This window comes from Meriones unguiculatus, chromosome 10 (genome assembly GCF_030254825.1).
Source record: "Meriones unguiculatus strain TT.TT164.6M chromosome 10, Bangor_MerUng_6.1, whole genome shotgun sequence".
NCBI classification, from domain to species: Eukaryota; Metazoa; Chordata; class Mammalia; order Rodentia; family Muridae; genus Meriones; species Meriones unguiculatus.
Genome location: NC_083358.1, coordinates 116,934,282 through 117,077,893, shown reverse-complemented (window position 1 = coordinate 117,077,893; position 143,612 = coordinate 116,934,282). Strand labels below are relative to the sequence as shown.

Below are 143,612 nucleotides of genomic sequence, written 5' to 3'. Positions count from 1 at the left end.
AAAAATAACTCCTTGAGTGCAGGGAATCTCTTGAAAGAAGTGGAAAACAGTAAGATCTGGAGAGGACAGGAGCTCCACAAGGAGAGCAACAGAACCAAAACTTCTGAGCACAGGGGTCTTTCCTGAGACTGATACTCCAACCAAGGAGCATGCATGGAGATAACCTAAGACCCCTGCACAGATGTAGCCCATGGCAGTTCAGTATCCAAGTGGGTTCCATTGTAATAGGAACAGGGACTGTCTCTGACATGAACTGATTGGCCTGCTCTTTGATCACCTCCCCCTGAGGGGGAAGCAGCATTACCAGGCCACAGAAGAAGACAAGGAAGCCACTCCTGATGAGACCTAATTGACTAGGATCAGAAGGAAGGAAAAGAAGTCCTCCCCTATCAGTGGACTTGGGGAGGGGCATGCATGCAGAGGGTGGAGGAAGGGAGGGATTGGGATGGGAGGAGGGAAGGATTGGGATGGGAGGAGGGATGGGAGGAGGGAGGGAACCACAGAGGGGATACAAAATGAATAAAGTGTAATTAATAAAGAATTTAAAAAAAAATAACTCCTTGAGCTGGACAGTGGTGGCGCATGCCTTTAATCCCAGCATTTGGGAGGCAGAGACAGGCAGATCTGTGAGTTGAGGCCAGCCTGGTCTACAGACCAAGTTCCAGGACAGCCAGGACTACACAGAAACCTTGTGTCTCGGCCAAAGGGGGGAAGGGGAAGAAGGAGGTGGTAGTGGTGATGAGGATAAAGGTGTTTGCCACCTGGCGACCTAAGCCTCAGCCCGGGAACGCACATAAACGTGGAAGGATAAAGCTATTCTCCTCTCAAAGCTGCCTTCTGACTTCCACATGCACACAGAGAATACATAAGTGAATGATTAGGCGTAATTTTAAGATTAACACTAATAATAAGATAATGATTCTCTGGCTGGGCATGATAACCCAGCAGGTAAAGGTACTTGGCACCAAGCTTGTCGACATGATTTGGGTTCTCGGAGCTCACACCACATGGTGGAAGGAGAGAGCTAACACGGCAAGTTGTTCTCTGCCTCAACATGCTGTGGCACGCTGTGCGCACACTCATACTCACACACACATGATTTTTAAACTAAGAAATGTCTAACAAGCACAATCTTTCGCAAACTCACTCCTCTCTCCCTGTATTCAAAGAGTCTTCACTAGCAAAACCAGCTTGTCGAACAGGCAGGCTAGAGTGTCCGTGTCCAGCATGCACTTTCAGAAAGACCCCAGTTCACTAAGCAGCAGGCTGCCCCCTCTCACGGTGTTGGGATATTAGATATGGCCTTGGCCGAATGCAAAGGAAACTTCACATTCAAGAGCCTTTGCAAACAAAACCAATAGCCACATCCAAACACTCTACTAAGGAGAGCTTCTGATAGAAAGCAGAGAATGGGCTGCCCAGAGGACAGGCTCGCAGAAGGAGAGTCATGGAGAAGACCAAGGGCCAGGAATGGCTTGTGTTCATTTCTCAGGGCTGCTGTGACATAGGACCACTAACTGGCTGGCTTAAAGCTACAGGGATTCACCTAGACACTGCAAGAAGGCAGAGGCTAAATCAGCCAGAGCCTCTCCCGATGACCACTGGTGGCTGGTGATCCCTCATTTCCATTTCTGACTCTGTCTTTGCATGGCAATCCCTCACTTCCACGTCTCCCTATGCATGGGGCATTCTCCTATGTGTCTTTTTTTTTTCCTCTGCATCTAATTCTCCATATTCTTGTTAAAACACTGATTTTCAGATTATGAACTACCCAAATTCATCTGTAAAGACCCTGTTTCCAATTGAGGTCACATTCTAAAGCTCCTGATGGACACAGGGGTGGGAAAGGGATTTATTATTCCAGCATGGGCCCCGCAGGCACACTACTAACCCCGCAGCTCCGTGCTTCGCGCCACAGACCTACGTGGCTCTGGAGGCCAACAGAATAGTTATTACCACACACTTATCGGGGCTTACAAAGTCTTCCCGCCATATGAAAGACCGAAGCACAGGGCTAACTATGCCGGGAGCAGGTCAATTTTGGCAGTTTCCAAAGCTTCATCCAAGGTATGATTTGTACAAGTGAAATTTGGCTACAGTGTTCAGACATATATTTAGGTTGTCCAGGTAGAAACAGCTCTGACGGGACAGAGCCTCTTCCTACATCAGATTACTGGAAACTGCTGCACCAACTATTCTGTTTAGCTCAAGGAGTGACACAGCTAACACAGAGCTAAATATGTAGAGAGGTAAGAGAAGAGGTGGGGAGGGCAAAATGGATGTAGGAAAGGCTAGAAAGCAAGCAGCCATGGTTTTCAGTTTTCACATGAAGAAAAGAGAGGGGAATTCTCAGAGGGCCAGTCCGCAGTCTCCTGCTGTTTCCAGGGGAGAAGCACACCAGTGGGAAGGGAGGAAGCGCTGCGTGCTCAGCAGTAAGGGCACTTGTCCTCAAGCCCTCCCCTTGGGTTTGATACCCTGGACCCACATGTTAAAGAGAGAACTGAGTGCTGCAAGTCCTCTGATCTCGACGTGCATGCCATGACTGCGTGCACCCACACCCAAACACATGTGCACATACACACAGAAGAAATCAATGTTTCTTAAAAGGCAAGAGGTGAGCCTCTTATTCAAGACATTAGAGGAGGAGCCACTGTTCCTGTGTCCCTGCTGACGCTCTCTGGAGTTCCTGGGTCACGACGGAGGCAACTGTATACACAGAGCAGGCAAGTGTACGCTGAATGACTCAAGGATCTTCTGTTTCCCAAATAAGTAGATAAACAGAGGACTTGAGTCTCCAGACTCATTAATCCGCTACCTTCTCAGAGCACTAAGCATACACACAGGGCCGAATAAAAGCATTCAATGTAAATACATCAGTAATAGCACATCTTTTGAACTGTCCAAAGAGAAATAAATTAAATAAACGGCGCTTAAGGAAAGAAATCACTCACCCAGTAACACATATGACATGGATTCTAAAGAGAACGAGAAAAAGGCTAAACCGTCTGACAAGCTTTTGTCTTCACCAAGGCTAGGGGTAGGCCTGTCACGATGCCAAGGCTTATGAGCCAAGAGATCAGTTAAGCTTTTCTATTCAGATGCCTAAGAAGGCACTTTAACTTGTTGACTGAAATAGCTGGGTAGTGCAACCTAGTACATCTCGTGTGTCAGAACGAACTGAGCCTGATATGGAACAACAGCACGTCAGGGGCTCTCCTGATACCAGTGTTACTAAGCAGAATTGAGCAATGTCCCGAAGGGCTGGAATCCGCTGGACCTCTAGGCTAGTGTTTGGGCAAGACTACCCTTTTACAGGGCTTCGAGTCTCTTCTGGGCCACTGAGCTTTGGGGAAGCCTAGTAGATAATATTTTGTTGATGTTGTTGTTATTTGGAAACAGAGTCCAACTATGTTTGTTATCCAAGACACCCTGGATCTGTTTATGTAGCCCAGGCTGGCCTCAACTTGTCGTCTTCCTGCCTGAGCCTCCTGAGTGCTGGGATCACATGTCTGCATGCCACTGTACCCAGGTCCTGACAGTAATGTTCTTAAATACTTTTTTAAATGCACAGAATTATCCAAACACTAATAATACTGAAATGTAGTTAGCAAGACAATTTTAAAAACTAAGTTGTGACAAAGTAATATACGACTTCTCTGATAGCACATGAAATAAAAAATAAACTAACATCAGGACACTCAACTATCATCATTTCAAAGGATAATGTATGGAGGTGGCATCTGGGGACATCTGCCAGCAATAGTAATATAATTTGAAATATCTACGGCAGAAGCTAAGAAGCTGATCTCATGGGTGGGGGGTTTTCCACACTCTAGGAAGGGTGGGAAAGGATGATGGACAGTGAAGGGGTGATAGGCACGGGAGGGTGATCGAGTAAGTGGAATTTCTGCATGGAGAATCGTTGCATGGCGATGGTTGCAACAACTAATCGAATATTCAAAAGAGATATTCCTACATAGAAATACTACCTAATGGAGCTGATAACTATGCTAATGTGTTATCACTCACTTTGCATCTAACACATGAAATACCCAAAGACCATACTGTTTTCCATAAGTTCATGCATTTATTTCAGGTCCATTAAAACCAAAAATAAAAAATACATGTCTTTTACATGAGTCTGCATGTGTGTAAACACATGTGTTTGTGCAAGTGTATATGTGGGTGTGTAAGGCCCAATGCTGCTATCAGAAATCTTTCTGCACTGCTTTCCACCTTATTCATTGACTCAAGGTCTTTCAGGTGAGCGCAGAACTCACAGATAGACCTTGACTAGCTAATGAGTTTATCCTAAGACCCCCACCTGCACCTTCTCAGTGCTGTAATGACAAGGAGGCTTCCACCCCCCACCTGACATTTACGGCACTGCTGAGGTCCTTACTCTGGTCCTACACTTGCACAGCAAAAGCTTCCACTGAACCATCTCCCCAGCACCATATATATACATATATCGTATTTGGATATTTCTATCCAAATACTCAGCCCCCCAAATTCTGACTACCTCCATGAAGGTCTCTTTGATTCCAGAGATTCCTCTTCCTCCTCTAACATGGCGGGCAACCGGCCTGGATGAAGCAGTCACTTCAGACATGGCCGCTCCTGGAGCTCCCCACACTGCTGTAGGTTCTTCCTTACTGAAGTCCTCCTTATGACCATGGAAATACCCTAGAGCCCCTCAGTACACTGAGTAAGAGAGAATGGGGCCAGAGAATGGCTCAGTTGGGGAAGCATGTACAGTGCAAACACGGCCTCAGAAGCCGGAAATCCAACAGTTTCCCTTCCAGTGTGAGCCTGAGACAGAAGTGCCTCTGTTTGCCTGACTTCATCAACCCTTCTGTCAGCATGTAAGAAAGCTCCTGGGGTTTTCTACGTTGACTCTGCATTCTGCTCCTTTGCTAAAGTGTTTATCAAACCTCCAAGTCTTCCAGGTGTTCTAAGTAAAGGACAGCACCCTCTGCGGTCAGGCATGTTTTGGTTTCTTCCTCTCAGAAGATCCTGAGCACTCTCATGAAAAAGGCTGGGAAGGCATCTTTGTCTCGCTCACGGCTGAAGAGGAAATGCTTCCAGCTTTGGAGTATAATGTTGGCGTGGGCTGGCTTTTATCATGTTGTGTATAACCCTTCCATTCCCACTGATCTCAGGGCTTTTATCATGAAAGAATATTCAATTTTGTCAAATGTGTTGTGTTTTTTTTTTAATTTCCCCCTCCTACATTTGATTTTTGTTCTCCGTGCCATTTATTTGCCACATTGTGCTAATTGATTTACATATATTAAATTACCCTTGCATTACTGGCATGAAAACTAATTACCACACTTGTGATCTTTTCAACGTGGTTGAACTCAGTGTTTGAAGTTTTTGGTTTTGTTTTTTTAATCTGTGCTTAACCAAGGAAATTGGGCTATACGTTATTGGGTATTTTGTTGTTGTTATTGTTTTGTTTGATTGCTATGCCTTTATCCAAAAATTTATCAAGATAATATTGGCTTTATTTTACAGGACAGTTTGAGAAGCATTGGTGATAATTCTCCTTCAATGGATTAAAAGAATTCAGCCATGACTCCTTCCGGCCTGGCGGAGAGCTTTGCTGGAAGGGCTCAGCACTGCTTCAGGCTTGTTGCTCAGTGCGGCTCTTCAGCAGCCTGAGCCCTCTCCTATAAGTGTGGATAGATCAAATTGTCTAGAAACATTTCTGCTTCTTGATTTTCAAACTTACTGCAAGCCTGGCATGGTGGCTCATGCCGTTAGTCTCAGCACTCGGGAGGGAGAGGCAGGAAGGTCTACAGAGTGAGTTCCAGAACAACCAGGGCTCTTACACTGAGAAATTCTGTAGCAAAAAAAAAAAAAAAAAAAAAAAAGGTTTTTATTGAGTTTAATTTCTTGGATTTGACTTGTTTCTATTGTAGTGACCCCTTTTTTCACCTCTAATTCTATTAACTTAGGTTTTTCTCCCTCTTTTCTCTCCTATATCAAATTGAAAGTGGAGATACAAAAGAAAAGGAGGGATTGTTGGGGATACAGAAGAGGAAGGAGTGTGAGAGAGCTCAGGAAGAGTATTGAAGAGCGGATAAGATGAAGCATACTGCATGCTGCATGAAATGTCATAGGAAAGCCCATTACCTTGTATGGCTAATATACAGTAATAAAAAGGTTTATTGGCCTTACTTGTTTTTCAAAAAAGTCACAAAAAATATCAAAAGACAAATATTTCAGTTCATAGGCAGAGAAAAAGAACCCTTTCTTACTCAATCTTTTTGTTTTCTTCAGGCTAAAGGAGGGCCACCCACATCAGGAGGTCTGCAAGCTCATCCTTACAGACACAGCCAGAAACATTTAAGTAAATATCTGTGCATCCGAAAGCTCAGGCCAGTTAGCACATGGTATCATCACCTCAGATCTCTGTGCCTTCACCTCCTTGGCCTTGCTATTTTCTCACAGATCAACCAGCTCTGCCCATTCTTCAGGTCTACTTCTGTCCAGCAGCAGTCTTGCTAGGAGACCCCCTCATTACGCTTACACTGAAATTGATAAATTATGCAAATGACTTGGCAATGTCTCTGATTGTACCTAACCTGTTAAACAAGAAGTTTAGCAAAAATAAAAAGCAGAATAAAATTTACCGCTCTAATCATCTTAAAGTGTATAGCTCAGTAGGCTTAAACACCTTCATATTTTCAGACATCTAGTTTGAAATACCTAGTTGCATGGTTTTCCATCACCCCATAAGGTACCTCATACCCATTAAGCAGTCACTCCTTATTCCTGTCCCTCAGACTCTGAAAAGGACTAGGTTCCTGCTCTCCAATCAGCAGCTATTCTGGCTTTACATGATTTCTGGAATCATGTAACAATATAGTGTTTGTTTGGAACTGGCTTCCTTTGCTTAACTGTGTAAAGTTTTAGCCTCCATAGCTATCAAAGGCAAGAAATAGGAGAGAACTGCTTATGTTATATAAAGATGGGGGTATCATTAAAATCTCATCAAGTTTCTGCTTTTTTTTTTTTTTTTTTACCAAGACATAACACATCTGTCTGTTTCATCTGCTCCAGAAATTCTGTTTCACGTAGTTAATTCTTTCTGTGGGGTTCCAAGCAAGCCGATCACAGCAGCTTCGGGTCAGGACTAAGAATGTGAGAACATTGCAAGAGGCCATTCTCCCCCCTCAGGGAGGCCCTCCTTCCCAGAAAGTGACCTGGCAAGACCATGTTGGTCTTAAGGTCATATAGCCTGAGGAAGCCCAGTGATGTTTATCCCCAGACACTTAATAATGATAAAAGCAAGACATCTTTGGCAGCAGTATAAATTATTCATGGATTTTATTTAAAAAAAAAAAAGACAGGTTAAAAGAAAGAGAGAGAAAGAGAGAAGAAAGAAAGAAAGAGAGAGAAAGAGAGAAGAAAGAAAGAAAGAAAGAAAGAAAGAAAGAAAGAAAGAAAGAAAGAAAGAAAGAAAACCACATCAATTCCAGCAATCTTTTCCAGAGGAAAATTACTGCCCTGTTGTGAGTCATGTATGGCTCTATACTCATGGCCTGAGGAGCACAGCTACTGGGATTTTTTTTTTTTTTCAAGCTCCCAGGTTTGCTCAGATCCATCAGCTGCTTCAATGTGGATACACAGAATGAATGCACAGCTCTCCGGAGATGAGCTTCGTGGATGGCCCAGCAAGACTTCCGATCTTCTGAGGTTGGATGAGGAAGGAGGACACGGTGGGTATGAGGGTCTGAAAATGGCTTGCCTCAGAAGAGTAGGGTCCAACGTCCCTCGAGAGCCCTGCTGTCCTCCCAGGGCTTTCCACGGCTTCAGCCTGCGCCCTGAGTCTCACTTACGTGCATTCCCACCGCTACTTGTTCTGAAGAAGGTCATTAAGCAAAGACCATGGGGGTTTGTTTATTTATTGTAGCTTCTCTCTTAATACTAATCTCTCTTTTTGCTAATAGCCAAACATAAATACACTGTAAATCATTTTGACCTCTATCTCTAACTGCTGCTACGTGTATCTTTGCTATCATCAGGTCCGGATTCTTCCTCAAACAAGCTCATGTTGTTTTCCTACTTCACAGTGTGGAGCGCACAGTCTTCCTACCTTGATCCCAGGATGACTCGCTGAGATGTGGTTATATACAAAGGCACTGCAGTGACCCTCTACCTAAATCCTCATCAGCGTGAAGGACAGCTTGATCTCGGCCCGGGAGGCTCCGCATTGTTCTTTCTGCTCAGAAGTTTCTGCACTCTGGAACTGAACACAGCAGACTGCGAAAAACCTGCGGTGGCTCCCTCTCCAATAACTTCAGCTATCTTTTTTATGAGGACCCTCATTTCATGTCACAAACATTTCTATTCAAAAGCTATGATTACCAGACAGTGACGTTTAGTTTGAATAAATCTACCTGAATTTTTGTCCACACAAATAAATGATATAAGTAGTCAGAGTTCTGCTGAGGATTCTCAAAACAGCTCTGGACTCCGGAGGTAAAACTGCTTAGCTTAAATACAAGAAGACTATACAATGAGACCCAGCTTGTCTTTCTTCTTTTTCATTTTTGTTTGTTTCTTTGTTATTTGTTTGTTGTTTGTTTGTTTGTTTCTCTTTCTTTGTGCGCACACATGCCTGTGTGAATAGGGGGGTTGTTTATGAAAGACAAGAAGGGGGGAGAGAGAGAGGAAGAGGGGCATTGGAGGTGGAAAGAGAGAGGCGGGCAGAAACAGAGCTAGGGAGAGGCAAGGTCCATAGCAGACTGAAGTTCCCCGTGCCTCGGCCTTCCACATGTCGGGACAGTGGGCACACTGTGAGCAGGGCTCCTTAGCTGGTACTGACAGTCATTCCAAAAGAAGACCCTGAAAGGTCTGGAGCAGCAGCAGTACTGTTGAAAGAGTGTCTAACCTTCCAAAGCAACTTCTCTAAAAAGATGACATTAATTTGAATATGTGGGTTTTACTTCCCTAAGAAAAACTGGCTATTTTTAACCTTGCTTGATTTTCACACACTATATCATTGGTAGTTGGCTAAAGGAACTTGGCTCTTTTTCAGCCTAGTGTCGAATCCAGTTTTATGTAGTAACTCCAATTTTGGACTGAACAGAAGTAGAAAACCTTCAAATGAATCCCGAAAACATACATGTGTATGTACTATCAAAACCAAGTCATAGTCTTCACACAGATAATACATATGTACACATGTTTGACTTATGTAAATCCATAACTAATGATAACTAATCACAAATTAAACATAAATATGCATTGCATATGAACAAAATGTTGAAATATGAACTCTACCCAGCAGAATTCCCATAGTGCTTTCGGGGGCTTATTTCCAGTACTAATTCTGTTGAGTGTGTCTAGGTGGGGTGAGAAGAGCTAAAGGTGCGATCCACAAACATGTTGCTGCTGACCTCTGACCTTTCAGTTTCCAGGTCCTTGGATCGCTTTGGGAGAACTCAGACTAGGCACAGATTGTGTCTGTGCTCTTTTCAAAAAATTCTGAAATAGAGGCCAGAGAGACAGTTCAGAAGTTGAGAGCAGATGTTCTGGCAGAGGACCTGGGTTTGATTCCCAGAACCCATATGGCAGTTCATAACTTCCTATATTCCAGTTCCAGGAGATGTGATATCTCCTCTGACCTCCTCGGGCACCGGGCATGCTGTGGTGCACATTCCAAATGGAGTCAGAACAATCACATCACAAACATAAAGCGAATAAATCTTTAAACTTTTAAAACAGACCATTTGAATTAACTCATAAAGGGAGAGGGCAACGTCATGTCATTGTTCTTTACCAGAAAGCATCCTGCTAGGTAGTACTCTCACAAGCTTGCTGGCAGGTCAGAATGTCATTGCCAGTACAGGACAGAGGTACAAGGAAGGTCAGACTCCTTTCTGACCATAATCAAAGGCTTGCAGTTTCTGTCCCTGGCTTTGCCAGCCATTGATTGTACGGGATGGATCAGTCCTTACCCTAGCTGGTTATGAAACAGCGGGTGTTAGCCCTAGCTCCACCTGCAGCCTTACAGAAAGGAAGGCACACGCTGGAAACGTGAGCTACTGTAGAAGCTAGTTTATACAAGGTCTGGGGGAAGACACTCAGAAGGGTACGTATAGAGATAAACTGTGTTTGGTTCTTGCTTTTCTACCAGTGAGGAAAAGGCAGAAGGGCGTTCCACACGCCACACATTACCACACGCTGAGGGCTGAATCTGCTGCAAATTTCACGCTCTCTACGTCTCTGGGCTAAACGTGTTCATGCCCCTTCACAGATGTGGAGAGCAAGGCTGGGGAGTGGAAACAGTGGCAGCCTCTGTGAAGTGAGAGAGAGTCACCTCCGCTGAGCTGATCATACCGGAGGGGCAGTCAGGGCCATGGCCACGTGTGCAGAAGACAGAAGAGTGTCTTCTGAAGAACTTGTTGCTTCCCCCAGAAGCAGAGGCTTTCGTTCCTTCTAACCACTTTTTCATTAATCTCAATAATTCTCTTGTCACGCTTTTCCAAAAATGAAACAGGACAATTACTTCCTGACCTAGGAAAATAAAATGTTCTACGAATTTTTATCTTGTTATTTATACAGCAAGCTTTTGGACACCAGTTGAGTGTTTGGGTGGGACATTTAAAAATAAAGCAAGCTAAATAAAGAACTGCTAAAGTGCATAGAATAAAGGGGGGAAAATCATAATTTGTAGTGAAATGACACCATGAGACTTAAACATCTAAGGGGCAAAAGATTACAGATTTAAATGTAAAGAAATAGGGAGGGGTCCTTCAAAGAAAACAAGGGGTGGGGTTGAGGCTCTGGTAAAAGTTTTCATTTGATCTTAGAGACTATTTTATTGTGTGACCTTTGTTTTCAAGTGTTTTTAGTTTTTTAATTAAATTTTTATTTTTTTAATTTAATTTTAAAAATTAAATTAAATTTTTTGACTTTGTTATTGATTCTAATGTATCAGTACTATTTCCTGATTCTTCTGATTCTTTCTGCCTAGTAAAACTCCCTACTTTTGGCTTAATTTCTAACCTCACACATCCAGCAGTTTGAAAGAAACAAATTACTCTGATTAAAAAGTAATTTTTTAAAAATTTCAAAGCAAACATAAGTGCCACAATTTACTAATATTTCCTAGTTTGGTCTTAGCTTTGCTGAACGTTGCCATGGCGTTAACAAGTACTATGGAAAGCCTCAAATACTAATCAGAAATGCGCGTTTGTGTTCGTGCTAGAGGAGCCGCCTTCACTTGCACAGGCGCTGGCTCTGCCATTGCTCTTCTTGCTAAAGCTGCCTTTGTTCTTACAGCGCGAGCATGTACAGAAACTTGCACCCACTGCTGCCTTGAAGCGACCGCATGTGAAGCAGAGAACACAATTTTCTTCCACTTCAAAGAGTTCACCACAGGGTGCCAAGGAGGGAGGGTTGGGTCCCTCCAGCCACACTGCCCTCTGGCACACAAACTCAAGTCCCCAGGGACAGACCAAGACAAACTCTGACTTTTGCAATTCTAGGTAACATTTCCCACAACCCCTGGTTCATAAATATTGACATTTTGGGAAACCAGAAAGAAAGAAAATGCTTTGGGGAAAAAAAAGTGAAATGTTTATGGGGTTTTTTTTAAATAAATATACCCTTTCTTGGGAGTTTTAAAAATAGCGTTATCCATCAACAACTAGATAATATAGGAAACTAACTTTCAACGGGGTTTTCTAATCTTTTCTTTTTCCATCGGGAAAATCCTTTCATCCCCAGAACGGAGTTAAACCCTCCTTCTCTAAGAATCGCTGCAGCGACCCTCTGGGATATTGTTTTTTTCCTAAATAATCAGTCTCTAAATCATAGTAAATTTGGGGTTATTTTCAGCGAAATGTTTTCTTTTTTTCCTGTGAAATATTTCCTTCCACCAGTCTTCAAAAGCAGAAACAGCAGGGACCTTCAAGGAATGCCTCCGAGCCAGCCTGGTTCGGCTGTGGAGCTGCAGCGCACCCTGCTGGTCATTCCTGCTTCCTGCCGTGGCTTGTGGCTGTGGCCGGAATAAAGGGAAGAAAACAAACAGCAGAGAATCCACAGCTCTGCCTCCGAGCATAATCATCACACCAGCTAAGTGTTCGGCTGCTCCGTTTAAAGCTAAAGCAAGCTAAACAAAGAACTGCTAAAGTGCAGAGAACAAAGAAAGAGTTTTAAGGTTTAGCAGCAATATTCCTTTTACTAACACTTCTGTAAGGTTGCTGACTCGTCGTTTCTCACAAGAATTGTTAGCCTTCCTATTCTTTCATAACAAACCCCTCCTTTCTCTTTGAGACCGGTAGCACTGTGTAGTCCAGGCCGTCCTGGTACTGGCTATGTAGACAAGGACTCACAAAGACCCCCTGCCTCTGCCTCGGAGTGCTGGGGTGAAGAGGATGTGTCTGGACTCCTGGACTCCCCTTTTTCTGACTTTTGCAGTTAAGTACTGTTTTTTAATTTTTTTTTTCAAGACAGGGTTTCTCTGTGTAGCCCTGTCTATCCTGAAACTCGCTCTGTAGACCCGGCTATCCTCGGACTCAGAGTCTGCCCCTTAAGTGTTGGGAATAAAGATGTGTACCGCCTTATAACATAGCATAGTCATACTGAAATCTGTACATCTAAAGAAGCTAAGCATGGAGGAGGACTCTGGGTAAGATGTTCAATCCTCATTCAGAAAGACAAACAGGTTAGACCTCGAGAAATGGAGAAAACAGGGAACAGGAGCCAACCACAGAGGGCCTCTGAAAGACTCTACCGACAGAGATATCAAAGCAGAGGCTGAGAGTCATAGCCAAATTTTGGGCAGAGTACAGGGAATTTTATGAAAGAAGGGGGAGATAGAAAGACCCGGATGGGACAGGAGGTCCACAAGAAGAGCAACAGAACACCCCCCCCAAAAAAAAATCTGCTCCCAGGGGTCCTGCAAAGACAGATACTCCAACCAAGGACTATGCATGGAGAGGAACTAAACACTCTGCTCAGATGTAGCCCATGGCAGCTCAGCCTCCAAGTGGGTTCCCTAGTAACGGGAGCAGGGGCTGTCTCTGACATGAACTCAGTCACAGGCTCTCTGATCACCTCCCCCTGGGGGGCGTGCAGCCTTACCAGGCCACAGAGGAAGACAATGCAGCCAGTCCTGATGAGACCTGATAGGCTAGGGCCAGATGGAAGGAGAGGAGGACCTCCCCTATCAGTGGATTTGGAGAGGGGCATGGGAACAGGAGGGGGAGGGTGGGATTGGGAGCAGATGAAGGAGGGGCCGCCACCAGGATACAAACTGAATGAACTGTAACATGCTTACCACCCGGCTTTTTTTAACCTTCTTAAGCAATGATACAAAGAAGTTATGCTGAGTAGTTGTCAGCTGTGGACAGTCTTTCTCTTCGTATGCAAGAAAAGTGCCAAAGAAAAAACTCCTTTATCATAAGACTTTGCTGTAGTCTTCAAATTCTAGATAATTTTAATCATTTCATTTGGCAAAACAAATATTTTCTTGCTACTGTTGCTCTTTGAGACAGAGTCTTGCCATATAGCGTGGTGTTGCTTGGAACTCAGGCTCCTCCTGCCTCTGCCTCCCAAAAGCTGGATTACAGTTATCAATGCCCTGTACTGGGAATGCTGGAGTATTTGATTTCAGGTTTTTTGCATTAATGGAGACAGAATTAAATCTGTGGGAATGGGAAACAAGCAATTTATCACAGAATAACACTTCCAGCCATTGTCTTCTATCTTTCCCTTCTTTCTTTCTTTTTCCCTTCTTTCTTTATTTATTTCTCTTCTTTCTTCCCTTTCTTTCTTTCTTTCTTTCTTTCTTTCTTTCTCTCTTTCTCTCTTTCTTTCTTTTGAGATAGGGTCTCTGTATCTAAGCCTAGACTGGCCCCAAATTCAAAATATTTGTGCCTCAGCATCTCCCCACAAAAATGAATGGTTTTAAAAATAAGTTCCTTCACACATACATTTATTTGCTACTGAAATTTGAAACACATCAGAATTTCCTTTTGTTTCAATTTAAATATTTGAACATGAAAAAAAATCTAATTATCTGCTTTTGTTGTGGAGCATCCAGCAAAGAAGACTGCTTGGACTTGAGTTTAAGCCTATAGAAAGTCTTTATTAGACAGGCCTAGACTACACCAGGTGTTCAGGATCCTAGTATAGAGCTGAGCCTTTCTTGGGTGAGCTTTCAAGCACAAAACCCATCTTCGATTAAGAAGAACAGTTAGCCAAAAAGGGAGCGACAGAAGCCAAACAGCAAGGTTATTACATTTAAAGACCTTCCCGGAACGATGGGCTTTGATGGCCCAGACCTTTGTTTTACTTTTGGCAGGTGGAACAGCCTATGTGATGAGTTTTATGACCTGAATGGTACTTCCATCATGGAGTCTGTTGTGTTACGGTCTGGGAACCTACTAAGGCCTGGGACCCTTGTCACACTCAGATTGTTACGCTCTAGTCAAATTGCCTAACGCTTTCTTCACTGACTTTCTTCACTTTACTTTTCTTCCCATCCTTTCGTTTCCTCCCACTTACATCAGCATCTCAAAAATATGGGCACCCTTGAGACCTAGTACTGCTGCAGGTGTCCAAAAAGACATGCAGCTAGAGGATACTGGTGTGAAAAGATTCAAGCTAGCTGCAGTCCTTATAAATTACTGGCAAATAAATCTAGGTAGAAAAAAAATTGGTTTCTTTAAAAACACAGAAATGTTATGGAAATTTGTTTTAATCCCAGGTGTGGGATATGTGAGGCTGCTTCAGATTGTCCACATTAGCTGACTCTGATTTGCCTCGTGCTCTAGCAGGGAGGCAACTTCATAGTTTCTATAAGTTTGTGACATACGGAGTCCCAGGGACACTTGAGAACCTGTGTAAATACTAGGGCCCTAAGAGAGGTAGCAGCGGTGGCGGCTGCTGCTGCTGTGTTTTGTGTGGTTTGTTGAGTGGTCATGTGAAAAAGGGTGAGAAGAAAGTGAATATCCTGATGGTGAAGATCAAACTTGCCCCAAGGAACCTGATGCCCCTAATCAGCAGGAAGTAGTCTAATGATGATGATGCCCCCTTTCTGCCTTATCCTTCTTTCTCTCCTACCTCCTGTTGAGAGGCTGGGATGGTGAAATAAGGATGGAGAAAGGTGGAAGAGAGTAAGGAACCCGCAAAGTAGAAAAACTCCAGTTACAAGTGGCACGGAGGGGCAGGACAGAATGGGAAATCCGATTTAAAATGCAATAAAGGAAATGGCAGGAGATGAAGAAATAGATATTTTGTTTCAAGACACCAGCAAAAAATTTTGCGGCTGCTTCTGCTGGGTTATCCACTGCTTTCTCCCAGGGGGGTTATGGTTTTGTTTTTGTTTCTGTTTTTGTTTTTTCTTTATATATTCTGTTTCAAAAAAGGTTGGGAGAATGGCTGAGCAGTTGGAAATGGAGGGACCTGAGAAATTAATAATGGCTGAAATGGGAAAACAAAATGATTCACTTTGCTCTTTGTTTCCTGAAAGTGTTGTAGAGTTGGCTGTGCAACTGGAAAAATTGCAGGTGGAGCTGAAAACTCTTGGGAGGCAAGGAGCACCAGAAAAGGGAGCAAAAAAAAAAAAAGACTCAGTGTTGATAACTGAGCAAGAAAATGTGAGTTTCCCCCAGGAGGAAAGGGGGGGAAGAGTCGGAAAGCAGATCTCTACAAGGCCCCATGCTGCACACATTCAGTTTCCAGTCCCTGCAGCCCCTGGGCGGGCAAGAAGCCAGGTAGGCACCAGGGAGGAGGCTGCCATGCAGGACAGTGGAGTCAAAGAAAAACTGAAATAGCCCATTTTGAAAGAAAGAGTTACTCTCAAACCAACTGCACTGCCAGAAATCGAGGAGGGGCTTCCTGGGATTGCAAAATCACTGTCAGTTTTCCCAGTAACCACACAGTACATGCCTGATAATGGTTCAGACCACGTTTATGTTGAAATGGGGTAGTATCCTGTAGAAATGATAGATTTAAGGTGTTTTAAAGAGGCCATGATTTCTTACAGTATGCATCCACCTTAGGTAAAACAAATTCTAAGTAATTTGGCTCCTCAAAATAAAATTATTCTCCAAGGCTGGAAGGGACTGTAAAAGCTGTGCTAGAGGCTGGGTCCAGTTTCAGTGGTTAACTTGGTAGAGTGAAGAAGCAGTGAAACCTGAGCAGCAAACCAGAGCAAAGGGGGTGAATACAGTAAAAGACAGTTGCTGGGGGAAGGGTGGTACTCTGACCTACAAGAACAGATTCGATTTGATGATGTTACTATAGAACAATGTTGCTTAGCAGCATTAAGAGTTTTAGACAAAGTTGAGAAACCTGGGGGAGGGAGAATTCATCTCATTTACAAAAAATACACAAGACTAATTTTTTTATACAAAAACAGATCTCAACTGTGAACAAAGTCATATCAGACCGTGATGTGAGGCTGGTATTGATGGAGACCCTTGTGTTTAAGAGTTCAAATAATGTATGTAAAAGAGTTATTAGACCTTTAAAGGCAAGGACAGCATCAACAAATGAGTGCATAAGGGACATGACTGATAATGGGTTTCATGAGTACCATGCTAATATCATAAGACAAGCTGTTGCTAAAGGTCTCCAATATTAAAATGTCCAGGGCTTCAATTGCAGGAAATTTGGTCATTTGTAAAGAGAGCGTGACCAGGCTTCTAAAGGTCTTAGATCTCAAAATTCCTGGTTCATTAACTGCAAAAAATTCAGTACTTTCCACAGGAGAGGGGAGGGAGTGAATGTGCCTTTTCTAAGAGCAATGGTTTTCCTAAACATCAAGCAGAAAGAATGACTAGGCTTCCTAAGGTGTTCCAGTGTTGTGGCAAGGGATACAATTGGAGCAATGAAGGTGCTCCCAGGAGAGATATGCAAGGTAATTTTTTACCATTGAGAAACAAAATGGGGGCCTAGCAGCTTGAGGCCTCACAGCAAAAAATGCTAGCCATTTCCCTCTTGTCAGCCAGGAAACAAGTAGCCAGGAAAACCACATCTAAGCACTGGCAATCTCATGCACACTACTTTAGACAGTACTTCTCTAGATTAATCTCTTATCCTACCTCCAAAAACTCAGTGTCATAAAATAACCCTACAAGTTACGGTCCTTCGCCCTCAGGGACAGTAGTGATGATCTCAGCAAGGAATGGATTGACTGTTCAGGGATTTACTGTGCATCCAGGCATTATAGATTGGGAGTTTCAAAGGAGAAATTAAAATTTTGGCCTATGTGAAAAATACAGAGATGCAAATTAATGCAGGTGATAATATTGCTCAGCTGCTACTGCTTCCCTGCATTAATGGCAAAGCTTCTCCAGTAGAAAGAACAGGGGGATTAGCAGTACTGGAAAAACATTTGTTCTGGCAAATAGTGGTTAATGATCAGAGGCGAAAATTAAAACTGCAAATAAATTGTATTGAAATAGAAGGATTGGTGGATACAGAAGCTGATGTAATTATAATTTCCCAAAAATCTTGGAATTCAGAATGGCCACATCAAAGGGTTATACACCGTTTCTAGGCATTGGAAAGTTTTTTCAGATGAAGCAGAAGTGTGCAATGGGTTAAATGTATGGGACCAGAAAGTTAAAAAGGAAAGCTAAGACCCTATGTGGCTGACTCACCCATAATTTGTGAAGAAGGGATCTTTTACAAGAGTGGAACACTCAGATTAATATTCCTGCAATCCCAGAGACAGCTTCCAATGAAATTAGGGGGAAATGGTAGATGCTCCTGGGGAAGGTATTGATACATTTCATCAAAACAAAAAAAAATTACAAGCTGCTCACACTGTCCAAACACAGGGCATCACAGGGATTGAGTTTCAAATCTATAAGGAGGACCCTGCTCAAAACCCGTGGCCCAGCCCTTAAAATGGCTGAATGACAAACCTACATGGGTATATAAACAGCCCTTAACTAAGTAAAAACTATAGGTACTTGAACAGCTGGTACAAAAGAAGCTGGAGGTTCAGCATGGAGAAGAGCCTACCAGCCCGTGGACTGCCCTGTACTTATCATAAAAAAAAAAAAAAAAAAAAAAAGAAATCAGGAAAATGGAGGAGGTTAACAGATTTAAGATTAGTGAATAGTTAGTTAACCAATGGATCTGTTACAGCCTAGAAATCCTCTACCTTCTTTATTACCTAAGTCATGACCTGTGATAGTAATTTAAAAGATTGTTAGTTGGTTGGTTGGCTGGTTGTTGGTTTTTTATCCCATGCATGAGCAGGATAAGGAAAGATTTGCTTTCACACTACCTACTTATAATAATAGTAGACTGGTAAAAAGATATCAGTGGAAAATTCTTCCACAGGGAATGTCAAATAGTCCAACTCTATGTCAATATTTTGTGCAACAACTGCTAGAAAATAATTCATAGGCAACTTACTCTACCCATTATCTCATCACATGAATGATACACTGTTGGCTGATTCTAATGTACATACTTTAGAGAAAATATCTAAGGGAACGCAAAGAATTCTGCCGTGGTGGGGTTAAGATCGCTGCTGAAAATTTACAGAGAGGAGAATCTATGAACTATTTCGGTTATAACCTAAGTCAACAGAAAATCCAACCACAACTATGAGGGCTGGGAGTGTATCCTAGCTCTGAGGTGAAACAAAGTCCCAAGGGTCTCCTGAGACATGGGAGCTCAGGAACTGTGGGACTCTTCCGGTAAGTCAGTGGTCTGATGTTCCCAGATAGCCTCTGAGAGAAATGAAACCTCTGATCTCAGGGTTCCTCTGTTCTTCATCTGGAAGACAACAGCTACATCCCAGATTAACACCAGATGAGGAATGACAAGTACCACACAGCTCTGGGATGGGACAGTGTCCCAAGGCCATCCTGAAGTACAGGAACTCAGGAACCACACAGCTCTGAGAGGAAGACTCCTCAGCAGAGACATTGCAGCTCACAGGGGAGGGTTGTCCCAAATCCTGGTGAGCTGGGGAGCTATGAAGCCTGATCTCTGCTCCTTCTTTGCTTCGTCTTTCTTCTCCTCTTCTTCATTGCTTCTTCCAATCGGAGGGACAAATCCAGGCATGACTGCCTCTGCTTCCAGGAGAAGACAGCAGGGGAGACAGCCTTTGTATAAGATTTCTTAGGGTCTGGAGATCTCTAGAGCAAAGATTTCCAAAGTGAGGACTGGTGAAGTCCTGAACGTGGGAATCTCAAGGATTGTTGGGCTTTCCTGTCCAGGGATTTGTCAGTTCTCCTGCTCAGAGATTGGTGGGGTTTAGTGGGAAGCTCAAGGATTGGTCAGTTGGCCTGCTCAGAGATTGTTGGAGTTTTTTCCAGACTTTTTAACCTCAAATTAGCATAATCTGGGATGAGTCCTACTGAGGGGCTAGAGGTGACAGCTACAGAGGTCTCAGGGAGGAGCTGAGCTGCTGAGCTTTCTCAAGCAGGGCCCTGGCCACTTTCTGCCTTGAGGGGTTATAAAAATCAGAGTCTACAGCAGGGAAGCCTTTCCCTGCAGCATCACTAGCCAACAGAAACTGAAGAGGAGGCGCTGCCATTGTGGGCAGCTCCTATGAAGGCAGTAGGCTGAAGCAGGAGCCATCGTCATCATGGATAGCTCCCAAGGCAGCCTTCGCCAAGGATCAGCCAAGTTGTTCAAACGAGACAGACATGAAGTGTAATCAACTGGACCTGACTTGTAATCACACACTTTCATTCCTGTAGCTACTTCCTTCCATGAATCATTTGTGTGTGACAAAAATCCATGACTGGAGCACCATACAGAAGAAGAGCTTTACCTGACTCCTGGCTGACAGGGACTCGGCCCATCACAGCAGGGGAAGCACAGAAAGTGGCTCGAAGCTGAGAGGGTGCAGAGGGTTCTCACATCTGGGAAGACTGAACTGCAGAGACGGGACAAGCCAGGCTATAAACGGCAGAGATTGCCCAGAAACCCACTTCCTCCAGCTAGTCCCTACCTCCTTCTCCAGGTTCCAAACCTCCAAAAGCAGTGTCACCAGCTGGGAATCAAGGGTTCAAAAGCCTGATCCTGTGGGAGACACTTTACGTTCAAACCCTACATTCTGGTTTGGTTTGGTTTGGTTTGGTTTAGTTTGGTTTGGTTTTGGGTGGGGAGGAGGGGGTCTCACATATTCTAGGCTAGCCCCATTTTGCTCAGTAGCCAAAGATAACTTTAAACTTTTTTTTTGTTTGTGTGTATGTGTGTTGAATATTGGTTTGCTTTATTATGTTGAGATATATTTTATTACTAATTTCCTTAAGACTGATTTTTTTTTTTTAAGACAGGATCTCACACCACTCTGACTGTCTGGAAGTCACTAAGTCGACCAGCCCAGCCTCGAACTCGCAGAGTACTGCCTGAACAGGTGCTGATATTAAACGTGTGTACCACCATGCCCAAAGATATTAGACTTTTTCAAATGCCTTTCATGTGTTTAATGAGATTATCATGTGGTTTCTGTCCACAGGTTTTATATGTTGTATTACATTAACTGATTTGCATATAATGATCACCATTGTGTGCATGAGATGAAATCAACTTGGTCATGATATATTATCTTTTAAATGTGTTCTTGTTTTCAGTTTGCAAGTACTGTATTTAAAACATGTTTATGTTCATCAGGGAAAATGTTTCATTTTCCTTATTTAACTGTGTATTCAGTGTTTTATCAGGGTAGTGCTGGTTTTATTGGAAGTTAAATAATGGCTTCCATTTCTATTTTGTGGGATGGTTTGGGAAGTTCTGACTCTTTAAAGTTCAGCTTTTCCTTAAAGCTGCCCCTTTAATTTCTGCAGTGCTGGCCTGGCTGCCATGAGCTGTCCAAGTTTGTAATTGTCTTGAAATGTTTTTGTTTTTTCTCTACCAATTTTGAAAGGTAACTTTGATAGGAATAGCAATGTAGGTTAGCAGTTATTTACTTTCAGGGACTGGAATGCATTGTTTCATGCTTCCCTGGCTTTTCGGAATATGGATGAGAGACAGGTCATTCTACCTTTGTAGTGTGCTATTATTTTTCTCCTTTACAACTATTACTTCTGTCTTTTGTTTTGTAATTTTGCCATCTTGACTGTGGCATGTCATTAATAGGCCGTGTCCCTGTGTTCTCAACTGTTAATTGCTGTGCCAAAGTGGCAGGGTAGCAGGATAGGGAAATGTTTGTCACTTCCCCTGGGTGCACGCCTATAATCCCAGCACTCTGGGAGGCAGAGGCAAGTGGAGCTCTGTGAGTTCCAGGCCAGCCTGATCTAGAAAATGAATCAAGGACAGCCAATGCTACACAGAGAAACCCCGTCCCAGAAAAGAAAAGAAAAGTTTGTCACTGCCTCACCTGCCCAAAAAGAAAAGGCAAGCTATCTGGTGAAGACCATGCAGCCCTCAATGCCAAAAGCAACACAGAGAAATGTACCAGATATTGTCCTGCTGCCGACTGGTTCAGACTGGCTGAGTAGGTAGTGTGGCTGGAGCTGGGGCAGAGTGGTGACAGGAGAGCAGGGAGGTAGAGCAGAGAGAGGGCCACATGGAGAAATGTAATGGCAGAGAAGTCAGGTTAAGTTAGATGGGCTAGCTGAGAGACTGCCCCAGCACACAGGCAACAGCCCTGTACTATACAGATGTCTCCGTGTCTTTATTATTAAACCACAAGCAGACACACACACACACACACACACACACACACACACTCCTCCAAAGCCCCGCAATAGATGAGCACACTGCAGTGGGCACAGTGATTGTAAATAGATGGCCTGAGGACAATGTATAAGGAACTGGGCCATCTTACAGAAGTCTGAAAGTACCATGTAAGAAATACAGATTTTATCAATAGGGTGGAAAGAAGAGAGTTGTTTTTGGTTTGTTTTTTTTTTTTAATGTATGGAAGACTTCTCAAATTTCCATGTCATCCTTATGCAGGGGCCATGCTAATACTCTCTGTGTTGTTCTAATTTTAGTATATGCTGATGGTGTAAGCACCAAAGAGAAGTTATTAAAAGCAAACATGACATAGGAAAGAGATTATTTTATCATATCCACATGGCAGAGGAGGGCAGGGTGGCTAGAAGCCAAGGCTGGTTGGTAAATGCATTAGTCAGGGTTGTGTTGATGTGAAGAGGTACCCAGCCCACGACAGTGCCTACAAAAGAAAGCGTTCAACTGTGGGCTTGCTCACAGCTTCAGAGGTTTAGTCCATCGCCCTCTTGGCAGGAAGCGTGGCAGGAAGCAGGCAGACTGGGGAAGCAGCTGAACATTCTACAGCAAAGCACACCCTAGTGACACACCCCTCCAACATGGCACGCCTGCTAATCCTTCTAAATAGTGCCACTCCCTGATGACCTCCGAGCCTAAGGAGGCCATTCAAACCAGCACAGGAAGCCCCTGACACCTACTAAGCCCACAGTCACAAAGATCCAAGCAGAAATAAGGAATAGGAGGGGGAAGTCCGTACATACTGCTCCAGGGCCACGGAGCAGAATCCCTGCACTTCAGAGAGAAGAATAAAGGAAGTTCCTTTGCTGAGCTGGGATAGTGGCCTGGGCTCACAAGCAAGACCTGGGAAACTCTGAATGTAAGAAGATGAGAACAGCTCACTCAGGGTACTGACATTTCTCTGAGTTTATACTTTAGGATTTCTGAATGGTCTGGAATTGTGGCATGCTCCGACTTTCTGAGAAAAAAAAAAAAAGTTACTCAGACCGAGATGCTGTTGCTGCTGCTGCTGCTGTTTCTTTTCTTTTCTTTTTTTTTTGGGGGGGGGTATCATTTTTCCGCACTCCCTGCCCATTCCCTGACTGTAACTTCTTATTTTCTGACATGGTTGTTAGCATACTGGCAGCCTGCTACTGGGTAGCCTAGTAACCTATGTGATGTCATCATGTATCACCCCCCAGGTGTGTGGCAGGTGCAGTTCACCTACTCGTGCACAAGCTATAAAAGGACCAGCCCACCACTTTGTCTCTCCCTTACCTTCCTCTGTTACTCTTCCCCTCTCTCTCTCTCTCTCTCTCTCTCTCTCTCTCTCTCTCTCTGCCTTGCTTTCTTTCCTGGGGGAAAGGGGAGCGGGGGCGGCAGCGTGTCTCTCTCTTTCCTTTTCCTCTCTTATCTCTCCACCTCCATCCAATAACCTTTCATACAGTGTCTGTTGTGCACGTCCCATCGTTTGTAAATAAATACTCCCAATGGTCTCCCACCAAGCCTGCAGCTTGCTGCCCCGGATAGACTGCTGGTCAGGTTGCTCCAGAGAACTGCCTGTCTCTGCCTCCCCCGCACATGCTGCCATGCCTAGCTCTTATATGAATCCTGAGGTTCTAAATCCATATCCTCATGCTTGCAGGGCAAGGATTTTACAAACTCTCTTCCATCTCTCCTTTACTAGGTTTTTATTAAAACGTCTCCTGCCAGTGCCAACAGCCCACATAATTGTTAAAAACACTGTGCTGAGTGCTTCCTTCCTTGGCCTCCCCAAGCTTTCCACTCCTTCCAGCTGCCCTGATGCCCAGGCTATTTGCTCTTTACCATAAAGAATTTAAAAGCTGATGTAGGCTCTGCTCTGCACTGCCTCTTGGAAAAAACAGTCGAAAAAAAAAGTGTTAAATGTCCATACCCAGACACAACCACAGCTCTATCCCATATCCCGGCCATCATATATCAAATGCCAGTGCAGAGAATCTAGCCATGCCGTGTCCAGACAGCTGACCTACAGAAACTAGGCACACCTAGTTTGGGTTTCCTAAGCACCAAGTTTCTGGTAATGTGTCACCAGCAACAGAAAACTGCAAGAACGGGCAGCCGAGGTGGCTCAGCAGTAAAGGCACTGGCTGCCAAACCTGACAGCCGGGGTTTGAGCCCCAGAAACCACATGATGGAAGGAGAGAACTCGTGTGTCATGGTTTGCCTGACGAAGCCCCAGTCTTTGAAATCTGGTTCACTGGGTAAAATATAGACATAAACTGTTCATTCATGCTAGCCTCTCCAGCCACTAAAATTCTGAGTCACGGCAGAGTCATGAAGGAGTCGGGGGCTAAAGGTGAAGATTTTATCTAATATTTATTATTTTAACCATTTATTCACTTCAAATAAAGGAGAAGTATAGAGCCTAAATAAGAGAGAAAGAATCACAAGGAATGTTAATCCTAGGCCAGCACAGTGCAATCAAATGTGTAACATACTCTTATGTCCATTAGCCACGGGCTGAAGTATCTCTTACCTATTAAACACTATAAAAATCCTAAATGAAATAAAAGACACTCTCTGGTCACTGTTTATAGAGACTAGCAAAACGAGACTGTCCTGTTGAGTGGCGAGGACATTAAAGCCACACCCACATTTTAGACACAGTGCAGTGCTACAAGCACACTCTCTAAAACAGCATCTCTCCACCCAGATCTGGACATACCATGACCGGGCTCCAGGAGACGCCTTGGAAGCCCCAGCTGCTGTGCACACTTAGGGAGGTGCTAAGAGACAGGGGTCACCCAACAGTCTTAGGGGATTTGAGCTAGCTAGTAGCAGGAGAAAGAGATCCTTCTCTAAGGTGTCATTTTGAATATCAACTTAATGTCCTACCTCTATCCCAGGCCTGTTGCTGGGCTGCTTGAGGGAGGGTTACTGAACTCATCCAAGGAAAAAATACCTGATGTCCTCTCAGAAAGGTAGGAGGTAGGCATGAAATGAGGTAAGCTGACAGAATGAGAGAGTTTAAGCGGTATGTAAAGAAGGTTGGACAGTCTAAGCAAGGGGTGACACAACCAAGGAACACGGGTGCCTCATTCTGCCAACCTATGCGTAGTCCTGAAAGCTTCTATCCTCCATTCAATCTAATAGGCCTAGAACGTTTTCAGCCTCTGAGACTTACTGTTGAATAAGCTCACCCTTTCTAACTCTTTCTGAATTATTGCTGGCTGATTCTACTGAGCTGTTCTGGCTCAAACTTCTCTCCAAGTTGACTGATTCAATCCCGCTTCTCTCAGTCTCTCACTGAATTGCTCTGCTTGGTCTCAAAGCAACTGTAGCAATCTGTTCTAATCTTCTGGCTCTTACCATTCTTTGGCTCACTCTGTCTTCTCCTGTGTCTAGCTGGTTCCTTCTTCAACCTCTCTGTACAACCCTCCCTGTAAATTCCACAAACAGAACTGCCACGAACTCACCTCCATTGCACTACCTCTCAACTCACTGCCAACCAAACTGACTGACTAGAACTCAGAGATCTGCATGTCTCTGCCTCCTAGGTGCTGGGATAAAAGGTGTGTACCACCACGCCTGGATCTAAGCTTTTCTTTACCTGAAACTTGCTCTATACCAGGCTGGCCTTGAACTCAGAGATCTGCTTGCCTGCCTGTCTGTCAGTCTCCTGGGATTAAAGGCGTGTCTATATTCCATCTGGATCACACAGATATAGAAGGTCCTTGGATGTGATCTCTTGCCAGAGCAGCCATGGTCAGAATTAAAATCCCTCTACAGTCCATTTCAAAGTTGGTGCATAAAAGAAGTCTTGATGTCTTGAAAACTATTCAAAGCCAGAAGACAAAAATGTCAACAATTTTACCAGGTTTTATGATGAATAAGCTATTAAGAATTTTAAGCATACTTAGAACTTTATACATTATGAGGTGTCTGTGTCTATTTGTAAATTGTACAGTTCTGGTAAGTTTTTCAAATGGAGGTTTGGGAGGCTAGGTGTGGGGTGCGTTCCTCTAACCTCATGCCCCTGGGTGATCGCAATGCAAGCTGGCTGCATCCTGGGGCACACAGGGAGAACATGCCTCTAAATTGTTTGTGAAGAAGAAATCTTTATCTTCATGTTGTACCAAGGCTCTGGGAGATGCACAGTCACTCTTTATCACTAGAGACTTTATGACAGGAACGCTTGTAAAGTATGGCTAATGGGTTCCATCTAGCAAAAGTAAAGGAAAAAGTGGTTTAAAACTGTAGCTGAAATATGAGCTGTAAGATTACCAGTGTTTTCAGCCAGGCATGGTGGCACATGCTTGTATTTCCAGCACTCAGGGAGGCAGAGGCAGGAGGTCTGCCTGGTCTATAAAGTGAGCCCAGGATAGCCAAGTCTACACAGAGAAACCCTGTCTCCAAAAAGAAAAAGAAGGAGAGGGAGGAGAAGAAGACTACCAGGGTTTTCTTAAAGAGAAACCAAGAATCTTTTGATTTAAATAAATAGTAAAGTGGATTATGTGACCCTTACAATAAATACAGTGCTATATACCATATAATAAATATTTATAGTCAACACCATGAATATTATTATAAAGATATAAATTTCTATCCACAGGCCTCCACAACAAGAAAGTATAAAGTGTTTTCAATTGCTGTTTATCTCTTTGTATGTGTCAATGATGCTGTGTGTGATATGTACGCATGTATCTGAGTGCGGGTGCATGTGTGTGCAGGTCAGAGTGCAGCCACAGGGTCAGTCTTGGAATCCACCTTTAAAAAATATTTTTAGCATGGGCACATGTCTGTGTGTGTGTATGTGGGTTTGCACATATGGGTACAGTGCCCAAGGAGGCCACAGAGGATCCTGGATGCCCTGAATCTGGAGTCTCCCTGACCTGAGCACTGGGAACCGAACTTAGGCCTTTGCAAAAGCAGCACATGCTCTTAAACACTGAGCCATCTCTCCAGCCCTGAGAGCTACCTTCTTGAGGAAGTGCTCCTTGTCCTGTGTGTCCTAAACCCCAGGATACGGGGTCCTCAGGCTTCTGGAGACGTTCCTTCCTATCTCACCTCAACATGGCAGCTCTGGGATGACAGGCACATGCTACCACCTTCATCTTCATGTGTGTTTTGTGCATCTGAGCTCAGGTCTTTGCACTTGTACAGCAAGTCCTTTTCCTTCTACCCACTGAGCCATCTACCCAGCTCCTAGGAATTATTCTAGAACAAAAAACCAAAAATTCTGCCAGCTGCAAGATTTGATAAACAGATGCTCACGTGACCCACACCCACAAACACACACACACACACACACACTCAACCATTAGCTTTCTCAACCTTAAAATAATCTGAACCGGGTGGTGGTGGCACACATCTTTAATCCCCGTACTCGGGAGGTAGAGGTAGAAGGATCTCTGAGTTCGAGGCCAGCCTGGTCTACAAAGTGAGTCCAGGACAGCCAGGACTGCACAGAGAAACCCTGTCTGAAAAACAAAAAATAATGATTACTATGAATATGAATGAGAAAATACAGTCTCTTCCTAAAAGTTAACTTCTCTAAAAACTGAATAAAGTCAGTACTATATAAATAATGCACTGTGTAATAACATAACAATAGCTCATTATTATAAATATTAGAGGTGAACTATTATTGGAAAGAAACTGGGCCATCAAGCTTTTTTGGGTATTACATATTCTTGCACAGAAGTCTACTAATTATCAAGGTCAAAATTTGCTCTACTTCTGCCTTGCTTCACCTCTTCCATAGAAATACACGTGGCACAGACAGGGCTCTTGCCTCATAGCCCACATGGTTGGCTCAGTGTTATTGTAAACTTCAGATCTAGATATTGTCACTCATTTGCTCTTTCCAGAGACACACGAGCCTGATTTCAGGACATCTGTCATATTGTATTACACTTTTTTAAAAATGCCAGTGACAGTAGAGCTGAAATTCAAATGGAATGAATTTGAATGGGTCAGCAGCTCCCTTCGCGTGACTTTTAACTGATTTTTGAGGCAGGCATTTCTATGCACCATTTCTATGACCAGCTATGCAAACTGAGCCTATGGAGGCAAAGCCTTCTTATCAGTGTCGATCGCCCTTCAGTTCAATGCCGCCATGCTGATGAGAATCTAACATGGAGATGGCTGAAATAATTGGGTCAAGTCTGCACCAGGCCAGTTCAGTGGCCACACACAAATGAGGGCATGTTCAAAAATCATAACAGGTGTTATTCTCTCTGGATAAAATAGGAATGAGGATGGTGGCGTATCAGCCAACTTCAGAAGACACTAGCAAGTGAAACCTCAATCATTCATACAGGGGTGGAAGAAGCATTAATGCTGTATAGTATACGTGTAGGCAGCATCCTGCCCCGCACACCTGATTTCTAGTTCATTCATTCTCAGAATAGTTGTTTTTTAAGTTAGCCAGTAGCAGATACAGTGCAGAGTTGGAATAGTTTGTGTTAAGAATTATTCCTAATACGTTTCGTGTCCCTGTGCTGGGCTGGATTCCTTCTGTTGGACGTGCTGAGCCTGTCCTCTCCCCTTCTCTGCTCCGCCTACTGAAGCTGACTTTGGCTCACAGCAGCAGGTTCCCTGGTCCTCTGTTTCTACTGGATTTTACCAAGAGAGGGCAAAGGTAGGTGGGAAGGAAGGAAGGAAGGCTTACTTTTCCCCTGGAGGGCAGTTCAATGCACAGCTCTGTCCACACTGTGTTGCACACAGCCTGTCTGAGTCCGTATTCTAGTGACACGTTGCAGAACTGTCCCAAATGGCTTCTGTGCTCCTTGCTGACACCTTCAGTAAATAGTCCCTCCACTGATCTCGCCTCTATTCGCTTGATTTTCTTCATCTAGTGTGTTTAGCTGGAATCCTGAATGAATTAGTCAGAAATCATGTTTAGGATTGTGTGGCAATCAGTGTTCACTCAGAAACAACTGTTTGACAGTAACAAAAAGTGTGACTTTCTCTTTACCCTGTTAATGATTTCCTTGTCAAGCCTGACTGTGCCTTTGCTGTTATTTCTAAAGTCTTCTTTAAGGTTATACAGCCTCGTTTTTATTAAAATGACTCGGTTTATGTGTTGTCTTGAGGGGTGGCGGGCAAACAAGCAAGGCTGCCAGATTGGCTCAGGTTGGCCCTCTCTCCGCCAACTGTAGTGGGGAGAGGGGAACGGGACGGGGGGGGGGAGGGAGATGCAAGTAAATCTGGTTTTTGAGTTTAATATTTTAGCTCACAAATTCAAGGTTGACTGGATGGATCCACAAATTGTAGGGCTTCTGGCATTGGTGTTAGGATAGCCTCATTGGGATGCACAAGGCACAGAAAACAGTTTATCTCACGGCCAAGAATCAAAGGAGAAGAGGAAGGGCCCATTGGAGAGCCTGTCCCCAGAGACCTAAGGACATGCCATCACTTTCCAGTAGCACCATCCTAGAGACCAAGGATTTCAATACACAGGCCTTCGGAGGACATTCATCGCTGAAACTATTCCAGCTTGCACTCAGGGTCAAACCTCAAGCTCCTCACAATCCTCCCCAGACTAATTGGGTCCTTTGGTTAGTTTCCATCCTGAATTTGGGTCATTTTGTTTCAGGCCTTTTGCAACTGTAACCATGTTCCCTCCAGCTACCCTGAGCCATGAAGTGTTGCTAATTGTTTTTTGTTTTCGCTTTTTTTCTGTGTCTATATCCTCCCACCTTGTTGAGTAGAAAGCCTATACTTACTAAACTGCTCTTCCGCAGCAGCCGCAGTCACAGGAAACGCCGCTGAAGCATGTACAGCCAGTAGCACTTCCAGTGCTCTTCCCTGACATTCATATAGACAACACACTCACTCACACAGGAAATAAAATAAGCCGGGCACAGTGGCACACACATGTGATCCCAGCACTTGGGAGGCAGAGGCAGGTAGATCTCTGTGAGTTCGAGGCCAACCTGGTCTACAAAGTCCAAGACAGCCAAAGCTACACAGAGAAAGCTTGTCTCAAAAAAAAAAACAAATAAAATCAAAGAAAAATAAATAAATGAAATAAAATAAATTCTTTCCTATTATATAAAGGAAATGTCCGGTCTTGAGGATTTTCCATGTGGGAAGTCTGTTACAGTTAGCATGGCTTGCTGGAGCAAGGGAGGAGGGTGCTGGGGGAGGGTCCATTAGCTATTGTCACAATAGTCACAATAGTCACAATAGTCACAATACCCACCATCCCCCCAGTCCTAGGGGAAAGAACTTAGAGACTTAAAAGGGAGGGGCACGGGAGTGGATTTTCCATGTGTTGCTTAGCTGGGCATCAGATTCTGCCTTTATTTCCCCCATGTGTCAGGGAGAAGCCCTGGCATAGCAGTGCCACTGTCTCTCTGCGCTTTGGTGGTATTGTGGTAGGTATTATGCCACTGTCTCTCCGCGCTTTGGTGGCATTGTGGTAGGTATTATGCCACTGTCTCTCCGCGCTTTGGTGGCATTGTGGTAGGTATTGTGCTATGACCACAAAGCCTGACAGACTTGAGCTGAGGAGGAAAGCCTTATTCTGAGGGTGCACCCACCTGGGCGCAGAAGGCATGGTAGGACAGCTTAGTTATGGCATCAGAAATGTGTGGTGGGGACACCAGAGTGCAGGGCAGGAGCCAGCAGCTGGTATAACCTTCAAAGGCCCTCCTATGACCTGCTTCTACCACAGAGGCTCTACTCTCTACAGGCTCCACAAGTTCCCAACAAATACCACCACCAGCCAGGGGGCAGACATTCAAAACTGACATTTCAGATCCAAACCATGACAGTCTTATAGCGGCAATGAAATATTTCAGCTTGGAAGTAACACCTGTCATTCACATCAGATTCCGAGGCCTGGACCACACAGCATGGTCACTTCCTGTGCAAGTGCAGTCTCTCAGGGAAAGAATGGAGTATTTGGGGACCCTGCGCCTGTGGTGGTTTCAATAAAAATGGCCCCCACAGGCCCATAAGGTATATGTTCTCATCAGAACCCGAAGAGGCTCTTCTTTATGGTGGATTGTGGGGGGTGCTGCCACTAGTCCTCCTTAGAAATAATTTCCCAGGATTCCCCAGGCCACTGGACTTGTTGAAACATCAAAGAGCGGAGCCCTGAACTTTTATAGGATTTATTTCCTGTCCTTTTGATTCTACTACTATTGTTATTCTAATTGTGTCTGTGTGTGCACGAGTGCAGTGGCCCCAGAATCCAGAAGAGAGAGGTAGATACAGGCAGTTGTGAGCTACCCAACTTGTGCTGGGAACTGAACTCCGTCCTCTGCAGGAGCATGCACTCTTAGCCACGGAGTCATCTGCCGGGCCCATAGCCTTTTACTGGCCACGGAACGTTCTAAGCAGAAGCAGGCATCAGCCTTCCTGCTGGCGGGTTTTACAGCAGCAGCCGTTACTACAACACAAACACTTCGGGGCTGCCCAAACTAAACTGCTTAGGGTGTGGTTTACGCGCACTGCTTAATTAGAAGTAACAGCGGAGCTGGACGTTCTGCTCCTCCCCCGGCTACTCAACAAGAACAGCATCATTGGACCCCGGTTCAGGTCCCGTCACCCACAGCCTGTAATTCCAGTTCCAGACTGGATCCGACGCCTCGCATAGACATGCATGCAAGTAAAACGCCAATGCACATGAATTTCTTTAATTATTTTTAAAGGAGTGGCATGGTGCGTTCTGTGGCCTTTCTGCTCCTGCAGCTGGCCGACGTCAAGACCCGGCTCCCTGTGCTTGCAGTGGTCTAGCTGCTGGCCCACTCGGTTCGGGATCTCTTCTTTGGCTGCACGGACTCTGTCAGCAGAGGAGAGTCCTCGCCCACCCACTGAGAGTTGCAGACTCCAGGCGTGCTGTACGCTGCGCCTTTGGGACCAGCTGCACACAGTCCATGGAGCACTTGAATCCCTGGGGACTTGTGTTTATTTGACCATCCTTTCTAGTCTCGCGCTTTACCTGGCTGGCGGAGGGGGAGCCCTGCAGAGAGGCATCAGCAGAGGCCTCTAAGGGATGCATACCTTACCAGACTGCTTCCTTCTCCACAGTTCCTGAATATTCTTGTTTATGCCCATGCTGGCTTCCCACATGATGGCACCTAACACAGAGGAGGCAGCCTTTCCCCACAACCCCGTCTGGGGCATATTGCTTGTGATTTACTAGCTTGATCCATTGTAGGGAAGGAGTTTTAAAGGCTTGGGGACAGGGTTACTCCGTTCATAATAACCCTCCCTCCGTAGGCAGTAGACAACAGTGATATCCCACTAGTTAGCAAGTTTGTGTATATGTGTGTATGTCTACACGTGTGTGTAGAGTGTGTGCATATGGGTATGCGCAGGGTTCTTCCACAGTAGCGACAGCCGGCCTTCGGCTGGGTAAAGGTTTCGATCCATCAATGCACTTGCTCGGTTCTTAGCTACCGCGTGGCAGATCTAAGCTGCTCCTTCTACTACGGAAAGAGGATCCTCGGCGGAGATGGCTACTGACATTCATCGCATTCTCATTACTATTCCTGCTCTGTGCCACACTGTTCTAAACGTAAGTAAGTCGGTAGCATCCGGAAATGCAAACTTCCAAGCATTTCTCACTGTGATGTCTGGACATCAGAGGAAACCCACTGAAAATGCCCTGTCCCAGCATTTGGTGAGAAGTTTCTGCACTTCTTGCAGTGTCTGGTTAGGAGGGAGGGAGTGGAGCTTATTGCTAAGAGGAGAGTTCCATGAATCAAGTCAAGAAATTACCACTGCCAACAGTTTCTAGACAAGGAACCAGGAACACTGAGAGAAGCCCACAGCAGCTGGGAGCCTCAGCTTACCTTCCATTTTTCAGGAGTAAGCACGCACATGAACCAAATACTGCTCAGAAGCTTGGCTGCAAGGGGATCTGAGGAATGTCATTCCTAGTTGGGTAGTCACTGTTTGACCAAAACCTTTACAACAGCAGAAGGGAAGAAGAGAGGTGAGGGCTAATTACCGGTATGCCAACCCAACAGCTTTTTCCTCTACTGATTATTTGCTACCAACCTTTTTTGTTGTTGTTTTTTTGAGACAGGGCTTCCCTGTGTAGTCCCAGCTGTCCTGGACTCACTCTATCAACCAGGCTGGCCCCCAACTCAGAGAGATCTGCTTCCCTCTGCCTCCCAAGTGCTGGGATTAAAGGCTTGTGTCACCATACCCAGCCTTTCCTACATAAGTTGCTGTGTTCTTCCACCTAGGGAGAAAAAAGAAAATCTCACTCATCTCTATCGCCTTTAACTATGTTCCTGCTCTTATCCTATATGCTATAAAAGAATTGTCTTTAGCTGCCTATCTTTTCGGCTGTGAGCTCAGCCTTTAGTGGCTAAGCCATCGCTGAAGCTGCAGACCCTCATCAGTAAATGCACAGGGAACAGAACCCACGTGCTGCTGCAGTGTGTGGACAGCCCAGTGCTGGCAGAGGACTAGAAGCTGAAGACTGTTTCTGGGTCACGTCATTCTGAATGTCACTGGCTGCGACAGACAGAACAGTGCATCTCCAAAGATTTTTCTCCTGTGTGACTGTTATTTTTCAAGAACAAAAAGAGACTTTGCAGGTTGTTTAGGAACCTCGATATGTGAAACAGGATAAAGGGTCACAGGATGTGGGTCACAGGATAAAGACCCAGGCCACCAAGCTTCAGGCTGATCCTTGGAACCCACATAGCAGGGGGAAAGAACCAATTCTCCCAGGTTGTCCTCTGGCCTCCACCAATGTACTGTGGTACATGAACACAACATACACACACACACACACACACATACACACATATAAATACCCAAAATGGTGTCATTCACTTTTAATGTCAGCATGCAGGAGGCAGAGACAGGTAGATCTCCATAAACTTGAAAGCAGCCTGGTCTATGTGGTGAGTTTCAATACAACCAGGACCACATAGTGAGACCCTGTCTTAAAAAAAAAAAAAAAAAAAATAGAGGAATTATCTCCTGTTGCTGACTTCAGAAGTGGAGACAGAAGCTGGGTGAGGTGTTGCTCATCTGTAATTCAGCACTTGGGGAAGCAGAGGCAGGTGGATCTCTGTGAGTTCAAGGCCAGCCTGGTCTACAAAGCGAGTCCAGGATAGCCAAGGCTACACAGAGAAATCCTGTCTTGAAAAACCAAAAACCAAAATGTGGAGGAGAGAGATCAATAGCAAGCAGTTTGTCCACTCTCTGAACTCTGTGAACTATCTGCAGCTGCTGTCCAGCAAGGAAATGGGCATCACGTTCAACTGCTAGGGACTGGGTTCTAACAACGACTCCAGTGAACAAGGAAAGGAATTCTCCCGAGAGTCTCCAGAAGGTAACACATCCCCATAGACCTCTTGCTTTCAGCCCTCTGAGACCCAACATTGTTCTAAGATTTCTGACTTCCACAACAAGCAGCTTACACTGAGCAAACATTTAAGCCTATGCTTTGAGCCGTCAAAAGTAATAGTAATACAAGCAAACAAGGAACTATTTCCCTCAGGTCTTTCTCCCTCGGGACATCTCTGAGAATAGAGCTGCGTTGAAAACTTTGCTCTGAAATTATTGCCTGATGTTTTTCCTTGGCCTAGAGATGGTTCTAGGAAATGACCAAGCTGGAAAGAAAATACAAGCACAACAAAACAGGAGATATTAGTTGTTGCTTCATGAGTGCAACAAAATCCTGCTACAGACAGCTACAAATGTAGCAACAAAATCCTGCTACAACGAGGAAAGATTTTGGCTCAGGTTTTGGCCCTTGGGCTCCACACACTTGGAAAGAATATCAAGACTCAGAGGGAGGAAACAGACACTGGGGGAGGAGTGTGACCTTCAAAGGCATGTCCCCCAAGTACCCTGCTTCCACCAGCAAGGTTCCATTTCCTAAAGTTCCACAACTTCTCAAAACGGCATTGCCAGCTGGAGATCACTTATCCATCCACATTTCATATAAAAACACAAGTAGGAATGCCAGATCCAACACTTATCTATAGAGGAAAGATGTTCCATAAACACAGGCAGTGTTTGCACAGGCTAAGTCTGCTGGACTTCATTCACAGCATGCATGCAGAAAGCACCCATTTTGCAATGCGCAACACATGTGCGCACACTCAAGACCATTCAGAGCATGTGCTCATGTGTTTCCACAAGGGCACTCAACAGCCTACACATGAGAAAAGTCAAAACGTCCACATAAAGAGAGTTCTCCTCATAGCTGAAGACAAAACTCCCTCTTCCCATGAGCATAAAACACTAGTGCTAATCCTCTGTGAAAGGCAAAGTTAGCTTTAAGTTCTAATCACAGTGCCTAAGAGATCCATAAAATGAAAATGCCTCTAGCCTATAAACCCCTTGCCCAAGGACAGATACCTCCAGAAATGATGGAGGCTATTGGGTTTTTGTTTGTTTTTTGTTTGTTTAGTTTTTGTTTTGTTTTGTTGTTTTAATTTTTCCCACATAACATCTTTTATTATTTAAGTTTATTATTTATTGTCATTGACACAGAGTCCTATGTATCTATTTTTAAATATTACTATTTTTACTTTATGTGCATTGGTGTTTTGTCTGTATGTATGTCTATGTTAGGGTGTTGGATCTCCTGGAGATGGAGTTACAGACAGTTGTGAGCTGCCCATGTCAGTGCTGGGAATTGAGTCCAGGTCCTCCAGGAGAGCAGCCAATGCTCTTAACATTGAGTAATTTCTCCAACCCTCACCGCCATAACATTTTTAATAATTCTCTGAACGTTTCACATCATGCTCCCCATCACAATCCCTTCATATCCTTCTGTGTCCACCCTCTCCTTATGACCTCACCCATCTCCCCCCCCAAAAAAAAAACAGTAAAAATAAAAAGAAGAAGAAAAAAGTTCACTTTGTATTATCTATATACTCACTAGAGAACATGGTCAAACTCTCAGTGGCCTGTCCATTAAACAGAACTGAATCCTTCCCCTCCTGCCTTCTGCCAGACACTATTGAAGGCTATTGTTTATGGGAGAAAACAAGCCACATGTTTTCACTCCCCTAAACAAGTTTGTTTGACCCAACTGCATTTAGATGCTTGATCACATGTAGGCTGGAGGTGCGTAGGCAGGAAGTGCGTCAGGACGTGTGCTTGCCCTGACTGGGCATGATGGGAAATGCAGTGGCCTGTGGGGTTGCCTTTTTAAGCCTCTGCAAAATAAGACAAATCACCATTTTCTGGGAATCCAAGAATGGACCTGAGCATCTCCCTTTGTACAAGTCAAAGATTCTGTGGGGATCACCACCGTTTAGCATCCAATATTAAGTAAAAATATTTCATTTTTACTGAAAATTGTAAAAATACTTCAGTATAGCTTTTTTTATTTCTAACTTTTTTTAAAAATACAGAATCATCTTCCTTGCCACAAAAATTTTTTCTCTCAAATTTTCTAGGTAATACAATTTCTATTATTTGACGTTATTAGGATGTTTCCCAAGTCAGATGTGATAGCTCACCATCAGGATGGGGCCATCCTGAGATACAAAATGAGACCCTATCTCAAGATACACACACACAGTGGGGAACAGGGGGAGATCTCCCACTTTTAGTTTACACCTTGATATTCCAGAAGTGTCACTTAAATTGGTCTGAAAAAAAAATGTTGGTGGATATAAATAAAAACTGGCTGCGTGTGAGTACTCAGTAGGTAGAGCAGTTGCCTGGAATACACGAAGCATCAAGTTTAATCTAGCCGTGCACAAAATGGCATAGGTGTTTTCTGCCTCTATCCCAGGAGACAAAAAAGGGTCAGAAGGTCAAGGTTATCCTTGGCTATGTAGCAAGTATTGGGTCAGCCTGGGATACAACAGACCCAGAAACAAAGGGAGGACAGAAGGAGAAGGGAAGGGAGGGGAGAGACCTGAATCAGGAAGGAAACTCTAAAGCCCATCTAGTGAGCAAAGGTAAATTTTTACGGCACAGGTAGCATATTTTCACAGGATCTCCTCCTCCACAGCTAATCACCTTCACTACTGAGATCTCTTGGGTGGCAGAAGGCACTTGATCACTTTTCTTGTGAGGAAACTAGAGAACCTAGTAGTCATGAATCCGATAACCCTGGTAGCACTCCTTTGAGGATGAGGGCAATTTAAATATTTATCTCAGTACTTTAAACAAGGAGCTTATAAACAAAACCCAGCACTCTCTCACTCCCTCCGTTCTCCCCATGCCTGATCCCTCCTGTTCTCATCCCCACACCCCTATCCAGACCCCACTCCCCCATCTCCAATACACACACCCAACACACCCCATCAACTCATGATACCTAGTCTATTTCCACTTCACAGTGAGAAGCATGTATTTCCACCCCCCCAACCCTCATTACATAGCTTCTTTGGGTCTGTGGACTGTAGCATGGTTATCCTGTACTATATAGTTAATATTCTACCCTGAATACAAACCATGTGTGCCTTTCTGGATCTGGGTTACTTTATTCTGCATGATCTTTTCTAGATCCATCCATTTGCTGGCAAATTTCATGATGTCCTTGTTTTTACATCTGAGTAATATTTCATTGTGTAAATGCACCACATTTCCTTATCCATTCTTAGGCTGAGGGACATCTAGGCTGTTTCCAGTTTCTGGCTATTATGAATAAAGCTGCTATGAACATAGTTGGGCAAATGACCTTGTGGCATGGTGGAACATCTTTTGGGTATGTGCCCAGGAGTGGTATAGAAGGAGCCCACCCTTACACTGCCTGGAAAGCCAGAAACCAGAGGCTGGATATCCCAGAGACCTTAAGGATAGAATGAAACACAACTGTTGAAAAGAGAGAGAAGTAAGGAAAATAAAAGACAAAACAAAACAAGAAAGATATTTCCTTGCTTGGAGGGTGGGGGATGAGATCTTCTCATGCATTAGGAACTTGTTAGTCAGGGGCAAATATGTATCAACTCAGGAGAGAAATAAAAGATTTCATGGGAAACCAGAGCGAAGCCAGGGGCCCCAGCCTCTGTACCTAGTGACACAGCTAATGTCAGCCCTTGGCTTTATAGGCCCCTGTTCTCTGAATTCACTGCAAAGGCCTTTCAAGTCAGGGGATCTTGCTTTAAAATCAGTGGCTATCTACTGTGGGGCATAGTAGCACACACCTTTAATGCTAGTACTGGGATGGCAGAAACAGGTGGATGTCTGTGAGTTCCAGTTTGGTCTATATACAGAGAAAGAAAAGGAAAGAGGGAAGGAAGGAAGGAAGGAAGGAAGGAAGGAAGGAAGGAAGGAAGGAAGGAAGGAAGGAAGGGAAGGAAAGGAATGACCTCTTCAAAATAAAGCAGAGCCTCTATGAGGAAGGGAAAGAGGGAGGGAGGGAAAGAGGGAAGAAGGGAGGGAGGAAGGGAGGCAGGGAGGGAGAAGGAAAAAAAGAAGAAAGGAAGGGAAGGACCTCTTCAAAATAAAGCAGAGCCTCTATGAGTGAACAAATTTAAATGAAAAACTCAGTTTCTGATTTCTCTGTTACTGTGCAGAATTTTCATCAAAAATGAATTCCAGCTCACAAACTTATGCAAAGTCATGCCTGCACTTGACTTGTCTCTTCATCACTTTCATAATAATGCTTCTTCTTCTTCTTCTTCTTCTCCTCCTCCTCCTCCTCCTCCTCCTCCTCCTCCTCCTCCTCCTCCTTCTTCTTCTTCTTCTTCTTCTTGAGACAGTGTTTCTCTGTGTGGCCCTGACTGTCCTGGAACTTGCTCTATAGACCAGACTGCCCTCGAACTCATAGAGATCTGCCTGATTCTGCCTCCTAAGATTAAAGGTGTGAGCTGCCACTGTCCAGCTACTGATTCTTAATGGTTTGAGAATTTTAGCTTTTTCTAGGGAACTCACAACATTTACGGGTTAACGGCTGTAACGAAACATGAAGGATAGTGCTACAGTGTTGAAAGTAGATTTCAGAAATTATGTAAAGATTGTTTTCCCATGAGAAAGAATGGGGAAGATGACTGTAGGTGATCATGCAATGAGTGTGGCTGAACACATAGAAGCAAGCCATGTTACAAAGCCTATCCAAAAAAGTTATCATTTGCCAAGCAATAAATAGTGGTATCTGGTTGGAAACTAAGAGATTTTTCTTATTTTCTACACTTTAACAGCATGCCAGGTATTCAGTAATGATCAAGAATTTCTCTAAAATTGTTGTGCCCAATTCACAAGACCCCAAAAGACCACCAGGAGTTGAGTCTGTTGCAAAATACATGAGGACCTTTTTATTACAAGCTATAGTTTGTACACACCCTCACTGCTGCAGCAGTTGAAAGCAGAGAGCCTCATGCTCAGGGTAGGTGGTGATTTACAGATTCAAGTTCCTCACAGTGCACCCAAAGCAGGGGAATTCCTGCCAGGCAAGTGTCTATTGGTTGAATCACAAAAGGGGATGTTGCATTTTTAATTGACTGCCTATAGAAAAGCCCCAAAACCATTAATGGTCTGGCTTTCCTTGTTTGGCTGTCCTAGGGGAGAGGGGAGACCTGGGCCAGTTCCCTAGAAACTGTATCTGTAGTGGGCAGGAAAAGAATGCAGTAAGGCTGGTTCCTCCCCTAGGTGACTGGACATGTTTCCACCTGTCTAGCCTTTGTTCAGGCTTGTGCTTTAAACTTTAAACCAATACCCTTCCCCCACCCCACCCCCCAAAAAAACAACTAATTCCTAATTCTTTGGTCTCTCATTCCCCCCTTCCCATGATCATTTGAAGACCCAATCATGGATCTTCCAGATATGACCCTTGGTGTCCTCCAGATTTACCTTTTCACAATGGGATCTGAGTACAATAACTGTATATCTCTCCCAAGCATTCCCTCATGAAAGCCATCAAGCAATTTAAAATACAAGGCCCAAAGGTAAAAATCAAACTGAGTTGGGGTCCCATCAGGGCAGATATAAGGGTAGTAAGCCAAGGAGAACTATTATACCAAGATTTAAACCATCCTCTGGAATCCTTTATCTCTAGGATCTTTCCAGGCTTTTTGTCCAGTTGCTGCTCCCGCTAAGCAGGTCCCCAAGATAATAGCTAATGTCAGGGAGCCCCTTTGGACTTAGCATTTCAGCCCATAGGGATTATGGGTGAAGGTCTCGTCTTCTGAAACTACTTCAGTGCTGACATGGGACCGTTGGCATCAGGGGCTAGGAAGGCTGAAATGCCAGCCAAAGGCTGGGCAATGGTGCAGTCCTCAGAAGCATCTGGTTGGTTGATCCAAAGAGACAGGGGACAATCATATCAGCTTCCAGCAAGTCCATATTTCAGCTTGTAGTCCATAGCTGATCACCAAATAGATTCTGTAAGCCAGGTGAAAATCTGCTGAGACAAATTCAGACTGGAGACACAAGTTAAAATTTGTCTAGTAAATAGGAAAGTGAGGAATCCCAAGACTAAGGAAAAAACTCATCTGGGGTCTGTTTGAGCCATGCCATATCCAGGTCTTATGATTTTTTGACTTCCTGAAATTCATATGAATTTTCATTTACAAAAAGAAGTATATTAGTATCACTACAGTATTGAGATTTATACTTTAGAAAAAGCAGTTAACAGGTGTCCGCAAGATAGCAGGAGTAGGCTCATGCCATTAAGACCTAGTAAAAGCTACGGCTTTTGGGTCAAATATAGACATTAGACAGATGTTTTTAGCATGATGAGAAGCACCTTTAAGTCTATGCCCAGAAGACAACCAAAAGGAAATTAAAATCTCAAGCCTGTGACTGGGTAATAAGCAGTCAGTGTTCCATCAGCTTATCCCAACTCTATTGATCAATGTCATAACTTTGAGCTTCTGAAATCTTATAACAACATAAGCACAACAATAGCAGAGAGGGGGAAAAATCCGAAATAGCTCCCATTTTCAATATGCCTTAAATTACTTTCTTATATCATTACAACTTACATTCACATATCTTAAAACACTTACTTAGACCTTCCAATCTTCCTTGCATTTACCAACTTTGAAACATTTTCCTCGACTCTCAACTTTAACTTAAACTTTCATATCCTCAGACCTTACATAAACTTTACATCTTTCTATCCAGTTATTCACCATAAAACACAGGCAATTAACATGAAGCCTGTGAGCAAGGCAAACTCTTTGCTTTTCTAAATAAGAGATTTAGTACCTAATAGTTCTAACAAGTTAATAAATTGACCAATGAACTAACAGTGGATCTAATTGTCTGCCCCTTAGCTGCAAAGCTAACGTTAGCTTAGCCATCAATGTGATCAGAGACCTGAAAAGGATAAATTATAAGCCAAATAAATGTACCAATCTATGTACCAATCAAAATGACAGAGACGACTAGTCAGTCCACCACCAAAGCAGTTGTCCCTGGCTTCTGCAGTCTCATAGCATCATGAGCAGAGGCAGTCTGGCCATCAGGCACAGAAGATGAGAGACTGTTTCTGTGGAAAATAGAACATGAGAGACTGATCTCACCTTGCCTTCAGCAACATGAAATAATGACTCTCCAGGTGTCCACAGTTTAGGCTGGGCCCTAGTGGTGGGCCAGTTTAGGCAGTCTTGCCCAGTGGTTAGCATACCACAATCCAGAGTTGAAGTCATCTATCATTGTGCCCAAATCTTCTCGGAGACCGTGGGAGCTACTGCCAGGATTTTGGGACTCTCTGTCACAATAAGCTTACACATGTTAAAATGCCATATTCCACAGATCTCTGACAAGCTTGAGGGCCAGCATATCTGAGTTACTCTTTGTCCATCTTTTGTTATCTGCTCTAAACTGCATCCTGTAAAACAGAATGCCATAATCTCTAATTCTGGCATATTCCTTAGATGAGTGTTTTAGGACTGTATCTATTTCAAGTAGATCTTCATAGGCAAACTTCATAGTTACCCATCCTAGGCTTAACCTTGAAAACATAGACAAGAGACTAGGTAAAGCCCAATCTTGTAACCAACTCTAGTCATTAGCATAACTTTGAATATATTTCTTAACTAAAATCAAAGCAAAATTTTTAATCAGATATGGTCCATAGAGGGGCTAGCAAATCTTGCTCATCCTACCACATTGCATTAAAACTGAACAGCAAAAAGCTACAAGGACAAAAGTTTCACTTAGCACCAAACAAGGAATTCAACATAGCTGGCAGCCCTCAACAAAGGCAGTGGTAAAGCTTCGACTCCACCTTCTTTATCCCTGAACGAACATGGCGGCTAGTCATGTGTTGTTACAGGCTGTGGCCAGCAATTTAAAACATAGCCATTAGGTGTCCCACAATATAGCACTGTGGAGCACTTACAGTTTCCCATAACCAAGTTCCAACATTGTAATCAAGTAAGTCTTAGAATCATCTGCATAATAGAACAGCATAGAATAATTTTATACTGTACTTGAACTATTCTGGTCACACCAAACCTATCAACCATAAAGAAACAGCATTAATCTGTTCATTCAGGAACTGGCAGACAGGCACACACTTCAAATCAGCCTGTTAATCGGAATAGACCTTTACAAACCAGGGCCGAATCACACATACAAGCATGCTGCAAAAGCACAACCCTGAATTATATATATATAAAGACATTATTATAAAATACCCAATACACTTTAAAATGTTTCTTAGCCTTAAACACATTTTTAGGAGAAATCTCTTTTTGCAATATCAAAATAAAATGCCCTTTTTAGGAGTGAAGTCACAAAGCATGACCATAATTTTAAAAGTCAAAACCAAATTTTACCAGTGCAAAAAATCCAACCTCTAAAACCAATATCAGCTTAAAATGAGACTTGTCTTTTTAGTCTAAAAGGAAATGGGATGATAAACAAAATTCATTATGACTAAGGGGTTCTGTAATTTCTTTCTTTGCCCCACACCATGTGGCAGTTTCAAGATGGTGGATGTCAGCACATGGCATGACAAGCCACATGGTTGCTATTTAAAAACATCTGTGCTTCTACAGATCTTACAAATACATGCACACATATATGTCCTAAACAAGAGTTTGGTTTTAACCTTTAAACATATCCAGTAATTGTTCATCTATAACCAAGACATACAGAACATATTAACCATTTAAGATCAGTCAGAAACATATAATGGCTAAAACTTTTCTTATCCATCGAAGTGCTTGTAATTTCAAGCACTTCGTCCCATCAGGCTGGGCAAGCTCAGGGAGGCCGGGCAAGCTCAGGGAGGCCGGGCAAGCTCAGGGAGGCCGGGCAAGCTCAGGGAGGCCGGGCAGCTCAGGGAGGCCGGGCAGCTCAGGGAGGCCGGGCAAGCTCAGGGAGGCCGGGCAAGCTCAGGGAGGCCGGGCAAGCTCAGGGAGGCCGGGCAGCTCAGGGAGGCCGGGCAGCTCAGGGAGGCCGGGCAGCTCAGGGAGGCCGGGCAGCTCAGGGAGGCCGGGCAAGCTCAGGGAGGCCGGGCAAGCTCAGGGAGGCCGGGCAAGCTCAGGGAGGCCGGGCAGCTCAGGGAGGCCGGGCAGCTCAGGGAGGCCGGGCAGCTCAGGGAGGCCGGGCAGCTCAGGGAGGCCGGGCAAGCTCAGGGAGGCCGGGCAGCTCAGGGAGGCCGGGCAGCTCAGGGAGGCCGGGCAGCTCAGGGAGGCCGGGCAGCTCAGGGAGGCCGGGCAGCTCAGGGAGGCCGGGCAGCTCAGGGAGGCCGGGCAGCTCTTGGCTGTTCTCTACTTGTCCCGCCCTGAGGCATGATCCCACCAGCAACCAGAGATACCCCAGGTTATAGCTGGGAGCATGGGGCAGGCAAAGTCACCACGGTGCGCAGCTGTTTGTTCACCAGCCTACTGAGACCCTCATAAACAAACAACAAACCCATAAAAGAACAGCACAAGAAAACAATGTACTGGTACAAGGCATGCAAAAAGAAAGAAAGGATAAACCAAAGGAACAGTGGCCCGTCTCTCAATGGGCCCTCTGCCCTGTTTTGTTAGGGGTGACCTGCCCAAAATCGGGCTCCACCCAACTACACCAGCCTGTCTTTCTGCCAGACCAGAGACCAGAGCATTGGCAGAACTCTGCCAGACCAGAGCCTCCCTGAAATGGGCAAGAGTTAAGTCTAGGGAGTCGGAAACAGTCTGTCCCATATCGTCGGCCACAGTCCAATACAAAAGAAGAAACAGAAACACAAGGAGCAAAATAGAAAGACAGACAGGAACCGTGTAGCTGTTTCGCAGTTGGAAACAGATGCTCAGACGCACACACTCCCACCATGGTTTCCCTGCCCTGGAAACTGAAGGCAGCTCAGAGAGGAGGGTAGATGGTAGGATTCCATGTCCACCAAAAATCTCCCCAACTCGCAGGTGGGCAGTCCAGCAACCTCCCCAAAGACAAGGCAGGTGGGCTCTCTGTCAACCACCCCAACCTCATCCACCAAAAACAGACGGTGGGCTCCCCGGCTGGGCAAGAATTAAGTCTAGGGGTTTAGAAGGAGTCTGTCCCATGTTATACATCCTCTGAGTCTTGTCCAAAGAAATGAGAATAGTCACGACAGACAAGAGACAAACACGAAGCCAAACAATAGATTCCACCAGGCAAGCAGGTAAGAACCCAAAACTAGTATGTCGGCGGCACTTCCTGTCTCTGTAGGAGCAATACACTTTCTAGGCCTATCAAACAGGCTTGGGACCCTGTGTCCCTATAGTCTGGGACTGTGTCCCCTACAGTGCTACGGGGGAGCCCTGTCCCCGCCAGGATCTGGAACATCTCCCAGGTCCCCGTAGCTACAGTTGGTCAGCTCATCAGCCAGAGTCATCCTGACAGGCTATAGGAAGGCCCCAAAACCATTAATGGTCTGGCTTTCCTTGTTTGGCTGTCCTAAGGGAGAGGGGCGATCTGGGCCAGTTTCATAGACACTATCTCTAGTGGTAGGAAAAGAATGCAGTAAGGCTGGTTCCTCCCCTCAGGTGGCTGGACATGTCTCCACCTGTCTGGCCTTTGTTCTGGCTTGTGCTTTAAACTTTAAACCAATAACTCAAAAAACTGATTTTTAATTCTTTGGTCTCTTAAAACCAAAATGGAGATCATAAAATAATAGGGGAAAGTGCCAAGGTCAGTCCAGGCTCTGGGTTACAGAGTGACAGGAATATACGATTTCATTTGCATGTCTGTGAGACTTTGGTCCACTGATCTTAGTCCGAATGACTAACAGGCAGAATTCCCCTGGTTTAAGGCAAATATTTAAACACCAAGCAAAGTCCAAGGTCAGGGAAAGGCTGTGTTACTTAGCAGGCCAATATCTGAGCAAATTAATCACTTCAAACTTTTCTCATGTGTAAAATGCAAAACTGCCTGTTGGCATTCGGTACTTTTGTGAAGATCAACTCATACAATAAGCGTATAGTGTTTGATTTCAGAAAATGATTATAAAGGCTACGTTCATGTGTCTAATCAGGACACAGGTGTTTGCTTGCTCAATTAATTTAGAAAGACTTTAAGATCTCGTTTGCCACTTGTTTGATCTGTAAACCTTTACAGCTAAAAGCATTCCGAGTCAGAACGCTGACTTTTTAAATCTTAAACGAATAAGACTAGCCAGGCACTGTGGGGCACGCCTGTAATCCCAGCATTGGGGAAGGCAGAGGCAGGAGGATCTCAGTAAGTTCAAGGCCAGCCTGATCTAGAAAGAGAGTCCAGGGCAGCCAAGGTTACACCGAGAAACCCTGTCTCGGTGGGTGCAGGGGGAGAGTAAGACGTTTCAATACAAGTTTTAAATGTGAATATTTCATATTGGCGCTTGCTTCCAAATAAGCTACTTTTAGAGAGATTCTTCTGTCCAGTCCAGAAATTATGCAAAGATCCCTCCTTAAGGCCCCAAACTCGATCAACTGACTGAAATGCAAGCGCGGGTTTGCCATTCGGTCTTTTTCCAGCTGGCTTCCGATCCTCCCCCCCCTAAAGACAACTGAGGACCTCCTGAGAGAAAGGCAAGCTCGGCTCCCGGCGACCGCCCCTCCTAAGACCGTCCTTTAAACGGAATACAGTCTCAAGGATGCGGCACGTGTTTCTGAAGGGTGCCCGGGTCCCACAGCTTCCTCTCCCCAGAGCCACGGAGACGCTGCGGGTCCAGGCTGCCAGCGAAGGCGCCCGCCCCGCCTCCCTCGCCACGCCCCCGGTAACCTAGGTTACAGTCCCGCCCCTTTCCGCGGCTGGCCAATCACAATAGCCTGCGTTAACGGACAGGGTTGGCCTAGCTTGAGCCTCCCCGCAAATCATTTGCCTCGAGCAACTGAACGGAAACGGAAGCGGACGCAAATCTGGTCAAGATGAGCTCGGAAGAAGTTTCCGACGGGTGAGTGAGGACGCTCCGGGCCGGGTCTTCCGGGGGGCGGAGACTCGCCTGCCGAACCAGGAAGCGGGCAGCCGGCGGCGGCGGCGGCGGGTCCGGTCGCGAGCGAGCGAGCCCGGAGCCCCAGGTCGCGGCGGTGCGCGGGCCATGGCGCCGCGGGCGGCCCCCCGGTGAGGCGCGGCCCGAGGGCGGGCGGGCGGGCGAGGATGCCAGCCGCCCCTGCGAGCGCTCGGACCCGCCGCCGCGAGCGCGCCGCCGCCCGAGCCCCCGGCGCGAGCGCCTGGTAAATCTTCCTCTGTAGAGAGACGGAGGAGGAAGCAACCGAAGAACAGAACTTACCAAAATCTCGGTTTGGCTCGTTTACGCGGCTGTTGCGAGCTGGCTCCTTTACGAAGATGCCTTGCGCTTGTAATCGGAACAACTGGAGGAGATGGATCCGACCCCTGCTCGTACTTATCTACGTGGTTTCCATCCTGGTCGCGGTCCCCCTGTGTATTTGGGAACTTCAGAAACTGAAGGTAAGAGGGTCCAGCACCTCTGCGCGTTCCTAGCGCTGGTCGACACAGTCCCTTTGTCTGCTTTCTGATGCTTGGAGTCTGCAAACATTGCGTCTTTGCACTTTAAACCGACCGGTCTGATTTCATTTTGCCGCTACAAGTGGAAGTGGGACCCGGTGGAGAAAACAGTTAATGCAGCTGCTCAGAATGAACTGCTTTGCCCACAACCATCAGTTCCCAGAAAGAATTTTTTTTTCCCTCGAGACAAGGTTTCTCTGTAGCCTTGGCTCTCCTGGACTCACGCTGTAGATCAGGCTGGCCTCGAACTCATGGAGATCCGCCTGTCTCTGCCTCCCAGAGTGCTGGGATTACAAGCATGCGCCGCTGCGCCTGACTAAGAACTTTATTCTTGAAATCGTATCTGCTCTGCAGATACCTTGAAAGCTACGTTCTGGATTTTATAAGCTTTTAGCGGGCTTCCTGGAAGTAAAGGATTCCTGTAAATTTGACTTTGTAAATTGTTTTTACGTTTGAAGTTACATCTCTTCTTGGTTTCTGTAATGACATAAAGTCTTACGTAGACCAGGCTATTCGGGAATTTGCTTTGTAGCCGAGTAGAATGACCCTCCTACCTCCACATTCCCAGTGCCGGGATTATGGGTGTATCCATCTTTCTGTTTATTCAACGTTGGGGATTGAACCCAGGGCTTTGTGCATTTGAGGTGGGCAGGCACTCTGCCAAGCCTGAAGTTACGTGAGTGTGGACAACTCGGGGACAACTCGGGGGCGTTGGCTCTGCCCCTGTCACAAGGAGTGCTGAAGAGTGAGCTCATGCTGTCAGTGTTGGAGGCCAAGCACCTTACCTGCTGAGCCATCTCTCTGGCCCACCTTCTATTATTTGTTGATGTCGTGTTGTGGCATTAGTAAAGTAATACTAGCGGGATACTTAACATAAATCTATAATATATGTATCAAGTGAATTTAGAATTATCAACAAATAATAACCAGAAAATACTTTTGTTAAGAAGCACTTATTTCAGTAGTTATGACAGACCATATAGATGCCCACCCTTTGATTGTGAAAAAATATTTTAAACAATGTGTCTAAACATATTTGTTAGGGACCTTTTAGTCACTAAAATTTTGTTGGCTTTTCTAATTATAGGCTATCTAGATCTTTAAGATAACTACAATATAGCATTATTAATAATATTTCTCATTTGTTAGGTTTTTAGGTTATTTGAAATTTGTCTACCCAAATTTAGCTATAGCAATCTTAACATAATTTCCTCACTTAGTACCCCGTGGAATACTGCATAGAAAGGTAAGTGAAATGTACATTATTTATTGAAGACTTCTGAGTTGTGAGCTCTAGCTGTAGTTTTAAAGTGCCGCTAATCTTTAAGACCATTCTGCTCTTCAGTACAAACTGCTAACATCCCAAGTCCCTCACCTTCTGACAGGTGTGTTTAATGGAGCACGCGCAGGTGGGTGTGTCAGATGGTGCACTTGGAAGCAAGTCTAGACTTCAGAAAAGCGTAAAGCGCAGGTGCACATGTGGGGTCTTAACTCCTCTGGGCTGTGGAGATGGCTCAGCAGCTAACTCAGCAGCCACGCAGCTGCCACGCAGCCTGACCACCTGAATTCCATCTCTGTAACCCGAGGTAGGACCGAAGGTGATAACAACTGCCTGGAAGCTTGCCAGCCAGTGGGCCTGGAGTAGCAAACAGCAGAAACAAGAGCCCCTATCTCAACAAGGCGGAAGGAGAGAACCGACTCCCATAGATGCACACCTGCACTCACACGCATAGAACAACACATTTAAATATATATATCAATCTGAGTTCCTAACAGGACTTTTTTCTTTTTTTTTCACAGTCTGGAAAACTATTTTGGAGTCAAATATAATGGGGCAGCGGGGTTTGCAGTCAGAGGAAGGACCTCTCAGGTTGCAGATGGCCATACTCTCACTGAATAATCAGATACTGAAAGATCTCTTTTTGAGATCACCAGCCCAATGAGACAATGACCTTATTTCACCTACATCACTTCCTACTAGCCTTCTCTCCAAACACAGCCATTTACATTAGGGGTTAAGTTCCAACATGAATGAGGAGAGCACATCCTAGTTACTAGTGGTCAGACTTTAGACAGGGTCCATACTTAGAATGCTTGAAGCTGGGCATGGTGGTGCACGCCTGTAATTCCAGCTCTTGGGAGGCAGAGGCAGGTGGATCTCTGAGTTCAAGGCCAGCCTGGTCTACAAAGTGAGTTCCAGGACAGCCAAGGCTACACAGAGAAACCCTGTCTCAGAAAACAAACAAGAAGAATGCATGAGATTGAGAACACAAAGAAGAGCAAAGGGACCCAGCAGCACTGTTTCACAGGGATTTACAGAGTCAGTGAGCTGAAGGAGGCTTCCAAGGGGAACCCTTGTGTCTGCTGTTGCCACCCTGTTGTCTGTCACTTTTCACACTAGAATGTTGTTGGCAACTTAGTGATTAGTGATTACACTGAAGCTGTAAGGGCCAAAACCAGAAACGAACTGTCTAAGTGGAATGTGTGCTGGGAACACAGACTCGGGGGAATATATGAGTTCCGAGTATTTTGAGTCTTAAGGAGCCCGAGAAATGATCGCACATAGGTGGAAAGGACTGAGATTAAGGGAAGATTGTGTTCTTGTGTTACTTCTTTTTAAGGTTAGAGGCATTATCTAATGAGCATGTCACCAAAATTGTTTTAGCTTTTTTAGGTAACTCTAATCTTCTTAGAAATGCAAAATATAGTAAATTCTCTCTTTATACAGATGAGGGGACACTGAGGCAGAGAGGCAAGTGGCCAGAGTGATACTGTGCTATGGGGACATGACTACCGGAGGGACTCCTCTTTCCAGTCACTTGGTTTATGACAGTTTGAAATGAAACTTCCTAACGGCACAATGCAAGAACACTTGGCCTTCATGAGTTGTCAGAATCAGGCCCTCACTTAGAAACAGCAAGCAAGAGTCAGAATCAGAAAACAAGTAACAAGCTAGGAATGGGCAAAGATACTGTGTAAATGGTTTTTTTGTTGTTTTTGTTTTGTTTTTGAAGAGGGTTCTTTTGCTCTTTTGTGAGACAGGGTCTCAATACGTAGCTTTGGTTGTTCTAGAACTCCGAGATCCAGCTGCCTCTGCCTCCAAGGAATCTGGCACCTTCTGACCTCAGCAGGTGACTACGCGCACACACGCACATACCCACACAGACACATACATACATGTAATTAATTCTCTTAAAGTAAATCTTCTTAAATTGTTACTGTTTGGGAGATACCAAGCAGTATTAGTAAGCAGATGAAAAGACATTGATTTTTATAGTCTTAATATCCCAATCTAAGCTAATGTGTTCTTTTGTTTTCTAAGGTTGGAATCCACACTAAAGCTTGGTTTATTGCTGGAATATTTCTGCTGTTGACGATACCTGTGTCAATGTGGGGAATTCTTCAACATCTGGTACATTACACACAACCTGAACTTCAAAAACCCATCATAAGGTCAAGACTAACTACATTTGTTATTGCTGATATTGACTGACTTAATTCATAAACCACATTAAATGTTTATGTTTTATTTTCCATAGGATTCTTTGGATGGTTCCAATATACAGTTTGGATAGTGTAAGTATATTTTATTGTGTTTCATTGACTATTTTATGACTCTTAACTATGATTACCAGAGAATGTTTAATAAGGTAATGAACACACAATATTGACAAAGAGAGATTAATAGGGAAATTTTCACCTTTTTTCTTTTTGTATTTTCAAAACAAGGTTTCTCTGTGTAGCCCTGGCTGGCCTGGAACTCACTCTGTAGACCAGGCTGGCCTGGAACTCAGAGCCACCTGCCTCTGCCTCCCATGTGCTGGGATTAAAGGTGTACATCACTAAAGCCTAGGTATTTTGTATTTTTTGAGACAGCGTCTCCCTGTGTGGTTCTGGCTCTCCTGAAACTCACTGTGTAGACTGGGTTTGACCCTGAACTCATAGAGAGCTTCCTGCCTCTGTCTCCCAAGTGCTGGGATTAAAGGTGTACACTGCTACAAGTTCACTTTTTTAAGGTCATTAAGATGGAGTGATTATAATGAAAAATGCAGGTATTTCAAGCATTTTTAGCTGAAATGCAGGTATTTCAAGTATTTTTAGCTGTTTTCCTTGCTCAGTTGCTTACATTTTCAGTTAGTGATGCTTAATATTCTAAAAACTGTAATTTGTGAATTACCCCCATCCCTCGGTAGCCACAAGGGTATTCCTTCCCACCCCAGGCACCAAAATATGCTGAGGCTCGGGTCCTTCTATAAAATGGGTAGCTTCAGCAGATGAACTAGATGCAACTCTCCTGTACTTAAACTCGTATTTAGATGGCTTGTGATACCTGATAGACTGTCAGTGCTGTGTGCAGGTAGGAGGATCTCTCTAAGCTCAGAGTGCAAACCTGAGCTCGGGGGTCGTTTGAAATGTTTCTGTTCCAGGGTGGCTGACCCCATGGTTGCAGATTTTGAGAAGGATGCTCATTGTTCACTATCACACTTTTTAGTTAAATCTTTTATTTGTACCAAAAAAAAAAAAAAAAAAAGAGGGAAGTGGGAGAGTGAAGAAATTTCCACAGTGGATACAGCTACTAATTAGATATAAAAGAAAATGTCTTTATCCAGGTGTGGTGATACATGCCTTTAATGTCAGCACTCAGGTAGAAGGAACTCTTGTGAGTTGGATGCCAGTCTGGTCTACAAAGTGAATTCCAGAACTGCCAGGGTTATATAGACCCTGTTTCAAAAAAAAAAAAAAAAAAAAAAACACCAAATTTTTTTTGGGGGGGTCATCGGTAACATTGTCTGTGATCATATTTTTTTCTTAGTTTCAATTTATATTTGATAACTCAATTAACTTTTAAGTTCATTATTTACCCCAAACACCTTTTGGTTTAACTGTATCAAAGATGTTTATTACACTTTAAAGCATGTTTTGTAGGACCTGGAATGTAGTTTTGTGGTGGCATGCATTGCAGCCTTGCATTGTTTAATCCTCAGCATTCTTTGCTTCCCTCCCCAAATGAACTTATTCTGGGTTATTTTAGAGATTTTACTGCAGTTATGTGACAAGATCCCTCAGGTTTTATGGTTATCATCCTGTGAATTTGAGCACCAATTTATGCTATTTAGGCTAAAGCTCTTCTTTAACATCTGTGCTTTTCCATAGTGGGTGGCTTTGAAATATCCCAAAATCGCAATATACGTGGACACCTGGAGGGAATGTTATGAAGCGTATGTCATCTATAACTTTATGATATTTCTTAACAACTACCTGACAATTCGATTCCCAAACTTGATGCTACACCTGGAAGCTAAAGATCAGCAAAACCATCTCCCTCCTTTATGCTGCTGTCCACCATGGGCCATGGGGGAGTGAGTATTTTGGGTTTTAATGTGTTTGTCTAGTTTTTATGGAAACAGAATTGTTAAGTATCAGCTCTCTGCAAGGCAGTACTGTGAATGGGGCGGAAACAATAGGCGGAGCACTTACCCTATTTATCACATGGTACAGTTGGAGATGACAAAATGCACTGTTGAGATGTACATGTGGGGAGGTTTTTGTTATCTTTACAGTGCTCGGCCAATGACAAGTTCATCAATGTATACAGAAAAAACATTTAATCATCTTTTTTACACTTGGGAATTGGAGCCTACAGATCTTGTACAGGATCACGCTGCTAGTTAAAAGACTTAAACTAGGTGGGAAAGCAACGTGTAATATTAAACAAAAGCAATAAATAGCCCTGTTTTAGCAAAATACTACTTTTATTTGTGTCTGACAGTAGTGGAAGATAAGCCGGTGCCATTTCTTAAAAGGCTGGAGAGATGGCTCTGTGGTTAGGAACACTCGTTACCCTTGCAGAGGACCCATGTAGTAATATCCTACACCCATGTAGTAAACAGCTCTTAGGCATTCCAGCTGCCCATAACCCCAGTTCCAGGGGATCCAACATGTGCACACATACACGCCACATGTGCATATCCAGGCAGAATATACATACACATAAAGGAAGATAAATGAGCCTTTAAAAAGTGGAATTTTTAGTTAGCTTTTCCTTTTTGGTTTTTCAGGACGGTGTAGCCTTGGCTGTCCTGGAACTCACTCTAAACCACGCTGGCTTTAGACTCAGAGAGATCCACCTGCCTCTGCCTCCTAAATGCTGGGTTTAAAGGTGTGCGCCACCAGCCCCTGGCTACAAAATGTTGTTAGAGTAAAAGGTTAAGATTGCTTGTTTTACACAAAGAACTTTACCTTTCTTACTGCTATGACAAAATAATAACAAAAGCAACTTAAGGAGCAAAGGGTTTATTTGGCTCACAGTTTGAGGGTACAGTCCATTATGGTGGAAAGGCATATGGCAGGTGTATCAGCTGTCCAGCAAAAAGATGAATGATGCTGTCCACACTCAGATGGACATTCCTTGTCCAACTAAATCTCTCTGTAAACCATTCACAAGGAAGCTGCATCTGAAATGTAAATGCACGTGCACACAATTTATTGTTTATTGCCTCAGTGTTTCTCCTGGAGCTTTGTTAAGGAGCTGTCACTGCCAAAACTCGCGAGATAATCAGCTTTATTTGGCTTACAGATTCAGATCATTTAATCCTGTTGGTTTAAGGTGATCATGGCAGAAGTAGGAAACAGGAAAAAACCAGGTTCCCGATACTTTCTTCTGTTCCTTTTGTTCTGTGTTGTGCCAGAATAGAGCTAGGGGGTGGAGTGTCTTTCAGAGAATAAGTTATCAAATAATATCAAAATGGTCTGTAGATGTCCTTATTGCCATCTATGTTTTTCAACTACTGTCATTTTAGAACAAAATTGGCAGAATAAATATTGTCAAAGTTATTTTATTTGGGAGGCTTTGAGATGTTTTCATGCCATTGAATAGTTGAGATGGTCCCTTTCTTTTGCAGAATGCTGCTTTTTAGATGCAAACTAGGAGTGTTACAGTATACAGTGGTCAGACCAATTACTACCGTAACTGCTTTGTAAGTATGACTTTCCAGTAGGTTTTGTTATTGTTAATCTTCACACTACATTGCAGCTCAGCTGATAAGACTGTTTACCTCATATGTACAAAAGCGTTTAATCCCTAGCACTACACAAGCCAAGAGTAGTCATTCATGGCAAATAATCCTTAGCACTTGGAAGATAGAGGCAAGAGAATAAAGAGTTTAAGGCCACCCGAAGCCCTGTCTTTAAAGATTTGTGTGTTTACATGGGAAAAAGAGTTATCACTTAATAGTGGAAGTCTAGTCTACTATGAAGTCCCCTACATACAGTAGATTCCTTGACAGTGAACAGTGCGAGGAACTGCCACAAGACTCCCATCCTTTAGAGAGCAGACAGGAGAAAAACACTCCTTTAGTTGGTTTATAAAGACAAACCACACAAGCCGGGCACGGTAGTACACACCTGTAATCCCAGCACTCAGAGAGGCAGGGGCAAGCAGATCTCTGTGAGTTTGAGGCCAGCCTGGTCTACAGAGTGAGTTAAGGATAGCCAAGGCTATACAGAGAAATCCTGCCTGGGGGGGGTGGTGGAGATGTAGGTCTACTTGGTTAATCATAAAGCTATTTTATTTTTATCACTTTTCAGGGTGTGTGAAATCCTTGGAGTATACGATGAGGGGAACTTTAGTTTCTCCAATGCTTGGACCTACCTGGTTATAATAAACAATTTGTCACAATTGGTGAGTAAATAATCGTATTTTTAGTTTTACTAAATTAATTTCTGTTGCTAAATATTACCAGGTACTATTTCTTGAGATAAAATATTAATTTGAACATGGAATTTTAGGCAGCTTAAATGTATACTTTTATGCACTATAAACATAACAAATGTTTGTGAATGATTCAGTGACTTACATGTAGGCCTGTAGTTTGCTTCATGGCTGTGTAGCTGTATGTATTGTGTGCCTCCTGAATAATAAATAAATAAACAAACATAATACAGAGACCTACTTAGTACGAGGAAAAAGTCTAATTGGCATATTGATAGAATAGAGTTGAATAAAAATGGAAGAATTTGCTGGGTGCTTGTGCACACACTTTTAATCCCAGCACTGAGGAGCCAAAGGCAGGTGGCTGTGAGTTTGAGGCCAGAGAAAGTTCTAGGACAGCTAAGGCTACATAGCGAGATCCTTTCTTTAAAAAATAATTAATTAATTAGTTAATTAATTAATTAAACAGTGTGTGTGTTGTAAATGTTACACAGGAGACTAGCTAATAAAAGTAATCTAAATACTTATAAAAGTAGGTAATTTGTGTTTAAAAGCTGACATCTGGTTGCTTTTTCTTTTTTTTTGACTGAAGGAAACCTTTTGTTTCATTCATGTCATTTGTTTATCGCTTTGAGTTCCAGTAAGTGAACTTTTAGTAACATCTTTACAGAAAACATTACATATCTCTCTTGAGAAATTTCACTTCTGAGCATCTGCAGCAAAGCCTGAACAGCCTGCTGTCAGTGTAGCTCGGTACTGCCTGGGCCATTAGAGCAGTGGAGCAGGCTGTGGTCCTGCTGTAGCAGCTCCTGTCCTGCAGAGTGCTGACTGGTGCTTTTGTCTCTAGTTCGCCATGTACTGCCTTCTGCTGTTTTACCAAGTGCTAAAGGAAGAACTCAGCCCTATACAACCTGTTGGCAAGTTTCTCTGTGTGAAGCTTGTCGTCTTCGTCTCCTTTTGGTAAGTACTGCTTTCTCCTGGATGTTCTCGTTTTATAAATGCCAATAAAAACTGTTGGTTAAGAGAATTTTAAAATAATATCAAAACAATGCCAGGCTCAGTAGTGCCTGCCTATGATCCCAGCAACTGGAAGACTGAGTGGCAAGACTACCAGTTCAAGGCCAGCCTGAGCTATCAAAATACAAACTACAAAGAAAACAAGTGTTAATATAGGAGGTGAACTAAAGTGCTGTTACTTAACTTCTTTTAAAAGTTAGTCCTATGCTAGGTGGTGGCACACACCTTTAATCCCAGCACACAGGAGGCAGAGGCAGATGGATCTCAGAGTTCAAGGTCAACCTGGTCTACAGAGGGAGTTTTAGGACAGCCAGGGTGACACGGAGAAAAACCCTGTCTCAAAAAACAAAAGCTAGTCTTTGGGGCTAGAGAAATGGGCCAGCGATTAAGAGTTTACTGCTTATCCAGAGGTCACAGTTTGGTCCGCAGCACCCATGTCTGGCAGCTCAGATCCTCATGTTAACTCCAAGGAAGCTGAAGCCCCCTTCTAGCCTCTGGGGCACATGCCTGCATCATCAGACACACACATACATACATAGAAGTAAGAAAACCTTTTTTAAAAAGCCATTCCTTTAGCTTTTGTAAGATTTATAAAAACAGGACTGGGAAGTGACTCAGCAGATGAGAGCACTGGCTGCTTTTGCAGAGGATCTGGATTTAGTTTTCAGCACCCACAAGGTTGGTGGCTCACAATCTTCTGCAGCTCCCGTTCCAGTGATTCTAATGCCCTCTGCATGTACTGCACATGGGTTACACATACATACATACATACATACATACATACATACATACATGCAGGCAAAATTCACATAAAAAACATTAAAAAGTTTTTTAAAAGATTTACAAAAAAAAATATTCTTGGTCATGTGTAGTGGTACATACCTTTAATTCCAGCACTCAGGGTGAGGCAAGAGTATCCCAAATTATGAGTATTGAGGACAGCCTGGACTAACTATATAACAAGTTCTAGACCAGCCTATGCCACATGTATAATCTTGTATCTAAACAGTCAAAGAAATAGATGATCACTATGACATTTAAAAGATTAAGATAATTTTAGATAGCTAAATATCTTGATACTATCATTAAAATTCTGTTGGGTATGGTGGTGTGCATCTTTAATCCCAGCACTCCCAGAGAGGCAGAAGCAGGTAGATCTCTGTAAGTGCAAGGTTAGCCTGGTCTACATAGCAAGTTTGAGGCCAGCCAGAACTACATAGAAAGACATTATCTCAAAATGAATAAATTACTTAAAACTATGATTCTATCATAAATAAACCAGTATCAACTTGGGAGAAAGCACTTAATGACATGGGAAAATGTTTATCCATGGGAGTCCTTTAAAACACAGGGTAGGATAAGCAGCCCTTAGATAGGTAGTGTGTGTCTGCAAAGTGCATACAAGGCCCTATTGTCTGTCCTCAGTGTCACATGGCAAACAAAAAATACAAAGCAAAACTAGGCCTGGTCTTAGATTAGTAACAAGGTAGATAGTAAGAGTCATATACGCCCTATATGCCATACGCAGTCTTCTTTAGAAGCAGCTCATGGGATTCAACAATATTATAGTTGAGATAATCTGTGGGCTGGCAGGATAGCTCAACAGAGAAAGGCACTTGCTCTGCAACCTAAACTGAGTCTGACCGCCAGAACCCATGTAAAGGTAGGAGAAAACCAACTTCACAGAACTGTCCTCTGGCAACCTGCCACACGACTCAGAAGTAGTGAAGTGAAAAGAAAAGAAAGACAGAAAAGAAAAACAAAACTGAAAACAGGGTCAGGGGGGTGGCTCAGCAAGACAAGATGCTTGCCATCACCAAGCGAGACAGTGGTTCCATCCCGGAGCCCACATGCTAGATGATATATACATATAAATGATGAAGTTTTAAGAATATATAATGAATTCATCTTAGGAAGCTAATAGAAGAATTTTGTAAGGCAAGATGAGTACATTTAATATACACACAACTTGATTGGGAATATGCCCTGAAGGCAAGATAGTGGGGAATCCTAGGGTACACACTGAGGCCTTAACTGTTTTAAATTGCTTCTTTGAGACACGGTGTCTCTGTGTAGCCTTGCTTGTCCAGAACTTACTTTGTAGATCAGGCTGGCCTTGAACTCACAGAGATCTGTCTGCCTCTGCCTCCCAAGTGCTGTGATTAAAGGCCTGTGTCACCACTGCCCAGCTAAGCTGTGTATTTTTTAATCTTTTATATGATATTTGTGTTGTGTGATTGGGGGCATGTACATGCTGTGTGCTTGTGGAGGTCAGAGGACAATTTTGGGTGTCAGTCCTTGCCTTTCATTTGAGACAGGGTTGTAGTGAAAATTCTGGAATTTTGGTTTCTTTTAAAACACAAAAATATAAGAATATATTTTCACTGCCTCTATCATGAACTCAGTTGACTGCTCTTTGATCACTCGCCCCTTATGATGCAGCCTTGCCAAGACACAGAGGAAGAGGATCCAAGCAGTCCTGATGAGACTTAACAAGCTATGGGCAGATGACAATAGTGGAGAAGTCCCCCTTTCAGTAGACTAGGGAAAGGGAATGGGGGTGGAAGGAGGGAGGGTGGGACTGGTGGAGTTGAGGGAGGGGGCTTCAATCAGGCTAGATAATGAATAAATTATGAAGAAAAAATTTAAAAAAAATTAAATACATTTAAATACATTTACATTTTCCATTTAAATCCCAGGTGTGGGAATATAGGACTGCTTCGTAGCAGCTGACTATGATTTGCCTTGTGCTCTGGCAGAGGTGTGATTTTGCCAGCTGCAGATTGTTTCTGGGATCATGTAACATTTGGAATTCTGAGGACTTTTCAGAGGATATATAAATGCTAGGGCCCTGAGGGGTCAGAGTTTATTGGTTGCTGTTGGTCGTAGTTTGTTAAGTAGTCGTGTGCAAAGGAGAAATAAGAAATTAGATATCCTGACAACGAAGATCAAACTTGCCCCAAAGGAGCTCAACACCACTTATCAGCAAGAAGTAGTCTAATGATAATGTTCCCTATTCCAACCCCTGACTTTATTCAGGGATGTCTTTCCTTTCTTTCTTTCCTTCTCTCCTATCCAGTGTTAGGGGGTGGAAAGGAGTGGAAGAAGGAAGACCCCACAAAGTAGCAAATGCTGGTTACACAGGGTCTCCTAATTGTTCCCCTCTGCATATATCAAACTTGCTGGCCTGCACTCTTCCTGGGGTTCTCTTTGCTACCTCCCAGGGCTCACATTAGGAGCACTGGAATTACAGATATGTGCTACCTCCCAGCCCCAGGTTGATCTTTTCATTATTTAAACATTGACCTTTTCTTGACATACAGGCAAGCAGTACTTATTGCTTTGTTGGTTAAAGTTGGCGTTATTTCAGAAAGGCGGACCTGGGAATGGCAAAGTGCAGAAGCTGTGGCCACAGGCCTGCAGGTAAGTAGTGCTGTGTCTGAACTCAACAAATTTTACTGTTTGTTAAGCCATTGAATCTGCCCACATGCAAACAGTGGGGCAAGCTGTTATCTTACTGTGGTGAGGAGCAGGAACCCTAGAGAGATGATGATTATTTGTTCCTGGTCCACTTATATCTGCATGTTATCTTTCAGTCATTGGTTAACAGACTGAAAAATACTTGACTGAGGAAATAAAGAGATATAAATCTTAGCTTGTTAGGTTAAGAAGTGGAAAAAAAAGTTTTAAAAAATGAATATAATCTGGAACTTTTAAAAAAAAATGATACCCTAAGTTATTTAAACCTAGTTTGGAGAACTAGATTTAATCCCAAGGAGGCCTGATGTTGTTACCGTCTGTAGGACTTTATAATCTGCGTTGAAATGTTCCTTGCGGCAATCGCCCATCACTATAGTTTCTCCTATAAGCCCTACGTGCATGAAGCGGAGGAGGGCTCCTGCTTTGACTCCTTCCTCGCTATGTGGGACTTGTCAGATATCAGAGATGATATTTCTGAACAAGTAAGACGAGTCGGTGAGTAACAGCTATTTAATATGTGTGTGTGCGTGCATGCATGGGGAGGCCAGGGAGGAACCTCAGGTGTGATTCTTCAGGAGCTGTTCCGATTGGCTTTAGGACAGGTCTCTCACTGCCCCGGGGCTCACAGACTCAGCTAGGAGGATGGCTAGCCAGAGAGGCCCAGGGATCCTCCTGTCTCTAACCAAAAGCAACACAAAACCATGCCAGGCTTTTTACCTATGCTGAGGACTAAACTCAGGTGCTTCGTGTTTGTGTGACAAGCACTTTACAGACTGCAGTATTGCCTCTAGTCCTAATATGTAGGTTATTGTATTTCTCCTACCATGGCCACTTAGTAGTTACTTAAGAAATAAGAAAATATTTAAGGAAGTACCATGGTATAAGTTCTTCAAATTCAGGGAAAACAAAGGAGAAAGCCATTTTTAGAATCATATGTTTAGAATGGTAAAAATAACTGTTTGCTAATAAATTTATATTGTCTTAAAGGGAGGACAATGCGAGGTTATCCCAAAAAAAAGTGTTTTCCTGGAGACCCGGATCATACCGAACATTCAAGCCTGCTTTCTTCATCATCACAAGGTGCAGTTTCTGGTGGTTCAAAGACATCCTCACCAGTGGGCCTGTACCAAGGCTTTGGACACACAATTACTTCACCAAGTCCACTTTCTATAGACAGCCTATACGAAGATATCATGAGTGATATCCAAGAAGAGAGAGAGTTTCTTGATATAAACCAAGATGGCACGATTAACATCCCTGAAGATCAGTCTTCCGATACAAGCCAAGGTCAAGACTTTGAACCCACAGTTCCTTTACAGGCTACACCTTTTGCGGCCAAGCCATGTAACAGTAACACATTTGACATCCCATAAGAGCAGAGCCTTCCCCAACACCCATGGACCCTTAAAGCTACCACAATCCTCATTTCAAAGATAGGCAAAACCCAGATACAACTACTAGATATAATACACACATATGTACATGTCAGTATACATATATATATATTTGTATATGTTTTGTATATCACAAATAATATTTAAATTTCCTAGGCTTTAGCTTTCTTAAACTGTTAAAGTATCATATATTCAAAGAACAGGTAGTAACTTTAGCAAAATTCTCTTGAATTTCTCAAAAGGACATTAAAAAAAAAAATCAGTGCTTCTTACCACTGCATGAATGCAATGCAAATGTAAATATATTTACTGAAAATGTAAATATAAAATTCAGATTAATTGAATTTAATGTAATCCCAATCATGTGCCATTTAACTTTACATAATTATACTTCAAACTCTCAAACTTAATGTGTCTTTTTCTTTCTTTTTTATGTTTGTTATTTCGAGACAGGGTTTCTCTGTGTAGCCCTGGATGTCTTGGAATCACTCTGTAGACCAGGCTGGCCTCAAACTCACAGAGTTCCTCCTGCCTCTGCCTCCTGCGTTCTGAGATTAAAACTATGGGGGAAGGAAGCTCTGCTTTTTTTGGGTAAAAAGGGAGAGGGGAAGGGAAAGGGGGATCTGAGAGGAGGGAAGGGAAGGGGCACCCTTGGAATGTAAATAAATGAAATAATTTTTTTTAAAAAAGGTGGTGCCACCACTGTCTAGCTGTGTCTTAGTCTTTAAACAAATTTTTAATGCTTTAACAAAAATTGCTTGATTAGAAATACAACAAACGTTTCGAAAATTTTTGAGCTAGACTTAGTTTAAACCCAGCACTCTGGACATAAAGGCAGGCAGATCTTGATAACTTCAGGCCAGCCTGGTCTAGGCAAAAAACAAAGTCAGAAAATGCTGATCAAAGAAACAGAAGATGAAAATACATGGAAGGATATCCTCTGAATCAAAATAAATCATCAGAATGTACACACAATCCATATGAATACAGATTCAATGCAACTGCCATCAGCATCCTAGTGGTATTATTTAGATAAAGAACAATCCTAAATTCATATAGAAATAGAAAAAAACGGCCAAATCACTTCTGAAGAAAGTTGGACACTCCCTGATTTGAAATACAAGCTGGGTACCATGACTCATTTCCTGTTATCCCAGCTTATGAAGCTTAGACAGAAGGATCATTTAAGCCCAAAGTTTGAGATCAGCCTAAGCAACAGTGAGAACTGTCTTAAGAAAAAACAAGTTATTACAAAACTACAATGGCCAACAATATGGTGGGCTGGAAAGTTGTCTAGAGTTTAAGAACACTAGCTGCTCTTCCAGAGGACCCAGAATTAATGCCCAGCATTAACAGAGGTTCACAAACCTCTGTAACTAGTTCTGGGAAATTTAATGCCTTTTTCTAACCTCAGACAAAAGAGCCAAACCTGTAAATAATAAAAATAAAACATTCTAAAGGAAAAAGGTGTGCTAACAAAAAAGACAAATGGACCAAAATGGGAAGTTCAGAATAATTGTTGACAAGAGTACCAAGTGGGTATAGTGGTTCAAGAAGGAAGCAACTGAAGCCATTTTGAATAGGGGTCAAAGTTGAAGCTCCCAAGACCTCCCTGGATAAGTAGCATCCTGGTCGGCAAGCTGAGACATGAATGCTGGGGAGGTTGCCCCATCCTGGCTGAGCAAAACAAACAATGAAAACAGGGTAAGTGCACCAAAAAAGAAATGTTCCCAGGAAAAGTCCTCTATCCCTGAATCTGAGTGGTGGAAAATATAAGTAACGTGGCCCAGATGATTGTGGCTTCTGTGATTTTTGTGCTTTAAAAGCTCTGCAGCATTCTAGCTCATGGAGGTTGCAGTTCAGCTTACACTAGGACTCTTCTGCATGTGACTGATCAATAGTGGCTTGATTACAGTAAACTTCTATACACTGGTGTGGTGTTTGAGTTGTGTTGGACCCAAGTGAACACCAGAACACTGAGAAAAAGCATGCAATCAGGGAATTCTCTCAGGAAAAAAAAAATCTGAATTCCACATCCCAAAGCATGAAACTAGACCCATATTTTACACCAGACACCAAAATCAACTCTCTGTAAGATACACAAATGTGAGATCTATAAACGAGAAGACCCTGGACCACTGGGTTTAGCAGTGACTTACAGAATATCACACAATCAGAAGGCACCATGAGAGCTTCCAAAGTCCTACACAGCTATGACAAAACCACATCAATAACCAGCATGACAATGATAACTCAAAGGGTGCAATACTGGTAAACATACCTTGGCAGTAAACAACAGTTCTCTAATTAGACTTAAGACCTACTCAACAAGAGGGTTATGCCCAGTACTGGAAACCTAGCTAACTACTTAGTGCTAGTAATTATTGAAGGAAATCTACACGCTAATTTGCCAAACCATCATAATCCCTAACAAAAATCTATAAACAAACATTTGCCTTTATACCCACAAATCAGTGCAATTTTTACCCCTCAACAAGAAAACTTCTCTGTAACAGACAGAGACAGTTATAGAAAATATACCCACTCAAAATGCAGAGTTGTAGTAGAGCCCAGTCACAACGGCTATATTTACAAAATACTCCTACACTTAAGGCTCAGGGAACATTAAAGAAGAGAAAAGCAGAAAGATTGTAGAAACCAGAGGATCTGGGAGTTTGCTGTGATAATGTGTCTCCTAGTAGTGTCAAAAGTTACACAAAGACTCACCAACATTACTGCCTGACTGTGAGTTGAATAACACCAATTGACAAAACTAGACAAGGAAAAGCCCACAAGGCCTCAACCCTACACAAAGAACTATAGGCAACTGTGGAAAGCTGGGGCTAAGTCCTTCCCAGGGAAGAACACAAAATAATTGGTCATCTAGTGCCAAATGGCCAGCCCTTAAAATGTAAATAAACGTTTAAAACATTATATAGATTAAGCAGTTTATACTTTGGAATATATATATACACACACACACACATATGCATACAATAACAATGAAGAAAAGGTCATGAATTTGAAGGGGAGCAAGGAGGACAAATAGGGTTTAAGGAAAGGAAAGAAGGGAAGGGAAGGAAAGGAAAGGGAAAGAAAAGGGAAGGGAAAGGAAAAGGAAGGAAAGGAAAGCTCAAGCTAGGTCCAGTGGCTCACTTTCTTCCTGCTGCCTTTGTATCAAAATGTGGAATTTTCCACTCCTGCAGCACGTCTGCCTGTGTGCCACCGTGTTTCCTGCCATGACAATAATTGGACTAGATCTCTGACTTCTAAGCCCCAATGAAATGCTTTTCTTTGTACGCGCTGCCATAGACATGGCTGAAATGATGATGGGTAACATATATGAAAGAGGTTTATTGGATGGAGATGAAGAGAGAGGAGAGTGAGCCATGATAATGGGAGGGGAAGGGTTGCCCCAACAGAGAAAGGGGAGAGAGCTGGAGAGAGGAAGAGGGCTCAAGAGCAAGAAGGCAAGAGAATAAGAGAGCCACCAAGTGGTGGGCTGATCCTTTTATGGAGCAACTGAAACACACCTGCCAGGTGCTACCACCTGGCAGGGGACACATGTTGGCATCACAGGTTACTAGGCAACCCAGAAGCAGGCTGACTAAATACTAACAATGGCATCTCCAGCAATAGGAACCCTAAGATCCCCAGTAAACTGCCATGCTGAAGGGGGGAGGGGTTAGAGGGTACACACCATGCCACGAACAGACCCAACTTTCCCAAGACTGCTAAGCCATGTTAGCAGGAGACACTGGAAAGAATTTTTTAGATTGAAGAAAACAAACATACACAAGAAGCTATGGAAAAAAAAATAGATGCTGCAACTATAGTAAAACAAATGAAGATTAGGAAAACACTGAACACTTCAAAGTGATGGGATCAATACGTATCTTCTCAATAACTCTGAACAGTAAGGCTCCCAATTCCCCCAATCAAAAAACACAAATGAGCAGTTTGGGGTCAAAATAAAGATCCATTTGTTTGTTGCCTCCAAGAAATGTGCCACTCTGAACAGATGATACCAGGGGGTGAAAGGATAGAAAAGGTATTTCAAACAAATGGAATTGTAAACCAGCCAAGAGTCACTGTTGTAATTCCTGACAGAGCCAGACAGTCAAACGGTAACAAGAAGACAATTCTAGACTTCTATGCACCCAGCTGACATGTGCACCCATTTCATAAAATGAAAACTGCTAAATGTAAAGTCGAAGCTCAGGGCACCCTAAGAAGGCTCAGCAGATAAAGTGCTTGCCACACAAGTAGCAGCACTGGAGTATGGAACCCCAGTCCCAGCCCACAAGCCAGACACATGCAGTCTTGCCTGTAATCCCAGCAGTCTGGAGGCAGAGCGAGGATCCCCAAGGCAAACTGCCTAGATAGACTAGTTAATCATTATTGGTGCTCTCTAGCTTCAGCAAGAGAGCATACCTCAATAAATGAAGTGTGAGTGACTGAGAAAGACACCAATATCAACTTAAGGGTTGAGCAGGCACATGTATGCGTGTGAGTGCACACTAGCACATGCATGCCCCCCATACAAACCACAGGCAAATAAAGTTCTTACGTCAAATAAATAAAGTCACAAATTAATACCAATATATAGTGGATGACTTCAATATCCCTTTCTCACCAATAGGCCATCTTGACAAAAAATAAACCCTTGAGTAAATGACATCATACATCAGTAGAAACCTACAGAACAGTCCATCCAAATACTTTAGAAGAGACATTCTCTGCAACCTGTGAAGCTGACTCTAAAACAGACCATAATAGATCATAATAGCAGAGAAAGCCTTAACAAACATGAAATTGAAATAACTTTTCATTTTGATCACAATGCTAAAAGCTAAAAGCCAATAGCGAGAGAGACTATAGAGCATATAAACTTGTGGAAATTCAACAACGCACCATTGAATATTACATAGTCAATGAAAATAAAGAAGGCAATAAAAGATTGATAGAATCAAAGCAAAAGGAAAGCATAATAACATACTAATTAATACCTATGGGACAAACAACAGCATTTCTAAGCTAAACATGACCATATTGGAGGGAAAAAAAATCAGAGGTTCTCAAATAAATAACAATGCACTGTAAGAGTCCTGAAGAAGTAAAAACAAGCCAAATCCAAAAGCAGTAGTGGGAAAGAAATAATTAAGATGAGGGCAGAAATGAATGAAATAGGCAAGATTCGGTGAAGCTGAGTTGGCTCTCTGAGTAGATAAACAAGGGATAGGGGTTCTGCTTATGCTTACCAAAGTGTCTGATTAGCATGCCCCAGCAGTGCATAAACCAGGTGTCTGTCATCTCAGCTTTAGGAAGCAGAGACAGGAGATTCAGATATTAAAGGTTATCTTCAGATATGTAGCTAATTTGAGACCAACCTGAGATACACAGGACCTTGTCCAAAATAAACTAATGTAGGGAGAAGGGAGCAAAGAAAGAGAAAAGGGAAAAGAAAGAGGAAAGAAGGATGAGGGGAGAAGAGGAGAGGAGACAGGGACAGAAAGAGAGAGGAGACAGGGACAGAAAGAGAGGGGCATACAGACAGAGATGACAGGAGCAAAAACAAAAAACTCTTAGCAAAAATCAAAAGTGGGGAAAGAACTTCAAGATACAGACATGGGCAAGGACTTTCGGAAAAGCCCTCAGATCACTCAGAAAATAATACCAACAATTAAAAACGGATCCCATTAAGTTACAAATTCTGCTTTAGCATTTTTAAGCTCTTGTTTGCCATCAGTGTTTAATTTTCTTTTTGCCCAAGTAGAGAAGGAAAAACTGCCTCCCTAGCCCTTTTCTCTTTAGTACACTGAGAATCTAACAGAAGCAAGAGCTGGTTCACAGCCACTGCTCAGTCTGCAGAAGCCTACTTGGAGATGTTGCTCCATTAGAAGCCAAGATCTCTAAACCTTAACTGACATGACAATAAGGCAGACACCTTTTAAATCCCTACAAAGCCCAACAAAATGCCCTCTTAATCTGAAGAAACAAAACATATCCTTTTCTAGAGAACCAAGTCTACACTTTAAAAACAATGCTACACTTTAAGACCTTTACCACGTGCTTTATTAATGCCACCCTTAAACATTTTTGACCATTACAAGGATTTTTATACATTCACCTTATGATTACAATCTCACTGATTTAGAGGAAAACTTTGTGTTGATGCTTGAAATAAGCAATCTCACTGCTTCACCGTGATACTGACATTGCTTCTGTGATGCTCAACACTGAGAACAAGCTCCTCTCCCATCTGCACCTGAATGGGATTATCCAGAACCACTGCAGCCTGTTTCCAGTGGGAGGCTTCACCTGAGGTATCCAACCTGACCTCGTCATCAAGGCACAAGTGAAACCAAAAAGGAACAGCGGTTACTCGTCCAGATTTACAAATGCGGACCTGTAGAAAGTGAATTTTGAACATTTCACAGTGGAAGTCTTCTCTCTCTTTTTAATCAATTTGAATACAAAAACTAAAATTACATTTAACCATAAATTCAAATTTAATAATAACACTAGTGTCAGACTAGTATTTATTCTATTTTTGCATGTTGTCAAGAAAATAAGATTTCAATCTTCAAAGGAAATGATGGACTATGTAAATATAGAATTCCTCATTTAAAGTAATGAGATTTATATGACAAGAGTGATCATCTAAAGTTGTCCTTACCTTTACTTCTCTATTGGAAGTGTTCAAATATGGAGTCATCAGATCTAATCTTAAGAGTTCCACAGGCTGGCTTAAAGGGATACATGGCAAAGATGATAAATCCAAAAAAACACGGATAGGCACCTGAAAAGAGAGTACACTTTCACTTTTGTTGTTTTTACAGTCAGGTTCCCTCTGTACTCAAACTGTAATTAGCTCCTTATTATAGAATGCTTTTTATTGCCTCATTTACTTTATGCACCAACCTAAAGCATGAAGCTTCCTGAACAGTTTTTTTCAGGATGAATGAACAAGCCAAAGTTCAGGCAGGTTCAACACCCTGCTGTGCTTTGTTACCTATAGGCCTTTCTCCTGGATGAAAGCACAGGAGTTTTAAGTGGCCAAACCATTCCAAGAACATCTGTTCCTAGAACATGGACAAGCAAACACTCTAACAGGAGGTATTACTATGCTTGATCAGAGGCACCAAATTCAGCCAGACATGGTTCCACAGGCCCTTAATCCCAGCACTTGGGAGACAGAGGCAAGGCTATCTTTATGAGAGGCCATCCTGGTCTACATAGTAAGTTCCAGCCCAGCCAAGGCTACACAGTGAGATCTTGTCCCAAACAAACAAACAAACAAACAACAAGGGGCAGGCACAAATCCAATCAAATTTATCCTGAAAAAACAAGGTCTTTTTCACAAGGCAGTGGTTCTCAAAATTTGGCTGCAAATTCAAGTCACTGGGGAGTTTTAAAAAGTCCACCTACTCAGGGTACACCCCATGCTAATCTGTATTCAGGCTCGGGATTCTGAAGTTCTCAGTTTCCATACGCAGCAATCTTAGTTACAATGGATCTTTTTTACTCATACACTCAAGCCTCTTCCTTGTTTGAAATAAAGATAGAGCTACTTAGAAGACACTTTTCTTTCTGGGAAACACTAAGTTCAATCTTCATGGTGTTTTATAGCTCAAGCTCTCCTAGGCAATCTAGTCTTCTTCATTATGCTCCTGTTTATGCCAGTAACTGAAAACCCTACATTCCCACTTCTCACTGCCTGGGACTGAAATCCTTACAGTTCTACTCACACCTTACTGTCCTGTCCTCAGCCAAACCTCCTGGCCTGTCACCCTCAATCTAGAGCTTATAACCTGGCAAGCTCTCCAAAGTCAGTTCTCAAACCATTTTATGCACACTCTTATCTACTCTTGTAGTTTTAAATGCCACCTATATGATACGGACTGCCAAATTTATATACTCAGCCTCTAGTTTTCTTTGAGTCCTTATCCAGCTCAATGACCCCTCCTGACACCTCCTATATACAATACAGCTAATCCCTCAGCTGCTGCTTCCCCATATCAACAAATGGTCACTATCCTTCCTGGCACTGTCTCGTATTCTACATCCAGTCTATAAAACTCCTGCTTTTAAAACAGCATACAATGCTCCAGTTCCAGTTGGAGCCACCACCTCTCACTGCATCAGTACAATGACTATGCCCTGGCTAGCTTCCCAAGTGTTTTATTCCTAACAGTGACCAAAATAATCTTTTCAAAACAAGTTGTTAGAGCATGCCACTGTACAACCCTCTCTGATGCCACCTAAGGATTCTTCTTTACCCCATGAAATGTGACCCACAGCGTGTCAGAGATTTTCATAGTGGGCCAGTGTTCAGTTATTTAATTCCATTTCTTAAATCAGAAATGGCAGCATAGATGCTAGGGCATCTGCAGTGGGAATGCTGGAGTTGGAGGTCCTGGTCCCTTTCAGCCATGCAACAGCTGGCTGACTGAGGGATCTGTGGTCCCTGTTACAGGCCCTAATCCTGAAGGAGAGCAAGGATGGGTCTCTTGACTAGGACTCCTTGAACTCAGAAGATCCAAAAATGTCTGAAGGGCCTTCTCTTTAATCTTGCACTCAAAGGCAGAGGCTGTGGGCATATTGCCTTTTCAAGGAGCTGACAACAGTAACTGATGTGCCCAGTATAAGTACCCACAATTTTTCGCTCTTGTTGACCAGAGTCAACCTACCAGTCCCCTTCATAGTCAGAGTTGAAATAGGTTTCCTATCCATAGCAGGCAAACATGTAGTGCCCTTTGCCTTCTGTTAAGATTACTAATTTCAGGCTGGAGAGATGGCTCAGAGGTTAAGGGCACTGTCTGATCTTCTAAAGGTCTTGAGTTCAATTCCCAGCAACCACATGGTGACTCATAACCATCTATAGTGAGATCTGGTACTCTCTTCTGTGAAGGTGTACATGCAGATAGAGCACTCATCTACATTAAGTAACTAAAATGAATTTAAAAACCTTTAAAAAAGATTATTAAAGTAAATAATAAACTATAATTAATATAAAAATAATTTTTAAAAAAAGATTATTAATTTCCCTGTCAAGCTCACAGTTTTAAGGGGTCTTCTCACTGGCTATAGCAGAACAATACTTTGCATGGATGTGGATTCTTTCCTGGGATCTCCCTGCCTTGCTGTCTATGGTAGTGGCCAGAGATAACTTGATGTCTCCAGGCCCATCATCTCTGGTTCGGCTACCTACCTGCTAAAGTGTTCATGGTTCTACCTGTAGGATGTGGGGAACCCTGAAGGTTGATCATGCTGGCCATACTCTTAATCCATTGTCCTGCTCCTATCACATACCTTTGATTTAAAAGTTTTGTATAGAGATGGCAGCAATGTACACGGTGACAGCAGATTCTTGAGTTTTCTAGGTTGAGCCTCCTATGAGGGAAATATTCTGATCCAATCTAAAGTGGTATATTAGATACACTAAGGGCCTAAGGCCTACCATCTATGGCTGCATGACTCACTCTCCCTGGAGAGAGTGTATCATAGGGTAGGATTTCAGGCTGATGTATACTGGACTTGCAGCACCTTCGGGGGCTCGTGCTTCCTCCTAGCCATGCCTGAACTGGGGTAGCTGGCGCTGGGAAAGGCGCTACGGTCTGACCAAACAGACCTGCTCCCCAGCTCCCAGAGTTCTGTATGTGTATACTCCTGCACACATGTGCACACAAACACAAGTGTAAAAGCAGAGATTAGAGGCAAATACTGGTGTCTTCCTCAACTGCTCATCCACCTATTTTTAACAAAAGGTTAATAGAGGTAGAAATGTTCTACCATGATGGACCATGTTTCTCAAACTGATCCAAAATGAACTCTTACTTTAAGATTCTTTTGTCAGGGCTGGAGAGATGGCTCAGCGGTTAAGAGCTGTCTGCTCTTCCAGATGTAGGTCCTGAGTTTAATTCCCAGCAACCACATGGTGGCTCACAACCATCCATACAGGGATCTGATGCCCTCTTCCAGCAGGAGTACATGCAGATAGAGTACTCATCTACATAAAATAGATAAATCTTTAAAAAAAAAAAAAGATTCTTCTATCAGGAATTTTGTTGTAGCAACTACTAAAATACATACACGTAACTTGGGAATGGGGCATATGTCTATAATTCTAGGCCTTGCAGGATGGAAACAGGAGGATCAGGAGTTCAAGGTTATCTACATATTGAGGCCCTCTGGGCTACATTAGGCTCTAATTAAACAAACAAACAAACAAAACAGTGCATGTAGTAAGTGCTCAATAAACATCTGTATGTACTATATTCTTTTAACAACTGATTTTGTTTCATTGATTCATGCAGTTATCTAGTAGTCAATTATCACAAAAGAGGATACAATACCTATGGCAATGGGTTAAAAGACTGTAAAATATAAAACTGCCAAGAACGGTTATGGAGTCTCCTTAGTGAAAGCAGTCATCAACTAAAGTGAGACCATGGCATTAAGAGCTGACTTGGAGTGTTATATAAACACAGGAGATGGGACTTAACCAAGGCAAGATCATCCAAAAACAGTGGGGGATGAAGTTCTAATACTTAAATTATATGAAAATATTCAGACCACAAAATTAAAGCTGTTAAGGAACGTGTGGCCATTGAGATGGAAAATACAGTGAAAAGGCCAGCAGGACCAGCCATACTGTCCACTCGGACAGAATTGAAGAACTGCTGGCATCAGAGCAAGTGGTAATACAGCAACAAGACAGGAGAGATGTGCTAGCAGCCCCGAGTGCTCACTGCTCCAGCAGATGCCCTGGGCTGTTTCCAGCACCCAGTGTCTCACAACTACCTGTAATTCTGGTTCCAGTTCTGACCCTCTCCTAGACTCCATGAGCGATGCACACACAAGACACACATGCATACAGACCAACACTCATGAACTACATAATTATTTTAAAAAATTACAAAAGAAAGATAGAGATGACATTTAGGAAACAGCTTAAGCATCTCTGCCTTGTGATAAGTATACTCTCCTTATTAATTCTACACAAGAGAGATATTACGCTAACTCTAAAAGCTTGGTTAGCCATCCCACCCCCTAAAAGGAATTAATTCCAAGAAGGCCTTGTCATGGAAGACCTACCGGCGTCCTCCAGAGCTTACTAATTACAGCCTTCAGACATCAGTCCTTCAACTCTCTCCTCAACACTCCACTCTTCAAAATTCGGCTTCAGCTTGTACAGTGGTACCTCACTTCCCCCATCTTCACCACAAATGGCTACCCTGTGCACTCTACCTAGACACACTTTAAACTCACAAACGTGCACTTCACCTCTAGCACCCTTAACACTTTCCCTCTTTCTGAATCCTAACTCATTCTTAAACCGAAACTAACCTCCCCGTCCTGAGCTCCACACATCCCTGCTACCTGCAGACAGATGACCTAGACCTGGACTTCTGCTGTCCACACCAATCACTAGCCAATATGAGGTTTCAAAACAGAAATTCCAGCAAAGGATACAGTCTTCTGGATGCTTCTTTGTTACACAAGTACAACCCTTTCCCGCAAGCCTAAAACTTCCCGTTCTACTTTTAATCTGGAATAGTGATTCAGAGGAAAATCTAAACTTTAGCCAGTATTCATGACAAAAATCCTTGGTTATTCTAACACTCAGGTTGATTTTCATCCATGACCTTTCTTTACTCCAGAAAACCGACTGCCTTTCTAATCCAGCTAAATTCACTGACTGAGTAAAAATTCAAAGAACAGACAAAGAAGATGGGAGACAGCAACATTTTGGCTAACCAGTTCTCTAGACACTTACCTGAAACTGGTTAATAAAAGGCGCTATGTTTAACCCAAGAGTATGTTCTGTTCCTTGAACAGCACTCTCTTCTACCAGTGTCTGTGACTCCACCAGCATCCCAAACATCAGCACATACTGGGGGAAGATCTTGCCTCCAGACTGCAATAAACACCTGAAGAAGGGTAAATGTTTTTTAAAAACCTTTACATTTCCTACATTTTGTGATTATAAATAAGTAAGCATCATGAGTTAGTCAAGTGTAGATGATACATAGTCTGACGGACTATGTCATTATTGGCTAGTAGCTCAGAATTTAAGCCACTAGAAAAAATTGCCCAAGAATTCAAATTTGGACTGTTAACTCAGGAGACAGGCTAAGATAAATATTTAGTTATGTGCTGAGAGCATTAACAGTGAACCATCCCTACATGGAAATCAAAATGTTCCAAAATCCAGTACCTTATGAACACTCATACAATACAGTATGTGGTAAATTCTATATATGACTTCATGAATAAAAACACAAGTACACTAAAAATACTGTAAGGCTACTTTAAGACTGTGTACAAGATGTATGTGAAAGATTAATAAATTTCATATGTAGATTAAAGCTTCCTCCACATGCTATCATTATGTGTAAACAGCTACAACACTGCTGGTCCCAAGCATCTCACGCAAGGTGAAAATTTGACTGGAAACAGGATAGCCTCCCAATAGCTCCACTGTGAATGGCTGAGTACGTGAGAGTACAAAGTATCTGTAAGTTCTCTAAACTACTCTGTGACTTCTCTCAAAGTGTGAAATGAATCACTATGAAGTGTTAAGCCCTTCAAATGTAAATACTGAAAGATTCTAGGAAGGCAAACAAGACAAAGGTTAACAAAACCCTTTCTCATGTAACTGTACTTAATGCAACTTAATGTACCTTCATTCTCCCGTTAGCCCACAAAATGCTATTAACAATACTGCATGTGGTTATTAAAAAGTATCTTAAGCAGGCGGTACCTGCAGAGAATTATGAGCAGAAAAGAAGTGCCTGGTGGGAAGCTGACATTCCCTGCATATGGGGTACCAGGTGTTCCTATAACAAGAATTTGGAGAATATGCCAAGACAGAATCAGTTCCTGTATGAGTTAATAAGGTAATAAGACTATCATGGAGTATTGTTTTTCATACCCAAGTCATAAAATGAAGCAGAAATTTTTATAGTTAAGTTTATTTTCCTGTTTTAATTGTCGCCTCGGAGGCTTACTGCCTCCATCTGCTAACCTAGGCCTAGTCCTGGAAGCTTCTAGCCTCCTACAATCTAATCTGGGCCTAGAATATGTCAGCCTCTGAGACTTATTGGTGAATGAGCTCGTCCTTTCTAGTTTTTTTCTGAGCTCTGGTTGGCTGGTTCAACTCAGCTGTTCTGGCTCAAACTCCTCTCCAAGCTGACTGATTCAATTTGGCTTCTCTTAGTTTCTCACCGAATTGCTCTGCTTGGCCTCAAACTAACTCTAGCAATCTGTTCTAATCTTCTGGCTCATTCTGTCTTCACCATTTTGTCTTCACTTGTGCTCAACTTGTTCTCTCTTCAACCTCTCCCTGTAAAACTGTCCCTGTAAAAAACTGCCTCTGAATTCCACAAATTCAACTGTCACAAACTCAACTCCTCTCAACTCACTGGCTTATTAGCTGAATCACACAGACCTAGGTCGTTGGATGTGATCTCTTGCCAGAGCAGCCATGTTCAGAATTAAAATTCCTCTACAAGAAACAGAAGACAGAGTAAAGTCTTTAGGATCAAATGAAAGTATCCTGTCCATCATATTTTCAAACATCGAACCTTGTATTTACTGAGTATTCTGAGATATCTTCTACTTCAACTTCCAGGGCAGGGACTACAGAGGTGGACACTATGTCATCTTGAGTTCAACATGTAAGGATTTACTTTAAAAAAAAAAAAAAAAAAAAAACCAGACTAGCCATCTGCCCAGTTTATACATACTTAAAAGATAATATGCATAAATGTTTAAACTGTTGCTATGTAGCTTCCCTAAATAGATCATTAAGACTTAGGGGCTGGGGAGACAATTCAGTGGATACGGTACTTGCAGGCTAAATGGAGGACAGAGCTTAGATCTGTGGCACCCTGTCTGCAATAGCAGCACTCACTGAGGGGACAGAAATGGAATGCTCAAGGCAAGTTCAAGAATTAGACTAGCCAAATCAGCAAGCTGTGTGTTTATTTACAGACCCCACCAGAACAAGGTAAGGAGCAAATGAGGAAGACATTCAACACTTAGTATCAGAAACAATAACAAGAACGAGTGAAGCACTAAGTCAGGGCAACATCCATTTTTAGATTGAACCATGTACATAGGACTTACTCTAAGCTTATCCGATCATGTGCTTACACAGTGAGTAAAAATTCATGACTTTCCCTTACCAATCTGATGCTTTACATCTTAGGAGCTGTCTGTGATTTGCTGATCGATCCTATGCTGCTGCTCCTACGCTGATCCTAACAACTTGATCCTATGCTGTTTGCTGATTGTATGCTCATCCTATGCTGTTTGTAACAACTTGAGAAAGTCAGTAATCAATCTCAATTAGCAAAATGACTTAACTCTTAACAAAGAGACACAGCTCAACAAAACCCTTCCTATCAACTTGTAAACTATTATGAGATTAACCTATTTACTTGTTAATTTTCTGTCAATTTACATTTTTTAACTTCGCAAAATTTGAAGCTCAAAAAAAGTTCTCAGAATGGTAACAATGCACACTAACTTGTTATTTGACTGTTATTCCTTAGCAGGCAGTGACATCATACTAGGGTTCTCTTTGCAGTACACTGAGGATACAGAGCAGGGTCACCACCACTGGACCACAGCCCCAGCCCGTAAACTTGACTCTTACCCTAACAAGTGCTTTTCCATATTTATTAAAACTTCTCACGCCAAACTGAAAAGAGGCTTTCTCCAAAACACAGCCAATAAATTAATTCTCCGATGTCAGCTGAGTAGCTTATGACTCCTCGATTCTAACTATGTACTCATATCACACAAGTTAAGGGGGTTTGGTCCCGCATGAGTGGCCCACTTCAGAACAGTACAACCTTGAACAGACATGTGGTATTCACACAGCTCCCTCCTTGAAGGTGACGTCTTTTGATAATGTGCTAACGTGGTTCACAGAACTAAGAAAAACACATTACCTCGACGCTCACTACAAAGGAGTTAACACTCAGAAACGGGAAGCTGGAAAGATAGCTCAGCTGTTAAGAGCATGTTGCTCTTGCAGAGGACCCAAATTCAATCCTAGCACCCACACGGTGGTGGTTCAGAACCATCTGTAAGTCCAGTTCCGGGGAATCCAACATCCTCTTCTGAGCTCTCTGGGCACCAGCCATGCATGTGGTGGATATTCACACATGCACACAAAACACACTTAAAATAGATAAATCTAAAAAAAAATGTAAAAGACAACAAACTCATTCAGAAGCGGCCATCAGAGGATACACACAGGGCAGTGGTGTCTACACTAACACTACATTGATCCTTAGCCTGCTTTTCTGTTGTTTTGTTATTTGTTATTTTTAGCACAAAGCTCCTAAAACAGGAGTCTTCTCAAAGTCAAAGGAATACTAAGTATATCTTTCATATACCACGGCTATCCCAGGGGCTAGGGACTCCTAGAGCCCCAGGCTTGTTCGCCAGAAAGAATAAGGAGGGACTAGAGGACCTGGCCTTTCTGTCTGCTTCCCCTGCCTGGCTTCAGTTCCAGGTTAAATTATCACCAATACCCAGTGATACCCATACACACATGAAGCTCATGACAATCCAAAGGGACAGAGTTGAGACCTCCTGTGCAGCTCAGCATGTGGAGATGCCTGCACAGTAAGTCTGGAAAGACGTGGACATTCTGCAGCCTTCTATGCACCTTGCCCTATGCAGCTCAGCTTCTGGTTCCTCACCTGCACCCCCTGTAACAAATAGGTTAAGCCAAGCCAAGAATTCTCCTAAGTCTGTGAGCTGCTATGGCAAATCCAACTAAATCTGAAGAGGGTTGTATAAATTGATGGGAACCTTTGATGTTAATCTAGTGGTTTAGAAGTATAGATGACAACCTACAATATGCACCTGACTTTTGAAGTTGGTGACTGTCCTCTAGGTTCTGCCTCTATCTCCAGACAACAGTAACAGAACCGAACTGAATTTAAGAACACCAGTTGGTGTCTGCTGCAAAAGTAACTGCTTGGTGTGTGGGGTAAATCCCTGTATAGCTATCATCAGGACCACTGTAGCAAAAAGGGGGTTAGAGGAAAAAACAGCTTTCTATGGGAGGACACTCAGAGCCTCCCCACCCCACCCCCAATCTTGAGGCATGTTACTCTCCCACATTCGATGTGCTCACCCACTCTGGAAAGCTTGTGAACTTTTCATTCATAGCTTTTGTGAATATTCATTTAGTTATTGGTGATTAACTCAGCTGCAAGAGAGAAAAGGTCTAAACTGTTAACCACAGTCTAACCTAGCAACCAACAGCCTCTACCCCAAAACTGCCTAGATGCCCACATCAGAGCAAATTCTGATGTCAGGTATGGTTAGGCAGTTTAGACGTTCAGCTCAACCCTATTGCTCACAGAATTAAAAAACAAAACAACAACCAAAAAAGAAAAAAATCTTCGTAAAATTTTTATCTCAAACTCCCCCATTCAAAATGTATGTTTTTTGTTTTACCTGGATATAGCAGCTTTTTCCATTATTTCCTGCTGAATGAGTCCAGATGGCTCAATGACATCTAATATAATTATGCTCCATAATTTGTCTGATTTGGGCCTTTGCAACACGGCAGCTTCATCCTCTATGTGTCTCAGCCAAAACTCAAGTGTTTCCTTAGGGAAGTGATTGGCTTCAGAGATGAGGTCCAAAGCAATACAATGCTGGTCTTTCTCCACAGAACTGTAGGGTTTAACCTGACCAAGTGTTCCAGCAAGAATAGGCAAAAGAGAGAAGCCTTCAGACACATCCAGCACATAGAAAGGGTCAGTGGTGCTCAGCGCACTGTCACTCTGTCCACTCCCAGAGTTCATTTCAATATCCTGACAGTGAGCATCCATGGGCTGACACAGCTTCTCTGGGGCCAGTGAAGACAACACCTTCCTCATTGCCATCTTAAAGCCTTCATGATACGGAATGTTATTGAGCAAAGCAATCTCTGTGGGCTCTAACACACAGGTCTGCTCCAGAGCATCTGGTCTACTGGTCTGAAGGTTAGCCAGGGCACTACAGAGTTCAGCCTCATTTCCTAGAGAGAACAAGTCTTTACTCTTCATAAAACTTTTCATAACTTCCATTTCATGTTCCAGATGCAAGATATTGATACTCTGGATTCTTAAGTAACAGTCTTGACAAGATGCTTCCATTGTCACACTGTCCCCAGGCTTTATCCAGTAGTCTTCATCAGTATAAAAAAAAAATGGGAAGGAATAAAATATACATATGTATGTATGTAATGTATGTATGTACATGTATATATAACTGACTGTCTTAGGGTTTCTATTGCTGAAATAAACACCAAGACCAAAAGCATCATCGTCCATCATTAAAGGAAGTCAGGGTAGAACCTGGAAGCAGGAGCTGATGCGGAGGCCATGGAGGGTTGCTGCTTTACTAGCTTGCTCCTTCCTCAACTGACTTTTTTTTTTTTTTTTTTTTTTTTTTTTTTTTTTTTTTTTTTAGCCCTGGCTGTCCTGGAACTAGCTCTGTAGACCAGGCTGGCCTCAAATTCATATAGATCCACCTGCCTCTGCATCCCAAGTGCTTAAAGATACATACCACCACCATCTGGCTCAACTACTTTCTTACAGAACCCAGAACCACCAGAACAAGGGATGGTACCCCCCAATCAATTACTAATTATGAAATACTCTACAGACTTAACTACAGCCCCAACTTATGGAGGCATTTTTGTTTAAAAAAAAGAAAATGAAGGAGTCACTTCAGAAGCACTTATACTAACATTAGAATAAAACTGAGAACAGTAGCATAATTTCTGAGCAAGGATGACAGGAAAGCTCATGAAGTGTTTCATTTTTACTTTTTTTAAAGCAGTATTTCTTTCATCTACTGATACCTAGCAAGTGAAACTATCAAATGATTAATGAGAGTTATGGCTGAGGAACATGCGGTAATTTTGAAATTTTTATTTGAAATTTAATAGATAAATATTTAAAATATATAATTCACTATGTAACCCTGGTTAACCCCAGATGCTTCCAGAGTGCTGGGATTAAGGATATATGACACAGGGAACAGTATTTTTTGTTTTTAATAGAATGTTTTTATTTACTCTGATAATTTCATACACATAAACACATCTTGATCATATGTACTTTCAATTTCACCTCCAGGAACTCTTAGCTCCTCTCTCCCACTTTCCAGAGGAATGATTTAATCTCTCATTATTTTTTGAGACTGGGTCTCAATACGTAGCCCTGGTCAGCCTAGCCCTTGCTATGTAGACCAGGATGGCCTTGAGATGTGCACATTCCCAGAGATGCGCCTACCTCCTAATTCCTTGACAGTGCTGTGATTAACAGCATGCCACACCACAGCTGGCCTTAATCTCTCTTATCTACACACTTGCCATTTAAATTTTCTTTTGAACAAGACATTTATAATTCTGAAATATTTAAATAACACCTCTTTTGCTAAAAACTTCATCTCCAAAGAAACTATGTTTTTTTTATTTTTGGCTACTGACAATTACTTGATTAAAGCAAAAAATTTGTTTATTTGATTGGTTTGGTGGTGAGAGGCTCGCTTTAAAATTTTTTTAATGTATTTATTTATGCATTTTTAAATGTATAAGGATGTCTTGTCTGCATGTATGCCTGCACATTAGGAGAGGCCACTGGATGGGACGATGGATGTAGCCTGTTCTGAGCTGCCGTGTCGATGCAGGGAACTGAAGTCTGGAAGAGCAGCCAGTGCTCTTAACCACATCTGTCCAGCCCCTAAAATGTTTTTAATGAGACAATACTTACCTGCAAGGGCCTGTACTGGATAAACAGCCTGTTCCCAACAAGTTTCCTCACAAGGACTTGTGGACAAACTGTGTTCATCATCAAGCTGGAGAACAAACCAAACCATAATAGCATCCAGCACACCTTCTTTAACAGCAGGAACAGTAAGAGGATGTGGCTTTCTAGTTGCAAGACTCTTCAATTCCTGAAAAGAAATGTAAAAAGAATGAGAAAACAGAGGTTAGGAAACATAAGGAGCCAAAAATAATTTAAATAATAAAAAGAATGAGAAGGCTTTATAACTTGACTGTAAAATTGACTGCGTTCCCTCAATTTCACACCACAGCCCCTCTTCCAAGCTCAGTCCTCTCATGCAGTTAGTGAACCAAAGAACATCACACAACTACTAGACACACAGCAGATACATACACACACTACTGACAAAGAAAAAAACACTAGGGACACAGTGCTGGATGACAAACGCATGCACCAAAGCAACGGAACCTTTTTTATTCTGCATGCATACAGAAAAAAAGCAAGCCCGGAATGACGCACTTCAAAAAAGTGATGCAGGCAAAGGAGGTAACATTTTAAAAGGTAATTTTGGGGCTTTTTCATTCTGTTCTGTACTCCTTGAAAGTGTTAAACAGGCACATATCATTTTTAAAACTAAAACCTATTACAGGGTGTCTGTAGTATAAGGAAAAATTCAAACAAAAACTATTAAAAGAACAGCTGTAAGGTCCCATTACTCCTGGAACATTGTGTCTGGTCAGGAATGACCTTAAAACACAGGACTGCTCAGCATCCACAAAAGCAAACCTAAAACAGCTGCAGACCACCCCAAGAGAAGGCAAGTCAAACGGGAAGCATCTGCTGCGTTTTTAAACTCTCTAGCTAAAATAGCCTCTTTCACAGTCTACGACACCCCTACCCCACAGAAGAAGCATTTAAACATTTGTACAAAAATGCTCTTCTTTCTACAAGACATTAAACAGGGATTTTATTTAAAAGTTCCTGAGATCTTTGGGCCATTTATCCACACATCTTCCTGTCATTCACCAATACAAAAATATACAAACTAGAACGATCAGCCTATCAGCCTCACTCGGGCCTGCTCTGGTTTGAAAAGGCAAACCCTAAGCTGGAAGTGTAGCCCAGTGGTGCAGAGGCGTGACGAGCATGTCCAGCTTCTAAGTCCAAGGCCTAGCATCCCAAGACAAAAGACCTAAATGTTCTCTACCTCAATAAACCGTCAACCCTTGGGGAAATGAGATGGTATTTCCCTAAAACAGAGGTTCTCAACATTCCTAATGCTGTGACCCTTTAATACAGTTCCTTATGTTGTGATGACTCCAACCATAAAATTACTTTTGCTACTACTTCATAACTGTAATTCTGCTATTGTTATGAATTGGAATGTGAGTACCTGTCAATGGTCTTAAGTAACTGCTGTGAAAGGGTCATCTGACAACCCCTAAAGGGTTGCAACCCACAGGTTGAGAACCACTGCCCTAACAATTTTAATTTATTTAAATTTAGATTACTGGGCTTAGATTATTTTTCTTATCAAGGAAAATCATTAATTTGAGAAGGCTGCATGACAAAGAGAAAAGTAAAGACCTGGGCTGGAACTTTTGCCCCTGTGCTTACATACTTAATAACTTGGCAGAACTTATTACTGCAAGCAGTTCATCTGAGTAGCTCACACATGACCTTCCATCTGCTGTCACTGTGCTTATGTAAGGCACACAAGTACCCTCTCAACAAGCCCTAGGGAGCTTTCTTTACACTGAAAAAGAACACTTTCACTGGACTTTTAACTTGCTGCTAATCATTCTTTCTAAGGAGAACTTCATGTACATTCAAAAAGTAAGACAAAGCCAAGCACAGTTGTCAGTGGTGGCATGTGCCTTTAGTCCCAGTACTCCGGAGGCAGAGGCAGGTGGACCTCTTAGTTCAAGACAAGCCTGGTCTACAGAGTGAGGTCCATGACAGCCAGGGCTACACAGAGAAACCCTTACTGGGGGGAAAAAAAAGGAAACTTCTTGTTTTACCTGCAGACTGTTGAAATCAACTTTCATAATCTGGAAGGGATCTGTCAAAGGCAGATATCCTCCAGGAATACGACTCATCTTCTCAGTGGTATACGGTTCGACTGTTTCTTCAGTATCTACCCAAGAATGAGCTGGACTCTGAAATTTCACATTTGTTGGCAAACAGATACCAGCAACGTCCTTAACACTCACTCTAGTAAAAAGAAAAGGTAAGACAGGTTTCATAAATTATCAAATATCATTATCTAACAGCCAAGAAAATATAAACATAAAAATGAAATAAGAGCTCATGGTCATAGATTTAATTATATACATAATCATATAAAAAATTGATACGTAAGTCTATATTAAAATTAACACCTCTGTGAAATAGACAGACTGTGTAGTGGGTTCCAGAACACACATCTGCCATCTCACAACCACCTACAACTCCAGCTGCAGAAGATGCAACACCCTCTTAGAGCCTTCACAGACACCACACACACACACGGCACACACACCAACACAATGCAGAAATAAAAATTTTAAGACTTTGAAAAAAGAAAATATTTAGAATATATATTCAAATGATTCATATTCAAAATATACTTTTGAATTCCAACAAGTTAACAGAAGACAAACAAGAATAGACAAAGCAAAATATGAATTTGAGTGCTCATGAGAGCACTCAGGTGAAAGTCACAATACAACCACACACAACCCCCAAAACAGTCAGTCAGTAGAAAGGGTTGAGGATGCTGGCTCACACAACTATATTTACTGGTATTCTTAAATGAGCTAAATTGCCACACAGAGACATCTACACACACAGAGCTGACAGTCAGCCAGCACACTGTCTCTCATTCAACCAACTTGGTAACTGAGGCCCATCTGTCCGGGTGTATCCTGTGCCTACCAAACTAAACGTTTTTACCATCACCCTGTAACATGAAACAAAAAGACTAATGAAAACTTCGCAGCAAAGACAACAAGTAGCTATTTACTGGTGATCAGTTCAGAGTGATTTTATTTCTTTCTTTTCTTCATCAATACTTCCAATAATATTTTTATGTTACCTTTACGCAGGAAGGATACTTCTTTGAATGATTTAAAATTTCTGCCCAATCATTGCATTAATGAAGTTACCAAGAAAAAGAATATTAAAATTTGTCTTCATATTGGAAATTCTTACTTGAACTTCAACTAAAATCAATCTCAACTTAAATATTTTCCTACATAAACTTCTCACACAGTAAGCTGTATGAAAATAAAGCTGGTTTTGATCCCGGAATTCTACTTAAAATAAGACTAAACATTACAAACCTGTACTAAGCCTGTGAAATAGTGTTCTTACTTTTTGGGGGGGTGGAAGTGGAAGAGCTTTTCAAGACACGGTTTCTCTGTGTATGGCCCTGGCTGTCCTGGAATGTGCTCTGTAACGGGTCTCAACCTCAGAGATCCGCCTGCCTCTGCTTCGCCTGTCCTGCCGGCGGTGAGGACACAGGCGTGCAGCGCCACCACCTGGCTCAGAATGTCTCTCTCACCACTCACCTGTGATGTCTTCGTATCTCTGCACACTCTATTGCCGTCCCGAATATGACAGCACTTGCTGGTATAACCTTCCCATACTTTCCGCAGTTTCCATTCTCGCCTTGGGGCTGAAATATAACAAAAGTCACACTGTACCTAAGTGCGTATATTTACAGGCTAAGGAATTTTTCCCTTAAAAAGCATTTTCAGTGTTGGGTATGTACATGTGTGTGCATGCATGTGTTTAATGTTTAGAATACAACAGTGAAGAGAGGGGTGTAAAGTTATGTCACTTTAGGATATGACTTAGTTAAGAAAAAAAAATGGAAAAGAAAGTACTGGAGAGATGATTCAGAGGTTAAGAGCACTGGCTACTCCTGCAGAGGACCCAGGTTCGATTCCCAGCATCCACAAGCAACTCATAGGCTTCTCTTAACTCCAGTCCCACAGGATGTGATGTCTTCTGCTGACTTCCACAGTCCCTGAACATGACAGGGACTGTGACAGCCTTAAACATGTCCAACAGGCATACACATATATGTGAAAGGCACACATGAATGCAAACAAAACACTCAACACATAAAACAAAATAAAAATAAATAAATCCTTAAAAACAGAAATAAAGTAAAATCAGGCTTGAAATGCAGCTCAACAGTAGCACATTAGCCATAGGGAAGGCACCAAGTTCAACTCCTAGCACTGGAAGAGAAGTCATCTTGAAAAACAAACTACTTTTCTATGTTACATACACGTGTATCATCTTCTGTAAACCATGGATTTATTAAAGTCCCTTAATATATACAATGTGTATAATAAACTGTAATATACATATGGCTTGTGAATGACAAAAGAGTTCAGCGTGCCATCTGAGAGCCTGAACTCCCTGAGTACTTTAAAGCATTACTGAACTAACATTACTACCCTCTCTTCTAGAGATCTGCCAAAATTCCACACAGCTGTGAGGTTCAAAGCACTTCCCTCTTCTACAACTATGCTCGAGAATTTTAGCCCTTCCACAAATAAGTTCATTCATAGGACTTCCTTCCTGTAGCATTCTTACCTGTAAACCCTGCTGGTACATATAGCGCACGTTGTATTATATTGCCAAATGCTTTTTCTTGTGTTTCTTTCCAGGTATACAGTTGTACTCTGACACATTTTGTCTTGCAAACATTTGAAGGGCTCAATTAGCCTCCTGAAACAATGACTACTTACTCAAATTTAAGTGTTTTCACCCTGCTTACCTTTGGTTGCAGAAGTAAATGCTCCCATGCATGAATTAAACTCTCCACAATTCCTTCTCCAAATACACCTGCATCGACAGTTTCTGTTACAACTAGGGATACTCTATAGAATGATGTTTTAAAGATACATGTAAGTAAACTGTCATGCTAGTTATATAAAGCTGTCAAAGCAGAGAGAAAGGGGCAAATATGTTATTGAAAATCTCTATGTAAAATTTTCTAATACATTTCATTTTAATACCTTCCCCTGAATCCTGAGATATCCCTTGGACACCTCTTTTCTTCATTAACTCTTTTTTCTTTTCTCTGGGCATAGAAAGGTTATTTTCCCAGACTTTGTTCACTGCCTAAGTCCTTAACAGTAATTGGACCCACATCTTTCCTGGTCCCTGCCTGAACATTAAATAAAACTCTATACAGCCTGGAATGGTGGTTTATGTCTGTAATCTCAGAACTTGGGACCTGAAGACAAGATAATCAGGCAGAAGTTTAAAGGTCACCTTTGACTACATAGTGGGTTTGAAGCTAGCTACATAAAACCCTACATTAAAAAGGAAAAACCAATCAGGTAGGTGATACAAGCACAGATTCTCTACTATCAATAACCCTTACTTCTCAAAATGAGTTTCTGAAGTTATTGCTTCTTTGTTTGTTTGTTTTTTCAAGACAGGATTTCTCTGTGTATCCCTAGAACTAGCTGTGTAGACCAGGCTGGCCTCCAACTCACAGAGCTACATCTGCCTCTGCCTCTGGAGTGCTGGGATTAAAGGCGTGTGCCAGCACCATCTGGCATAAACCTTCTTTTCCAGTTGTCTTTAAAAACAAATCATTTGTTTTGTGCATGAACGCCTGTACACACTATTTATGCGGGCACAAGCATGCCGCAGCACACACACGAGCATGAGAAAAGCGTCTCTCCTTCTACTTTAAGGGGCTCGAGGGACTGAACTCAGATCAACATGTTTAGCAACAAACGTCTTTATTCACTGGGCCAGCTTGCAATTTTTGATATGCAAATAACCTTTAATGCTGTCAATAACCTTCCCTCTCAAAAGTTCTCTCTGTCTTCTATACTGTACATATCTGCAGCTCTTACCACTTCTCTGGTCTTCACAAAACCCTACTCCAGAGTTACACTTTTATTCATTCTTTCTTTCTAGAAAACTCATTCAACTTTTTTCCTTCTCTGAATTCCTTCAGCTTTCACTGTCAACACCATTCACTTTGTAGTACAAAGACATAAAAAAATTCATAAATTTTCCTTATGCTCATTTCTAGATTGTAGCTATCTTAAGGGTAGGAATGGGATTTGAGTTTCTTCCATAATACATAAACCCAATTATACCTAAAGACAGAAAACATCCAGTACTTAATGACTGCACATACCTAGAATATGAAAAGTTGTTTCATCAAGTCTTACAACTTAGTCCAGAATTTGTTTATGGTCAAAGCGAACAAATGAGAGTCTAAATTGAAACTTATTTCACCTGCTTCAAAAGTAGTATATAAGAAAAATATAAATTTAAATAATCTCTGATTCATGCCACTCCACACAACTTGAAAAGCCGATAGGAAGTAATTAAGGTTAAATGAGGTCACCAACATGAAGTCCTAATCCAACAGGACCAGTGTCCTACTGAGAGAATAATCACTCACACGCAGAGGAACGTTACATGGGGACACAAAGCTCAAATAGCCAACCGCAGCCAGGAGAACTCTTGTCTGAAAAATTATGTGCCCATGGTTTAAATTCTATCTTTAAGATTTTGTTATTGTAACCATGTACACTAATACAAATTAGGACAATGGTTTTGTTTTTTTTAAAATAAGTATATACCTGCATTAAGGTCTGATAAACTTCCTCACTAAGACCACTGAAGTATAATTCCATACACATATTATTAAAACTGGAAGAAGACTTAAAAATCAGAGTTCAAATACCAATAGGACACCAAAAATACTCTTTACATATCGACGACATTTAAGTAAGTCAGAAGACGGAATAGGCAGAGTTATACACAAATGTTGCATTAAGAAAGAAGGGAAAGTCCTTTAATTGATAGAAGACCCACCGCTCTCCTGACCACAGCGAAACTGCAGATACAAACACAGGCCTCTAAGATGGTGCATACAGCATTTGGAGGACACAAGACAAAGCACTGTATCAACTGCACTTCCAGTCATTTTAATTAAGGATAGTAACAAAAACCAGGACATCAAAAAGAAAAAAGAAAAACCATGACATCTGCTGAGGGTGAACTGTTCACATGTTAAACAGTTACGCAATGCTGTTCATCTACAGGAAGTTGGTGCCCTGAGTTTAGTGTGTGAGTTGAACTGGGCACGGTGGCACACACCTTTAGTCCCAGCACTCAGGAGGCAGAGGCAGAAACAGGAAGATCTCCTTGAGTTAGAGACCAGCCTGGCTTACAAAGCAAGTTCCAGGACAGCCAGAGCTACACAGAAACTCTGTCTCGAAAAACCACACACATACAAAAATGTATGTATTCAAGTGACATGCTAAAGAAGAATTTGTTACTACCAACTTTTCTTGATTTCTTTAGTACTGTTTTAAAAGCGCATGTTATTATAAAAACCTGCATTTTATTAAACAAGTTGACATTCGCATCTCCACAAAAGAAGAATGTTATTAGTAGTTTTGTTTAACAGAAGAAGATGGAAAGGTATCTTAATGATTTTGGTGAATTACAAACACACCTTTCAGGAATGTGTTTTGGAATTTCTATATCAAGTGACTTCATATGTAGGAGCTTTATCCCAGTTTCCATCTTGTTTGCAGCCACTACATCACAGGCAAGTTCATACATGGTCTTGGATAACTCACAGGCATATACTGAGTGTGCACCCGCTTTTTTAGCAAACATGCTATAAAAGAAAAAAAAATCCATTATATCTTTTTACAATTTTAATAAACTTATGATGCCTCAAACATTTTTATCTTATCTGGATCTTTCTTCTATTCTTTAATATAACCATTATTTGTTCTGCTTAAAAAAAAACAACTTAGGGCTAGCAAGACGGCTCAATGGGTAAAAGCATTTGCCATGTAAGTCTGATACCGTAAGTTCAATTCCTTGAAACCTACAGTGGAAGGAGAAAACTAACTCCTGAGAATTAACCTGACTTCTACATGCATACTGTGGTGAACAGGCTTGCATGCGCATGTACACACACATACACACACATACACACACAAACACACAGGGCAATAATAAGCTAATTAAAAATTAAGATAAGGCCAAGTACGGTGTGTGTGCTTTTAACCCCAGCATGTGGGAGGCAGAAGCAGATGGATCTCTGTGAGATCCCGGACAGCTCAGTCTACATTAACGAGTGCCAAGGGCTACGCCAAGAACCTCTACCGCAACAACAATGACAATAAATAAAAAGAATGAAATTGCACACTTGTTTAAAAACAAATCATTCAATAACTAATGGCATCACAGATTTTTATTTTGCTTTGCTTTTTGTTTTTTGAGATGGGTCTCTCTACATAGCATTGGTATCCTAGAACTCACTATATGGACCAGACTGGCCTCAAACTCAGAGATCCACCTGCCTCTGCCTCCCAACTGCTGGGATGAAAGGCGTGTGCCACTACATCCACCTCAGCATACACACAATTAAGACACAACTGGCAATGAGTTTGCTAATAGGCTTTCTAGATTCCACCAGACTGTTAATATAAAAAATATTCTAAAATCATTATTCAGCATTTCAATAATCCTAAGTTTTTCTTAGTCTTCTTGAAGTTTTGATAAGTAAAATCATAGTGAAAAGTACAGTACTAATAGTTTCATCGATAACCCTAACAATAGCCAGGCACAATGGCACACGCCTATAATCCCAGCACTCAGGGAGGCAGAGGCAGGCTGATCTCTGTGAGTTTGAGGCCAGCCTGGCCTACAAAGCAAGTCGAGGATAGCCAAGGCTTAACCGAGAAACCCTGTCTCGAAAAAACAAAACAAACAAAAGAAAACAACAACAACAAAAAAAAACCCTAACAATATTATGAGAAACAATTACTACTTTTACAAACAAATGCTACAATTTTGATAGCTAACGACTTGTTTAATTTATATCATTACACATGTAAATATAATTAAAAAATTACAATTACAACAAACCTCAGTATTCCAGTTCCTGCGCCAATATCCAAAACACTTTTGGACCCCAGGCACACTGCCTTCTGGATTGCTGCATTATAAATCCTATTCCTCTTGGTATCATTAAGCATGATGAAGTGCCAACGTTCCACCAACCAGTTTGCAACACGATAAAAGTTCTCCTTTGCATCATTGAAATCGGGGTTTAGCTTCACTGCTTTATGAAAATACCCAGCTGCCTCATCTCGAAAGCCCATTCTAGATGGGGGAAAAAGACAGAATATGTTCCATTCTATGTGACCAGTTACAGTGCCTCTCTGTTCACACACTAACCCCACCTGAGAATCCTTGATCGCTACCCAGATCCCAGAGAAGTCTACTTCCTTTGCAAAACCTTCTCTTTCTGTGAGGATGGCAGTCTCCAGAATTCTTTTCTAAAGATCTACCTGTGCATCTCAGACGTCTTAGGAGGTGGGAGTTGGGGTGTCCAAGGCATTGACTTGTACTGAATTGACTATCAGCAAACAAACAAACAAAAAGACAAAGGGAAAATACTAAAAGTCATCTAAGCAGCGCTTTCTCAAAAGAACTCCCTGTCACAGTTTAAAATAGTTAATTGTAGGTTGACCACACTGCCCACGACTATTATGTATCTCACATAGCTTCGGACTTCAGCAGCTTTCAAACTGGTCTACACTTTGTTCACTCCCTGACCAGAGACATAGGATTCTACTGATATCAAGTTCTATACACAGTTGTCATAAATCAGTAATTTACAACTCAAACATTCCACAGCGCAGAACAAGCAGAATTCTTCTCACTCTCACTGTTGGTATAATGTTCTTTTGGAAGGTATATACCTTACCCTTGTTCACTGAAATGCTGACGTCTCTCCCCCCCACTATCTGGTTTCAACCCAGACATTGCATTATGATATTTATTCTAAGCATCACCTGTCTCAGCTTTGTGTAAACATGCCACCATTTGTTCTCCAATTTGTCAATTAAAACAACCAGCCACAATGTTGAGCAATGGAGAGGATAGGGTGGGCATCCTTGTTCAGCGTGGGAGGAGAGGAAGGAAGAAGACAGGAAGGAGTGGGAGGCAAAGGAGGAGGAGAAGAGGAGGAACAGAGGCTGGGAGAGCAGAGGCTTGGAGAGAAATCTTGGAAGGACATGGAGAGATGGACTGGACCTAAGATATCACTAAAAGCAAGTATAATGTGGGAAATTTGAATGGTAGGCAGCTACGTGGGCTTGGAGGTGTCCAGCATTGTGATTTAGGTTAATTAAATAAATCCCAGTCTCTGTGTGGTGATTTGGGTGTACAGCTGGTTTAGGATTAACCGCAGCCTCACTAAAAAATGTATCAATAGTAAATATTAATGACAAATACAATACTCTTACCTTTAGCCACCACCCATTCTAAAGAAACTTAAACTATTCATTCTGGGCATGGTCATGACAAATGAAACAACAAAAGGGTAGTTCTATATTAAATTGTAGGCACTCGTGTTTTAGTTTAAAATTAAAATATGTAAGGTATGTTATTTCTTTGTTACCCTGAAGGTAGAGCTATCTTGTTTATATGCTGGAACTGCACAGCACATATCACAGTAGAAAATTCAGGGTGTTAATGTGAACAAGCCTCACCATGCTGGCCCAAAGTGTGTAACAAGGAAGACTACTGCTCAGTTAATTTACTTCGTCATAACTGTAGAACTGTTTATATTCCCTTCTCCAGAGGCCTGTCACTGCAGTCCTCTGAGCCAAGTAAGGGCCTTTGGGTTGATTATCAATACCTAATAGACTCTAGATAGATTTAGGAGAAATTCTGTAGTCACTTAGGCACTTTGTACTTCATTACTAGTGACATTAATGATTTGAGAAAAGACAACAATGCATGGAATATATAAAATGAGAATCAATTTATTAAAGTCCTTAAATTTGAAAGTGCAACTTGCCAATTTGGCAGACCCATGTTCTTTCCCATTACTTTAAAACTTTCTAACTCAAAAGCAATGCTAACCTTTTATAGTTCCTGTAATTTCTTGCACACATTTACAGCTTGTGCTGGTAAGCACAAAGCATTCACACGGCAGGCATGACTATTATCCCTTGAGAAGGCTACTTTCAAGGTTGACCTTTGACTGGCATGTGAGTCCTTAGGGTGATGAAGGCTTCCATGACCTTCTAACTGATGCTGACTGATTCGGTGTGCCTCAATGTTTATTCCATAAGCAGTGTGATTATGTAGCTGTGTGGGGATGTACCACATGGAGGGGGTACCTGAGCATACAACCTCCAAAAGAAACCGTATGTACTAGGCCTCAAAGGAGCTTCCCAGACTGCAGACATGACACACCATGAAGGCGGGAAATGTACACTGTGACTTCACAGAGGGCCTGGAGGAATGCTCTTGGATTCTTTCCATCTTGGCCAGTGTTCCCCCTCCTTTTGCTAGTTTTGCTTTCTAGCTCCACTATACTCAGGGCTTAACCAGTACCACGTTCTCTATGTACAGGGGAGGCAACAGCAACCAAGTGCATGGCACCAGCAGCATCCAATAACGGGCAGCTAACTGCCCTAGTGGAGGTTTCATTAACAGTATGCTCCAAAGTTTATAGTTCCCCATTAGGAGTTTTCTAGCATGTTCCAAAGAACAGATTCACCAGTTTTCTGGGAAGGCTTCCTCGTGACTTCTCTGGCATCCTGTAAACCACAGTTAAGCCTTTTCAAACAAGGACTGGATCTGAGTCCAGTAAGGAAACCCTCCCTTGATTATAAAATTGCTGTAGACTGGCAAGATAGCCAGTAGGTAAGGGTTCTTGCCACAAAGCTTGAAAACCTTAGTTCAATCCTACTTCTTGGAAGGAAAAAAAACCAAGTCTCTCTGACATCCACATGCTTATCATGGCATATATACCCACACACAGTACAAACGCACACACAGTACAAACGCACACGCGTACCCATACACATGTGCACATACAAAATCTAACTTTCAAACTGCCAGACTACATACCATATTTACACATTATTCCTATATTCTTTTGCGTTCTCCTTATCAATAGCTAATCACTCATTTCTCCAATCCTGTTAGAGTTAATTATTAAACGTTCCCTATTCAAATTACTTTATCCTCAGGCAGAGTGGTAGATAGGTGTAGTCTCCGACAGAAACATCATGTAAGCGCATAAGCTCCAGACCAGACTGAGCTGATGGTAAGACTCCATCCCAAAACCAAACAAAGTAAGTTCATTCATAATTTATACTCGCTTTGGACTGATAAACAACAAACCTTTTAATAGTGAAGTCACTACAAACCTGAAGAGATGCTCTCCCATACTATTGCAAATCACTTCATCATCAGGAAATAGTTCCAAAGCCTGCTCATAGCAACCAAGTAAGTCTTGTACTCGACTGAGTGCATCAAGTTCTTCAGCCCACTTGAAAAGTGTATACTGAAAAGTTTCCTTTACAAACAAAAGGAAAAAAAAGTACAAATTAGTAAACAAAAACGAAGAATATATAACCCTAACTGATGATTCCAACAACTGAACTACAACTATGAATGGAGTGATGACTTGCAATTGTTAAATTGTTAATGTTTAGTAAGTACAATTTGCCAAATGCGGTGGTCTGAATAAGAATTGCCCCCACAGGCTCATATATTTGAATGCTTAGTCACCAGGGAGTGGCATCATCTAAAAAATTAAAGGATTAGAAGATATGGCCTTTTTGGAGGAAGTGTGTCACTGGGGTGGGCTTTGAGCTTTCAAAAGCCCAAGCTAGGTGCAATGTCTGCCTGTCTCTGTCTTTCTCACCACCACCACCCCTTCCTCCCTCCCTTCCTGCCTATCAGGATGTAGCTCTAAGTCACTGCTCCAGCACTATCTACGCCACCACACTCCCCACCATGATGATAATGAACTAAACCTTTGAAACTGCAAGCAAGCCTACAATTAAATGTTTACTCTTATAGTTGCCTTGGTCATGATGATTCTTCACAGCAATGGAACAGGGACTAAGTCAGCAAATAAGCCATACAAAAGGTAATAATATGTAGATTTGGGCAATATGGTCTTTCTGTAAACATCTACTCCTAGCTGCCCCTCTCCTACCTCTGTTTTTGTTTTTGTTGTTGTTTGGGTTTTGGTTTTGGTTTTGGTTTATTTTTATCCTTGGCCCTCTTATTCATCTCTAATGCACTATCACCTATGTGATAGTTAATGATGCAACATGTATGCGCCTAATTAAGACCCTGTTTTCTGGTCCTCAGACTCTATCTCCACTGGTCAGCCACTGGATGTCCAGTCATCTTATCAATCAATGTGCAAAGAAAACTGGACTAAAGCTCAATGATGAACATAAATTTTGCTCCTATTCTCACAGAATGTTGTAGACAGAAATTTAACACGCTTTAAAAGTTCAGAATGTTCTCACTGCCTCACCTCTTTCCCTTCACAGGACATAAAGGTAGTACTCAATCTCAAACTTCAAAGTCACTATTTACAGCTGTAACAGTTTCTCCCCGAAAGAAACATTGCACCTTGTAGGAAAGCTCCTTAAAACAGAAGGTAAACAACTCACCTTCAAGAAATCCCTCAAACTCACCACAGTCACTAGGCCCCTCCCTCTGAAGCATTAACAAGACAGAATTACAAGCAAACCTGCAAGATCAGACTGGCCACCTAGAAGTTTAAAGCAAGTGAATCACTTGGAAAGAACACTCTCACTCTCCAACCTGTTGAGCTGCCTGCAGACTGTGCAGCGTGCTCCAGATTCTCAGCTTTTGCGAGCTGCCACCCATGCTGGGTGGGCACTGACAATCTAGCCGTCTTTAAGTCATTTCTGTTTCTGTAAGTAACACAATAAGACTCACTGGCTCATCAAGGTGGCCTTCGGTAGTATACATGTTTTGGTCTGTCATGGGCTCCCTATCTGGAGGGAGCAGACAGACATGTGCTGCATTCCCCCACTTTTTGTCAAAAAGCATATCTAACTTCATTACACTTAAATCTGTCACTTCCTGACAATGGATAGTATGACAGCCTAACCTGACCCTTACAGCCAGTTGGTGGAGCGCAACAACTACCTCCTCACTGCCAACCTATCCCTCTGGCCATTATCCATGACACTGAACTAAGGAAAGAGGACGGGCTTAGACATTCCACTTTTCAAGTCAACAAATTTTACACATAAAAGTTAATACCAGAAACTGAATTACAACAGTCTACTAGAAAAGCAAGGATAATGAAGGAGATCCTATTATAATATGATAGGTATCTAGATATGACACGGCTAGTTCAAGAGTTCCACAGGTTAGTAGATTGGGAGCTAAAAACATTGCTCCATGGTTGAGTACTTTCCTGGGATGCCTACGGCCCTGGGTTTGGTCCCTAGTAACAATAAAAATAAGCAAATAAATAAAACGAAGGGGCTGAAGAGACGGCTCAGCGGGCAACAGGACTTGCTGCTGTTGCAGTGGACCCAGGCTCCGTTTCCAGCACTCAGATAGCAGCTCACGACTGCCTCTAAGTCTAGTCCTAGAAAATTCAGTGCCTTCTTCTGGTCTCCTTAGATATCTACACACATGTGATGCATATACATAAATACAGGCAAATATATTTTACATATTTAAATTTTTTAAAACACAAGTTATATGGTTTAATGTGACTGAAGTATGGGTATGGGTAACAGAGAGTATCAGGAAAACAAACACAAGTTTGAGGCTTTTGCAAAGAAATACCAACTTTGTTTCGTATAAAACCAAACCAGTTACTAAGTCCTACTGAATGTTGGTCATTACCAGTTCATTTTTACTCAAAAAAATAAAACGAAGCTAATCTCAAACTCATAGCTGAGGATAACCTAGAACTTCTGATCCTCCTTGCCTCTACCTTTCAAGCACGAGAATTATAGGTGTGTGCTGCTACAAAAGATTTAGGCCTTATGAATGTTAGACACAATTCCTAAATCTCCAGTCATATAGGCAATTTTTACATATTAATTTTTTTTCTGTGCTTGAAGTGGAACCCAAAGCATCAATCTCAGGGCCATTTTATGGCTAGCTGTTGTTCAGGCCTATCCTCCAAGCCAGCCAGACAAACGCCATTTTGGAGGGGAATTTAGCTGTGCCACCTGCAAAAGAGCATACCAGATGGACTTGTTCACTGTTTAAACCCCTCCCGGAAGGCAGGCTGGGTCATGAGACCCTCATCTGAATATTCTGCTGTTCATACCACCTGTTACATGCAACACTGCCATAACTGCATAGCCTCAGGTAGAGTGGTTCTCAACCTTCCTAATGCTGTGACCCTTTTAATAGTTCCTCATGTTGTGGTGACCCCAACTATAAATTATTTTCATTGCTATCTCATAATGGCAATTTTGTTACTGTTACGAATCACAAATATTTAATATGCAGGATAAGTGACCGCAGGTTGAAAACCTCTGGTCTAGTGTATACAAGCCAGGGAAGACAGTGGGAGGTGGCTGGGAGGGTCAGTCCATCTGTGCAGCTATGAAAGCGATCGTACCTGCTGGGTAAAGGCTCTCCATGCAGCCTTCTGTAGGTGGAGCACCCACACTCCTGTAAGTAACCCCCATCTCTTCTCCGTAGGTAAGCCCACTGAACTGATTAGCTCCCCTACAGACCTAGTTTGTTGTTGGGATCTTAGGAGGAAGGGCAGATGTGGCTTATGTCTTTCCTCGATAAGAACTTTACCAACACAAGGACTCTACACTCACAGACAAATATTATATGTATTTTCTTCTTCTTTTTTTTTTTTCAAGGCAGGGTTTCTGTGTAGCTTTGGCTGTACTGGACTCACTTTGTAGACCAGGCTAGCATCAAACTCACAGAGCTCCACCTGCTTCTGCCTCCCCAAGTGCCAGGAGGATCACAGGTGTGCACCACTGCGCCTGGCTTTTATATTTTTTTCAACACCCACTATTTATCTTTCCATTCACATAAGTAGCAGCTAGGACTGAGCAAAGAATCGTGTTGGCCCTTTATTCTACTGGTGTCTGCACAGAAGAGCAAGCTTCGCAGGATACTTTCAGATTCTGAGGTAAACTAACAGGTCCTAAAATTTCTATTGAATTACAAGATGCTACTGACATCTAGTGGACACAGGACAGGCCATGCTTCGAAACACGGAATAATGCAAAGCCTCCAACGCAAACTTAGACACTGTAGGAGAGAAAGAACTACCCCGTCTCCTTCGCATTTAAAGAGCCTCTGGAATTTTGAAACAGACCTGTGACAACTTTTGACTTCTGTTACTAAAACCTGGCTGTATTGCGATAGGCTGCAGGAGGGCCCAATAGGAATCGACTTCCACAGTAGGAGATGCTTAAAGAGTCTCAATTCTATCTCTGACGCCCTGTCTTGTCTCTCTCTCACAGACACACACGCCACCCCCTCGTTGTCGCTGCTGAGATGGCAGGATGTGCCAGCCACTGAGAAGGAAGGCCTCACCTTCACGTCGTCTTTGAGCTCTGGCGCCAGGCTGAGCGCTAGGAGGTAATGAGCGTATGCCGTGCCGAAGTCCTGGGCGCCCAGACAGTGCTCGGCGCTCTGCATGGACCGCGCCACCAGCCGCTCCCGGCCGGCCGCACCTGCGCCGCCGCCGGCGCCCCGGCGGGGCCTGGGCCTCGAGTTCGGCATGGCTGAGTCTCCGCCCGGAAGCCCACGAGGAAGGCGCCTCATCGGGACGAGTCTCCACGCCTCACTTCCCTGGACCCACGGCAGAAAAAGAGCCCGCAGAGCCGGGACCGAATGCGCGCTCACCTCCACAGCACGGGAAGCTCCGCCTTCGCCGCGTCCGACGGAGCAGCGCACGCGCCGGCGGCGTCGCGCTGAGGTGACGTCACCCCGACGCGCTCTCCTGGAGAACGCGCGGAGGCCACCCACGGCCTGGGAGTCCCTGCGTTCTGAGACCTTTCTGCTCCGGTGCGTGGTTGTTCGGGCTCGCTGAAGCCGCAGGTTTCCAACCTCTCTCCCGCCTCGTAGAGTGTGCGCCTGCCAGGCTCAGACCCCACTCGAGTCAGATGTGCGCGACGCTCTAGCCCTTCCGGATGTCAGCGCCACCAGTCTCGCTTTTGCAAAACGAAATAAAAGCTCCTTAAGTTTGGTCCTGGTGTACTCTCTTAGCTGTAAGTATTCTCGCAAAACCCAGTGAGGCGGAACTTTGGATCACACGCCATAAGGAAGGAAAAGGCAATCCCTGAGAACTGCTTCAGGCTTGCACAAGTCTCTGGGATGAGTACAGCCACAAGGGTCTGAATTTCTGTTAGGTTAATACAGGAGTGTGGCCTCTATGATAGAAACACGAAAATTTAGGGCGATGTATAAGAATTATAGCAAAAGCTATTTTTGTCCCCATTTTCACACGATTACTGGTACGTCGAGTGGCTGACAAGAAATGGAGGTTAGAGCACTTTGGACATCAAACTAAAATTCTCCGGTTCTTCTAAGCCTATCTTTATGTGCCATGTAGCTTTCTCTTGTGACATTCTCTGACCCAGTCTTGTAAGCACCTACCTAAGTACATCCTAAGAAAGTTTTTCAAAGACAGGAACTATTCTCAATTACTTAGTATGTACAGAATAAGAACTTTAGAATTTTTTACACTTGATGGAAAGTTTCTCCTCGTCTTTGGTTTTGCTTCTATACTTTCCTAGCTATTCATATCCTCCTTATTTGCTGCTTTCTGTACTAAACAATGTAGGATTTAACTACACCTAATGGGACTAAGTAGAACATAAAGACTTGGAGGTAGGATTTTCTTGTTGCAGCCCATGCTTTTCCTCTTCTTGTTCATCTAGCAACTGTTCCTTAAGACATTCAGACAGACGCAGTAAAGCTCTCTTCCTGTCTTAAGTCATAAGGCTGCTCTAACTATATAATGAAAAGCATTTTGCTTATACATACATAGTTAATGTGATTCATTGTTACCACTATCTAGGAACATTTGAAATTATCTAAAAAATTAAAGTTATTACACCTGTTAAATATTTAACCAAATATGAATGATGTTATTTGCATGGTGTAAAAGTCAGAGGTGATAGACTGAGGCTGTGTAGAGGGAGACATCCCTGTCCTTCCTTCCAGAGACTTGGCCTGGGGCCTATGCCGACTGGTGTTAATTTTCAACAGAATATGAAGTCACCTGGCAGACTGGCCTGTGCTCATATCTGTGGGTGATTGTCTTGACTGAGGTAGGAAGACTAAGCCACAGTGGGTTACACCATTCCCTGGCTAAGATCCTGGAGAGGAAACTGAGCTACAGTGTACACTCATCACTCTCTGCCTCCTGATTATGATGTTGATAAAACCAGATACCGAAATCTCTTTCTCCTTTTCTCTGACATTGCTTTTGTCAGAGTCTTTTATTGTAGCAACAGGAAAAGAAACTGAGACAGAGTGTTTGCTTGAACACTTGGTCCCTCGCTGTTGGTGCTGTTTGGAAAGATGGTAGAGCTTTGGGAGAGGAATTGAGGGATTGAAGTCCAGCCTTGAGGTTTAATAGGCTGGTCCCACTTTCCCCTCTTCCTGACAGTTCAATGAGACTAGCTGTCTCTGGTTCTTGCCACTCTACCCTCCTGGCTATAAAGGATTGTGTTCTTTAAAACTGTCTGCAGAAATGTCTAATGGAAGTTTTGGGTTCTTTGTACACTCAGTTACATTATGTAAATATGCTTTTGTTTTAATCCCAAGTGTGTGATTTTAATTGGGCTATAGTTTGTCCACACCTGTTAATTGTCTTCTGCGGGGCATGGCTTTTGCCAGCTGGTAACAGCCTTCCGTGTGTGGCACCAAGAGGGGCGTGGTCTAGGACTAGAGGGCATAAATTGAGAGCTGAGGAAGAGAAGTGGCATGGCATGCAGTGTTGGCGTGTAGTGAGTAGCAGTGTGGAGAGGCCCAAGAGAGAGGATGGTGTGGTGAGCAGACGGGCGGAGAGCAATGCTTCAGGGTGCAGCATCTTGGAGGCCACTGCTGGCTGATCTACAGTTGACGGTCGGTCAGTATGGAGCCCCAAAAGAACGCATTGACCCTAAACAGCCGGGAAGAGTAAAGGGGCCCTCTCTCCCCACTAATGTTCTCTCTCCTACATAGGGTTGGGAGTTTGGAAGGGAGGTTGAGGTCTAGACACCCCAAATAAAGTAGAGCTTTAAAGTGGAGCACTGCAGAAATGAACCCCTCTTCTTATAAGTTGTTTGTTGTCAGGTGTTTCCACAGCAACAAGACAAGCAACTAACACAGGGAAGACTGGTCATTCCTTCAGCACATGAGTTTCTGCTGCAGCTGAATTAATTCACTTTGAAAACTGTCTTGTCCTGTGGGCATGCTTTCCCCATCCACAGTGCAAGTTTTCTTACATTCTGGTTTTTATCTGCTCGGTTCCATGACATGATCCAAGTACCTGAAACAACTAGAGTACATAAATGATACTCAGAAGGAAAAAGTTTCCATGACAGAAACAGAAAAAGAACAAACCATAGAGAATTTTACTTTCTGCAGGAAATGTTCCATTGACACTTCTTTTCTACTGTAGAATTTATTCAGTCTGTCCCAAAAAGTTTGCCAGTTACATTTTTATCAACCACGTTGGCTAAGAGTTGGAGCAGCAGGGCTGGAGAGATAGTTCATTGGCTTAGTGTTGTAGATATAAATAGTTTTTGTTTTGGTCCAGGGTGTGGGAATGTAGGACTGATTCAGAGGGTCCACAGCAGCACTCTTTGCTTCCTCCAGGCTGTGAGAGAAGGTCTTTGCCAGCAGCAGATAGTACAAATCTGAGGACTCTGGAGAGGGAATAAATGCCAGAGCCCAAAGAGTGCGGTGCAAAGAGAAAGAACAAGGTGCTCCTGCTTCCCCCTTGCTGCTCCTAGTTGCTGTTCTGAAACAAGAAGTTGGAGATCTCCTGAAATGAGGATTGGACTGGCTCCAAGGAACCTGATAACCCTGACCAGCAGGGAGCAGCTAAGAAAGAGAACTACACCCCCTTTCCCATTAGCCCTTTTTCTCTGCTACCTGGTGTTGGGATGTTGAAGAGATTGGGGTGGGGTAGAGAGAAAAAGAGAAAAGAAATGTAAATAAGAGTTTTCTAGAAGTACACCAGCAGTTTAGAGATACTGCTCTTCCAGTGGACGAGTTCAGCTTCCAGGATCCACATCAGATGGTTTACAAACCATCTGTAACTCTGGCTCAGGGGAGGTGGTAGTATGAATAAGATAGACCTTGTAGACGCCTGCCTATGAATGCTTGGTTCAGGGGTGTGGCAGTATTAGAAGGTGTGGCCTTGTTGCAGTAGCTGTGGTCTTGGAGAAAGACCAAGATCGCACTGTGGGAGGGCAGGCTTTGAGGTCTCAGAAGCTCAAGCTTGGTCTCCTGAGAATAAAGATGTAGAGCCTCAGCTCCTGCTGCGACATGTCTGCATGCTGTCGTGCTTCTCCTCGTGATGGTGATGGACTAAACCTCAAACTGTAAGCCAGCTCCAATTAAATGTTTTCCTTATAAGGCTTCCCATGGACGTGGTGTCTCTTTATAGCAATAAAACCCTAAGACAGGGGACCTGACTCCATGAGCAGACATCCACATAACTACAAATAATAAAAACTAAATATTTTGAAACAGAGATAGAGAAGAGATTATGCATGAAGTGTAGAAAGGACAGAAAAAAATTAAAGAAGCCAGGATTGGTTATTTTCTCATTACCTCTAAGATCAACCTGTGAATAAAAAGGAGAATTTGCTTCTAAAATACTCAGATACCACGGGCTACCAGATACACTAAGAAAAGATAAAATAGGTTTGCCACAGATCATCTGTGCATCTTTATATAATACAGTTTGCAGATACGAGCTGAGGTGTTTTGCAAAAATGTAATTGACAGAGTAGAATGAACACCACAATAGAAGGGCTGGAGAGGTGGCTCGGAGGTTAGAGCACTGGCTGCTCTTCAAAACGGTCCTGAGTTCAATTCCCGACAACCATATGGGGGCTCCCAACCATCTATAATGAGATCTGGTGCCCTGTTCTGTCATGCAGCAGAACATTGTATAAATAAATAAATCCTTAAAAAAGAAAATAAGAAACCTCAATAGAGCTGAGCATGGTGGAGCACTCTGTATGCAGAGGTGGGCAGATCTCTGGGTTCGTTTGGCCACTGGCTCAGTTCTTTAAAGACTGAGAATTACTCAAGATAACTATCTTTATTGCAAGTTAAGTTTTAATATAGTTGCTACTGAAAGTGCTATATATTCTGCTACAGACAGTTAGTTCAATGATTGAGTGCTTCCTTAAATGCATAAGACTCTGGGTTCAATCCCCAGGAACATCAATACATATATACTATGTATAGGTAATGTGTATGTATATGTGTGCATGCATATTGCATATGTTATATAGATACATATGCTATATATAATGTAATATGTAATATATATACACACATACACATTGCATATAGTATAAATGTAATATATATTACAATATTATTGTCATGACATACAATATAGTATACCATAATATAGAATATGTAGCATATTATTATACACACACTGTGCATATATGCTTTTAACTACTTCTGAGATCTATTTTTATTCCCCTTTTCTTTTCACTCTTTTATATAAAAACCTCCTTGATGTAAAAAGCCACTGCCGACACCAAAGCTGGTTTAATTGTGGTTGTCTTTCACTATATTTTGGGCAGCTTTTCTTCTTTATTTATTTTTTTAAATTAATTAATTTATTATATATACAGTGTTCTGCCTGCATGTACATCTGCACACCAGAAGAGGCCACCAGATCTCATTCTAGATGGTTATGAGTCACCATGAGGTTGCTGGGAATTGAAGTCAGGACTTCAGAAGAGCAGCCATGGTTTCTATTCTCTGAGCCATCTCTCCAGCCCCTAGGCAGTTTTTCAACCAACCACACATGCCAAACAACAACAGCAGCAACAAAAAAAATCAAGCCAGATGAAGAGTTCTAAGTCATCTTTCCAAGACAGAAGTTGAAGTCAATTGGTGTGGAAAAGCTCTCAGAAATTTGGTTAAGAAGGAATGAATACCCTGCTGGAAAAAAAAAAATCCTGTGTTTATAAATGTGGAAATTCATATATTTCTGTATGGTCTGTTTTCTTATTTTTGTGTTTGGAGCCTTATTTTCAACTTTGCATTTAATATCTTTTGAGGAGCATTTAAATACCAGTGTCTGAGAATCTATCCCAGAGGTGCTGTGTCTTCTTAGCATTTTTTAAAGCTTTCCACGTGAGATTAAAGGGGATGCTAGTCTAGCACACTCTTCATTACAAGAAGTATTGAGAATGGAGAAGCCAGCTAGGACTGTGGCACACGCCTATAACCCCAGCATTCAGGGAGGCAAAAGTAGGCGGATCTCTGTGAGTTTGAGGCCATCCTGTTCTACAAAGCGAGTCCAGGAGAGCCAAGGCTACACAGAGAAACCCTGTCTTGGAAAAAAAAAAAACACAAAACAAACAAACAAAAGAATGTAGAAGCCAGGGTTGGTAGTGGTACCACAAGCCTTTAAGGCCAGCACTCAGGAAGCAGAGACAGGCAGATGTCTGGTTTCCAGGTAAACCTGGTCTACAAAGAGAGTTCCAGAACAGCCAGACTACTCAAAGGAACCCTGTCATAAGAAAATCAAAATAGGGGCTGGAGAGATGGCTCAGAGGTTAAGAACATTGGTTGCTCTTCCAAAGGTCCTGAGTTCAATACCAAGCAACCACATGGTGGCTCACAACCATCTACAGTGAGATCTGGTGCCCTCTTCTGGTGTGCAGACAGAATACTGTATAAATTATGAATAAATAAATCTTAAAAAAGGAAAGAAAACCAAACTAACAACAAGAAGAACAAAATGATGATTTAGCTCAGTTGGTAGAGTAGTAGTTTCCTTGCATATACAAAACCCTGGCTCTGATTCCCCAACACCACTTAAACTACGTACTGGTATAGAAATCTATATTCTCAGCCTTCAGGAGGTAGATGCAGAAGGACCAGAAGCTCAAGATCATATTAATTTTAAGTCAGCCTGGGATACAGGAGATCCTGTCTCAAATTAAATAGGCATATTGACACAATGAATATTTTTAAATGTTCCAACTATATACTATCCATAAATGACTCATTTTAGATTCAAATACACAAGTAGGTTTAAATTAAAAGCATGGAAGTAATGGATTTGTATGTTTGGGACAATGTCTATATACATAGCCCTGGCTGTCCTAGAACACACTTTGTAGACCAGACTGGCCTTGAACTCAGAGATCTTCCTACCTCTGCCTCCCTAGTGCTGAGATTAAATGTGTGTGTCACCACGGCCCGGCTGCATGAAAATATTTTTTCATTGTTGGCCATGATGGCACACACCTTTGATCCTAGCACTCAGGAGGCACAGGCAGGCAGACCTCTGAGTTTGAGGCTAGCCTAGTCTACAAAGTGAGTTCCAGGAGAGCCAGTGCTACACAGAGAAACCCTGTCTTGATAAAACAAATATATATATATATGCATTTATGCATATGTATATGTGTGTATGTATGTGTGTATACACATATATCATGCAAACTGTATTGTTAAGAGAACTGGCATAGATCTGGGAGGTGCCTTGTGCACAGAAGCACTTGCCACCCAGGCCTGACAACGTTTGAACCCTTAGACTCACATAAAAGGCAGATGCAGTGGTATGTATCTGTAACCCCAACACAACCCAGGAATGGTACTGCCATCCTTTAGGGTGGATCTTCATAACTGCACTAATGTAGTCTGTGTAGTCACTCATAGGCTTGCCCAGAGTTGAATCTCATATAAGTAATCCTTCTTTGTTTGCCTGGAGGCTTTTCCTATAGATGATTCTAGATCCTGTCAAGTTGTACAATAGTATTAACCTTCACACATGATTAATGTTTTCCTTCAGTTAATCCGTTACTTTAGATTCAGCCCATGCCTCATGTTTTAGTTACTTTTTTATTGTTTTGTAAAACACCATGACCAAGGGAATTGATAGAAAAAACTTTATTTGAAAGGCTTACAGTTCCAGAGAGTTAAAGTCCATGATGATGAGGGGCTGGAGAGATTGCTCAGAGGCTGTTCTTTCAAAGGACCTGGGTTCAATTCCCAATACCCACATTACAGCTTACAGTTGTCTGTGACTCCACTCCCAGGGGATCCAACACTCTTACACAGACATGAATGCAAGCACAACACCAACGCACATAAAAAATAAATGAAGCTGGCAGCAGGCATAATGGCTCAAGCAGGAATCTAATGGGTCACATCTTGAACTGCAAGCAAGAAACAGCAAGCTTGAATTAACATGAGCTTGAAGCTGGAGCCCACTGCCATAACATACTTCCTCAGCCTCCCCAAACAGCACCACAGGCTCTATATCAAGCACTAAACATCCGAGACTTGACGGACCTCTCACTCGAGCTACCACACCTCAGAAGACACACAAAAGAGACAGATGCTTTATCAGAACGTAACCAGATTAGCTTCTAGTTCAATTCGAATGGAGACTAGTCCAATGAGAAATAGAGTTCTCACTCCCATTTGAAATGTCAGCCTGGCCGTCCCTGTCCGCATTCCTGTCTGCTCTCTGGTCTTCGGGGATACCCTGGCATGTACACTAGGTTTGGTTGGTTGGTTTGGTTGGTTTTGTTTATCCTGTTTCTCTGAAATTTTCCAAGTTTCTCCTCCATGGTCAGACTTAAAAACAACAGCCCAATCACCTGGCGCTGTGGGCTTTCGCATGTGCGGATTTGTGTGAATATACGTTTTTAGTCCCCTCAGACACCTAAGGGACTGAGTGGCTAGGTCACATGGTTGAGCCTGTATTTTCGGTTTTGAAGTACTGTAAACCGTTTCCAAGGATGTTGTTCCATCTGTATTCCAACTACCAGTACAACGAGGGCGCTAATTTCTCCACATCTGACCAACACTTGTAATTGGGCTATGGTTCTGGTGTATAACTAACCTAGTGGAATGAAGCTTCTTCTACTGTAGATTTAAGGGTTTGTTCTTGTTGTTTTGTTTTACATTTTTCATTGTTTTACTTTTTTTGTTTTTTTTTACATCTTGCTGATTTATTTGCGTGATATATGTGAATGCTCATATGTGGGTCAGAGGTCATTTGTGGGCATCAGTTCTCTCTCTCCACCATGTGGGTTCCAGCAATCAAACTCGGGCCACTAGGCTGCCCAGTATGTGTGTTTACCTGCTGAGCTGTAATACCCACCCCCTGTGTTGGTGTAATGTTCTTTTGGAATGTACACAATTTACCCTTGTTCATTCAAATGCTGATTTCTCTACCCCACTACCTGTTTTCAATCAGGACGTTGCATTGTGATGCTTATTCTAAGTATCACCTGTCTCAAGTTTGTATAAACATGTCACCATTTGTTCTCTATACTCCCAATAAAACAACCAGCCACAAGGCTGAGCAATGGAGAGGCTAGGGTGGGACATCCTGGTCCCCAGTGGGAGGAAGGAGAAGGAATCGGAAGGAGGGAGGAGCAGAGAATCCGCAGGAGAGGACTTGGAACCACGTGGAAAGATGGACCAGACCTTAGATATGACTAAAAGCAAGTATAATGGGCAAAATCTGAATGGTAGGAAACTATGCAGGCTTGGAGGTTTATGATGGAATAACTATTGCCCAGCATTGTGCTCTAGGTTAATTAAATAAATCTTAGTCTCTGTGATTTGGGTATACAGCTTGTTTAGGAATAACCACTGCTTAACTAAAAGATAAATCAATAATAAAAATACATAACCCACAAACACCCTCATTGCTCCTGTGGTTTTAATTTGTAACTTTCTAACCACCAATGGTACTTAGAATCACTGCAGGGTGTGCTGGTTACCTGACTACCTTCTCCATTGGATAAAGGTTTATTCAGATTTAGCTTATATTTTTTTAAATAAGAGACAAAGAAGTTGCCATGTTAGTCAGGTTGGCCTTGAACTTGTGATTCCCTTGCTTCAGAAAGCTAAACACCTGGGACCGTAGGCAGCATTATCTTGCATGGCCTTTTGTTGCTACAGAACTGGGACCAAAGCCCAAAACTCACTCTGCATCCTGAGCCCCTTGACCTGTTTTTAATTGGTTGTCTTTGATTAGTAAACTCTAAGGGTTTTCACTAGTTAGTTTTCTGTTACCGTAACAGAATACTGGAGGTAGCTAACTTTAAAAAGAAAAGATGTTGGGGCTGGAGAGATGGCTCAGCAGTTAAGAGCACTGTCTGCTCTTCCAGAGGTCCTGAGTTCAATTCCCAGCAAACACATGGTAGCTCACAACCATCTATACCCTCTACTGCCATCTTAGAGCACTAATATGCATAAAATAAGCAAATAAAATATTTTTTTTAAAAGAAAAGATGTTTATTTAGCTCACAGTTTTGAGGGTTTAAGGATACGGTATACTTTTCTAAAGTATATCGTAATTTAGAAAAGATTATTCAAAAGTGGTTTATCTCAGTAAATAATGTGCAGACTGCTCATGGCCATCTTAAGCAGGGCTGTGGTGGTCTGGGTGAAAACCCCATGGGCTCATAGATTTGAATGCTTGGTCAACAGAGAGTTGCACTGTTCACAAGGATTAGGAAGTGTGGCCTTGATGTGGGAAGTGTGTCGCCGGAGGTGAGTAATTGAGGCTTCAGAAGCCCAGGCCGTGTCGGCTCCAGTCTCCCCCTCTCCTTCTGCTGCCTGCAGCTCCTGATGTACTAGTCTCTGCTCCCTCTCCGGCACCATGTCTGCCTGCCGGCTGCCATGGTCCCTACCATGATGATAAAGGACTGAACCTCTAAACTGTAAAAAGTCCCAATTAAATGCTTTTTTTTTTTTTTTTTTTTTTGTAAGAGTTGCGGTGGGGCTAAGGGATAAGTGACTGTGACACAGCATTGGAGGCCACTTCATCCATAGCTCCGCTCAAGGAGACAGGACAAAAAATGAATTTCTTGTGTTTAATTGGTATTTCAGAACTCCCTTTCTTGGCCTCAAGATGCTCGGAGTCAAGTAATGTATTTGATTACATTGGCAGAAGGAAGAAATAGAAATTCCAGATGGGAGAGGGGAAGACATTATTTCCATCCTAGGAGCCATTTGTAAATAATAAGTAATAATAAGTAACAATAAATAATCCCTGGCTGTGCATACAGCGAGCAATCCTAACCAAACTCAGTGCAGCATTAAAAAAAACCAGAAGACATCAAAGGAGGAGTAGTCGGGAATAAAAGGTTAAGTGGGAATGGGGGTTGGTGGGAAAGGGTAATGGGAGATGAGTATGATTAAAACACACTATCTACATATATTGTCAAAAAATAATTAAAAGACTTTCCAGCTGACACTTCGTAGGTAATGTTGCTCTCTCATGAGTAATCTGTACTGGGTAGCTACAAGGACGCCTGGGGACTCAGTCCAATCCCGTGGAATTACGGGCCTCGGCTTTTACAAGTGGGCAAGTCCTGGGACAGCACTGTATAGAGGTGAGGAACACCCCAGCCAAGGAGAGTGCTTCCGGTGCTCTGTGGGCTCCGGCCCAGCCACCCGCGTTTGGCAGCGCTCCGCAAACAGTACCATACTATGACCCCTGTACTCTCCCCGGGCCAAATCCTTGCTGTTGGGACAACTGAAAATAAACTGCACATTTCTCAGTGCCCACCAGAGGACGTGCATTGCCTTCTCTCACAATTGCTAATAGACGCACTTTCTGACAAGTGGTGGGACTTACTACAGAGATCAGGGTTTTAGAATTTATGGCTAGACTCCTGTATCACATATAGGATCAGTAACATTCATTGCTTTTGGGTAAAAACAGACAACTGCGTGTCTCAGGGAAATGCTACACTCACAGCTAGCAAAATGGCTCAGTGGACAAAGCCCCTTGCGGCCAACCCTGATGAGCTGATTTTCATTCTACAGACCCATGTGGTGAACGGAGAGGACCATCTCTGTGCTTTGTCTTTGACCTTGCGTGTGCGTGCGTTGGCACATGCCACCCCACAAACAAGTAAATGAATAAATAAGTGTTTAAAAAATAAAATGTTAAGCCAGGCAGTGGTGGCACATGCCTTTAACCCCAGCACTTGGGAGGCAGAAGCAGGAATGGCCAAGCTAGTCTTTAAATAGACTTCCAGGACAGCCAGGGCCACACACGGAGAAGCAACAAAAAGGTTAAACTCCAAGGCGCAACTGGAGGCTTTTTACATGAAGAACCCCACTTGTTCTTAGTTTGTTCTGAGAGTGCTAATGCAGTTAGAGGGTTTGTTGGTTATCAATGATGGGAAACAAAGGCTCAACCTGCTGCAACGAGGAGGAAGAGCATCCACGGTCCTGTGGCTAAAACTTAGTGGCCCAAGAAATAGCAGTGCCCCTGTCTGCTCTCCTGTCCACTGAAAGGACAGTCAGCTCCCCTGGGAAGCAGGGAGACTTTACCAAACCACTGACGGAGACCATCCCCCACCCCCCGCCCCCTTAAGACATGACATTCCACTCCAAGGCTTCCTCTCTCTGACAACGTGATGCCAAAGTAATGGAAAGACAGACAGCAGGAGGGAGGGGCCAAAGGCCAGGAGGAGACCAGCCTTCTAGATGCAGACCTGGGGAGCAGGGAAAGGGGCTGACCTCAAAGACTAAAGGGAACTGCCCTCCAGTTAGCGTTTCTACAGCGACAAACTAGCAGTCACGCCTCCTCAGTTGCGTGCCTTACATCTTCGGACGTGCCCAGCTGATCTTTGTAGGCTGTTTGGCATGTTCAGTGTTAATTATTTGAGTAGTTTGGATGTCCATGTGTGGACAAACAAGTGTCCATTGTTTTGTTTTTGTATGTGTGTGCTTTGGGACAGGGTCTCTCTATAGCCTTTGTTATCCTGCAACTCCTTATGTAGACCAGGCTGGCCTTGAACTTGCACTCTGCCTCTGGGGGGATGAGGGGGGACGGGAGGGAAAGCACTGTTGGGTACATTAAGAAAGAGGCTCCACCTTAGCCTTGACAGAATATTTAGTAACAAATGATTTTCTTTTTATTCATACTCCTTATACAGTATACATGGGTTTCTGTTTGTTTAAACCTATATGTCATTCGATAGGTTTTAAATGTGATGAACATATACAGATCTTTGGAAATGAACTAACTTAATTCTGGTGAGAATTTTTTAAGACAGTGGTGAGGTTGGGGGAGGAGGTGTGGCTATGTGGTCCACGTGGCCTTAATCTCCTAAATCTTGGATATTCATTTTTTAGGTTGGTAATTTCTACTCTGCTCTTCTGTTCCCAGAAAGCAATAGACGTGTTGCCTCCCATCCCCCATCTTGTTCTGAAAGAACATCAAAGCAGTCTGAAAAAACCCCCGAGAGCATCAGGAACTCAGGAGAGTCTTAAGCTGTTTAAGCACAGGAGCAGGGCTTCCCATCCGTTCTACAGATTGTTTGCAGTAAACTCTGTTTAATGTTACAAAGGGGCAAGGTGGCTGTGTCCTAACACACTGGTAGCTTTGCAGCTAGAGTCCCGTAAAGGCCGTGCTCCTGGTATCAAGTGTGCGGTCGTTCAACCTCCTTGACTTATGCCAGAACTAAGTGGATGAAACAAAGGCTTGTCGTGCACCCGAAACCTTCGGCAGTTCACATGGGTCAAAACAAAACACAAAACAAGACACACAAGCTTGTTTGCCAGGTGGGCTGCACAGAGAAACTCAGGAAAACAAAAACAAGACAACAACAAAAATAAAAATGCAAAGACTTCCTTGACTTTGAGGTTTTGCGGGGCCTGGGCATACGGGTCCACTCAGGCCCATGTTTCCCAGGCTTTAAACTCTTAGGCTCAGGCGATCCTCTTGCCACAGTCTCTGCAGTAGCTGGTAATACAAGCACATGTCCCCGTTCTGGCTCCTTCTCAGAGTTTCTCTGTGTAGCCTTGGCTGTCCTGGAACTCACTTTGTAGACCAGGCTGGCCTCCAAATCAGAGATCCTCCTGCCTCTGCCTCCCAGGTGCTGGGATTAAAAGCGTGGGCCATCACCTCTGCTCTTCTCAGACTTCTCAAGCATACTAATGTATTCTCTGTGTAAGACTCAAATAGGAAAAACAAAAAAAGAGCTGTGGACTTAAAATTTATTTTCACCATTTAATTGCCCTACTTCATAACTACCAAGAAATAAATAAATTGTAAAATTCCAAGAACTATATTTTCTAAAAGTAACCTTTTAAAAATTATTTATTAATTATAGTTTATTCACTTTGTATCCCAGCTGTAGCCCCCTCTCTTGTCCCCTTCCAACCCCACCCTCCCTCCCTGTTCTCCTCCCATGCCCCTCAAGTCCACTGACAGTGGAGGTCCTCCTCCCTTTCCCTCTGACTCTAGCCTATCAGGTCTCATCAGGACTGACTGCATAGTCTTCCTCTGTGGTCTGGTAAGACTGCTCCTCCCTCGGGTGTGTGTGTGTAAAAGTAACCTTTATTCAATTGTTTCAGAAGTTTACTGCCTCCTTGTGCTAACCTAGGCCTACTCCTGGGAACTTGCCTTTGGACAATCTTACGTACGTTTAGAACATTTTCAGCCTCTGAGACTTACTGCTGAATGAGCTCACCCTTTCTTGTTTTTACCGAGCCCTGGGCTGGCTGGTTCAACTTAGCTGTTTTGGCTCAAACTCCTCTCCCAGCTAATTTATTCAGCCTGGCTATTCTCTGGGCCTTTGTATTGCTCTGCTCGGCCTCACGTTAACTCCAGCAATCTGCTCCACTCTCCTTGCTTCTTCTCCTTCTCTGGCTCATTCAGTCTTCACCTGAGTTCTCTCTCTCTGCAACCGTCTATTACTGCCCCGATAAAACTGCCATTCTTTCCCTCTGCATTGCCCTTAAGGAGCTCCCTTCTCCCCTCTCCTGAGAGTTGGACATATCCAATTCCATCAAATCTTCTCTGATTTGTCACCTTTTCTGCCCCTCAATTAGACCTCACCTTCAGACAACGGTGCTTTCTTTTACAAACTAACTTTACCTTCATTGCTTGGCATTAAAGTCATGTACCACCACGCCTGGCCCTAAGCTTTTCTTTACCTAAAACTTGCTCTATACCAGACTGGCCTTGAACTCAGATCTGCTTGCCTCTATCTCCTGGATTAAAGGCTTGATTGTATTCCAGCCAGATCACACAGACTAGAAGGCCTTTGGATGTGATCTCTTGCCAGAACAGCCATATTCTCTACAAAGTTTTGTTTGTTTGTTTTGTTTTTCAAGACAGGGTTTCTCTGTGTAGCTCTGGCTGTCCTGGGACTCTCTTTGTAGACCAGGCTGGCCTCGAACTCAGAGATCTGCCTGCCTGCCTGCCTCTGCCTCCCTAGTGCTGGGATTGCAGGCACGAGTCACCATGCTCAGCTGTAACAAGCTGTTCATATCTTGCTCTTGTGAAATACTCTTGCAAGCAAGTTAGAATATATATCAGAACCTCCTGGGAAAATTCAAAAACTAGCTCAGCTAAGCATCCTGATCTGGCAGACTAAAGGTCCTAAGCCCCTAAAAACATTAGGAGAATTTTCTTCCTATTTGCTAAGCATGCCGTGTAAGAATTCAGTACGTTTCCCTTTTAATAATATCAAATACTCTGCGAGCTCATTTGTATCCTACAAAAGAGGTGGTCGCTGAAGCTGCCAGTGTAAAACGATGCAGCAAGAGCGGATTAGAATTGGCACTGCTGCTCTGAACAAGTTTGCTAGTAGGTAGCCTGGCTCTTCTATGACTGTTCAGCCTTGAATTGCGTTACTTGTGTGCCATTCCTTTATTATTTCTAAGAATTTCCTCTATTCATATATATATATATATAAAGTTTGCAAAGTTGATCTATTTCATAATATTTTTCACTAACTGTGTGTTTAATTTTTTAAAAACCATAACACTTTGTAAAATTATATACAATCTAGCCATAACATAATTTATTAGTTTCCTATTGTTACACACTTAGACTGTTTTCAATTTTTTCTTTGTCTTGATTTTTAAACAATTTATTTTATCATCATCATTACCATCAAGACAGGGGCTCACTATGTAGCCTTTACTGGCCTAGAACTGTACATTAATTCCAAGGCTTTGAGACCTTAGCAGTTGGAAAGACAGTGTTGACCTCAAGTAACAGGAGAAAGCCAGGATGTGGCATGGGCTTAGAAGCAGAAAGCAGGGATTAGATTTGTAGAAGGTAAATACTGTTAAGGATTCAAATAGAGATATCCAGCGGGCAATGAATATGAATCTAGAAGTCTGAAGTGTTGCAAATATGTATTTGGGGTTTATTAGCATATAAATGATCTTTAAATCCAGGAGACTGAGTTACATTCCAGAGGGGGTGGGTATAACCAAAGGAGGGATGAAGCTGGGGTGCCTTCCAACATGGAGAACAGCAACTGGTACCAGGCATGGTCTATGTGTTCTGTGTTGCCAGACAGACTTTCTCTGTGTAGCCTTGGCTGTCCAGGACTTACTTTGTAAAGCAGGCTGGCCTTGAACTCACAGAGATCCTCCTGCCTCAGCCTCCTGAGTTGCTGGGACCACAGGCATGCGCTGCCATACCAGGCTATTAACAACCTACAAAACATTTTATCATAGCAATGCTTTGTTTTGTTGAGACAGAATTTCTTTGTGTAGCCTTGGCTGTCTTGGAACTCACTCTGTAGACTAGGCTGGTCTTGAACTCAGAAATCCGCCTGCCTTTGCCTCTGCATTCCTAGTGCTAGGATTAAAGGCATGTGCCATTATGCCAGAAGTGCAATTCTAATCTTTATTTCACAGAGGAGAAATCAGAAGCACAAGAGATATAATAAATATTTCATGATATGTACTGATCACATAATGCAAACGTAGCCTTAAAAATACCATGTGAATTTTTTTTCAGAAGTTTCATCAGTTTAAAAAATATTAGCAGGGCAGTGGTGGTGTAGTCGGGAGGCAGAGGCAGGTGGATCTCTGAGTTCAAGGCCAGCCCGGTCTACAGTGTTACAGCAGTTGAGATCATTTACTGCTCTTACAGGGACCTGAGTTCAGTTTCTATCAACTACATCCGGTGGCTTACAACAACCTGTACCTCCAGCTACAGAAGGTGACACTCTCAGCCTCCATCTGCACACATGTGGCTCGCGTGCACACACACACACACATACACACACACACACACACACACACACGAAAGAAAGAAATCAGAACAAGAAAGCCAGAATTGCTAAAACAATCCTCTACAATAAAAGATCTTCTGGAGGTATCTCCATCCCTGATCTTAAGCTGTACTATAGAGCAACAGTTATAAAAACTTCATGGTACTGGCATAGAAACAGAATGGTGGATCAATGGAACCGAACAGTACACCCAGAAATAAACCCACACACTTATGAACACCTGATCTTTGACAAAGATGCCAAAACCATACAATGGAAAAAAGATAGCATTTTCAACAAATGGTGCTGGTCTAACTGGGTGTCTACATGTAGAAAAATGCAAATAGAGCCATACTTATCACCCTGCACAAAACTAAAGTCCAAGTGGATCAAAGACCTCAACATAAAACCAGACACATTAAATCGGTTAGAAGAAAAAGTAGGGAAGACCCTAGAACTCATTGGTACAGGAGACAACTTCCTGAACAGAACACCAACAGCACTGGCTCTAAGAGCAAAAATCAATAAATGGAACCTCATGAAACTGAAAAGCTTCTGTAAAGCAAAGGACACAGTCATCAAAACAAAATGACTGCCTACAGATTGGGAAAGGATCTTCACCAACCCTCTATCTGACAGAGGGCTAATATCCAGTATATATAAAGAACTAAAGAAGCTGAAAAGCAGCAAACCAAGTAATCCAATTAAAAAATGGGGAACAGAGCTAAACAGGGATTTCTCTGTAGAGGAATATCGAATGGCAGAGAAACACTTAAAGAAATGCTCAACCTCATTAGCCATTAGGGAAATGCAAATCAAAACGATCCTGAGTTTCACCTTACACCCATCAGAATAGCCAAAATGAAAAACTCAAGTGACAACACATGCTGGCGAGGTTGTGGAGAAAGGGGAACCCTCCTCCACTGCTGGTGGGAATGTAAACTTGTACAACCACTCTGGAAATCAATCTGGCTCTTTCTCAGACAATTAGGAATAGCGCTTCCTCAAGATCCAGCCATACCACTCCTAGGCATATATCCAAAAGAGGCTCAAGTACACAAAAAGGACATTTGCTCAACCATGTTTGTAGCAGCTTTATTTGTAATAGCCAGAAGCTGGAAACAGCCCAGACGCCCCTCAAATGAAGAATGGATGCAGAAATTGTGGTACATATACACAATGGAGTATTACTCAGCAATGAAAAATAAGGAAATCATGAAATTTGCAGGTAAATGGTGGGACCTGAAAAGGATCATCCTGAGTGAGCTATCCCAGAAGCAGAAAGACACACACGGTATATACTCACTCATATAGACATATAACAGGATAAACCTACTAAAATCTGTACATCTAAAGAAACTAATTAAAAGAGGGGACCCTGACTAAAACGCTCAATCCCCATCCTGAAAGGCAAAGAGGATGGACATCAGAAGAAGAAAAAAACAGGAAACAACCTAAGAACTTGCCACAGAGGGCCTCTGAAAGGCTCTGCCCTGCAGACTATCAAAGCAGATGCTGAGACTCATGGCCAACTGTTGGGCAGAGTGAATGGAATTTTATGTAAGAAGTGGGAAATAGTAAGATCTGGAGAGGACAGGAACCCCATAAGGAGAGCAACAGAACCAGAAAATTTGAACACAGGGGTCCTTCCAGAGATTCATACTCCAACCAAGGACCATGCATGGAGATAACCTAGAACCCCTGCACAGATGTAGCCCATGGCAGTTCAGTGTCCAAATGGGTTCCATTGTAATAGGAACAGGGACTGTCTCTGACATGAACTGATTGGCCTGCTCTTTGATCACCTCCCCCTGAGGGGGAAGCAGCCTTACCAGGCCACAGAAGATGACAATGCAGCCACTCCTGATGTGATCTGATAGACTAAGATCAGAAGGAATCGGAGGACCTCCCCTATCAGTGGACTTGGGGAGGGGCATTCGTGAAGAAGGGGGAGGGAGGGTGAGTTCGGGAGGGGAGGAGGGATGGGCTTATGGGGGGATACAAAGTGAATAAAGTGTAATTAATAAATTAAATAAAAAAGAAAAAAGAAGTCAGGTATGGTGGTGTATATCTTTCATCCCAGAACTTGAGAGGCAGGGGCAGGGGCAGGGGCAGGGGCAGGGGCAGGGGCAGGGGCAGGGGCAGGGGCAGGGGCAGGGGCAGGGGCAGGGGCAGGGGCAGGGGCAGGGGCAGGGGCAGGGGCAGGGGCAGGGGCAGGGGCAGGGGCAGGGGCAGGGGCAGACTGATCTCTATGACCTGAAAGTCAACCAAGTCTACATAAAGAATTCCAAGCCCCGGGTTGTGGCGCACCTTGAATCCCAGCACTCCCGAAGCAGAGGAAGGCAGATCTCTGAATTCAAGGGTAGCAAGGTCCACAAAATGAGCTTCACAAAGAAACTCCTTCACAAAGAAAATAAACAAAAGAAAAAAAAAGAAGGAAAGAAAAGACTAATTGTTTCAAAAGTGAATCCCTGAAGTTGAAGTTTCTGATTTCTTTGGAATCTCAATTGTGTCATGTGAATATGTTGTTTGTTTTGGTCCTAAGCGTGGGGTATGGGAATGTTCCCTTCCCCACACCCCTCTGAAGAAAACAGTCCTTTGTAAAGGTGCTTGATGTTTGTCAGCTGGAAACTACCTCGTTTGAGGGGCGTGGTTTTTGTGAGCTGGAAAACATCCTCATGTGGACTCTGAGAAGGGATAAATAGAGGTCCACAGACAGTGAGACAGGGCGTTTTGCATCTCTCACTTAGCAACAGTTTGCATGGCTTTGCTGGTTTTCGCAGAGAGAAAACACTCAGAAGAATTTTCTTGCTGCTTTGGAGGAGCTTTGCCTCTTCAGTGGACTCATGCTGTTTGGGTGGAGTTTGGCTGCTTTTGCTGAGTGGTATCACTGCTTTTGCTGTTATTGCTGTTTGCTGCTGCTGCTGTGTTTTGCTGTTTTGCTGGACTGCTGGTATCCTAACTACAGAGACTGTTACATCCCTGAAGAACCCAGTGACCCTAATCAGTGGGAAACAGAAAAAATAAAAAAAATAAAATAAATTAAAAAAAAAAGGTCTACAGCCTTTTTCCCTACTAATCCCATACTAAAAGTGGTGGAGGGAGGGTTGGAAGGGAGGTAGAGACGTTAAAGAACCTTAAATAAAGTAGGTGTTTAAAAAGAATCTAAGCCTACACATCTCTTTTCAAATTAACAACATATTCTATATTATTGAATATTAGGGAGACTGAAAAATGTTTATGTTCAAAACAAGAGATCAGGGAGCTTATTTGTTCTTCTATGTCCTTTCCGTCCATTTCTTTTCTGGCAGCTCAGGGTTCTCAGTCCAAGCCTTGCACACACCAGGTGGGCACCCTTCCGCTGACATGCCCCTAATGCTGGGCATTTCCTTAAGACTTTGTTATTTACTTCCATGTGAGTCTTCTTCCAGTGCAGGCTTCCTAAAAAGATGGGTGCAGTGGTGCACACCTGCTATCCCAGCACTCTGGGAGGCAGAGGCAGGCAGATCTCTGTGAGTTGAGGCCAGCCTGGTCTACAAAGCGAGTCCAGGACAGCCAAGGCTACACAGAGAAACCCTGTCTTGAAAAAAAAAACAAAAACAAACAAAAAAATAAAATAAGATAAAAAGGAACAGGCATCCTTGGCCAGCAAGACGCATAAGCCCGATGACCCTGGTGACCTGACTTTGATCCCAGTGACGACATGCTTGAAAGAACTGCCCTGACCTCCACGTGAGTTCATGGCAAATGTGTGTGTGCAAGATGTCATTTAGAAGAAGGAAATTGTTACCACTCCTACCAGCTCGTTCTATAATATATGCAGACATTAATAGGATAGTTTCTAAGGCTGTGAATTTTCCTTCACAGACATGTACACAAGACAGGGAAAGATAGAAAGTACTATAATGGATTCTTTCAGAAAGGATCCAGGAAAACAATTCAAATTGTCCCTTGCTACCATGGGGATTTAAAGACAAACCAACAAACTTGGGACAAAGGTACAGGTAAGGAGATTTATAGGGTGCCTTTCAACCTTCTCCTCTACCTTGAGGAAAGATGATATGAAAGGGGAGGCAGAAAGGAAGAATTTCAAAATGATTTTTAGGCAGATCAAGTTGTGAAGGAAGGACCTGGAAATAGCATCATCTTTACCAACAGTGCTCCTTACAGAGTCTTGGAATAATGCGGGGGCTCTGGTAACTCAGTTGGTCATGCTGTCTGAAATAGTCCGGCTAGGGGAGGGAAAACTGACAGGCGTTTTTGTAAACCACAGTGACTACAGGAGCGGTCCTCTACTGCACACAGGGGGCGATCGCAGCGACGTACTGCCTAAGTAGAGACCAGCATGGCCCTCAAGGGACAGCATCTGGAAGAGAATCCAGAATGAGCTTACAGGCACGGAGATCAAGTAAAAACAAACAACAAACAATAAAGTCGCCAAAATATATATCCTGGTCTTCCCCTTCCTTTCTTCTTCTTCTTCTTCTTCTTCTTCTTCTTCTTCTTCTTCTCCTCTTACTCCTCCTCTTCTTTTTGAGACAAATGTTTCTCTGCGTAGCTCTTGCTGTCCTAGAACTCACTCTTTAGACCAGGCTGGGCTCAAACTCGTATCTCTGCCTCTTAAGTGCTGGAATTAAAGGCGTGCCATAAGAAACACTTTATGGACAAAACGCCTGCCTAAATTTATCAAAGTAAACTTACGTTAATTTTAGTTATTAAAAAAATGTAATAAATTCAACACCTCAGAACCCAGAGCTCAGTGGCTCAGTGTTAAGAAACTCTGTCTTTTTCATTAGCATTACACCGGAACACTTCTGTATCACTGTATGCTACACTGAATGCTATATGTACACAGCACTCAGATATGTCAATATGTAATAAATTACTTAACAAGTCCACTGTGGTCAAGTTCAACCTTTAAAGTTTTGGCTTTTAAAAATCATATTAAGGGAGCTGGGGAGATGGCGAAGAGCATTGTTAAGAATATTGGCTGTTCCTCCAGAGGACCAGGGTTCAATTGCTTGCGCCCACATGGCAGCTCACAACTGTCTGTAACTCCATTTCCAAGGGATCTGATGCTCTCACACAGATATATATGCAGGCAAAACACCAATCAATGCTCGCAAAATAAATTAAATGAATTATTTTAAAAATCATACCAGGATTCAGGAATGGCAGCCTGAACTCTCACACTCATGGGGCTGCAGTAGGATGATTTCAAGCTGCAGGCCAGCCTTGACTGGAGATTGACAACCATCTCAAAACCAAGAGCAGCTGCAGTGTCAGAGCTATGCTGGAATTATGATCATTTTCACAATTTTTGGGGTGGGGAGTGGGAGGGCTTGAGACAGAGTTTCTCTGTGTAACCCTAGCTGTCCTGGAACTTGCTCTGTACACCAGGTTGGCCTCGAACTCACAGAATTCTGCTTGCCTCAGTCTCCTGAGTGCTGGGATTAAAGTTATGTGTCACCATTTGCCAGGCTTCATGATTTTTTTTTTAAATTAGAATATTTCTCAAAAGAGGAGTGAATCAAAAAGTGCAATGTTGCCAGTCTCCAGGTAAACACCACCCAATTATTTCCAGAAAGAAGTGCTTGTGTATATTTTCACAACATACGACTGTCTTCTCAATCTCTGATTGCTACTAGATATCAACAAAAAGCTTAAAAAATTGTGATAAAGTATATGAAACACACCAGTTATCAGTATAAATACACCTTACTATATGACTCTTAGGGGCATTGAATAGAATCTTAGTGATGTACAACCATCACCATTTCCATTTCTAGAACTATTCCATTGTCCCAAGCAGGAATTCTATGTCCACAAAACAAAGGACCTACATTTTCTTCTAGTTTTTCCAAGCTCTTCACCGCCTCCTGTTCTTCAGCCTCTATTCTTTTTTGTTGTTGCCATGTTTTGTTTTAGAATGCTTTTAAAGAACTGTTTTTATTTGTGTTATGTACACATGTATTCATGTGTGCAAGTGCTTGTGTGTATGCACGTGTGTGTGTGAGAGAGAAAGAGTGTGAGAGAGAGTGAGAGAGAGGAGGGGAGAAAGCGTGTCAGCAGAGGCTGGCAGAGGTCAGAAGTCTCTGGATTGCTGGAGCTAAGCTTACAGGCCCTTGTGAATGAGCTGATGTGGGTGCTAGGAATCAACCTAGGTCATGTGAAACAAGAGTACCAAAGGCTCCTAATTCCTGATTCATCTCTCTAGCCTCTTGTTTTGGATTTTTTTCTTTCTTTTATAAAAAAAAAAAAAATTAAATTAAAATTATTTTTGTTTTGTTTTTCGAGACAGGGTTTCTCTGTGTAGCCTTGGCTGTCCAGGCTGGCCTCAAGCTCTCTTGTTTTGAAATTTTTGAGTTTCCCATAGCTCAGGCTGGCTCAAACTTGGTACGAAGCTGAGGTTGGCTTTGAAATCCTGATCCTGTACCCAGCCCTGGAGTGCTGGGAGTGTAGGCGTGTGACACTGTGTGTGGCCTTCATGCTGTTCTTGGAAAGATGTGTTCTCAGTGGTTCTTGGAAGGGCGGCAAAGAAAGCTGGGTCACTCTTGACTGTGTCTCCGGTCATCTGTGTCAAAGAGTGAGAACATATGTCTTGTGTGCCATAGACAAGTTGGAAATTCAGACTAGGGTCCAGAAGACTCCCCCAAGCTTATTTTTATTTTAGTTATGTTTATACATAAATGAGCGTTTGCTTACATTTCTGTCTGTTACACAACACATGCATGCAGTGTCCTTGGAGTCCAGAAGGGGGTGTTGGATGCCCTGAGTCTGGAGTTCCAGACGGTTACCAGCAAGTGAGCTCTGAGACCCAGCCCTTGTTTCTCTGGAAGAGCAGCCTGTATTTTTAATTGCCAAGCCATCTCTCCAGCACTAAATCTTTTCATTACGACCAGTATAGCAACATATCATTTAAAAATGAAAACTCCACAGGAAAACAATGAGGAATACTAGGTGCAAAGGAGGTCAGCTCCAGGCAGAGGAGGAAGTAGATCTGGTTTCTCAGAGGGAAGTGATCACGGTGAGCGATAGCCATAACCTGGTTTGTTCAGACACCCTTACGTTCCTAGGGTCTCCTTTCACAGCACAGATAGTATATTGCTGTACCTGGCTCTATTTATAGCAAGATGACCAATTTCAAATGCCGCCAGTTTTCCTGGTTGCAAGGAAAAAAACATAGATTCTGGCCACTAAAGAGAAAGATATTTATTCATCTTGTGAGGTGGTAAGGAAGCCTGCAGAGCAGAGCCTTCCTGGAAGATGGCAGGTAGCCTGTGAAGAAGCAGGTCTCTCTATCTCAACACGCTTGGCTGTAGTACATGAACTTTGACTCTCTTCCAGGGTTGTATTAGGTTCAGAAGTCAAAGTCTTGGGAATGCAGGGCTGGTTTTCTGAGGTTAAGTCACATGCCTGGACCTTGGCTGTGGCAGGACCCAGAAGAAGACAGCGAAAGTCTCCAGAGAGCTCTTCAGATTCTCTAGATTTTACTGAGACTGCATGGGCATGGTACCTGAGAAAATGGGCACCACGGTGGAAATCAAGCTGCTGTTGGGAAGTGGGAATGAGCTGGAATACCCAGGAAATGGCTGCATCCCTTGCTGAGAGCAAAGAAGGGGAATTCCATGGGAATCAGGCTCATGAACCCCTGTGGGTGTTGGCTGGCGCACGTTGGTTCAGTATTTTCCAAATGTTAACTGGTGGCAGCCACCTCCTCCTGTCTCCTTTCTCCTCTTCTTCCTTCTGTCTTTCCCCTTTTTTTCTTTTTGCCTCCTCTTCCCTCCTTTATTTCTGCTCTTAAGTATACACACTAAAAATACTATTTCTTTGGACAAATTGCAGATCTGAAGTTAATGAACCTTTGCATGACCAGAGGACAAGAGTACACACGCTCATACTTTTTCACACTCTATGCCTTCGGTTGCTGTGGTTGATTTTCCGGGGGCTGGATATTTGCCCAGTTGAAGGTCACACTGAGGAGAGCTCTCTAGGCCACGCCAGGGCACTTTGGATGCTGGGAAAAGCATTCTTTGCAGATGGCTTCTTTTTCCTCTCCGACGTGCGTGTGCATATAACCCACTGTTACATACACATATTGTTAATACCTGGGCACAACAAATTCCAAGGTCACTTCTGAGGCTAGTTCATCCACATGCCTCTGGAAAGAGGGCAGCGTTTGCCTGGGGCAGGGGGGGTGTCTGTGGGCATTGGGGAATGCTTGCTCATTCATTTAGATAGACATTTTTATGACCTGCCTGTTTTACGACCTGCCTAGCGAGTGCCCTCTCCTCCCTGCCCTCTCCTTCCTTCTAAAAGCTAGGGATGGGTGGGGAAGCAACAACTGTATAATGACAGGGGATCCACCTGGGGAAGTGCTCGTGTGTGCCATGACCTACATCTCCTTTAGCCAGGTTCTTGCATCTTCAAATTTGAAGGTCGGAATACCAGCTTTCCCTCCCCCGCCCCCCGAGAATATTCATTTAAATGTGGGTGGAGTGAGAAAATTTGACTCCCTCCATGAAGCTTTTTTCCCCACTTTCCGCTCTGCTTCATTAGGAGTGGTCACTTTTAGCCAGGCTGCCAGGCTGGTGGGGAGCATCAGGGCGCTGCTTACCCACGTGCAGCTATTCCTTCCGGCTCAAGTCTACCAGATGGCACCACCAGATGGGGTTTGCAGTGCTATGGTGCCTTGCCTACTCCACGCCCTTAGTATCTGCTGGCTTGACTTTCTTTCGGAGGAGCCCAGGCTCTTTTAAGCGGTAATGTCTGGGAGTTCTGGAAAAAGTGCTCAATTGCTAGAAATAATTCTACATGCCCGAAGCCCATGCTCCACAGCCTCACGGAAAGCAGCAAGCATGGTGCGGAGCACATGGGATGTGCTACTCCCTCTCCAGTCCCACCTCAGCCCACAGGTTCCAGCCACGTGACGCTTTCCAAAGCTGGTTCCTCTGTCTTCCTCCACATAACAGGTGCCTTCCTGCCTGCTGAGCCCAATCTTGCAGGTCTCCTGAGACTGACTGTCACATACTCACCAGCACCTCCACATAGTCCAAAGTACCCTGGGGGCACCATGATCCCAGCACTGCTCCGAGTTTTCACTTAACATTTGTACTTGGGGTTATTTGGAGACCCTCGTTTTGCTTTGTTTTGTTTTAAGACAGGGTTTCTCCATGCAGCCTTGGCTGTCCTGGACTTGCTTTGTAGACCAAGCTGGCCTCAAACTCACAAAGATCCACCTGCATCTGTCTCCCCACATGCTAGGATTCAAGGCTTGTACCACCATGCCTGGCTGATAGGTCTTTTCGTACGATGAAGGTTGCTGGTCCATGAAAGTGAGGGCTGTGCTTGTCTGTCTCACTCTTGTCATGGAGAACTCATGCTGTGAGTATCTCTCAAGCGCTGGGTTCTCAGTGACTTCTGGCAGCAAGAGAAGCTGTGCTTGCTTCATTCACACGGTGTGGCCACTGCAGTCCTGGAGGCCGTGGAGACTTGGGAAGAGTGCTTGAAAATAGTGCTGACCCAGCCTTATGCTCTCAGCACAAGCTTTCTAAAGCTGAGGCCACAAACTCTAATAAGTATTCTGTGAAGAAATACAGACATAGTAAGTAAACCAATGCATTTGGACAGTTATTCAGTGGTAAGCTGTCTTTCCAGGAAAGGCACCTTGTGGATTGCTAGCAATAGTTCTGTGTAGAAGAACACAAAGGAGAAGAGAGAGGTGAGAGGGGCCTCTTCATCTCCCCTCACTATATTTCTCTTTATGGTGAGGAGATACGCATTACAAAGCGTACCACCTTAATGGTTCTTAGGCGTGCAGGTCAGTGCTGTTAGGTCTATTTACCTCCCTGTGCAAGCATCACTGATGTACTTTCCATTGAACACTGATAATAATTCACTGGCCCATTGTGAAGCTGCTTATATGTTTGTCCTTTGCTCAGGTAATGGCATGATTTGGGCTGCTTGGCTTTGCCTGCTCTTCTCCATAGTAACTGAGGGCATGGCTAGCCTGTACTGTGGAAGGGAATGCTGTCCCCCTTAACTGGTTTGATTAGAATTTGAAAGAGTTGTAGTGGGGTCATCCTTCTGGCTTAGGAAGGGTATGGTTCCTGGGTGTCTGGAAAGATTGCAGTCATCTTGGTTCTGGGAAGGAAGCTTTCTAGCAGTTAACGCCAGCTGGTTGCTGGTGATGAGAGGGCTCCAGGAGGAGGAGGCTGAGCCGACTACACCACCTCAGTGCCTGAACTTTTCAGTGACATGGTCCACTGATGTAGTCACGAAGCCGTGTTGGCATTTTCTTCATTGCTGTTGTCTGTTGTTTTGTGAGAAGCGGCCTCCGGTAGTTTGGACGATACCCAGCAGGCACCCCTCCATTTCGTCCTGCTCTGTCACTCACTCATAAGTTCCTCACTCATAAAAAGTGTCAGCCTGTGTTACAGACTTGTTGTTGTTGTTGTTGTTCAATATTTATTGTCCCTTATCTTTCTTTGGCCATCTAACTGATAAAACATCACATTTTCCATTGTAGCAAAATGAGTCTATATGGCTTAGTTCTGGCCAAACAGTTGAAAAGGAAATCCTTTTCTATGATATATACATAGGAAGGCTGAGAAAAGGCTGACCTGTGTTGGCTGAGGGCTGAGGTCCTTTGGTTTTTTCTCCTTTTTGCTCTCGGAAGGCTCCTTGGAAGCCATGTTGCATTGTAAGGTTGCATATGGTAGACTACCATTTCCTAAGTCATTGTGCCACCCTGTTGTCTTCTGGACTCGAGAGGGAAGGATAGGAGGACCCTTCAAGGCTGCCTTACAGAGAAACTCTTCTGGCTAAAACCATCCTTGATTGAATTCTCTGCTAGTGTACCTGAGCCTAATTCAGTTTGTTCTCACCGCCTGAAGTGTAGCACGCAGCCAGCAGCATGTGCATTTGGCTTTACGGTGGCAGTTCTGGGCCTCCCCTGGGAAACTCTGTCTATACCCGAACCAGCACACGCAGTGGGGCTCCTTCCCGGGCAGCTTCTTCCACCTAGGCTGAAACCTGAGTAGGTTGTACTGAGGTTGAACTAGCCAGGCACCCAGCAAAGCCCAGCAACTTTGATGTAGATGGTGTCACCGGGCCCCTGACATGCTGCAATGTTCCCAGACATTGCGGAGGGTTCACAGGTCAAATTCTGAAACGCCCTTTCCGTTTCCGGTACCACTGCGCTGGCACATTGGTTTCTTTCAATAAGTAACATTTCCATCCACCTATCTTGCCATTATGCCAGGAGCTTGGGTTCATTTTTGACACTTTCCTTGCTTCCAATGTCCAGACAATTTTGCAGTCATAGAAACTTTCTGTAAGATATAGCTGTTTCCAATGTCACTTTGGAGAGTTAAGCTATGCCATTTCTTTTCAAATAGCTTTCCTTGGGACTCTCCTCCTCCATACAGCTGCTAGAGAGAAATCTCAAACCAGATCATATTCCTACCATGCCTTTAAGGCTTGTCCTAGCATGGAGATGACAGCTCCAGTGCTAAGCATGGCCTCCGAGGCTCTTTATACCTGGGCCCTGTCCATACTTGTCCACAACTACGAATGCACTTCCTGTCTCTCTGGGTTTTCCTATTCTGGACATGTTGTATGAATGGATGACATCACATGTAGCCTTTGTGACTGTCCTCTTGGCATCATGAGTTCAAAGTTCGTTGTTCTGTAGGGCATGTTGTCCTGTGTTCTTTTTCACGGTAGGTTAATTTTGTGCTGTATAGACACATGCACTGTGCTTACTGGTTCAACAGCTGGTGGCTATTTGGGCTGATTCCTTTTGTGTTATGGAGAATGCTGCTATGAACACTCATGCACAGGTATGTCTGTGGATGTGTTTTCATTCCCTAGTTCCCTTCTCTTGGAAGTGCTGATTATGTATCTATTCTGCCCATGTTGGACTCTCTTTTGGAGGGGTATGCTCATTGGTTTTAAAAATTTATTTAGTGTGTGTGTGTGTGTGTGTGTGTGTGTGCATATAGGCATGAGTATAGATGAAGGTCAGAGGACGGCTTTCGGTAGTGATTTCTCTTTCTACTCTATGGGCCCTGAGTGCTGCACTCGGGTCATCGGCCTGGAGCCAGGCATTATTATCCACTGAGCAATCTAGCTGTCTGAGTTACGCCTTTATTGCTGTGACGCACCAACCAAGGCAACTTACAAGAGGACATTTGATTGGGGGCTGGTTTCCAGCATCAGAGGGTTAGTCGGTGTCCGTCACGGCACTTAGCATGGGGCAGGCCTGGCGCTAGAGCAGTAGATGAGAGCTTACATCTTAATTCACAAGCATGAGGCAGAGAAAGAGACTGGGCCAGGTAGCCCACCTCCAGTGACAAACCTCCCGCAGTAAGGCCGTCAATCCTTCCCCAGAACAGTTCCACACTAGGACCAAGCATTCAAATATACACCCTTTGTGGGTTATTCTTACTCAAGGCAATCCTCTGGCCCGTGCTTTGCTTGTGAGGTAGGACCTTGCTCTGCAGGCCTGCCTGCCTGGCTTCATACCATGTGTTCAGGACTTAAACCCTCAAGCCTCTTGCCTCAGCTTATGGGATTCTGGGGTTCTGGGCCTCAGGCACTATGCCGGGCTAGGTTTAGTTTTTGTGCGTGAGTGTGCTTGTGTGGGAGGCTGTGGTGCTGGAGGGGTTGGCTGTTTTGTAGGGCCCTAATTCAATCTCCAGTTTTCCCTCCCCTTTGCCTCTCTCTCCTCTGTAGACTCCCTTGCTGATTTTAGTAGGAAATGAACCTTTCAAACTGCCCAGAAGTTATTTGGAAAATGTCTTGAAGGCGGAGGATGGACAGTAAAACAATGCTTATCTGGGGGTTTGGCCCTCAAATGGTGCTGTTTTCTAACAGGAGAGTTTATGGAGTTGGCTTATTTAGCTGCTTCCAGGGTTAACATACAGCTTTCGGGCCAAACAGACTCTTAATTACTGCACTCGGCCTGAACGTTTTAAAGAATCGCTTTGAAGTTTGCTGGTACTGTTACCATCATTAAACCTTCACATGTAAACATGTGTTGTGAGTTTGTGAGAAATGTATGCCATGTGTGCACATCGTAATTGCTTAAAAAATTGTTGGTTGATAGATAATACGTCTCCAGTGAATTATTTTGGTGTGCACACTTGGGGAGGTACCGAGTTCTGTTTTAGAATGCATGGAATACGAAAGGATTTTTGTGGGCGCACTAACACGAATTCACACGTGTCTTCGCCCCCTCTCATCAGGTGAGAAACCACATGAAGTCTGGCATTTACTTTCGGTGGGCTATTTTTAGAATAAAGGTCGCCTCTCCTGCCCGTGTAAATTTAACCTGCGGAACAGGACAGAAAACAGGGTCAGCGCGGCTTAACTACGAGCTCCCTTTCCCTAAGCCGTTCGGCACCGACACGAGGAACAATGCTCTAGAAGCTGCAGAGGCGACGCCGAGGTGGGGATGTTGAGCGCTCCCGCGCAGGCGGCGGGGAGGACACGGAGGGCGAGCGCCCAGCTTTGCAGCCCTCGCGCGCACGGCGAGGCGACCTTCCCGGGTACAGATAGATGAGTCAACCATTTCCGGCCGCCCTCCCCGACCGAGGTCGTCTGACCGCGGGGACCGAGCCCTGCTATTAAGACTCCTTCCCCTTCGGTCGGGCGCCCGCCTCGACGATCCGCCTGAGTCACCTGGACCGAGCGAGCCGCGGCCGGGGGGGGGGGGGGCGCAGGGCGGAGGGCACGGACCGCGCGCTCCCCCGCGGCCGCCTCGGAAGGAAGAGGAGGGGCGACGGCGCGTGGGGAAGAGAAGGAAGAGGCGTCCGGGGCAGGGCAGGCAGGGAGGGGAGCCGAGGGCGCCGGGGAGGGAGGCAGGGGCGTGGGCCGGGGGCGGGGCGGGCGCGCCCGGGGCGGGGCGGCGGCGGGCTCGGCGGCCGCCGGGGGCTGCCGGGATTGGGGAGCCGCGCCGCAGTCGCCTGGGTCGCTGGGCTCGGCGGGCAGCACCGCGCCGCGCTCCCCGCGCGCTCAGCTCTGCTAGCCGCGCGCCGCCGCCCGGAGCCCCAGCTCGGCCTGCGCCGCGCGCCCCGCTGCAGTCATGGGGCTGCAGCCCCTGGAGTTCAGCGACTGCTACCTCGACAGCCCGTGGTTCCGGGAGAGGATCCGCGCGCACGAAGCGGAGCTCGAGAGGACCAACAAGTTCATCAAAGAGCTCATCAAGGACGGGAAGAACCTCATCGCCGCCACCAAGAGTAAGCGGGGCCCGCTTGCGTTCGCGCTGCGGCGTGGCGAGGAAGGCGGGGAGGAGCGTCTTCGCGGCCCGGGTGGGATGGCTCCGAGCCCCGAGACTGCGCTGGAGGAATAGGAGATTCTCTGGAGGATAAGCTCCAGGACATTCCTCTCCCAGGCGCTTGGGGCGCGTCCCTCTTCTCGCCCGGCCCCTCGGCGGCGCGGGGGCTAGAGCCCTGCGTGGGAGCTGCCCCGGGGCTCCCGCCTGGCCCGGCGGAGCACGGCTCGGCCCCGGAGTCAGGTTTTCGTGCGCCCCAACGCTGCTCCTAGTCTCCCTCAAAACAGAGACATTAATCAGTCCGACAGTTTTGTCTCATAACCTTTCCAAGTAACTTTCTTGGGGATTCTTGGGACCCTGCCTGTAGTTGAGTTCTTCAAAAGTCCCTTAACTTACACCTCCTATGCGTTCCCTTTCTCTTTTGCGCGACAACCCTGACTTGGGTCCCTCGTGTGCTAAACCAGAAAGTCTACTTGGCTTTGTGCTGCCTTCTGCACATTCCTTCTGTCCTGTGCTGAGGCGGGTTCAAAGATTGGGGATGGAAAGGGTCAGTGGGCAGACTGCCCCCTGGTTCTGGCCCGCAGTGCCTGTGAGTAGGAAATTATAATCTCTTCAGGCTTGACGCCTTCCGCCTCGGCCCGATCCCATATTTAAACAAGCAAGCAAACAAACAATCCCATACTCAAACAAACAAGCAAGCAAACAAACAGACAAAATCTCGAGAAGTAGGGGCCAGTTAAAATTCTTTCAGAAACAGTTGTAATGCTCTCCAAATGGGGAGAAGTTCTGCAGGGCCAGGTGCTGGCATCCAGGCCACACTGGAACCCTGCGTCCCTTCCTTGAGTTACTGTGAGCATCTCCTTTCCCCTTAAAAACTTGACCGCCCTGGGGCCCAGCTCCAGGGCTACCACCCAGCCTCTTGATTCAGTGTTGCTTAGGTTCCCTGGTTCAATAACGGCTCTCCTTGGGAGTTTATTCTGTGTGTTTGTAGTTGTCACCTCTGGAAAAATACCCCGTGTATATTCTCACCACACCGTTTTGCATCTAGGAAGATGAAACCATACTGAGCGTGCCTTCTCATCTGCCCATCCAAGTGCCTGGCCCAGTTAATATGCACTTAATGAATTAGTTGAAATATTTTTTAATGGGAAGAATTTAGTGGAGCCGTCCCTGTAATTTGGGAAGCAAGCCACTCAACCTCTCTGGACCGTCTCCAAGGTTCCTTTGGTTCTGTGACCTCTTCAGTGTTTCAGAGTTGGGATTGGGAGTTACTTTGTGATGAGTGGGAAACAGGAGGGTAGTCTGTGAGTGTGGAGGAGTGAAGGTGGACAGTGAGAGGGGTGGGAACCAGCCAGGGGCTGTGAAGTGTCTGGGTTCAGATTTCTTCTGCCCAGTGTGAAGTAGCGTCATTAGACGGGGACACACATGTAAAGTGGGCGCTCTTGTGCCATTGTGCACAAGTGGGTTCAGAGGCCAGCTCTGTGGAGTTTGAGCTCCCTTCCCGTGTTGATGTGGGCTCTGGGGGTTCAGGTTTCAGTCGTCTCCATCCAGCCTGTTTGGTTGGCTCATAGTTTCCCCTGAAGCTAGGGACGTGAGGAGAGGGGCAGATGGCAGTCAGTTTGGCCATGGATAGGAAGCTATTTCTGTGACTGTATGTTAGCTGCTCCGCTGCAGGAAGCATGCCTCATGTTCCTGGGGCAGCGATGCGTGTGTGTGTGTGTGTGTGTGTGTGTGTGTTGGGGTTGGGGTGGTGGGTGGGATGTTACCTTTCCTTCTCAGAATGTAGACCTTTTGGAGTTTGTGACTCCTTGTCTTGATCCTTGTGCTTGTGGATAAAGATGAGACATAAAATGGGTGATTATCTTATTTAGGAGAGCAGCTAGACAGTAGTATCTTTTCTAGCTTCCTCTTTCAGCTTTAGTTTTTTCCCACAATAATAAAAGCTTTAGTATATGCTCTTTAGGCAAGTTGGAAGGACGCTGGCCTTTCCCCGCCTGGCCCATGAAAGTTGGCCTCTGCTTCTTAGCGGAGATGGAGAGGGCCGAGCTTAAGTAAGGAGAGCTAGGTTAGTTCTTTGTGGTGGGGTCTAGCATGGTCGGTCGGGTCATGCAATTCTTACCATGCTCCCCTTGCTGCACTTCTTGGCAGCATCAGTCAAGTTCCCCAGCATTTTGAAACTCGCCATGAGGTCACTTAGCCAGTTGTCTGTCCGTAAGTTTGGAGTCTAGAGATCCAAGAGAGGACATTAGGGCAAGGGTCTGCAGACAGAACAGCCATCAAGCTGGCGAGCAGCGCTAGATTGCTAGATTGCCTCGGTTTCTTGATAGTTTATAATTTGGTTAACAGAACAAGGCCTTTTGGGTTTTTCTTTGGATTGTGTGTTTAAATGATTTCTGTTCTTCACTGTCCTGCAAGGAGACACCTTGGCTTGTCATTTGAACGTCTTGAATCATTTTTGAATTCTTCCATAGTGTTTAAGGAAGTTGGAGGCCTGGAGGCTTCCTGGTGAGTTCTATGCCATGGCAGCAGTAAGTAGCACCCACAGTCTGATGCTGTGTGGGCACCCTAGAGAAGTCCTGCCCCTGTGTGTGCTTTTTCCAGTGAATTCACTTCAGCCTGGGGAACAGTTTTGAACTATCTGTACTGTGCTCAGTTCTTGAAATAAAGTATACGAAACAACACCAGCCAAGCCTGGGCTGTGGAGGTGCACCCCTGCGGTCCTAGTATTCCGGGTGCTGATGCAGGAGGATTGCAGATTGAGTTTACTTTGGGTTACCAAGTGAGACCCTATCTTAAGAAACTAAACTGTGGGAGGCCTGGAAAGCTGGGTCTACTGCACTTCCAGAGTTCGATTCCCAGCATCCCTGTCAGATGGCTCACGAGTACCTGTAACTCCAGCTCCCAGGGGATCTGACACCTTTGGCCTCTATGGCACTTGGGTTTTCACACACATAACCCCACACAGACACACATAATACAACAACAAAACAACAGCAGAACCTGAAGGGAGTAAAAGGATTAAGTGACAGTAAGTACCCCAGTGGTGTCAGGAACAAGTTTGTTAGGGCACAGCAGGGGAAGACAGCTGGGAGTTTTAGAACGCAGTGGCCTTTTATATGAGGAAGGGAGCCTTGTCAGCTTGGAAACAGCTGAGGAGAAGCCAGAACACTTGCAGTGCTGGGGGAGGAATGAGGTGGCCAGTTTGGCTGGAAGGGAGATTTCATGTCAGAGCAGACTGACAGGAATGGGAAGGTCAGTTGCTGATTATAGATTAAGGTGGGGAGTGGGAAAAGGAGAAGCCAAAGGCTTTTGACGGAAGCTTGACATAAGGGGAGAGAGATGGGTTAGACTAGAGGCTGTGGTGTGTGTGTGTGTGTGTGTGTGTAGGATGGGCTGGAAAGGCACGGGGCCTGGGGTGGTTGGATTGGGAGGAACTCAAGAGCAGGAGAGTCAGTGACTTCTGTGGGAGATTGAGAGATCATCCACTCACTTCAATGGACTCTTTGTTCAAATGGCTTTTTAGTTCTTGCTTTTGTCATTCCTCCCCTTCCGTAGAGTGGCCAGCGTCCACTTTCAGAGCAGTTGAAACGACTGTGCACTTTCTAGGAGATGCCTAATTTAGGTGCCTAATTTACACAGAATGCTTGACCTGCAGGATAAACAGCGCCAGCAAACAGGCCTAGCCATCGGTCATCACTCCTTGGTTACATGAGGTGCTCTGCAGTAAACCTGTATGTCTGGCTTTGTGAGAGCCCCGTCTCCATCCTGTACAAGTGAAGGTTCCAGAGGGTCCTCGCTCATTCTGAGCCTCCTTCTGGAATAGGCCTGCACAGGCTAGGGTTTGATATTTCTAGGCCTTTGTGGTTTAGTGGCCTGTGCTTTGTTTCAGTGAGGCAAACAGTAAAAACCCCTTTCTTTCCGTATACTGGTTGAGAGACGTTCTTTTGGGAAAATTTCTTACGCTGCCCTTACACATTTTGCCGAGTTGGAGGGCTGGAGAGAATTTCAGTTCTCCGTCACTTGAGTGTTAGTGGATCAGTGCAGGTTGACTGAAGTGGGAGGGAAGGCCGTCTGGGAAGTGCTTCCTCGGCCGCTCTCTCGATCCAGGAGACTCTCCTGCCACTGAGCCCGTTCTGTCCATGTGACTCGGACACGGGCAGGAGAGGCAGAATTCACCACACAGGCTGAGAAGCAGAATTCACCACTCTGGGTTTAGGTCAATCCATTTTCTTGGTCTGGTGAATTGTTTTAACATTGAGAAGCCCAAGGACTGGGGATGGAGCTTCCTTGGTAGAGTGCTTGCGCAGCATTCACGAGGTTCAATCCCCAGCACCCGTGAGCCAGGCTTGGTGGCAGGGGCTGCAATTCTAGTACTCTAAAGAAAGGTGTGGGTGGGTGGATCAAGGGTTCTTGGTCATTCTCTGCTTCATAGCAGGTTTTAGGGCAATGTGAGATAAGTGAAAATGTGAGATAAGTGAAAAGAATGAAGATTGCAATTCCGGTGAAGTTGACTGACAGGAAGCCTGCTGGAGACATGGGGGAAGATTGTCTTTTACCAAGGGGATGGAAAGCAGGTTGTCACTCTGGGTTGTGGCGTCTGGGACTGCTCCCTGCCACCTTGGCCCATGAGTGGAACCAGTCTTAGAGAAATGAACTAATTACATCTGTGTCCATGGTACCGTGTGAGCCATGGATTGTTTTAGACCTTTGTTAAATCACAGTGGGACAGTCTGGGTTGGTGTTCTCCTGTTTGTTTTGTTGGGATTGGGATTGTAGATTTGTGCTGATGTGGCTACCAAGTGGGAATTAGAGCAGTATAGAAAGTGAAATATTTGAAAAAGCTCATAAAATTCCAGGTCTAACTTTTCCCTGAACAGAAAAATGTTTGTGCATGCTTTTTGTTCTGAGTACCTCTCACTGAGGACCTCCCCCAACTCTCCTGCAGTCAGGGCCTCATGTGGAATAAGCCCTAAGCCCCCTACTTGGAGTTTATTTCCGCGGCCTGGTCCCTTGTAGAAATCTGGGCTGGCTGGGAAAATAATTAGGATCAGGTTTGAGCTGGGGGGAGGGAAGACTGGCTTGGAACGCCTTTCTCGCCGCAGGTGGTTCTGGGTCCTGGGTTCCGACTTAGAATCCACCAGCGTTGCTCATTGACTGTTCACTCTTCAGTGAGCTGATGTCCTTGTGTGAGCCATTATGGAACTGGCCACTCAACCATCCCATCTACTGGGGCTTCTTTACCTTGGTTTATTTGTTTGAGACACAGCTGAGACTGAAGCCTGGCTGGCCTTTAACTTATGACCCTTTCTGCTCAGTCCTGTAATTGCTGGCATCACAAGGTGTGCCCCACCAAAGCCGGCTCCTGGCAGCCTTTTTCCTCAGTTCTTTAGGATTTTGGAAGATGACCGTGACAGAGGGGAGGGGGCTTTACGTTTTTGTGTTTCTTCTTTCAAGCAGCTGATGAGCCAGGTGCGGCGGTGCAGTGCTTACAATCCCAGCACTCAGGGGGCAAGAGTAGGGGACTCTGAGTTCGAGGCCAGCCTCCTCATAGAGAGTTCGGGGTTGAGAGTTGGGGCTGCCCTGTCTCAAAACAAAAGTAAAGGAAAGGTATGAAAGGAGATAACACTGAACAGTACAGCCTGTCAGTCCCTGCTCAAATGTTGCCACTTAGGAACCTGCTTCATTAGACTGGGTTGACACGTGCAAAACAGTCACAGTAAACGCAAAGGTAGTAGGATGCTATATCATCTATACGGCATTTTTCCTGGGGTAAAGAGGCCGCTGTGGCTTGCAGAGCAGTAATCTAACCTTTTGGTACTCACTGCTCCTAAACAACGCATTTGCCCAAATGGTCCTTGCTACTGAGCAAGAACAGAGTTGTCACACTCTGGAAAGAACCACATTCTGGCAATGCTGGAAAGTTCTAGAAATAAATAGTGCTCACCAATACCCTGGGGAAACGTGATTCACAGTGAGGAATGTCGAGTTCAAGGTATCACAAGGCTGTTAGACTCTAATGGACCATGAAGAGCTGCGGTGCCAGCAGCCACACAGGAGTGCCATCCAGTTGTTCAGGGTTGAAATGGTGGCACCGGTGACCAGAACCTTGAGACACTTAACATCACTGAGATGTGCTTGAGGATATTTAGTCGTTCTCTGTCATGTAGGAAAGCCAGAGCCCATTAATGGCAGCACTTAGAAGAGAGCTGAAACCTCTGGGAGAGAGGTTGTCCTGAGAGCTGTTGGGCAGTCCTGCCCTGCACCAGGTGTGCCCCGTTACTGTAAATCGTAGTTGAGTGAGTGGTGGGCAGATGTGACATTGTACAGGCCACTGTATAGACCATTGTCTGACCACTGTTGAGGTAACAGTCTTCTGTCATGTCTGAGCCTCTTGTTAGGAATTTAAACGGGAAGACTTTGTCTCTGGCTTTCAGTGTCCTCTAACTTTGCCTTTGATTATTATATTAAGAAAACTTGGCAAGTTGGCTTTAGTTTCAGTTTTGGTGGAGGCATGTTGAACTTCCCAGATTATTCTGAGTAGAAGTGTCTTGAATGTCTAACTAGATTCCTTTAAAAATTAAACCTCAGAGACTTAAAAGTTATTCCTTGGGCCCAAGATGGCTCAATGTTTTAGAGTACATGTTACTTTTGCAAAGAACATAGGTTGGATTTCCAGAACCCACATGGTGGCTCACAACCATCTGAAACTCCGGTTCCCAGGAACCCAACACCCTCTTCTGACCTGTGTGCACACCAGACATGCACATGGTACACATACATAAACATACAAAACATTCATACATGTACAATTAAAAATCTAAAAAAAATCAAACATTTCTTATTTAAACTGTGTATGATAATAGCTAATTAGTTATATATTGACTGTCTCTTTTACTTAGTGCTAAACTCATGATTATTATATATTAAGATTTACTCCATGGTATTTTGTTATCATGCTTTATAGATTAGGAGACAGTTTAGAGAGGTTTAATTGCATGTCCGAATGGCAGTTGTGTGGAGGTAGAATACAGCCATGGCTTTGTCTGATTCCCCAGCCCATAACCACAGTAACAAGCCATCTCAGAACAAGGGGGTGTAACTTGTGTGTAAATGTCCTCTGCAGGTAATGGTACGTGATGGATCCTGGTTACCTGAAAGTGTACATTTGATAATCTGTAGAGTATCCTTACTAGCTCAGTACAGTGACAGTGATTTAAATATTGAAGTGTGACTATTGTGGTCATTGTTTTAAACAAAAGTGACAGTTTATAAGCATAGATATTCAGAAGTTATATTTGTTTAAGATTCATTGTAAGGCATGGATCCGCTCAAAATTCTTTTCCTCCTTTCTTTTCTGTCTTTATATGGACCTTTCCCTTGTTGTTGCTCCCTCTTTTCCTCATTTCTTCTTTTTAGACAGGGTTTCTGTTACGTAGCTCTGGCTGTACTGGAACTCATTTGTAGCTGATGCTGCCCTCAAACTCACAGCGATTCGCCTGCCTCTGCCTCCCTGAGTGCTGGGATTACAGGCCTGTGCCACCATACCTGGCTATGCCATTTCTTATTTTACTTTTTAGTTGAGAGAATTTTTGTAGAAAATTTTTCCGACTTATTTATTTTATGTTTAAGTCCTCTGTTCGCAGGTATACCTGCATGCCAGAAGAGGACATCAGATTACATTATAGATGGTTGTGAGCCACCATGTAGTTTCTGGGACTTGAACTCAAGACCTCTGGAAGAGCAGGCAGTGTTCTTAACCTCTGAGCCATCTCTCTAGCCTCTAAAAAAAATTTTTTTTTTAAACTTCAAAATTTCAGGTACGCCCAAGGACATGGCTTACTGGCAGAGTATGAATGAGGCCCTGAGTTTAAGGCACAGAACTTTATAATTACCTTCATGTATTTTCTTGTCCAGCTTCCAGTGAGTGAAAGAGTGAGTGAATGAATGAACGAATGGTCCTTGGTTGCTTCTCTCCTTCTCCCTGAAGAGCAGAAGCTGCCTACCTCTGTTCTTATTTTTACTAGACTTTTGCTGTTTTGTTTTGTTTCTTTTTCCCAGACAGGGACTCTTTCTGCAGTCCTGGATGGTCTCAGACTCACAGAGATCCTCCTGCCTCTACCTCCTGATTAAACACATGTGCCACCATACCCAGCAAGTTACTAGGCCTTTTGTAGTTTCACACAGCAGCCTTGGCATGCTCGTAGACTTTACATGATGCTTTTGTACATGTATTTCCTCACCACAGTATATTTGTGGGATTTAGACTTCGATATATAGTTCCTTTGCATTTTAGATCTGCTTTATATTTGTTTATCCCAGCTCCAAGCTTTTATGTTGTTAGTGAGACTGTATGTCTAGAGCGTGTTCATGACAAAAGCCTTATTGTGAGAAATCAAAAAGACTGCCTTTGAAAATGATCTCTAACTAATGAATCCATGGAACCCTTAAGAGGTTTTGGGGTGATCAGGCTCAGACCCTGGCCTGTGTGTGCTGGGCAAGTGCTGTCTCTCTCTAATGCTTAGGTGCATCTCTAGTGCTAAATCCTGTGTTCAACGCTTCGTGTTACTAGTTCAGTGCTATAACCAGAGAAAGCCAGTGTACATTCCACAACTGAAGAAATGACTGGTCTGACTTAACAATAAAAAACCTTGAGGACTTTTTTTTTTTTTTTTTTTGGTGTAATTGAAATTGGACTTTCAGTGTTAGAACATGAAGGGAAAATGATAATTGTGTTTCTAAACACCGTGTACATGAAGAAACTTTAGCTCAGGTGGAAGGCGTGTGAGTGAGTGTGAGCCGCTCGGGTGGAAGGCGTGTGAGTGTGAGGAAGGGCTGGTTAGTGTCCGGAGGTGAGCTGGTAAGGAGGCCTGATGGGAAGACAGGAAAGTGGCGAGACAGGAGAAGGAGAAGGAGCCCTCTCCAGGAATCCAGCGCATCTCCTGCAGGAAAGCAAGGACTGCATGCAGGCCGAGCACGCTGGTAAAGCCCCTGCACATCTGCAGTGGCTTCCGCTTCAAGACTTACCTCCTTTATCCCGCTTAGATCTCATTCCTCTAAAGAAGGAAAAGGGCTTCCTTTCCAGCGTTTTCAGATTTGACCTGAGAGCCATGGGTGCACGTGGAAGGCTAATGTCAAGAGAATTAGTTAATTGCCCCCGTACTCCCCCTGTGCCCCTCCCCCATTTTTCCATCTGTCCTGCCTGCAGTTCTCTTGGAGAAGCGCACCTCTTTGCTCTTGGGTGTAACTGACTTTCTCTTCCCGAGTTTATGTCTTGGAGTTTGGCGTACATTAAAATAGTTTTGTTAAATCCCACCTCTCCTTCATAAGCTTATCTAGTCCCGAAGTTCTTTCCTGTGTTGAAGTTTTGTGAGTCAAGGTCACTGAAGATCAGCGGAGCTCCCCAGGCTGCCGGAGGTAGTGCCTGGAGCTGTGGCTCCTCACTGCTGCTGGACCCGTGGCCCACTCTGCGTGGTTTCCCAAATATGGAAACACCTCCTGGACTGGCCCGGGACTGCTTCTGCCCAGCGCCCTTCTTACTAAACAACCCCGCAGAAGCTTCCGAGGCTTCCTCTGAGGCAGGAGTCACACCCCGCCTCCGACCCGGCTCCCTCGGCCTCCCTGGTCCAACTAGATTTTCTTCCCTGTGCTTCCCGAGGAAGATGTTAACCCTGTGCCAGTTAGTATTTCATCTCTGAGTGTGGTTGCTCCTCAGTCGTTGATTTGCTCACCCACAGGCACCCCTGCCCTGGGGTGCTGAAGCAGTGCTCTCTTGCAGCAAATGGTGCTGAGGTATGTGGCTGGAGGAACCTGAGGAGCCGGAGCAGTGTCACCTCCTGCATGCAGGATTTGTAATGGCTTCTAGACAGTTGAGTGATTTTACTATGACTGTCAAGTTGGCATCATTACCAAGTAGCTGTTGGCAAGTTAGCCTAAGCCCTCAGCACTAAGGTTTCTTTGTGAGTCAAAACTCTCACTGGGTCATTCATTCATTCATTCATTTGCTGGAACTTGATGTGTAGATCAGGCTGGCCTCAAACTCTTAGAGATCCACCTGCCTTTGTTATTGGCTCCCCTGCCTTAGACATCAACTACCTTGGCTATGGGTTGGAGTGGCTCCAAACCTGCTGGGTGGCTCTATTTAACACTCACGTCAGACATTGAAAAAAAATCATGCCAGGCAGAGGCAGGTGGAGCTCAGTGAGGTCAAGGCCAGCCTGGTCTGCAAAGTGAGTTCCTAGACAGGACAGCCAAGGTTACACAGAGAATCCCTGTGTTGAAAAGCGAAAGCAAAAACAAAACAAACAAAAAAAAATCAGAGAATTGCTTATAATCATTATTAAAAGAACTCTGTTTAGCCAAGTGTGATGGGTGCAAGCCTTTAATCCCAGTGTTTGGTTGGCAGAGGCAGGAGGATCACTTCAAGTAAGAGGCCATCCTGGTCTACACAGTGAGTTCCAGGCCAGCCAGAGCTGTATAGGGAGACCATATCCCAACCACAAAGAGCTCTGTCCTAAATTCCTTTGGATGAACAGTATAGCTTTAACAATAAAGAACGAAATAGTCTTGGGAGACAGGAGGCTTTTGTTTTTTAAGCTAACAATATTTTGAAGTCTAGAGCTGGATACAGGCCTCTCAGTGATTAAATGGGAAAACCGTTGGAAGTTGCATGTAGAAAGCCACGCCATTCCAGCCACACCCTCCTGTCGTCAGAGCTAAAGGTCATTTACTGAACCGGTGGTATAGCTGAGGTGCCTTCTGGTTTTCCCTTATCAGATCATATGGCCACCGCCCATAGCCTGTCTACCAGCCACTTTATAATCTCATTCTGTCAAACAGAGGAGTACCAAAAAAGAAAGAAAAAAAGTGCCTGGGAATGAGAGTGCCATTGGCATGTTAAAATACTTATTTGAGAATTTGAAAATACTTTTGTCTTTGAGACGGACGGCCTTGCTGTGCTTTGTGACATTCAGGTCAAAGGCAGCGGAGGTATTAAGTCACAAGTCACGGTGATAAAGTCAGCTTTGCTCACTGCGTGGCCTCAGGCGAGTTGCCTGTCCTTCCTCTTCTGTAGTATCTGGATAGTAGGTAAGCTGAATGAACTTAACCCGTGCAGCATTCTAGTTTTCTTCTTTAACTTTCAGGAAAAGTAGTAAACTGTATGTGTTTGCTCGTACAGTATGAAAAGGTTTCCAAGCCTGTCTGGGGGGAGGTGTTGCCTGGCGCTGTGGAGGCTCTGCTCACTGCATGCACAAGTTAGGGTTCCAATGATGGTTATGCAAATTAATTAGAGGCAGCTTCATTTCTCATGAAGTATAGAATGCCATAGTTAACAGGACTAACTGGTTTCAGGGCACGAAAGAACACAGAGAAGTTCACACAGAGCTTTCTAATTGGTATCTGAGTGCTGAGAAGTTGCCGAGTGGAAAATTCTATACCGTGAAACTTTATTTCATGACCAAAATTTTTCTCACACGTGTAGGCTTTATATATGGAACCAGCGAATTTGGTGTTTAGAGTTGGGTTCCAACCCAAATCTCAAAACCCTGAAACACTTCTGGTCTCAAGCATTTTGAACAAAGGCCACTCCTCATGGAGTAACTTGTAAGACCAAAGGAGGCTTAGGGGTTTCTGCTGAGTGGGGAAGAGGAATTCTCCAAGTAAAGAGGGAGTGTGTCTGGGAGTCCAGCACCATCCGGCTTCCGGGGTGGCGGGGAGCAGATGCCGCAGACAGTCAGGGCGTCTGAGGGTGTGTGAAGGAGGCGAATAGTTGATCCCCAGGGCCCTGGCAGCATTTACTCCTCTGTGAGTCTGGCCGGAGGTCTACCGCCTGGACCAGGTCTAGTGGCAGGAGGAGAGTCCCAGGTTAGAGGCTGGTGACTGGGTGTGGGGATCAGGGCGAGGTCAGTTCCTGTCTGTGGGAGGTGAGTGCTGGCCATCATTCAGCCTGATGAGCAGGCTTGGCAGGAAGGGCAATGGGTTTTAGCTTTTGGTGTTGAGTCTGGGGACCTGTTCAGTTGGCTTGTTTTATGGTTGTGTGTCTCAGGAAGAGAGAACAGAGCTAATGATCCTGGAGGGATTGCGTGGAGGTGATGCTGTGAGCCTACCCTGGAGACTGGGAAAAATGGCAGGATTGGCTCAGGGCAGAGCCTGAGAACGATGACTTGAGTGTTGTGCTCTCTCATTGCGGTGAAAAAGCTCTGACAAAAGCAGCTGGCAGGAGAAAGGCTTTATTTCGGCTCACAGTTCCAGAGGGAACCAGGTTGTCGTGGTGAGGACAGTGTGTGGCAGGTGGGCAAGGCGTATGGTGTTGGGAGCAGGAGGCTGGCTGGTCACATCCACCCTTAGAAACCGGAGTGAATGAGAAGGGGGCGTTAATATGACCTGGAGAGGACAGGAGCTCCACAAGGACCAAATGTATCTGGGCACAGGGGTCTTTTATGAGACTGTTTCTGCAACCAAGGACCATGTGTGGATATAACCTAGAACCCCTGCTCGGATGTAGCCCATATTAGCTCAGTATCCAAGTGGGTACCCTAGTAAGGGGAACAGGGACTATTTCTGACATGAACTCAATGGCCGGCTCTTGGACACCCTCTACCCCACTCCCATCCCCGAGGGAGGAGCAGCCTTGCTAGGCCACAGAGGAGGACTTTGCAGCCAATCCTGAAAGATACCTGATAAATCAGGGTCAGATGGAAGGGGAGGAGATCCTCCCCTGTCAGTGGACTTGGAAAGGGGCAGGGAGGAGATGAGGGAGGGAGAGTGAGATTGGGAGGGAAAGAGGGAGCAGGATACAGCTGGGATACACAGTTAATAAACTGTAACTAATATTAAAAAAATAAAAAATTAAAAAAAAAACAGTCGGATGGGCTGTGAAGTCTTGGTTCATGTCAGTGACTGACTTTCTTCAGCGAGGCTCTTTTAAAGGTATCACAGCCTTCTCGAATGGTGTCAGTATTATGGTGTCAAGTATTCAAACATACGACCCTATGGAAGACCTTTTGCATTCAGGCTACATTATTGTAGAAGGAAGTTTCAGAAGGATGAGAAAGGAGTCACACATAGAGAGAAGGAAGGAAAGAGTAAATGAAAATGAACAAGGAACTAGATGAATTTGGAGAGAGTCACAGGCTAAGGAGGAGCAGCCAGGGCCATACTTCAGAGTTCATTAGTAAGATGGGACTTTGGTAAGTATAGGTGCCTAAGCAGGAGTGGAGAGTAGGGCTCTTGTTGAGGAGGACATCAAGGTCTCTCTTTTCCCCTTTGCCCCCTGAGTGCTGGGATGGCAGGCGTGTGCCGCCGTGCCCTGTAAGGTCTCTCGTTGAACCCTGAGCTGGTGCTCTTCCTCCCCATGGTCTTGAGGTTGCAAGCATGTGAGGCCACACCTGGCTTTTATCAGGGTACTGGGGGATTCAAGTTCAGGTCCTCATGTTCGCACAGCAAGCGCTGTAGCCACTGAGCAGTCTCTACTGCATCACCTCTCTGTCCCCTGGAGGCAACCTTCAATGAGGGGAGGTTTATGTTGGCTTCTGGGTTTAGTCCATGGCCACTAGGCCCCACTGCTTTGGACCGGTCGGTAACAGTATATCACAGTAGGGGTGGGAGGAGGAGGAGGAGGAGCCTTGTTTTCTCCTGAGGACATGACGGTCTCTGGGAACACTCTTGTAGGTTTGTGTGGAGTGTGCTGCGTAGCACCTGAAGTGAGGACTGGGAGGTAGAGACTAGAGAGAGCCAAAAAGCTGTTATGGAAACTCTGGACTCCTTTAAAATTGACAGTTGTCTTTTGTTGGTGTGTCTAAAAGGCTGGCATGACTATGCAAATTAGCCTGCTGGTGAACAGTCACTCATGAAGAAACCGGATGTATCCTGTAGCCACAGTTAACAGGGTTTTGTTTACTATAACACAATTGAGTGCCTTTTTGGCAGTGTTTGCCTGAGTGGCAGGTCTGATTTATCTTGACCCTTGTAAAACCAAAAAGGCTTTTAAGAAGTCCTTTTGTGTTTAGAAAACAGAGGTGAATTTGTAAAAGAAATTTATTGTGGCTTTGAAATTTAAGTTCCAAACCTTAAGACTAAGTGTTGTTTTTTAGTGGAAATACCTCAATTCAGTGCATGAGGTGAGGGCCGAAGGGGGACAGCGGCCAGAGAGTTGGTACCTCCATGGAAGCCAGGGCTGGGCTCACTGTGAACGTGACCTTTGGAAGGGGCAGGAGAGCCGACGACAGTGAAGGGCGCCGGTCGACTTCTTTAGCCTGTGGCCACAGTTTAATGAGTACATGCAGATGCTCCACATTTATGTTGGGAAGAAAAGTTAGAATAACATGGAATCCCTGGGTGCTAGGGAAGACCTTTGGAAGACGACTTGCCTGGCATCTCTCTCAGTCAGTCAGTAAGTAAATGGAATTATGGGTGCTGAGCGTGGTGGACATACACTGTGTATGAAGGAACCCCGGAGGCTTACGGTAAAGGCACCGCTTAAGGAGGACCTTATAGGTAATAGCTGTTGCCCACTTGGTTTTTGTTGGTATGAATTTTTATATGCCGGCTTTGTTTAAATGAAGATACACAAAAATCTCTTCAGTCAACAGTGAGTAGGTTGCTGCTGCTCAGAGATGCTACATTTCATTTCGTCTGGAGTCTTAGGTTTGGAGCAGTTGTTAAACACGGTGTGTGGTGTACCAAAACAGTTACTCGTGGTGATGAGGGCTGTAGTTGTTGCTGACGATAGTTATCTGCATCTCCAAGCACATACTCCGTCTCGGGGACTCTGTATTTCTCATGGCAGTCCTAGCCCATCCAGTTTTGGTTGTTCTTACTGTCGAGACAGGGTCACCATGCAGCCCCAGCTGGCTGGAACTCCATGTAGCTCAAGCTGTTCGCACACTTACAGAGTCGCCTGCCTCTGCTTCCAGATTAAGATGTGTAACATTACCTGTCACCACAGTTATTACTCTTAAACAAATACCACTTTGCAACTCATGAACTTGGGTTTGAAGAGGAACGTCACTGACCAGGAGTGCTGACCTCGAGAGCTCAGGCTTCTGCAGCTCTCACCCTCTTCAGAGCTCTCAGGAATCTAGGGGAGCACACCTTATCACCATTGATGAGAGTGTTTTACATACCTGGGTTGAGGCATTATTTTGTATAAGGCCATGGGTTATAATGCCTGTAGTAATTGTTTTAGGGAATTAAAAATATCTTCAGCAAAAAATTAAGCTGCTGTGGTGGTTTGAATAAGAATGGCCCCTATATGTTCATAAGTTTGAATGCTTAGTCACCAGAGAATGGAGCTGTTTCAAAGGATTAGAAGGAGTAGGGGGTGTGGCCTTGTTGGAGGAAGTGTGCAGGGGGTGGGCTTTGAGGTTTCAATCCCTTGCCAGGCCCAGTCGCTTTCTGCTGCTTGGAAACTAGAATGTAAAACTCTTCAGCTCCAGGCCGTGCCTGCCCCTGTGTTGCCATGCTCTCACTGTTATGATAATGGACTAACCCTCTGAGATGCAAGCCAGCTCCAGGTAGTTAAATGCTCTTCTGTAAGTGTTGTCGTGTTTGTGGTGTCTCTTCGTAGCAATAGAACGGTGACTAAGACAGTTACTAAAAGAGAGTCATTCTCAGGCGATCTGAATTAGTGTCTACATGATTATGTCCACCACAAAAAAGGGGCGCTGCTTGCCTCTAACCAAAACAAGATTTCGAAAGGAATGCTGTTGCTAATGATCTAGGGGACACACTGACAGCCCAGTACTGACACTTACGCCTGGCTAGTTTACCTCTGGCAGGCCAAGGCCTGTGTTAGTATTCTCTAAAAAAGACTGAAGATTTTTGTTTTTGTCCCTCCCCAGAATGTACAGTGTGCCTCAGCTGTAGAGTGCTTGCCTAGGCTGTAGCAAGCACGCACGCACGCACAGTGGCAGCAGTGGTGCTGACACTGTGCCCTTTCTCTTGAATGTCAGCAGCTGAGGTTGAGGATGAGATTATGCCCACCAGCTTTCCCCTAAAGACAGTAGGGCCCCCCCCCCCCGAGGATTTAGAGGTGGTCATCAGGGTTGCCGGACAGGGCCTTGGAAGCATCTCAACTCCCAGGATTAAAGTCATTTAACAGTTGCTAACTGGGAGGGACTCACGATGACCTGATCTTCCTCAAGGCTGTGTAGACAGTTGCTGGGAGGGAGTTTTTCTTTATTGAGTAGCCGCCTGTGCTGCTGTGAGAACCTCCATTTAAACTCATAAATCACCAAGCTGCAGTTGGGTGGAAACCTTTGCTTCAGCCATCCTTTCTTTGCTTCTGTCTTGGGCTGTGGTGTAATGAGTAGCCCTTGCCTGAAGTAACTTTTGAAAGAATTTGTACCATATGTGATACTCCAGTTTGTTTGTTTTTTTTTTCTCAAATCCCTGTTGTACACCTCAGTGAAAACAGTCAGAATCAGAAATGTGAGGTCTTACTGGGTGGGTGATGGTGATGGGGTGGAGTCCTTGGGCTTCAGTTGAGTTGATGAATCTTGGGACCTTGAGGCAGACTTAGGAGATGTTAGTCACGGCTGGGCCGCCTCTCAGAGCTCCTCACACTGTCAGGCAGCTCAGCTGGGCCAGCAGGCTTCATTTCAGTTGAGCTTCCATTGCCATTTCAATGTCTTCTTGTATATAACATGCTGAAAGGGTGTCTGTCTTTCATCATTAGATAGAGATGGTTGAATTTTGTTTGTTATGTGTGAAGAAAGGTAGCATGTTAGTGTTTGTGTCAGATAAAGAAAAACAACCAGAAAAGACAAAACAATAATTTTCCTACACAGTGAGGTTGTATGTGCTTTTGTCACATTTTTTAATAGATTAAAGTCTCCTGAGAAACACAAATGTTTCAAAAAGACAATTTAAAAAGTTCCCAATGATAATAATACAGTAAATTTGTTATTTAGTCAAAACAAAATCTGTAACATTGGACAGTCTTGTTATTTTTAGAACAAAATGACAATTTTTTTTCCATGGTGTGTTATTTTGTTCCTACTTAAATTTTTTACTCACCAGGTTTATTTTACTTATTAGAACTTTGCCTTGCATAGCCAGTTCTGCGAGAAACAGTCTAATGTTCTTTGTCCATGACATGTTGTTCCACTTAATTTTTTCCAGAGAGTGCAGGCCAGTATTCCATTCCATCTCCTTGCTTGTTGTGACTGGGAAGGGGCTCTGCTATAAGACCACCGATACCATGAAGCGTCCTGATGAAGGCTCCTGATGAAGACACTGGCCTCATTGGCTTCTCCTTAACAAGCTGTGGCAGGAGAGTCTTCTCCCGTGCCCACACCTAGATGATGCTTCTTTGACAGTGGGCCATGGCCAGTGGTTGAGTCCTGTGGCTGCTGGGCCACGCACTGTGGGCAAGCCTCTAGGACAGCTTGG

General features: G+C 43.8%; 3 protein-coding genes, 2 long non-coding RNA genes and 2 other non-coding genes across 14 annotated transcripts in view; 4 read left to right on the top strand and 3 right to left on the bottom strand.

Annotated features, from left to right (window-relative positions):
• The first annotated feature begins 7,273 nt into the window (after positions 1 to 7,273).
• On the top strand, positions 7,274 to 9,659 carry LOC132657100 (uncharacterized). The gene is made up of 2 exons (XR_009594928.1): positions 7,274 to 7,730; positions 8,085 to 9,659. It is a non-coding gene; the product is annotated as an uncharacterized LOC132657100 (long non-coding RNA).
• A 12,202-nt stretch (positions 9,660 to 21,861) lies between these two features.
• Positions 21,862 to 21,964, bottom strand: LOC132646127 (U6 spliceosomal RNA). The gene has a single exon (XR_009584258.1). It is a non-coding gene; the product is annotated as a U6 spliceosomal RNA (small nuclear RNA).
• Positions 21,965 to 38,844: 16,880 nt separating this feature from the next.
• LOC132656993 (uncharacterized) lies at positions 38,845 to 42,842 on the bottom strand. The gene is made up of 2 exons (XR_009594841.1): positions 41,079 to 42,842; positions 38,845 to 39,933 (listed from the first exon to the last, which is right to left on the bottom strand). It is a non-coding gene; the product is annotated as an uncharacterized LOC132656993 (long non-coding RNA).
• A 2,987-nt stretch (positions 42,843 to 45,829) lies between these two features.
• Tmem184c (transmembrane protein 184C) lies at positions 45,830 to 60,477 on the top strand. 2 transcript variants are annotated; one of them, XM_021641442.2, is made up of 11 exons: positions 45,830 to 45,898; positions 46,197 to 46,413; positions 49,793 to 49,923; positions 50,010 to 50,046; positions 51,625 to 51,830; positions 53,373 to 53,447; positions 54,058 to 54,151; positions 55,029 to 55,141; positions 58,522 to 58,621; positions 59,002 to 59,173; positions 59,666 to 60,477. In XM_021641442.2, the coding sequence occupies exons 1-11, from the start codon at positions 45,873 to 45,875 to the stop codon at positions 60,049 to 60,051; spliced, it is 1,557 nt and encodes a 518-aa protein (XP_021497117.1). In that variant the 5' UTR covers positions 45,830 to 45,872; the 3' UTR covers positions 60,052 to 60,477. The 2 variants fall into 2 exon arrangements, with proteins under 2 accessions (XP_021497117.1, XP_060249174.1); XM_060393191.1 differs by lacking the exon at positions 45,830 to 45,898 and adding an exon at positions 46,028 to 46,065.
• A 5,647-nt stretch (positions 60,478 to 66,124) lies between these two features.
• On the bottom strand, positions 66,125 to 95,675 carry Prmt9 (protein arginine methyltransferase 9). 2 transcript variants are annotated; one of them, XM_021641439.2, is made up of 12 exons: positions 95,274 to 95,668; positions 91,115 to 91,263; positions 87,810 to 88,046; positions 86,380 to 86,547; positions 83,662 to 83,764; positions 82,439 to 82,545; positions 80,909 to 81,101; positions 78,873 to 79,056; positions 76,564 to 77,281; positions 71,855 to 72,008; positions 66,752 to 66,874; positions 66,125 to 66,481 (listed from the first exon to the last, which is right to left on the bottom strand). In XM_021641439.2, the coding sequence occupies exons 1-12, from the start codon at positions 95,502 to 95,504 to the stop codon at positions 66,266 to 66,268; spliced, it is 2,583 nt and encodes an 860-aa protein (XP_021497114.1). In that variant the 5' UTR covers positions 95,505 to 95,668; the 3' UTR covers positions 66,125 to 66,265. The 2 variants fall into 2 exon arrangements, 1 of the variants encoding a protein (XP_021497114.1); XR_009594840.1 differs by lacking the exons at positions 66,125 to 66,481; positions 66,752 to 66,874 and adding an exon at positions 75,039 to 75,286 and having other exon boundaries at positions 71,874 to 72,008; positions 95,274 to 95,675.
• LOC132646150 (U6 spliceosomal RNA) lies at positions 77,820 to 77,923 on the top strand. Its single transcript, XR_009584273.1, has one exon. It is a non-coding gene; the product is annotated as a U6 spliceosomal RNA (small nuclear RNA).
• A 29,701-nt stretch (positions 95,676 to 125,376) lies between the features above and the next one.
• Arhgap10 (Rho GTPase activating protein 10) overlaps positions 125,377 to 143,612 on the top strand; it is a 246,939-nt gene continuing 228,703 nt past the window's right edge. For 3 of the 6 annotated variants that reach the window (XM_060393188.1, XM_021655949.2, XM_021655948.2), the window contains exon 1: positions 125,891 to 126,186. In XM_060393188.1, the coding sequence (XP_060249171.1) occupies positions 126,033 to 126,186 (154 nt within the window). In that variant the 5' untranslated portion in view covers positions 125,891 to 126,032. Of the gene's footprint in view, positions 125,497 to 125,874; positions 126,187 to 143,612 lie in introns of those variants that run through there. The other 3 variants (XR_009594838.1, XR_009594839.1, XM_060393189.1) reach the window with 2 other exon arrangements.

Excerpts from the sequence above, each read along its gene's own strand:
- Tmem184c (XM_021641442.2), top strand. The coding sequence starts at position 45,873 with ATGAGCTCGGAAGAAGTTTCCGACGG. Across the intron at positions 53,448-54,057 it reads ATTACTACCGTAACTGCTTT|GGTGTGTGAAATCCTTGGAG; the intron begins GTAAGTATGACT and ends ATCACTTTTCAG. Across the intron at positions 54,152-55,028 it reads TAAACAATTTGTCACAATTG|TTCGCCATGTACTGCCTTCT; the intron begins GTGAGTAAATAA and ends TTTTGTCTCTAG.
- Prmt9 (XM_021641439.2), bottom strand. The coding sequence starts at position 95,504 with ATGAGGCGCCTTCCTCGTGGGCTTCCGGGCGGAGACTCAGCCATGCCG. Across the intron at positions 88,047-91,114 it reads ATGGGAGAGCATCTCTTCAG|AATGGGCTTTCGAGATGAGG; the intron begins GTTTGTAGTGAC and ends TCCCCCATCTAG. Across the intron at positions 66,482-66,751 it reads CTTCCAATAGAGAAGTAAAG|GTCCGCATTTGTAAATCTGG; the intron begins GTAAGGACAACT and ends CACTTTCTACAG.